The sequence below is a fragment of the Pelobates fuscus genome, chromosome 6, assembly GCF_036172605.1.
Source record: "Pelobates fuscus isolate aPelFus1 chromosome 6, aPelFus1.pri, whole genome shotgun sequence".
Taxonomy (NCBI): Eukaryota; Metazoa; Chordata; class Amphibia; order Anura; family Pelobatidae; genus Pelobates; species Pelobates fuscus.
In genome coordinates, this window is record NC_086322.1 from 307,837,342 (window position 1) to 307,981,520 (window position 144,179).

Consider the following 144,179-nt stretch of genomic DNA (forward strand, 5'->3'; position numbering starts at 1 on the left):
CAGTGTCCCTAGTATCTCAGTATCCCCATGTGTCCCTGGTGTCTCTCAGTGTCTGTAGTGTGCCAGTGTCCCTAGTGTCTCAGTGTTCCCTAGACTCCCAAAGTCCCCTAGTCTCCCAATGTCTCTGTGTCCCCATGTCTCCTAGTGTCTCAGTGTCCCCTAGTATAAAAGAAAAAATCTCAGGCACTCACTGTGATAGATTTAGGCAGGTTTATAGGACACCGAAACGTTTCGACTTGTACCCAGGTCTTTATCAAGTCTCCAATGACCCCTATGTATCAGTGTCCCCTATGTATCAGTGTCTCAGTGCCCCATGTCTCTCAGTGCCCGTAGTGTCTCTGTGCCCGTAGTGTCTCTGTACCCGTAGTGTCTCAGTGTCCCCTAGTATAAAAGAAAAAAATCTCAGGCACTCACTGTGATAGCTTTAAGCAGGTTTATTGGACACCGCAACATTTTGACCTGTACCCAGGTTTTTATCAAGTCTCCAGTGTCCTCTATATATCACAGTGTCTCAGTGCCCCATGTCTCCCCGTGTCCCCTCGTGTCTGTCACCCAGTGTCCCCAAGAGTCTCAGATTTCCTAGGTCTCCCAGTGTTCCCTAGTATCTGTTTCCCCATGTCTCCCAGTGTCCCAATGTCTCTCAATGTCCCAATGTCTCCCAATGTCCCCTAGTGACATGGGGACACTGGGAGACATGAGGACACAAACACTAAGGGACTAGGAGACATAGGGACACCCTTTTTGTGTATGTTCGCCCTTTCGGCCGTTCTGGTTATGAGATTTGTGTCAGTATCCAACCCTTTTACCGCATCCATAGACTTCCTGCTTTACTGGACACTGCTGTTAGGGGGTATGGGTTTACTTGAAAGATGAAAGCATGAGATTAGCAAAGGGTATGTGTTTTCTCATAGTTGCATCCTATGAGTTTCCCTACAGCATCATCTCCATCAGATACATGACGCTTAGGAGGTAGGACTGTTTTAGTGTTTTTGGTCAATAAGATTTTGTAATTAGGCCCATCATAATTATCAGCACCAGGCCCACTGGGCTCTTAATCCGGCCCTGGTTGGGAGGAATGAAAACGACTTTATTCTCTAATAAATCACATGCGTTTCTGTTATATCCACGTAATTAGAACTCTTTAAAGGTTTGCCTTACAAGTTTATTCCAAACGAGCCACTGTTACAGTAAAACCAGTCACCGGGGAAGGTCTAGACTCTAGACAGAGGAGGGACCCTGGATAGACTAGTTCATCGCTTACTAAGACAGCTGCATAACGTAGCAGTTTACAAAGAGAGCCTGTTCTAGTCTAAGAGACACTGGGGACTGAGAGTGAGTCATTCAAACAGGCCCCAGGACGTTTTCATTCTTCAAAAAGTCATAAAACGTTCATAGTTTTCAGTCCAAAGTGTGAGCTTTCAAGATGGAGACCTCACAGCGGTCACTACACAAGACAATGGTCCTAAGCTTGGCATTACTACTATCCACAGCCCAAAGGTAGGCTAAGGATTATGGGATATGTAGTTCACAAACTTTCAGGGTTTGTAAGTAAGTACAGTGATTGTCTGTAAGATAAATATCAATATCAACATATATATATTTGTGTACGGGATTATGGAAGGGGCGCACATTAAACTGTGTGTAGTTTTAATATAAAAGAGTCGGTTGAGGTGTGCCGAAACCGACGTGAGGTTAGGCCTGCAAAAGAGGGCCCACCCAGATATAATGATATATAAAGAGGGTGTGGTGGGAGGGAATTTCCGAAATCGTCGAAGACAGGTGAGTAAGGGGGTTTGCCGGGTTTAAATAGGCATAAAATCCCTCCCACAACTTCAGGCATACGCCTTCTATTTGTGTACGGGATTATGGAAGGGGCGCACATTAAACTGTGTGTAGTTTTAATATAAAAGAGTCGGTTGAGGTGTGCCGAAACCGACGTGAGGTTAGGCCTGCAAAAGAGGGCCAAAAAGTATGTGACATTTATTAAACATAACAAATCATTTAGACATATTATAGAAAGCGAGCCTGATTTCTTCTCTGGATTTGGAATGTACCGGTTGTATGCCGAGGACTTCCAGCGACCCATCTTCTCTATAAGATGAGTTGGAACTTGACAACTTGAGGCTGCTGTGGCGGCCCTAATACGGAATGAATGTCCCGAGAAGGAATTTGGATTGAGGCCAAGACTAATAAACAGGGAGCGAATGCAAGGCATGAATTGTTTGAGGGATGTGGCAAAAATTGTACGAGCAACCATTATAATCGGAACGCACTTATTATCTTGAACCACATACAATACTTACACATATCGTAAGCCTTAGAGTACGGTTGCTTAGCATTAGTAGACAAATCTTACCTGCGTAGACTCTAACTCCAGGCATGATCGATACCTTTATTGACCTGCAGAGGAAAACCGGAGTGCGTGTTCTTTTATCTCAACCGTAACGTTTAAGCAGGGTCCGACTTCGGAAGTGGCTAGGGCGGAGGATACTGCAGGGGACTTGAGACGACAGGGTTAGCGTGTATCAAAGAAAATACGTTACCTGGAGCTAGTTCTTGTAGCATGCTGTGAGGAGGAAAGAAACGTAATATGTTTAAATTATGCAAAACTCAGATGCCCATTGAAATTCTCGTGTAGTAGAGCTGCTTAGCGAATGGGTACCAATAGGCGAAGATAAGGACTATCCCGTAAGAGTTGAGGCCGTGCCATAAGCCCTGTGTTTGAGAGAGCCCTACCCATGAATTGGGCCATGTGGACTTGAACTAACTACGTGCAGCAGGGTGTTAACCCCTTGTGAACAAGCGTTAACCTGACCGTACACGTGTGATTACCTGCATTACAACACAGCGAAAAAGGACTGTAACAGGCACCTGATGAAACCAACTGTGGAGATGTGAACCGAAGAATAGAATGCAAAGCCGTAACTCCCCGTAGGGAAATGTTTGCACGAGAAAGGAACCTGAAAAAAAAAACTTTGACTAAATTTGAAGGCGATATGCGTTAGTATAGCAAGTACCCTATAGCAGTCACTTGGCAGGCATGAGATCGTAAAGAACGTACTATAGGATGCAAACGGTGTTACAACTTAAATCGAAACAACCTGCATGACCGAAAGTAACTCCTGACGGACTCCTGAAACTTACAAGAAGTGAAACGTGAACAACGTCAAAATGCGTGACGAATGAATTGAAAGCGCATGGAGGACCTTGTGAATGTCAAGCGTGCAGACAAGTCCCAAATTCAGTAGATGAAGGATTTAAAAGGCATTCGTTTGGCCGAAATGGAGGCAGGGTGATGCCTTTATGTTCGATATGAAAACGAGTGGGAGTTCTGTTCACCCGGTCTAATCAGACTGCTAAAGCTTAACCTGCATTGCTTGTATAAGTGACGCTGACGTGAAAATGAAGTGATAGTATGAGTCGATAAACGGTAAATTTAGAACTCAAAGTACGAAAATGCCCCCAAAATGCTGCGAAGTAATATAGTATATCCGTAATACATGAGTCCGGAAGCAGTCACTGTATGTACGTCAGTGTCTGGAGGACCTGTCGACGGTCCAATACAATGCCTAACCTGTACAACGTGCAACGCGAAAGGCAATGTGAGACCCCACGTACATACTTAGCTGAATATATGTAAGAAATGCCTGAAACAAGTTGATTGGAGGGACCGCCGGTCATGGTTTCTACTAGCTTGGCCTGGGCCCGTAGCGTACGCGGCATGTGAGGATCACCAGCGAGTGACAGGTCGGGGTAATATATAAATTGGTATCCCTGAACTGTCATGTCTCAGTAACCAGCAAACCCATAGCCCGGAAGAGATAACGTATTGAAAGCACAGGATTAGCCTAGTATGATAGTCCTGACATACTGTTCGCATTACTCTAAGAGTATGTAACTCACAACCAAAACCAAAGCGGGAAATAAAGTGCCAGGAATACCTGCGTCGGTTATATGATCCAAAACATAATGATTATGCGTGACGGGTCTGTAGTGTGCCGACCCCCCAGCGCACTAGGGGTGCGAGCGTGAGTGTGAGTGAGTGTGGGCTGGCTGACTAGCTAGTGCCGCGATGCGGCAAAACGATTACTCTAGGTTGGTGACAGGTGAGGCCCTGCTATTTGGCAAGCGGCTTGAGAGGCTCTATCTATGCGTTGGCGCGAGGGGGCAGTGTGGCCACTGAACGGTGTGACGGGGTGTCGGCCTCTCGGTGAAAGTTAAACATAAGATAGAATGGGAGTGACAGATGAGGCCCTCTCTATGCCACAATGCGAGGCGACTAACTATGATTTGGCCCGAGGGGCAAAGTACCTCCAAGTATGAGGATGGGTGTTGGCCTTGTGGGACAACTAACCTATGGCAAAGAAGCCAGGGGGAATGACAACTAGTGGACACCTAGGAACCTGACAGCCAGCCGTTGCTAACTAAGAGGGAAGGTCAGTACGTGAAAGAGGACATGCCACGGAACGAAACGCGGGTGGTAATGAGTTAGGATCATACAGCTGGACCGAAACTGGAGTGCCCTGTGAGCATGTCGGGGTCCAGATGGTTGGGACGTATGAACAAGAATGTGTGTATGAATCGTATGTATGGCCCTCGGGGCCCATGGTGCCATATCGTGGCCCTGGTTTGTAATGTAAAACGAGTTTCATTTTTTTTTTTTTTTACGCGAACAGCAATGACCTGATGTTTCTGTGATACAGCTTAGGGAGAGGAAACGCCCAACTAATATAAAAACGCCGAACTTTCGGATGAAGTGAAACATCGTTATAACGAGAGAGAGAGAGAAACGGATACACGTATCGAGTGAAATCGCTGGCCATGTAGCCATTGGGATTTATTATGCAGAATACCTACATACTAGCCGTTCTATTTATTCGGACGGAAATGTCGTAAAGAAGTATACCATGAAATAGACTGAACATTAACTGGTTAAGGAAGCTTTAAGAAATAATGAAAAGTGTACTAGATGAACAACCATGTACGAGTGCTAGTTGTACCTATCATGTAATGCACAAAACCAGGTACTTGAACAGCGGTAATGAATGAGACCTAGCCCCATACTCACGTCATTTTTAGAAAGGAATTTTACTAACCAGACTGAAACGGGAACACTACGTAAGTGTAGCAACGTATGTCGATGCCCAATTATTCCCTTATGTCCGGCAATTAAAACGAAAAAGACCGACTAACACTAAATAGGTATGTAGCTTTAAGAGACACAGCAACCGTATACTTGACGAATTCCCCTGCCATCATGAAAAGGGAAAAAGAAAATTGTAAAGTTTCCAGATATACGATGGAAGTGTGAAGTCCACATTCCCCAGGTCTAACTGTTCAATTGGAATCTATACATCCTGGGTTATTTGAAATGTGAGATGTAGATTTCTAGCAAAATATTTTATGTTTTCAAGAACACATTTCATTTTTTTTTTTTTTTTATGCGAAGAATGTGGTAACATACAATGCCAGTGTAAGACTGACCATTTGAGGAATATAAAATTCGGTATGGCATAAAGGTTGACAGGACATTTTATGTTATAAGATGCTAACAATTATTTAAATATAGCATGGTTTAATTAAATGGTTTAAATAAATGAAGGTGAGGACTAGTGGTTCAGTTGATTGCCATGGGGAAGGGGTTCAGTACCATGGTGAGTGCGTGGATAGCGCTGAGGCTGGATGATGTGATTTAGTGTCGGTCATGTGTGCGTGGTCGTAGTGCATAGAAGTCGGTCGTGGAAGACCTGTGTTAGTTAAGGTTCCGCTCTAGGACAGTCGGGGTTGTGGTCTCGTCATTTCTAGTGAGTACGAAAGGTGGGGCGCCGCTCCTGTGTTGCGTGAATCCCTGTACCCTATGGTTATAGGTGTTGCATGGTTTGTTAAGCGTCAGTAAGGTGCTATGCGATCGTTGTGCCTTGCACTCTGTGCCCAAGCCATAACTTGTAAAACGCATAATAATCAGTCCCTGGTAGGTAACAAAACATAACTTCAACGGAGCTGCAGTTCACAACATCGTTTTTAAATGCTACGAACACGTAATTTCACTCGACATAGAGATTCCCCGAAGCGAGAAAGTAAACGTGTCTATGCGAAATCCGAACTGTGTTTGCCGAAAAAATACTCACGATTGGAAACTAGCTGAAACGCCGAGGAACGTGTACTCGTGTCGAGGCGGAAATGACGTCAGAAGGTCTGCGCTACCCGGAAGAGGAATTTCCGAAATCGTCGAAGACAGGTGAGTAAGGGGGTTTGCTGGGTTTAAATAGGCGTAAAATCCCTCCCACAACTTCAGGCATACGCCTTCTATATATATAAGTTGTATATGAACAATTTTAGAGAGCGAAATCTTCACCAAGGTAGAAGGGATTTGTTTTAACACATTCCCTTTTTTGGAAGTTGGGGGGGAAACAAGCAACAAATTATCTTTAGATATGGGAATATAACAAATACTGATGTTGCTTTGCTAAGTAGTAATGACCATTTTGGTGTTTTTTGGGTTTTTTTTTTGGGGGGGGGGGGGGAGGTGTTGACTGTCACATTTTATTACCCTGACAAAGGTGCCGTTTTTATCTACCAAAACGCATGTTTTGTCTCATTCCATTACTTTTTTTTTGTATTTCACTATGTATAATTCTTATTATTAATTAAATTGGACCTTCATTTATATATGGTGGACCCTGGCAGGAGATAGTGTGAGGGATACTGTGTGCTTATATACAGGGATTTCACTCCTCAAGGTATTGGATGCTGTAGAGCTTGGCCTTATCGTGATTAATTGAGCCGAAGCCGCTATAGACATGCAATGCTATATTTGCAGTTACATTGTCTCGTCCATATCTGAGAAGCATCCAATCCATGCCATTTAGTTCAGTTAGTTCCGGTAATAATACGGCTTGATGTTTTCTGTATGAGATGCACTGCCTACACTTTTGTTCTTGTACTCTCCTGGTGTAGGTACAAATACTCTATAAAGTGCTGTAATCGGATCATAAGTGAACGTTCAACGCTCTGTATTTATATTTCAGGATTCCTAGTGAATAAAAGAGAATTCAGGTTAAAAGGTTTAAAAATTACGGTGCTCCACTTATTCACATATAAAATAGTACAATGTAACAGCAAATGTGAAAGGTGAGAGCACTCAATACAACTTTACCCTTTTTAGCACATAGAAAAACCAGCACTCTTGAAAATCTGAAAACAAGAATACACCATATATAGGGTAATAACGTAGCAAATAAACAAATGTGAGGTCTGCAACTGGTTAAGCTCACATGGTCACGAGCCACTTATGTAAGCTGGCTCAGACTAACAGCATATCACATCAGTGTCTGGATGTTGATACTCCAAATTGTCTCCCCTCTGTGGTCCTTAGGTATAGTGACACAGGAGGTAAGGGTATTTCATGTATGGGTAAAGAAGGTTCCTGAAATAGTTTACATTGAAGGGTTAGTGTGGCAGCCTGATCGCAAGGGACCCAAGTATCGCCGGCAAGGACTCCTTTTCCCTCAATGATTAAAGGAGAGGATTGTAACTATTAGGCATATTCAACCCATGCACTAGCCGAGACTTAGTGTAGGGTGAAGTAGAACTGGTTTTGTTGAGAAAGTTACATCCTTTTATAACTGGGTCCTCAAAAGGAGTGCTCTAGAAAAAAACGAGATTGCAACATACCTGGCACCCAGGTGTCTCTACCTGAGCAGGTAATTGAATTAGCAGTCAGACATTTCGGCGTCCGTTAACAATTTCACATTAAACATGGTGTTCCCAAGCCCACATCCCCAAGCAAATGGTGTCCCTGGAAATCTCTCTTCTGAGCGTACACTCTGCCCAAAAAAAGCTTGGATCAGATGAGGCTGACCCGAGTTAGCTGGAAGTAAAGATCTGACCAGGCCATAGCAGTCCTCCGATCAGGTGCAGAGCTCCATAGCCCTGGTCACCTAAAACAATGCCGCTTTTGGCAGGTACATGGAGCGCCCCCAATTCCTGGGTACCGTTGGATGCCTCACCACCTCCTCTATCTCCCCTCCAAAAAGCGCTTTGCTATTTGACTCTGGGTCAGAGAGTGATCATGAGAAGTTTTTACCAGACTGCATCTAGTCCGCGATCTGAGCAAAAATTCAAGAGTGATTGGTAGTAGCTCCCGTTCAGGCTCACCGTGCCTCTGTAACCTGCTCCTGGGGCTGCTGGGAAGGGCACTAAGCTGAAAGGCACATACTGGAGGGGTAAAATAAGGTGAATATAGCTATTTTAGATAGAGGTGGTGGTTGGGGAGACATGTACCGTCCCTTGGTGACAGTGTTGTCAGACACAGTTAGCTTATTGGATGACACAGTTGCAGGAGAGGAAGCAGGGTGGGTAACCAAGGTGCGGCGAGGGAAATCTATTAACAATTTAATTGATATGCTTTCCTAAAAAAAAAAAAAAATGTGTTTAATGATATTTTGAAGAAACTGAGACTGTGTGTGTTTTAAAGGGAAACTCCAGTGCCAGGAAAACGATCCGTTTTCCTGGCACTGGAGGGTCCCTCTCACTCCCACCCCCCAATCCCCAGTTGCTGAAGGGGTGAAAACCCCTTCAGTGACTTACCAGAGGCAGCGATATGTCCCACGTCGCTGCTTCCTCCTCCCCCACCGCTCCTCCTTCTGCTTACGTCGGCCGGTGGGCGGGACTGATCTCGCCCGCCGGCCGAGGAGACCTAATGCGCATGCGCGGCAATGCCGCGCATGCGCATTAGCACACCCCATAGGAAAGCATTGAAAATGAATTTCAATGCTTCCCTATGGGGAATAGAGCGACGCTGGAGGTCCTCACACAGCGTGAGGATGTCCAGCGACGCTCTAGCACAGAAAACCTGTGCTAGAACCCAGGAAGTTCCCTCTAGTGGCTGTCTAATAGACAGCCACTAGGGGAGGACTTAACCCTGCAAGGTAATTATTGCAGTTTAAAAAAAACTGCAATAATTACACTTGCAGGGTTAAGGGTAGTGGGAGTTGGCACCCAGACCACTCCAATGGGCAGAAGTGGTCTGGGTGCCTGGAGTGTCCCTTTAAGACTTTTACATGCATTAACAATTAAAGAAACATTTGTGATTTGCTTACAGCGATAGCTTCCTTACAGCGGTGGTCCCCTTAAGACGGTAGTTCCTTTCCAGCAGTGGTCCGGAGTCCAGCCCCTGTATTTGCAAGATATCCCTGCACTGCGTTTCATAACCATTTGATTCTACCCATCGGAGTTCAGTTGGATACGTCAACCGGATACATAGTATCATCCTGTACATTCAGAAACTGTCCCAAAAATGGAGAAAATAGGATTCAGCTGAACTTAAACTTGTCACCGTGCAGAAGTCAAGTCCCCATTTATCTCATGTGTATCTTGTGAATAGATTGGAATTTCAAAGAAACTACAACCTGTTTAGGGAAAAACTCTAAAATAATGGATTCTTCCTGCCAAGACCGTATGTTAATATATTTTATACACTTAACATATATCTTTATGTATTTATATATAGATAAAATAACAAAATCCCAGTGTATTGCAATTAGCAGTGATATCTTTTTATTGGACTAACATATTAATTAAAAGTCAAACTTTCAAGAATTGTCCTCTCTTCCTCAGGTCTGATCCAATCTACATAGTTATAGAATTATACTTTATTTTGTTTTAGTTTTGTGCTTTGGGACATTAACCCGAGGCTGCCTGACATGGAACTCTGAGCCCAATATTCAGTAGACAGCTGACATGACAATAGAATGTTTAAAATGAATGAAATGACACATTTAAAGAGACACAAACTGGGCAGGAGATCTGCTTATTTTACAATGTCCACAGCTGCTACAGAGAGACCACACCAAGCAAAATAACCTTTTGGTCCTAGAGCGTGTATTCTGGGATAAAGGAAGATGGATATTGATTGTTGTTTCAGTTGTGTCTCTGTAGAACTTAGGTCACAAAAACGGAGAACCTCCCCAGATAATGTAGAACTACAACACCCATAACCCTTTGCCAGCCCTGTTTTCTTGTAATGGCAAGATATATTATTTGAGTACGGAACCCAGATGACAAACGCTGATGAAGATCTTAGAATGTTGATGAATTAAGTGATCGTTCCGTTCTCCGGAATTGTCATTAAACATGATCCACTCATTTCTTTGAGAGTAATAACATCTGGCTCAGCTCGGAGTCCAGGCAGACGTTATTTATGATCCTTCTGCAGATTCTACAATCTTTCACATGATTAGGAGCTTGATGGATTAGCAAAGTCTTCCTATCCTGTCTCATATTTAGGGATACAGTGCATTGTGCCTATCAGCCGCTTACAAACACTCTGCATTATTCTCGGCTTTCAATCAAATCTTCAATTATCTTTCCAACCTTACCAAACCTAGTGTATCGCTCGCTTACATTTTATAGACCATATATACACGTATAAATCTACACCGAATGAGGGAATAACAGCTAAAGGAGGGGTTGTGCAGAACTAAAAGAAACTGAAAAAAACCTGGATCAGAAAAAGTCCTGCTTTACTAATTAGACACCAAAAAACTACATTAAATTTGCGCAATATGCACCGTAAGTGCTACAACTTGTTGTTGTGGTTATGGTGCCAGTCGTTATCACCCAATTCTTTCACCAGCTAGAAACCAAAAATATGGCGGAGGGTTTCCCCACATACCGGAGAATTTGAAATAGCAGCCAAGTCTACCAACAGAGTTATTCACTAAACTGAGAATTCAAAGCGAATTTCAGATTTTAGGGCAAAGTATCGGAAATTTGAGCATAGCTGACTTAAAGAATAGTTACATTTCTGCAATTTTGGACTTTAACTTTAAATTCCCTTTGAATTCTCATTTTTAGTAAATAATGTGATAGTGGTTTCTGAAGTGAGAAATCAAATGCATTTCAAAAGTAACGCCACAGTTACAGACAGTTAGTCTCTATGGTCTTTCTTGTTTCTGGGAGCGAAGCCGGGAAACCCATAGAGACTAATGGTCGCGACCCGAGGTCCATGTAATGGCTAACGCATCCTGTCATGGACTAAAGGTAGGCATGAGTTTTTCCCATATTTACATAGACGTCATTTGTACTTGCTGAAAGGATCATTATATTAAAACATTGCTTTGAGGTGACTGTTGTCCTTCAAGGTAGAAACTAAGATCACTTGCAGCTTTGTCACTCCTGTTACTGGCCATCCGCTACTCGCTAAAATGGCCGTCAATACTAATGGCGAGTAGCGGCATCAGCTCTTACTGAAAAACAGTCACTAAGTAAGTATATAGCGGCCAATGACTCCCGTTATTTTCCATGGGAGATGCTAACCACTACTTAGTGACTGCTTTCTGACTGGTTTCTAACCCTGTCGCTCCTCATTACTGACTGCCACTAACCCAAAAAAAATTACCAGCAGCCCCTGGCCTGGGGTAAAGAGTTTGACAGCCAAATTCCTATCCATCCATTGGAAATGTAACGTCTCGTTCCAACCCGGCTGCTAATTTTACCGTCTAGCCGCTACTTGTCTACCACTACTCTCCACTCACGGCGATGTTCACGCGCTTGGGTGTGCGTTTCTGTGCTTTACCAGCAAGCTGCTAACATGCCGTGACTAGAATCTATAGTGACACACGTGACTGGCGATAGGCTACAACAATTTAGGGAAAAGGTTGTAAATCTGGTGATTTGTAGCCGTTACACAGGTTATCGACTCTCGGTAGCTGTCACTATTAACAAGATTTGTAGATAAGCCCTAAGGATTTTGTGTATTATTGGACACTGGCTTTCTACACGTACCTGGTTGTTTTAGTCAATTATGAGGTAGCACATCCAGTATTTGGATGAGCCCAACATTGGCTTAGATTTCGGCAGCCATTTGGAGGGGAAAAAAGAAAACTTCAGGCATATCCTAAAAGCTATACATGTCATGGCGTCTCAGTAGTTCAATGAATAGATGGCAGTTTTATGTCCTCTAGATGTTTTGTGGATTACCGTTCACTTTAATGGACTACTTGTATTTACTAAACATTTTTTAAAATCTATTTTAGTGTATTTTATCCCAAACCAGACATGCAGCGATTGTTCGTTGGTGGAGTAAGTCACATCGCATAAACCTGCAGTCAACGTTCGTTTAAAATATAAAAGGAAAAAAATGACATACAGCAATAGAATTAATTTATTTATGTAATCTCTGTACACCAAGAACACTTTAATTCTATAGATACAATAAATTGTAGGACAGAACATGTTTATTAAAGTAAATCGATAAACCAGACGTATTATTTCTCAAATGTATGTTTTGTTAGAATTGGAGAGGATGGCCAAGTGACGATTATTAGAAAGACCTGTTAGTTTCCATTAGATGATACAATTACGAATACAGCGTTCATTAGATACATTATTAATTTAATTTCATAGTCAAAGGAGAATATTGTCAGTTATACAGCAATGAATTAGCATGTGATAATGTCGCCCCCTAGTGTTGGTTTCTAAGAATGTCCCTTACAAACTTCAAACTGTGAGACTAGTAACACCTTATGCATTTCTCCTAAACTGAGCATTTTGAAGCGTTTCTGTACTTGGGACATGTGAACCCCATCATTAAAGTAGCCGGGGGATACTGCTTTTATTTAAATTGCATTTCCTACAATGTCTTACCACAACTTCCTGCAGAGAGACGGGAAATGCATGGCCCCCCCTCTACTCACGCCCTCTGCAGGAAAACAGAACTAAATCGCTTGTATTTTCTGCATGGGAAAAAGTCGGCCTATGGAAATGTTTACATATATGTGAATATACTCGCAAATCAATTATAGGCTGCTATAAGATCATTTATTAATTTCACCAAAGTAGAACAGTTTAATGCAGTAACTGCTAATTTAACCTTCATTTCATTCATATCTGACCTTACAATAACATGCAGGTTCCAACAAACAAGTTTCCCATCATTGTGGCATCTGAGCAAAGCGAAACAAAGGGTTATTGTACCTTCTGGACCTATAACCACCTACTGTGCGACAAGGAATTTGGGTTACTGTCCCCCTCCCCCATAAGAACATGAAATGTTGGCTGTCCTTGTATTGTAGCTCTAAACAGTTAAATAGAATTGTAGTTAAGGCACTTTTCTATGTTCTTGCAATCTTAAGTGTATTTGTGAAGTCTGGAGAGACACTGGAGATTATTTACTTAACTGAAGAATTGCATACGCCCCAAGTGTCCCTATTTAGGAGGGAAAGTCCCTATTTTGGGTCCAAATCCTCCTGTCCCTTCTTTTCTATCCTTATGTCCCTCTTTTCTAGGAGCTCCATATTGTTGTGTCTGAGTGTATAACAGAGCTCCACAGCAATAACACTCCCAGTAATGCGTCTTTAAACCACAATACATGTGTTTAGAAATCAGTCTGTGTAAATAAAATACATTGTTTAGTTGCATAATTTGTCATTCAAAATTTCTCAGAACAACCACACACCCACCCTAAAATTAAAGTGTTTCTCTTTGTCTATTTCAAATGTTGGGCGGTCTGAAAGTGAGCCGGGGATTTGGATTTAGACAAAAATAGTGTTTGACAAATTTGTTTCGTTTTCAGCTTCTCAATTTGAATTCCTTTGTAAATCCCACACCACTAACTCCTTAGTTATTCCTCAAGGTCATTAAACGCTGCTCCTCCTAATCTGTGTCATTACCCAACTCAAACTGGAACACTTGCCATTTTGCACATTCTACATTTACAGACAAACATGGCTGGAACATTTTAGAGATTGTGGAAATCACCTTTTTGTAACAATAATACACAGTTATGATGACCTGGATTTTATTTCCCCTCCACTTCACTGTTTTGGACCAAACATTGCAAATGATTACGGTGGTCACAAGGTGCCAATAAGTGAGCAGTGCCCGATGTGTTACAATAAAACGAGTGATGAAGGTCATGTTTGGAATGAGAGGGATTTTATAAGCGGGAGGCAAATTCTCTGCTGCCGTCAGACTATAGATATAAATAGGGCAGAGGTTGGCAACCTTCGGCAAAACTCCAGATATTGAGGACTCCATCTAAGATAATGCTCATAGCCATAATGATGGAGTCCAGCCCCTATGGAGTACCTACCTCTGAACTAGACTCAGCCTGATTAAAGTTTATTTCACCCAAAAACCTGCAAATTCTGTGATTAAATACGTTAAAGCCAAACCTTCAAAATGCATTTTTCACATATCTAGCTTGTTGGAAAGATATTACCTGCATAAAGCCATCTTTTAAACATGAATCACAATATGTCGGAAGCATGGAACTACTGGGAGATTGATTTTGTCCTGTTAATTGGAACAGCTTACGTTTAGGGGTCAGTTTCTGATATCCAACATTAGAGCTTAGAATATTACATCGCTGTGACATGTGTCGAATGATCTCTGTACAAATTACAACTGAAATATACATGAGCTGTGTCTACACACACACACACGCATCTTCCTCGTGTCGCCTTGATATTTACTTGACTTTCTCTGCAGGAAGGATGGACACAGGGTCCGTCTGCACTTCAGCATCACACATTCTCTTTGGGCCCTGAAATGAATTGATAAAAACAAATTAAATGCAGCTAAACAGAAAAAATGTTCAGGATTTTAATTCAGCTGATAAATATTTGTGCAGCTGGGTTTTCACTAACACAATTATTTTTTCTAAATTTTGCGATTTGTGATCATAAATAAAAATAGAAGTAAAGGTAAAAATAAACACTGTATACACCTAAACAAAAACAAGTATTGGTATCCAACTATCTTTTACAATTTAAAGCAAAATATGAAGAATTCCTTTTTCCAAGGTTGCAGGTTTCTTGAAAAACATTTAAACTTGTTTTTTTTCCATCGAATGGCTAGACGTTCATCGATAGCGTCGAGATATCTTAAATTTCAAATTAAATATCTCTCTGGCTCTGCACTAGTGCGAACAGCAGGCAATTAGTACGATGTAAAGGGTGCGATGTAAATGGTGCGATATCAATGGGTTGATGTAAATGGTATGATGTAAATGGTCCGATATGAATAGTAGTGTGCGCATGTGTGTTAGGGGGTGAAGGGGGGGGGGGGGGTGTTACAAGCTTAGTAGAAAGAGTGGAGAGAAAATGATAGAAAAATAAAAAAAAGAGGTAAAAGGCACAGAGCAGAAAAGGTCAAAGAATGGAGAGGTTTATTCACCAAACTCTGAATTGTAGCCAATTTAAATGTGAGAAACGAAGGCCAAGCAAAGCTTTACTCCAATTCAGAGCTCAGTGAATCTACCCTGAAAGTGTAAAATTAATACTATAGAGTTACTGTGAACCGTCATTTAGTATAGAGACAGACATTCCTGCCCCACAGAGCTTACAATCTAACAAGTTATGATCCCGATTCATACATATCTTTACAGTAAGGAGATTTATTGATTTTATAAAACTCAAAGATTCACTCCACCACAATCATTACAGTCTTCTCCCAAGGTTCAAAGTCAAACTGTCTGATGATGGATTGACAATTTACCTGGGGTCTGCTAGGGACCTCTTGCCACCTCCCCGGCAGCTAGAGGGCGCTGCACTGAGCTCAGCTTGTCTATGCATAGAGGCGGTCATTGACCCAGATGGCAATGAGATGACCCACCATGGTATGGCTTAGATCAGTGGAGCTAAGGGAAGCTCTTTGCAGAAGCTTCTGCCCTGCAAGTTGTCAATCTATTCTCCAGATAGGATTCAGCCACCAATATCTACCAACGTTTGACATTTGTGTTGTGTTTTTCACAGTCACAAGGCCTTGGAGATTTGTATTTATTTTGTAAACCTGATGTATGCTACTAAAAATGCTGTGCCATTGTACACCGATACCCCTACACATTGCAGCTTTTAAACATGACATTTGTAATTTGGTTTGTTAGGCCTATGTCACATTTTGGGGAACTTTACCAGATTGTTAATTACATTTAACCCATAAACGCCTGCCATTCGAAAGGAATCTTACTTGGTGTATCTGCAAGCTTTCAATGGAACATTTTCTCACCAATCGGATCTTTGCTAAAGAGACACTGTAGGCACACAGACCACTTCAGCTCATTAAAGGTGTCTGGGTGCAATGTCCTATGTCCAGTGGTAATTATTGCAGTTTCTGAGAAACTGCAATAATTACCTCTGAGGGATAATACCCCCTCTAGTGGCAGTCTACCAGACAGCCACTAGTGGGACTTTTGGTCCGTTATCTGACGCTGGACATGCTCACGCTCTGAATGAGGATCTCCAGCATCAGATTTTTTCCCCACAGTAAAGCATTGAATATTAATCCTAATGCGAGTGTGGCCATTGCCGCACATGCGCATTAGCTCTCCACCGCCAGCTGACGTCAGCGGGGGATGTTTGTGGGCAGAGCCTGACTCAACTCCGAGGGACAACTGCACTGGATAACAGATAAGTGACTGAAGGGTTTTTAACCCCTTCAGCACCCCACGAAGGGGACGCAAGGGGGGATGCACTGCAAGGGCTTATTGTGCCAGGAAAATGGGTTTGTTTTCCTGGCACTATAGAATCCCTAAAGTTTTGCTGTTCAAAAACTTGAATCACTCCATAAACATTTAACATTTGCAACAGTGTGCACTGCAAGCTCTCTCACATCATTTGAGCCTTACTAAGGGTGCCAATTTTAGAAGAAGTGGACCCCCATACAATTCTGCTGTGTCATTACATAAACAATAGGGTCTTGTAAGTTGGACTAAGGATTTTGGAGAATTACAGCTACTGAGGAGGACAGTTGACTTTGCCTGACTCCAAGTCATAGGAGTTAACAGTTCACAAAATTTTAAAGGCCTGTATCCTCTAACCCTAAACCCAATCCAACCCTAACCTGGCCCAAAGCCTTTGGAAAAGGAATTGCTTGCCGCTGATGTAACTGCTGCCAATAGCAAATTAATCTCCCAGACAGTATAGAGCTCTCAGCACTGTGGTGCAGGTTGTCACAAGAGACTTGATAAGATGGAAAGTTCTACTCACTCGATCCTATTGGCTTGTAGAGCTCAGGTAGTGCTAAATTGTCCATGTCAGGGAATGATCTGCAATTATTGACCAACTTATTAAGATATAGACACAGAGTGCCCAAGAGGAAGATGTCCAAATGATGTAGAGGTACAGCTATTAGAATAGCCCATCATGAAAACACCAATAGGACCTCATGGTTATAGAACAGTTCCAGGAGAATTACTACGCATATCACAAGAGATACTGGGAACATTATGCGGGGTCCATGTAAATACAATACGATCTTTTAGTGCCAGGCATCTAAAACTCTACCTCTCCCCAGAGGTTGCTGAACTACAATTCCCAATATTCTCTGGCAATCTATAGCTCTCAACAAATTTTACGAGTTGGAGGCCATCAACATCTGGGGGACTAGAGTTTGAGATCCCTGTTCTAGGCACATTCTGCCCATAAATGGATGACATGGGATAACTAAGGTAGTTTTTATCTCCATTACTTGTCCCTCCTCAGTAATTGGGAATTAAGGAGAATGAAACTCAACTTACAATAGCTTTGAAGAAGCTCCCCAGAGACTGTCTCTTCTCTGTCCTCTTCAGCTGGCCATCTTTGGCTGTGTCCGCGCCATTTACCACCAGACCTGGCTCTGACAACTGTAGTTGCACAGAGCCCGCAGCCTCTGGACTCTCTCTGCTGTCCTGCTTGCTTATTTTTTCCGTTGATCCTTTCTTTTCCTTAGCGGTTTCTTTGTTTTTCTGGGGCGGAGTTTCAATAACAGCGGTGACCACAGTTTTTTCATTTTTAGTGACCTCCACACCATCCGTGATGTCAAGTGTCTAATACACAAAGACAAATGACATTGTTCGACCTTGGATTTATCGGTCTGGCTCAATCTACTAGGGACATATGTTAGACTTCATTCAAGGTAAATTTACTACCATAACATTATTTTACATATGGATCGATGATGTCTCACACTGCCAACCAGATATTTCTGAACAATACTTCCCACGATTCCTAGCCAGAGTTGTGATTGTCTGAGTATCATGGGAAATGTATTAGAGAAATATTTGGGGTTATAAATCTGGAACCTAGATGGACCAGTTGTTGTACTATATCTTTTTGTTGTTCTGATTTATAGGACTTGCCGGGCTTTCATTAACACTTGCTTTTGGGAAAAAGCATTTCAAAAAATTAATTAGAACGTGTGGGGGCAATGGATTTTTAATAAATACATTTACATATATATATATATCTCCAAATAAAGTAATTGCACAGAAAAAAAACCTGAAAATAAAAGAATGTATAAATTTCACTTCACCACGTGTCACAACATTTTTAATGACAAATAAAAAGCAAACTTTTCCTTTTCATAAAATGAGCTAAAAGTATATTGAAAAGCAAACATCAAACATACGCGGTGATTGTAATGTTTCACAAACTATAAACGATTAGATTTCTGTAAAATTGCCCCACAATGTGGAATCTACGCTGCAGTTTACGTCCGCCCAGGAAGTGAGGAAAATCATTTTCCTATAGTTTAAATGGGAAATATTTCCATTGACAGAACCCAAAAGTTAGTTTTTTTGCAAAATAATTGAACCATAAATAATCAATGTTCAGTTTTATAACAGAACACAGAAGTGACTCGTCAGAACTCAGCAGGGTGAGAAAAACAACGTACATTATACTGTGACCAGAGCTATTTATTTAACCTCGCACTCGGCACAGCTTCCATATCACTTTATACGTTCCCAGGTTATATCCTTTACTTATAAAGCACATTGTAACAGTGCTCCAACCTACTCCTCTCGGACAAATACATCTCAGCCTGACCTGTTTGCTCTGTAGATGACTTGTGTCTTTCCCACGTTAATAACTGAACTGTCAACTACCTTTTCGAAGACTTCTATAGCCCAGTGCGTTTCTCAGTCACTTAGGCTTTCCCTACTTCTCAATCATTCAAGAAAGTCTTAAAAGCCACATCTTTAGCAAGGCACATCACCTAACCTTACCAAATAACGTCTCTACCTTGCCACAAATAGAACATTTGTCTTTATTCCATCCTACCTATACGGTTTATTGCCCATGAAGTCAATCCTTTTGAATGTAGAACACAAGGTGCTCTACCATACCCTATTGTGTATTTTACCACAACTCCTTTAGATTGTCAGCTTTTTTTTTTAGCAAGACTACCTCTTGTTCCTGTAAGTTAAAATTGTGAGTAGGAAGACAGGTTAAACAGAGCCGCACTCACGCAGATGGTGAATGAAGCAAAGGTCTCCACCTTAAAATCACATGAATAATAAAGTCTTGGATAATAATCCAATTACTCTGCATCCATTACGGACACTTTTATTACTTATTTATTAAGTCATTACATAAGGGGAACTGCAGCAAGGTTTTTGTCAGGCTTTGTCGAGCCCCCTTGGGTGGTGCCTTAAAAAGACACTCTAAGCACCAAAACCACCTTAGCTTGTTTTATAGATCCTTCCCTTGAAGTCTCGATGCTCAATTATCTGACCACAATGGACATGTCAACTGAAAGTGACAGTCTCTCTGGTCAGATCTCAACTGCCACCGAGTAAAACATTGTTGCTGTCTGTGGACAGTTCCCTGATGTCCTCATGCAGGACACCAAGAATCAAAAACAGGACAGTAGGACAAAATCCTAAAAAAAGGAACTGTCTGGCCAAAAATCAGGACACTTGGGAGACCGGCGTGCAGTGCATCATGGGATAGAGCAGTGGTTCCCAAACTTCTAGGTTCAAGGCACCCTTAATATTTCAATATTTTTCCAAAGTGCCCCAAGTCACAACAATTTTCTAGGTTGTACATATGTACAGCGCAGCGTAATGCACTGGGCCCCTGTTTGGCAGAAATGCTTGCCGTTCAGGCGCAGATCCAGAACCTTATCTTGGGAGGGGCACTGGTAGATTATTTAAAGAAACAATCCAGGCACAATATCCACTAAAGGAGTGCCTTGGTGCCCTCCCAAGGTAAGTAGTCAAAGTGTTTAAGAACAGTTTGACAACTTACCTTGGACTGCTGGGATAGGGGCTGTAGTAGGGGATATGGGCAGTAGTGTGTGTGTGTGTGTGTGTGTGAGGGTTGCAGTGTGAGTGTGTGTGTGATGGGTGCAGTGTGTCTACAAGGGTGCATTGTGTTTGTGTTTGTGTGTGTGTGTGTGTGAAGGATGCAGTTTGTGAGTGAGGGGTGCAGCTAGTGTGTGGGGGCACAGTGTGTGTTTGTGAAGGATGTAGTGTGTGTGTGTGTGTGTGTGTGTGTGTGTGAAGGATGTAGTGTGTGTGTGAGGGGTGCAGTTAATCTGTGGGCACAGTGTGTGGGGGCACAGTGTGCGGGGAAGTACAGTGTGTGGGGGTAAAGAGTGTGTGTGTGTGGGGCAGTGTTTGTGTATGGGGGCAGTGTGTGTGTGTGTGTGTGTATGGGGGTAGGTATTGTGGGTCTGTGGGGGTAGGAGGGGAGATTAATAAATATTTAAGTGTTTTTTTTTTAATTAAAGAAAGAAACAATTTTCATATCCTCCCTCCCTTCTTACCTTTGCCTGGGAGGGGAGACAGTACTAACTGCGGCAACGCTCCGAGCTCACGAGAGGAATCCCGGGGTACAGCTGCAGGTTAGAGCTGTCCCTCCCCTGCCGGCTGCCAGCATTACATCTCTGATCTCCCCTCTGGTCCTGCAGGGGGAAGTGAGGCATGGTTCCCAGTGCTATATTCATATGATCATAGCACATGGGAAATATTTGGCGGCACACAGTTTGGGAACCGCTGGGATAGAGGATTTGCAATGTGCTATCACAGTCTTAGAAATTTATATATTTAAAAATACAAAAACAATCCAACTTTTTAGCTCTGTAGAATGGAAATACAATTGATTAATGAAGAATAAAATATTTCATTTCATATTTTGTGATTTTGCTTTATTTCTCCCCCAAAAATACAATTAGTAGATGTTTTATGTTTGCTTTGGCAGACATTGTATAGACAAAAATGAACCACCGCCACCAGTAAACACCATAACAGATCTCCACACTTACTGGTGGGCTAGTGCTTTCCTGTTTACCCTCCTCTGAATTGGGATTACCGGCATCACCAATGACTGACTAAAATTACAAACAAGAGTCCTTTCAAATAAAAACAGGTTAAAACAACAAGAATGCAGTCAAATTATTCCCGTTCCTTACAGAAGATTAGAAATAAAATAAAGGATACATTTTGGTAGAACATTGTTTGCAAACCTGTTAAGGAACAATATGCACCATAACCACTTCAGTTTGCTGTAGCGGTGGTTATAGTATGAGTGGCCTTTGTGAGTGGTTTCCCAGTTTTCGATTAAACCATTTGAGTAGGTTGACAAATAAACAGAAATATTTCTTTATTGGAAGCCAAATCCATCCACATTTAGACAGCAATGATGGCAAGGGCACTGTGGGCGCAGATCTCCGTCTATTACATGTAAAGGCGGATGGATTTCTGTGGATAGTGAGGAAGTGACATTTTCATATTATATATTAGCAGCAGAGGGAGGGGTGGGAAAATCCAATGTTTCGATAAGCTGCTAAAATAATTCCTGGCACCAAACCGCCATCATGGTAGTAGTTATGGTGCATTGTGTTCCTTTATCCTGTAAATACTGCGATGCTGCCGGATTCTCTGTAAATTCTCTATAATGTTAATAATAATAACAGTTACAAAATAAATAAATATATATACACACATATAAATACACACACACACACACACACATATATATACAGATAATCAACCCCCTTCCGACAAAAAAAGCATTTAATAAAAAATTAAAAAAACCTGAGACAAACTAGACTAAGACAAATATGGACTACTTGATCTTTGATAAAAGTCAATCTACCAAAGCAGGTTTTGCCATTTCCCCCAGGTCTTTGCTATTCAAAGAACCCAGAAAGTGCATTTTAAGGTTGCATTCTTATTTTTGTACTTAATCTAATGACATACCAGACCTTTAGGCTTTATTAACATAACAGGAGACTGCAGAGAATTGCCAAACAATGAAAATACTATGAGAAATAATCAAATAGGAGCTGGGGGGAGAGGAGGAGATGATGCTGGGGGGAGAGGAGGAGATGATGCTGGGGGGAGAGGAGGAGATGATGCTGGGGGGAGAGGAGGAGGAGATGCTGGGGGGAGAGGAGGAGATGATGCTGGGGGGAGAGGAGGAGATGATGCTGGGGGGAGAGGAGGAGGAGATGCTGGGGGGAGAGGAGGAGATGTTGGGGGAGAGAAGAGGAGATGTTGGGGGAGAGAAGAGGAGATGTTGGGGGAGAGAGGAGGAGATGCTGGGGGAGAGGAGGAGGAGATGCTGGGGGAGAGGAGGAGGAGATGCTGGGGGAGAGGAGGAGGAGATGTTGGGGGAGAGGAGGAGGAGATGTTGGGGAGAGGAGGAGGAGATGTTGGGGAGAGGAGGAGAAGATGCTGGGGGGAAAGGAGGAGGAGAATCTGGAGGGAGAGAAGAGGAGTTGCTGGGGGAGATGAGGAGATGATGCTGGGGGGAGAGGAGGAGGAGATGCTGGGGGAGAGGAGGAGGAGATGCTGGGGGGAGCGGAGGAGGAGATGCTGGGGGGAGCGGAGGAGGAGATGCTGGGGGGAGCGGAGGAGGAGATGCTGGGGGAGAGGAGGAGTTGATGCTGGGGGGAGAGGAGGAGTTGATGCTGGGGGGAGAGGAGGAGTTGATGCTGGGGGAGAGGAGGAGTTGATGCTGGGGGGAGAGGAGGAGTTGATGCTGGGGGGAGAGGAGGAGTTGATGCTGGGGGAGAGGAGGAGTTGATGCTGGGGGAGAGGAGGAGTTGATGCTGGGGGAGAGGAGGAGATGATGCTGGGGGAGAGGAGGAGATGATGCTGGGGGAGAGGAGGAGATGATGCTGGGGGAGAGGAGGAGATGATGCTGGGGGAGAGAGGAGGAGATGATGCTGGGAAGAGAGGAACAAAGCCAGTGAACCACTCATGGACAGCTGTTTCATTGTTAATCAGCATGAGCATGAGGTTGGTTACTGGCTTGCAATGGGGGCTTGGCGTTACTTGTAAAGTACATACTAACAGAGTTGTGGTGGGGAAAAAAGTGTGGATGAAAACCCCTTCCACCTGAAGTAAGTGGATAGATAATACCTTGCTAAACAAAAATACACACACCAGGCAAGCCATAAGACTTGCTTTTTCCTACTGAAATCCATAGCAAGCCAGTAACCAACCTCATGCTGATGAGTTGCATTAACAACGAAACAGCTGTCCATGAGTGGTTCACTGGTTTGCTCCTCTTCCTGAGTTGTGTTTCAAAGCTGTTGTATACAGCAGACATACTCCAAGGAATGGAATCCGTGAATAAAGGGGAATTATGGGGAAAAAATGTGGTTCTTTGTTGAGCTCATTTGCATACGCCTACCCAGAATCCCTCGCAGTAGGGAGATTTCTGTGGGAAAAGCAGGTCTTCTTGCTTGACTCGTGTGTTTATTTGTGTTTAGCAATGTATTAACTATATATATACACACACACACACACACATTTTATAACTGCCACCCCTACTTGTGTCCCTGGCCCCTTATGTGCCCCCCTAAGTATGAATCCTGGAGACGCCACTGCTGGACACACTATATTTTGGCAGAGTAGACCATCCAAGTAAGCAGGTGACTACTCTGCCTTTGTTGTTAAGTGGCTGCTTTGGCCACCCCCTGGGCCCCCTATCCTGACCATTAGCCTGCTCCTTGCGTGGCCCACCACCCTCTGGCACCTGGGAGCGGTGCACCCCTTGCACCCACCCAGGATCAGCTCAGGAAATGTCCACAATGAGTTTATGGATTAAAGGAACACTTCAAGCACCATAACCACTACAACATGCAGTAGTTTATAGGGTGCCAGGAATGCCCAGGTGCCTCTCCCAATGTTAATAGTAAAACAGTTTTTAAATGCTGTCGCTCCCCACCTTCTCTGCAGCCTTCGGAGAGCTGGAAGTTCTCTTTCTGAGCTATTCTTGGCAGTGCAGGGCTTCGTTCATTGACTGAGAGCAATCTCTGTGCTCAATAGACCTAATGGAAAGATCTAAGCAGGAGCTTCTCGCTCTCTGAAGGCGACACGAGGAGCAATGCCCGTCAGATATCAGTGCCCTCCTGACACTATAACCATAGTGTCATGCTGTAGTGATTATACTGTTTAGAATGTTCATTTAATAGTTTGCACCTGCATATCACATAACACATCATAACAAGACATATTGGGTCAACAGATCTACAATTATTTCACTTAATAAAAATATTCTGATGAAAGCTCTGTACAAGAGCTGAAACATTGACTGGAACTGGAAGAATAAAGAAGAACGAAACTCTTTTTTTACCAAATCCTGGAGTCCCGGTATTTTTTTCATTATATATACACATATTTGTATATTTGAAGTCTACGTGTATATTTATGACATTATTTATGTAATTTTGTATATGGACATATGTATATGTTGTATTATTTTTTTACATTTATATATACATAGATAAATATATATAATTTCATTCTAAGTGTATTTTGATATAAATATATATATATTAATATCAAAATACCGTGAGAATAAAATTACATATATATATATATATATATATATATATATATCAGACCAGATCAGATCTTGATAAAGACCCTGAAGGGTCGAAACGTTGATGCTGAAGTTGTGATTAAACACTTTATTCCCTTTTGAAAAATCCAAGCGAGTGCTCCTGATTCTCACCTTTTTTTTTTTTAATTCTTTATTTTGTTTGTGCAAATATTCAACAGACGAGTTTGCTCTGCCACAACAGCTGAAGCAAACCAGATGGTTCACAGAGAGAAATAACATTATGGCATGGGAAGCAGTGCACATTTTTTGGTTTACCTGAACAATAGATGTATATAGTATAGTGCAAGAGGGAGACGTCTGTGTTCATTTTGTCTGCTAGAGTGTCAGTGAGTTGAAATTTTGTGTTGTAAACAGGATTAATTGGCATTAGAGAGGTGGGTTGCCACTGGGTTGCATATAGTGTGGCTAGTATAAGAGGAAGGTAATCCCGTGGCTTGGGTGCATGTCCCTTCCCTGTGTAGGTGTTCTGCACGTCCGTCCGAGTTAGGGAAGGGGGGTGGGGGGGAGGGTTTGTCGTGTGTGTAGTCTACAAGTAGGTGATTGGACGGTCAAAAAAAAAAAAGAAAGGATAGGAGGACTGTCATGCGCGTGTCTGCATGGTGGTGTTATAACCCCGCGTGGGTGTCTCAGTTTGAGTGGCATTGTAGTGCCGCTGTCCCGCTCCGTGCCCCCTCAGGCCAGCGGTGTGTACCGTGGGTGGCGACCAGAGAGGCGGTCAGTGGTAGTAGGCAAGAAGGTGAAACAAAATATAACACATAACAAAAAGAGTAAAAAAAAAAAAAAAATAATCAAACAATAACAGTGCAACAATCTTTTGGAGTGGCAGTCCAGCTTAATGCTTGAGGGTCTACCGGGGTGGTACAAGTTGCCCCTTTTGGCAGGGTACTGGAATAGTGGAGGATCACTGATCTTGGCACTCCTAGGTCCCCAGTCCAGTGGAAGAGGAGGGTTTCGTCGCTCTTGGTACAAAGTCCCTTATCGCGGCCGGGTTCACCTGTGCCAGGGAGCTGGTCCCCATTCTGTTGTTCAGCGGTATGTTCAGCGCTTGTAGGTGGCTCTCCAATTCTTGGTATGTTTCTGCCCGGAGGGTGGTATCTTGGGCCGTGATTATGATAGTACGGGAAGGGCCCCACCTATAGGGCACATCGCTTGCCCGGAGGTGTTGGAGTAGTGGTCTTAAAGATTGGCGCCATAGGAGTGTATTCCGCGAGAGGTCTGGAAATAGGAGCAGCGAGGCCCCCTCAAAAGTAATCGGGGTTTTCCTTCTCACCGCTGCCAGCAGTACTGCTTTGTCCTGCAGAGAACCGAACCGGAGGATGAGGTCTGGGGTGGCGGTCGCCGGTGCACTGGTGGGCTTGGGGAGGTGGAACATGCCATCCAGCCTCAGGTTTTTTGCCTGCTTCGGAGGGAGGTGGGCCGCAATGAGGCGCCTAACAAAATGTGGTAAGTCAGTTTGGTCTATGTTTTCCGGCACCCCCCTGAGCTTCAGGTTGTACCTGCGCCTCTGGTCCTCGAGTGTGTCCAGCTTGCGGTCGATCAGCGTTCGGTGCTTGTCCATATCTGCAAAGCTTTTTTCCAGAGCTGCAATCCGGCCCTCGTGTGTGGTCTGTACCGCCTCAACTTGGGCCAGCTGTGCGGTCGTGCGTTCCACGGCCTTTCTGAGGGGGGCCAGGTCTCCCGCTAGATTTGCGCGGAGTTCCGCCAGCATCTCCTTAAGTAGTGCTGCCGTGACCGGTTCCCTGTCGGCAGCAGCGTCCTGTGTAGTGCTGCACCGTTTCGCCGCCTGAGCTGGCCTGTCCGCTGGGGCTATAGCCATGTCGTCGGAGGAGAAAGAGGTTCCGTCGTCCTCCAGCGCCATCTTGCTCCATGCGGCTCTCTGTGAGCTCCGGAACAGGTCCCCAATATCCCGACTCTGTGGGCTCCTGTCTGGCCGGGATTTCTTGTTCTTGCGGCCCATATTCAGTTGTGCGGTCTATGAGGTACAATCTGGGAATTTTTGGGGTCTCTTTGCTGGTATTTTTGCTCGTTTTCGTGTGGATTTGAGCGGAGCACAGCAAGCATGCGACCGTCCAGGTTCACCGCTAGGCTCCGCCCCCCCTGATTCTCACCTTTTATATATATATAAATTTTTTGTACATTTTGTAAAAATTATTTTTAAGTTTTTTTAATTTATTTTAATTTACTTATTATTTGTATTTTATAATAATATATATATGTATACAATATATATATATAGTTATTATATATATATATATACACACACATAAACACACACACACGTGTGTAATTTCATTATAAGTGTATTTTTATATTAAAATATGTATATATAAATATAAAAATACACTTAGTTTGACATTATGCCCCCCTGCAAGCAGATACACAGGCAGCTACTGTGGCCATGTGACCGCTCTGTTAGAGTGATCATGTGGCCGCGGGGGCCTAATTCGCCGAGGGGGACTGTCTGGGCTGACAGGCAATCCCCCCGGAACGGGAACAGCGCTGATTGCCACCGGGGGAACGCTGGCGATCAGGTAAGTACATAGCACCGTTATGACGGTTTAGGACCACCCCGGGCAAAGCGTTAACATTTCTTCTTTATCAGAGTTAGTCACTAAAGTTCATATGATCCCTAAAATCATTCGGTGCAGAATAAGGGCAGTCTGACTGCAAAATCCCAAAATTTTTCACACTAATTGACAGCGTCCTGATTTTTCATAAGAGGTTCTGAATAGGTTTGAATGCAGTTCGGATTTAAGCTGTTCGGCCTCACTGAAATCCAAACCTGGACTTCAAAAATCTGAACTATTTGCCTGCTGGATCTCCAGCCACGGGGTGGGTGACAAAGCTATATTTACGCTCTTTGTTCTACTCTTACACCACCTGAAGCCCAAAAGAGCGGGTGGTGAACAATGTAACGCTTACCCCCTATGATTAATAAATAGAAACATAGAATGTGATGGCAGATAAGAACCATTCTGCCCATCTAGGATAGCCTTATGCCCATCCCACACATTCTTAAACTCCTTTACGGTGTTAACCTCTACCACTTCAGCTGGAAGGCTATTCCATGCATCCACTACCCTCTCAGTAAAGAAATACTTCCTGATATTATTTTTAAACCTTTGCCTCCACACACAGCCTATGAGTCATGAGTATGGGGGAACAATTTAGTGATGCCCTGGTTAAAATTTTAATCTATGGGTGGGGCCTGGGGGGGCACACAGTCAGGTCCCCCAGGAATTTAATGGGGCCTTATTAGTGATTGTTCAATATACATGTCCGCACTGACAGAATGGCTTACGGAGGATTTCAAACTATTTATAGTAATATTGGGGCTCCACTAACATATGGCTAGCAAGCTTAACCCTCGCATCGCCACGTTGTTTTTCTTTCTTTATCTATTTGAGATTCAGTGTAAACCCTTAGAAGTATGAAACTTTGTGCACCATAACAGAAATACAGAAGGTTTGATACTGAATAGGTAGATCATAAAGTAATGTAGTCTTAATCCATTACATCCCATAGATCCTTTTAGAGTAGGAATTGCAAACTCTGGTCCCCTAAATGTTGACGGCCAGCAACTCCCAGAATTCTTTGAATGAAATTGGTAACTAGAGAATCAAGAGAATTCAGCAACATTTGGGGTGGAATTTGAGATGCCTATTCTATAGAAAAGTCTAACCTGGAGTTAAAGGACCACTCTAGGCACCCAGACCACTTCAGCTTAATGAAGTGCCAGGTCCAGCTAGGGTTAACCCATTTTTTTATAAACATAGCAGTTTAAGAGAAACTGCTATGTTTATAAATGGGTTAAGCCTTCCCCCAAATCCTCTAGTGGCTGTCTCACTGACAGCCGCTAGAGGCGCTTGCATGATTCTCACTGTGAAAATCACAGAGAGAGCACGCAAGCGTCCACAGGAAAGCATTGTAAATGCTCGTGCCGCGCATGCGCATTCAGCCGAAAGGGAGGATCGGAGGCGGAGAGGAGGAGAAGAGCTCCCCGCCCAGCGCTGGAAAAAGGTAAGTTTTACCCCTTTTCCCCTTTCCAGAGCCGGGCGGGAGGGGGACCCTGAGGGTGGGGGCACCCTCAGGGCACTATAGTGCCAGGAAAACGAGTATGTTTTCCTGGCACTATAGTGGTCCTTTAACAGATTTTTGTCCCTTAGTAATATAAACCCACCCAGTATAACTAACTGTAACCTAACCTACACAGTGCATCTAACGTGTGTGGGAGCCTGGAGTGTCCCTTTAATAATATAAACCCACCCAGTATAACTGTAACCTAACCTACACAGTGCACCTAACGTGTGTAGGAGCCTGGAGTGTCCCTTTAATAATATAAACCCACCCGGTATTACTAACTGTAACCTAACCTACACAGTGCACCTAACGTGTGTGGGAGCCTGGAGTGTCCTTTTAATAATATAAACCCACTCAGTATAACTAACTGTAACCTAACCTACACAGTGCATTTAACATGTGTGGGAGTCTGGAGTGTCCCTTTAATAATATAAACCCACCCAGTATAACTAACTGTAACCTAACCTACACAGTGCACCTAACGTGTGTGGGAGTCTGGAGTGTCCCTTTAATAATATAAACCCACCCAGTATAACTAACTGTAACCTAACCTACACAGTGCATCTAACGTGTGTGGGAGCCTGGAGTGTCCCTTTAATAATATAAACCCATTCAGTATAACTAACTGTAACCTAACCTACACAGTGCACCTAACGTGTGTGGGAGCCTGGAGTGTCCCTTTAATAATATAAACCCACCCAGTATAACTGTAACCTAACCTACACAGTGCACCTAACGTGTGTGGGAGCCTGGAGTGTCCCTTTAATAATATAAACCCACCCAGTATAACTGTAACCTAACATACACAGTGCACCTAACGTGTGTGGGAGCCTGGAGTGTCCCTTTAATAATATAAACCCACCCAGTATAACTAACTGTAACCTAACCTACACAGTGCATCTAACGTGTGCGGGAGCCTGGAGTGTCCCTTTAATAATATAAACCCACCCAGTATAACTAACTGTAACCTAACCTACACAGTGCATCTAACGTGTGGTGGAGCCTGGAGTGTCCCTTTAATAATATAAACCCACCCGGTATAACTAACTGTAACCTAACCTACACAGTGCACCTAACGTGTGTGGGAGCCTGGAGTGTCCCTTTAATAATATAAACCCACCCAGTATAGCTAACTGTAACCTAACCTACACAGTGCATCTAACGTGTGTGGGAGCCTGGAGTGTCCCTTTAACCTCCCTGGCGGTATTCCCGAGCGTGACTCGGGGTTAATTTTCGCTGCCAGAAGCGGTAACCCTGAGTCACGCTCGGGGTAGATAAGATTTACTTACCTCCGCCGCGATCCGCTTCGGGAGGACTGCCTCACAGCCCAGGCAGCCCTCCCACGGCAAATCAGGCCCCCGGGGGCCATGTGATCGCTCTCAAAGAGCGATCACATGGCCCTCTATAGCTGGCTGTGGATCTGCCAGCAGGGGGACTGTTTGAAATATCAGACAGTCCCCCTGCTGGTGGGAAGTATAAAAAAAATAAAAAAAGACAAGTGTAAAAATAAATTAAATATATTTTTATATATATATATATATATATATATATATATATATAATATGTATATATATTATATATATAATAGATGTACATATATATATATTATATAAATACGTATAATTAAAATAATAAATAAATAAAATAATAAAATAAATAAATAAAATATTGAAACAAAATGTAATATAAATTATATATGCATATGTAATTTCATTCTAACTGTATTTTGTTATTAATATATATATATCGGTAACAAAATACACTTAGAATGACATTCTATATATATCTATATATATATAAAATACAAATAAGCGCAAATATATATATAGATAAATACATATAATTACATAAAAGATTACATTAGTATGCACGTAGAATTTAAATACCTATAAATGCATATATATTAAAATTCTACATGTATATTTAAATAATCTTTTAACATAATTATGTGATTTGATTAATTAAAATTTGATTGACATGCCTGACATGGGGGCGGAACTGGGCGGGTAATTCAAATGCAAAAAAATTGTACCGCTTTTGGTACAAAATTCCTGACATAATCATACCGCCAGGGAGGTTAATAATCTATACCCACCCAGTATAACTAAGTGTAACCTAAACATGTGATTGCCTAGAGTGACCCTTACAGTAGGGAGTTCATCATTTTGCGTAATGGTAAATACAGTTTTATTCAGAGCAAGACAGAGTGTAAAGCATGAAAAATGTAAAAGGAACTCCCCAAATATCATAACCAATATAGCTCGCTGTGGTGGTTATGGTGGTGGAGTGCCGTGGCTCCATCCACTATTGAACAGATTGACTTCTCATCTGGGGTCGACCACATACCGCTCCCTGATTCCACTATATCCAACAGAGAGCCAGAGGCTGTTTGTCTGAGCTAAACCTTGGGAAGCAGGTGTTTGCTCATTGGCTCAGCCAATGAGCTATGCCTGCACTGTAGGACTTGGCTAAGGTGAGCTAATGGGAGCTCCTAAGCAGGAACATCCAGCTTTCAGTTGGATTTAGTGGAGGCAGTAAGCAGATCTCAGGTAAGAAGTCGAACTGGGCATCAGACCACTCCTGGCACATTAACTTCTGCAGCACTTTTGTAGTGGTTATGGTGCTTGGAGTGTTCATTTTAAGGCTTGTCTTTCTTGTGGTCTTACCAGCTGCTTGAAAAACGTCATTATTTTAGGCTTGGCATTCTTCCCATTTTCAGGTTTCTTGGATTTATCTTGGGTTTCTGGTGCCTTAGTTCCTGAACTGGATGCTGCAACATCAATGTTGGCTTTTCCGACCTGGACTTCTGGTTCTGCTGAAGCCTGTAGTATATGTGGCATTGAGAGAAAGAAAGGGTAAGAATATATTTAGGATTTAATGTTCTGCAGGTTTCTTTGCCATTGGAAGCTATCCAAACATGATTTAGTTAACATACTCTGTACATGTGCAACTCTTTGGAGAGAGTAGGTCTGAAGATGTACAGACACAGACCGAGTTATTCATTAAACTGCGAGTTGTGGTGACCAGAAGAGCAAATTAAACTGTGTCAAACTGAAAAACTTCCCATCTTTACTATTTGCCCTGCTCAACTAATTTATATCCAATATATTAAAGACCATCTATCCTCTGCAGGTAAGTAGTTCAGGGTTCTACCAGAAACCCATTTCTATATATTGAACACTCAAATACCGTACAAGGTATGATATTGCCAATAACAAAACTGATTGCAAGTTAAATCACCCTAGATACAATCCAATCACCCCAGATATAATTCAATCACCCTAGATATAATCCAATCACCCCAGATATAATCCAATCACCCTAGATATAATCCAATCACCCTAGATATCATCCAATCACCCCAGATATAACCCAATCACACTAGATATAATCCAATCACCCCAGATATAATCCAATCACCCCAGATATAATCCAATCACCCTAGATATAATCACCCTAGATATAATTACCCTAGATATAATCCAATCACCCCAGATATAATCCAATCACCCCAGATATCATCCAATCACCCTAGATATCATCCAATCACCCTAGATATCATCCAATCACCCTAGATATCATCCAATCACCCTAGATATCATCCAATCACCCTAGATATAATCCAATCACCCTAGATATAATCCAATCACCCCAGATATAATCCAATCACCCTAGATATAATCCAATCACCCTAGATATAATCACCCTAGATATAATCCAATCACCCTAGATATCATCCAATCACCCTAGATATAATCCAGTCACCCTAGATATAATCAATCACCCTAGATATCATCCAATCACCCTAGATATAATCCAATCACCCCAGATATAATCCAATCACACTAGATATAATCCAATCACCCCAGATATAATCCAATCACCCCAGATATAATCCAATCACCCTAGATATAATCACCCTAGATATAATTACCATAGATATAATCCAATCACCCCAGATATAATCCAATCACCCTAGATTTAATCCAGTCACCCTAGCTATAATCCAATCACCCTAGATATCATCCAATCACCCTAGATATAATCCAATCACCCTAGATATCATCCAATCACCCTAGATATAATCCAATCACCCTAGATATAATCCAATCACCCTAGATATCATCCAATCACCCTAGATATAATCCAATCACCCTAGATATAATCCAGTCACCCTAGATATAATCAATCACCCTAGATATAATCCAATCACCCCAGATATAACCCAATCACACTAGATATAACCCAATCACCCCAGATATAATCCAATCACTCCAGATATAATCCAATCACCCTAGATATAATCACCCTAGATATAATTACCCTAGATATAATCCAATCACCCCAGATATAATCCAATCACCCTAGATATAATCCAATCACCCTAGATATAATCCAATCACCCTAGATATAATCCAATCACCCCAGATATAATCAATCACCCTAGATATAACCCAATCACACTAGATATAATCCAATCACCCCAGATATAATCCAATCACCCTAGATTTAATCCAATCACCCTAATACAGATTAGGGATACCTCCACTGGCCACTCCTCAGATGGCTACTAGATGTGCTTCCTGGGGCAGTGCTGCACAGTGTGGCCCTCTGCATGCAGACACTGAACTTTCCTCATAGAGATGCATTGATTTAATGGATCTCTATGAGGAGATGCTGATTGGCCAGGGTTGTGTTTGACTTGTGCTGGCTCTGCCCTTGATCTGCCTCCTTGACAGTCTCAGCCAATTCTATGGAAAGCATTATGATCGGCTCAGGCTACCACTTCTGATGATGTCAGCAGACAGAGGCAGTTCAGGGACAGAGGCAGCAGCTGCGGGTTTGAATACAAGTAAGATTTTACTATATTTAGGGAGGCATGAGAATACATGTTTGTCTTCCTGACACTATAGTGCTCCTTTAAACTTCATTTTTAAATGCAAAGGGGGAGGACTGTGGCCATAATATTAGAAAGGAAGTTATAGTCCTGAAAAAACTGTTGTCATTTGCGTGACTATAGGTTCCCGTTTAATTAAGATTTATTTTGGCACAGAAAGTGTTTGGGCTACCAGCTTTTTCCTTTCAATCTCCACATACATAGACTGCCAGAAAACATTACATCTGCCACCAGTTTCCAGCCCTGAAGACCTTTCCATCCATCTACTTTCAATCAAGAATCGACAGCTCTCCGTTTATATTTGCCCTGTATATTGCTCCTATAATATACGCTGTCCAGGACATTTTTATATATCCTTTCTGGCATTGTAATAAATAAAAACATTGCCAAGAATTCTCTGCCAGACATATATTATTATTATTTTATTATTTATATAGCGCCATCAGATTCCGTAGCACTGTACAATGTATATCAAAGTTAATAATCGATTTCCTGGTTTAGGATTATGCAATTCTCTTAAACGCAAAGAGGCCCATTATATAAACGTGTGTGATTTATTATTATATATTATATTTTAACAAACACTTTAAACATAAAGTCTTGAATTTGGTGACAGTCAGCTTTGCCCAACTTCTCCTGTTCCCGTCCCGAGAAGTTTCAATTTAAAGGGAACAGCACAATGAAAACTGGAGCATCTACAACTATTTGCAGGTTTCCTTTAAGTTCCTAAATCGCGGTAGGATAGCACCATTCCTATCTCTTCCCACCATCTGGAACTACAATTAAAGGGTAGCAATGTGGGCAGCCGTGGCCAGAGATCATGAAAGAAGCATGAGGGTTTATGGACTAATTGTCTCTGTAATCCCATTGTATGGTCAGTTGAATAAACATTCCTGGTGAGAAGCTATCAAGATGCCACTGGGGTGTCCATTAAAGAGTCATCATGTCTATAGCGATGTTCTGTTTTATTAGCAAATGAAACCTTACAGTCAGCTGAGATGTGTGACTGTATCGGAGATAAATTAGCTCAGTTAATATTGTTACTTTTTAAGGCATGGTAGGTCCTACATATAAACGTCCGTTACATCAATAAGGCGCAGAGAGAAGCTTAAGCAAGTTATCTTGTGATACTTGAGTTTATCGAATCCATGTTTATAGAATGAGACTGGCAGAGACACATATTGGCTTGTGGGAGTTTCAGCCAATATAGATTTGAAAATTACAGACTTTATACACGTTACCATTTCCAGAAATAAAGATTTTGGGTACAGGAAAATGACAGATAAATACGATTTCAATGTTTTTAGTTAATAAAGAGCTATAATTATCACTTACATTTAGTGTTAGTTGAATGACCTGTGGGTCTTCTTTTACAGACTGGTGAAAAAAACAGTAAATGAGTAAAAATGTATAGGACCATCTGTGGCGCCCACTATACACCGAGTTTATATACGGTATGTTTTACAAGAAAAAAGGAGAATTAGTAAAGATAAAACCCTGAAAGAGAAGAAGCCATCTCCGCAAGAAAAAATAAATTCAGTAGAATGCCGAGGAATCGTAAAGATAGAATTCAAAGAAAATCTCGAGGCAAACACCATTCGGATATTCACGCATTCAATTATTGGTATGATAAATGAGTTTCCATAGAAACATCTACACATTTTATAAAGAAAATAACTAAATATATAGATTTCTAATTCTAAAATCAACAACGTAGAGAAATATTGGAGACATTACATTTTGATTTTGTTTTGTTTTAGCATGATGTGTTTATTTATTTATTCTATTTAAAATACTTACGTTTTCCTGGATCTTTGTGGGCTGAACCTGAGAGTCCACCTTAAATGACTTAAGAGGAAAATATACAATGGGGGAAAAAAAATAATTCTGAATGAGTTGTGTATTTGCGATTTTCACCCTAAAGTTGGGTGTGTATACACAATATACAGATATGGGAAGAGAAAATTCAAGGTTCATTGTGATTGGCTACAAGATCTGGAATGAAGTAATTGCAGACAGATAAAGCGCTCGGAATATAGAAAATTGGTGGAATTAAAGTTACCAAAGATAAAATGTAACACTTAACAAAAGTAACAGAATAGAAAATGTACATTGTATGCAAAACTGGACCAGAAAAATACCTGGTAAAGGGATGTCATGATTACCATTTTGCTCTTTGGAGTAAAAGGAAACAACTACAAACATTTGTAAAAATGAAAGGGATTTCCTAAAAATAAAAATAAAATTTTTTTTGGGAAAAATCAAACTACCCTTTTGGAGTCAAAGAGATTAAACGTTCTGTTAACAGAGGAAACAGAACTGTGTAAAAGGTTCAACCTTCGCTTCTATTTACCGGTATGTAAAATTAAATTTCTATCATTAAATCTGTTTATTAAAAACCAAAGTATTGGTCTGCCAAAAATAAAACATCCAAATGTGAAGAGCTAATATTTGGGATATAGAGAGTCGAGAGACAATATAACGATCATTTAGATCATCCAGATAGTAGCCTCTTCCAAAGACCAACTATCTCCCTCCTTCCAATCACAATACAACAGCCCCGTTGGATAAAGGGTAATATCACCAATTTATTGAAGCAGGTTTTACTAAAAAAACGTGTGGAATAGACTGGATTCAGGGAAAGAGATAGCCCAACATTGTAGGAAATCAGTTATTGCCAACCTTTTTCCAAAAAGGCACAGGACGCGTAGATTCCTGGACAGATATCCCTTGATCGGTAGGGGTTTGCTCTACGTTCAAAGATTGTGCGTTAGGGTTAGATTCCTGGATTAGTATTGACTCAGGAGTCGATTTCTCTGAGTTTACAGACACAGACAGGACTGCTGGTTCCTGTACGCCCTAAAATATACATTAGTCATTAGTGAAGGTAAATCATTTATCACAGTCAGGTAAGCATGCACAGTTCGAGGTGTATGTGGAATTAGATATGATTCTAAGTCTTAAAATGGACTCTATAGAACCTCGACAGCTTAGTGTAGTTCTTCTGGTGTCTATGTCCTGTCGATGCAAGCTTACCAATGTAAGTGCTGGCTTTTTAGAGAAAAGTAACACCTCTAGGTGCAATCACTGAGACGGCCACTAGAGGTGCTTCTTACTCCAGTGCTGCACAGTGTGCAGTAGTCTTCCAATATTGTTCGATGGGAAAGCATTGGATTGGCTGAGATCATCAAGACTGATGATCTCAGCCATGGAGGCGGGGTCAGCCGCAGCAAGACTGGCACAGTGAGGGAGAAAGGTAATAAAATACCATTTCACTGCGATCTGATTGTTACTGGGTTCCTAAAGAGCCACTCTAGCACATGTTTGTATTCCTAGCACTACAGTGTCCTGTTAACATGAATTATGAGGGATTATTGAAGACATCTGCACTAGCTCACTCAAACCATGGTTTCTTTATATATGAATATAAATAACAGACTTATTTATGGCCATTCTGGAAGGGTAACGTTTTCACTAGAAAGCTCAGCTCTGTTTCTTTTGAGCTGGCCTGTTTGTATTTTTTTATTCTGAAGGTTTGATGTTTAGGCTCTGGCCAGTTCTAGTGCTGTCCCACCGACACCAGCCATGTGACAGTTTTAGCCTGTAGAGCTCTGTATATACTCTAATCTGGAATTGTTAAAATTTAATTAATCTCATTGTACTGAATTTACAAAAAGAAGTAGGAAACCTGCAGGACAAATGGACTTACATTCTGGATCTTAAGGGCTGGAGGATCTGCTTTAAAAGACTAGAAGGGAACAATGTATTAATATGATGTGATAACATTAATAATTAATTCATAATAATAAAAAACTAAATATGAAAAACCAAGAGAAAGCTGTGCAAGATTTAGGCAATACGCCCAACACTGATAAGGGAGCTAGAATTATCTTGGAAAAGGAGAAAATGCAATATAAGAAAAATGTCAAAAAATGAAACATCGATTTAATGTCCTCGAGGAAGTTTAAAAAGATCCTCCCAATCTACTGGATTATGAATCAGGTATAAAAGACAGAATTAGAAGAGAACCCAAGGAGAATGATCCTGAGATAACTCATTGTTTATAGATTATGCAGTGACGTAGCAATCACACAGCGAAAACCTTTGGAAATCCCCTTTTAGCAATTCAGTCATGGAAGCAGGATGTAGTTCAGTGGAGAGATTTTTTGTACTGAAACTGGTAACATTTGTAGATCGAGTAGGAAAAGAATAAAGAAAACAAGAAAAACAAACTGCTAATCACATATGAAATATATAAACCTTTCTCCAAAAAGGCACAGGTCGTTGAGTGGACTCCTTGACCGCCAGCCCCTCATCTTGTGTGCCTTGTCCTGGGCTCGGTGATGGTGTATTGGGATTTATATCCTGGATTAATACTGGCTCAGGAGCGGATTTCTCAGAATTTACAGAAATTGATAGAACCGCGGGTTCCTGCACATCCTAAAATGTATATTAGTCTTTAGTGACGCTTTGAATCGGAAGATAAGCTTAACCGTGTTAAATCTGGGCCCAGAAACATGTATTGTATCAGTCTAGCTTTGACATATTCTGAATTATTTGAATAATACACATTGATAAGGTCAGAGGATAAACTTACATGAGTTTACTACTGACACCTACTGACCCCTTTTATTTTTTTAGATTTTTATTAATCGTCAAAAAAACGAAAGTGGTTACGATGCCAGGAGAAGCCTGGCACAGATCCCCAATATTGGGGCAAACTCGCAATGGTTTGCCCTCCTACCTGGATCAACATCGGGTTCCAACGACCCCTGGTGGTTCAGAGAGGTTTGCAGAGCCATAGAAGCCGTGCCCATCAACATGCATTGGCTGAGAGCATCAGCTGACTGCTCTCTCACTGAACGGACACTAGCCAGCACACATAAACGTTGACTAGGGTTGACTAGTAGAAGTAGTAAGATTCGTTTTAAGTTTTTTATGAAAGTTTTTCCGAAATGTTAGTTGCTTGATGAAAGTAAAAAAAATAAAAAATTATTATCTCTGGATCGAGAATATGAAAAACACTGAAAATAATTTCAAAATCATATACAGGTGCTACGTGGTTCCAGGTAAATTGAAAACGTTTTCAGATTTATGTTGGAGGAATTGTGGGAATGCGGGCATTATGGCCCATAGTTGGTGGAACTGACCAAAATGAAAAGTTTATTGGAACCAAAGGTTTTCCTAATGCAGAGAAAATAGTATTAACTCCTATATTAATTGTGGCAACTTGTGTGTTACCACATTATTGGAAATCTTTCGAGATTCCTTAAAGAAAGGAATTTGTATGATAAATACGATCAATTATTATATACGTTAATGCTAGATTAGAGATAAATATTAAAAACAATTAAAATAAATAAACACACTTGGTAACAATTATGTGCACACTAACTATTTATAGTTATCTTGCGTTTCCCTTCACCCCATAGAATTATTCCCCGTTTCCTTATTTTTCCTTAGTTTGTGTACTTTGTTTAATGCAATGCATAATACAGGTTATAACAATATGACATGCTTTGTGTAAAACAACCTAAATACATTAATAACATTTTTTTGAAGAGACTATGAGATAGCTTTCTGGGAACTGAGAACTCTTAAGATAATTGCAGATAAATCTGCTTTTTAAAATCATTTTAAAGTCTTTTTTATATTGTATTGATGATTACGGTAATTATGGAGATCTTAAAACAAATAGAATACTAGATAAACTTACATTTTCCTGGATTTTAACAGGTGGGACATCTGCTTTAAAAGACTAAAAAGAAAGCTTTTATTAATATGATGTATAATAATTACAATGAGAGAGAAAGAATTGCAAGGGGAAACAAATGCCCAGCAGTATGTTACTATATGGTGCTAAAAACAGGAAAAAAAAGCTGCACGTTTTCAAAAATAAATTTTTACAGATCCCAAAATGTGTGTTTTTAAAACCCCTCACACGAACGAGACCATAACACAAGCAGGATTGTGTCCACTGGGGGTGAACTGCAAGCAGTGAGGGATTTAAATTGTTTGATCAATGAAGAAATAGAAAAATTACTTATTAAGCATGGATAAATTAAATAAATTGTGATTTTCTAAGAGCTCCTCGAAAAAGAACAATGGGGATATTAGACAAGATATTTCAGCAATTAAGACAATACACAGGTGACAAACAGCCCACCCCACACACTTTAACACCAAGAAAGTCTACTATCAAAATGTCAGAAAATAAATTCATGGAAAAGGAAAGTGAAAATAAAAGTAAAGAAAACTAAAGTTAACACAGACACACAAAAAAAAAAAAGGTTTGGAAATCCCCAAAAGACGAGGTAATGCTACAAACAGAATTCTGATCTCTGGAGAAGAATTGCACGGGGAATTTTTGGCAGATCAAAAAAGGTGAAGTCAGAAAAATTAAAGATAATGTGTAACAAAAAAGTTTCCATATATTTATTCTGTAGTTTGATATAAGGACATTTTATTTAATGCCAATCTCCATAAATAATATACATTTTATGAGGATATTCCTTTAATATCCAGTACGGAAAATATTTTCGTATTTTGAATCTTTTTCTTATCATCATTATTATTATTATTATTATTATTATTATTATTTTGTTTTAATAAAGAAAAGCATGCATTCAAGGCTGGACTGATGCCAAAGACATTATGCCACCAGGATTGGGTGTAATCATGTATTAGCAAACAGCTTGAATACTTTGGGGAGATTTATCCAAGTGTCACAGACAATTCACAGCTCATTTTCATTGACTTATTAAATATTTTTTCCATCTAATTTTTTCTGTGCTCTGTCATTTTTGAAAATACTTTTTTGTTCTGCAATGGAACATATTTATCAAATTAAAATGTAAAATTCTGTCACTTTATCCAACAAAAAAGTATTCGGTTTCATTTCTTTACTGAAAAATTTGATGGCCTTTTTAAACTGAAATTTCAGTGTTAACATAATTATTTATTTTACTGTCTACTGGCAGTGAATTTAATTATTTGGTAAACAATGCCTTAATTTGTGCCAGGCTGGATAAACAGCTCAAGGAAACTCTACAATGAAGAAGGTCAGATATTGCCAACCTTTCTCCAAAAAGGTACGGGCCGAGGGGATTCCTTGACAGCTTTCCCACCGTCCGGTGGACTTTGTCCTGTATTCTGTGATTGCGTGTTAGGGTTAGTATCCAAGATTAGTACTGGCTCAGGAGCGGATTTCTCAGAATTTACAGACACAGACAGAACTCCTGGTTCATCTACATCCTAGAAAAATACACATTTGTCATTAGTGATATAGAAAAGAAGTAGCAAGAAGCATGCAGACCTTTTTTTGTAATAAAGTCTTCTGTATATAAACACCCACTTATACACACACAAATGTCTCAAAAGGTCAGTACTACACAACTATCTAGTCCTAATATGTACTCGACACAGCAAGCTTCCTATCCTACTGCAACGTGACTGTGGGGAATGGACAATGAATCACTATGCATCGCCACTCTATCTCCGATACCGAGACAAGGCCTGGCATATGGGTGCCCACTGGGAGTTAAAGAACCCCTTGTGTCACCAGCCTGTAGTTTTGTAGTTTTTACTATTATGGTGATGGGTTTAGGTAGGTGGGGGCACAAGATCTTTGGTCAGCAAATATGCTAGCAATTATTTATAGCGCAAACAGGTAAGTAGACAGAGGGCAATACTGTTGCAAAATACTATAATTGTGGTTTAAATGATTGCACTCACAAAAACAGTTTGATTGAAGGCACATCAAATATACTGCTGTGAAGAATTCAGGACTTGTGGACCATCAGAATCATGCATAGGAAGAAAGAAATAAATAATAGAAAGCCCCCGGGCTTTCCGTTAGTTCTAGAGTTTCTTGTTTTAATACGTTTTATTTTATTGTTGATTTTATTTAATTTATGCATCTGGTTTTTTTTGCTCCTCTGGATTTTTCCACTGGGATATACCATTCCATCTGAACCTTGATGTGCCTACTTGACACTGCAATTCTGTAAGTGCATTTGTGAATAAAGTGTGTCTTTTTTACTTGGATACTCTGCACTATTATTTATTTCTTTCTTCCTATGCATGATTCTGATGGTCCACAAGTCCTGAATTCTTCACAGCAGTATATTTGATGTGCCTTCAATCAAACTGTTTTTGTGAGTGCAATCATTTAAACCACAATTATAGTATTTTGCAACAGTATTGCGCTATGTCCTTCTCTATTATTTCTGTATTGTAGATTGCCATTTTTTATTGTTTTGTTGTTATTGCCTTGAGGATATAAGAGGAATCCTTTATCTACAATACAGTTAATTAAGGGTAATTTGTGTGTTTGTTTCACCCAATACCCACTAAGTGTGTTTGCTATCTACACACAGGTGAATGTACACTGTTTGATTTTAATCAAGTAGACAGAGGGAAAACAAACTCCAATAGTATGTTCCTCGTACTGAATACGGCCATGATTGTATGTTAATATCTACATAATAGAATCTAAAACTTTATTAAATGTTTAAACATGCTCCACAGATACTTCCATTGCTCTCTAATCCATTGTGGCAATGGAGGATACAATGACTCTAGAAGCAAAGACCCTCTCGGGAATTTGCAGGAGTTTCGAAATTCTCTGTAAGTCATAGCAGAATAACGAAGAATAAACCACCTTTTAAATATATGGTTCATATTTTCAGTAAAATTTACATTTTCTTTCAGAATTTATCAGCACGTGCTAATGAGATAGGCAGATAAAATAATTTCCAGTTTACATTGAACAATTTCATCAAACAAAAAAGTAAACTTTTGTGTTTTTTTTTGTGTTTTGTTTTAAGAAACAGAAAATGTAGTTAGTAAAGCCACTATGTTTTTAGTCCATAAAATAAAAATAGAGGATTAAACACAGTAACTGGGAAATATTAAGCGATGACACGCTAGTCTCCAAACAAAACTGGAAACATAAAGGACACAACGCATTTGACCTTCAAAAAGATGAGCTTGCAGTGATTTTTTGATGAAGATGTATCTTTTTATATTTCAGTATATTGGATATTATTTTTCACGAGTTACACGAGAAATTGTATTTCTTCGAAAGGTTCGTAGTAAAATTTATTTTGTAGATGTGAAGGTTATTGATCGAGATCCCAACATCAAAATTGAACTTACATTCTGCTGGACCTTCATGGGTGGAGGATCACCTTTAAAAGACTGAAACAATACAATATTATGTGTTATTATAAGATATAACGTCATAAGAAAAGTATGAAACGCCCAGATAAGAACAAGCTGTTGGTATCCCAGAAAAGGAGAAGTTCTTCCACTAGCAAAGAATCAAGAAGCAAGGAACGCCATACATCTTCCAAATCCAATGTAGCTTTGGATATGCTTAGCTCATGCAGTTCCCAAAATGCATATTTAAAGTACGCTTCAAGAGAATTCTGAATAAAATATTAAGTCATAATAAGCCATTGGATGACCACCATTTTCCAGAGTGATAGGCTTGAAGACGATTATTGAGCATTGAGACGAAAAGACCAAATGACCCATGAAAGGAGAGACATTCATCCAAAACTATGTTTGTCAGTGCAGCTCCACATCTTCACTGACTGTTGACGTACAAGTCACAAATTCAAACAAAACTCTTTGGAATCCCATTGGAAGAGGAAGGAAATCAAGAAGAAGAATTGGATTTCCCTTCAGATGAATTGAGCATCTGGAGATGATTTATGGCTCGAAAAGAAAAAAAACTAAACAAAAAAATCCACCTAAATACATATGGGGAAATGTTCACTAAACTTCGATATTGGTAACAAAACTTCATGATATCTACAGATCTTGGTGATCACATTGTGATTTATACATTTATAGAAATACTACACATGGTGTATTTTTATTATTAGATTTATCTCAAGAAAATTACTGTTGGAAGAGAAACACACCTTTACGGACTGAAGAATAATATTAAGAAATTATTTTATCCACATACAATAGAAGATCAAGACAATGAGAGATTGTGATTTCCATTAAGGGGTGAATTGTAAAGGTTAAACTATCTACTGATCTATTATGGGCCTGTTATGGTCAATTACACTGTATTACTGCTGGTATTTGAACCACTGAATGGAATGTAAGAGGCAAAATAAACCTCTCAGCAATACTACAAGAAATTAGAAGATAAAAGATACTGGCCAGCTAGCATGGGGTGACTATCTAATTTTAATACATCACTGGGGCAGGTGTTTACTGCACTGTTGAGAGGGTAAAACAAAACCAGAGAAACCCTAAATGCCAGCAGATTGATCATTGCCAACCTTTCTCCAGAAAGGCACAGGTCGAGAAGTAGATTCCTTCATAGAATTTTTTTCTTCCAGTGAACTTTGCATTATAATTTGAGGTTGTGCGTTAGGTTTAGTTTGCTGGATTACGATCAGCTCTGGAGCGTTTTTTTCCACGTTGACAGGAAATGATACAACTGCTGGTTCCTGAACGCCCTAAAATACATATTACTTACATCAAATAATAAATAAGCAAGGTTTAATCGAGTTTGCGCAAAATGATCATGGGACATTAGCAACAATGAAGAATGTCACAATACTTCATATACACTTATGGCATTTTAGGATATTTATTTACAGATTATAAGAATATTAAAGAATTTAGTTCATTAATATGTTTTAACCCCTTAAGGACCAAACTTCTGGAATAAAAGGGAATCATGACATGTCACACATGTTATGTGTCCTTAAGGGGTTAAAGGACCCGAAAGTCGCCCAGACCACTTCAGCTCAATGAAGTGATCTGGGTTCAGTGGCCATGTATTCCTAATGCCATCATGTTCCTTAAATTATTAACACAACAAGTATCTACATTAAACTGCTTTTTGGGTTGACTGACTGGTAGAATGACCTGCCTCGAATCTACAGTACTTTATACGATTAAAAGAAAAACTTTATAATTAAATATTGACATTTACCATCGCACAATATCACACGTTTACAGAACAGTTCTAAATTGGGAATGTTTGACAAGTATAACATGACAACAATTGAGTTGTGTCTCAGAAAATAACATTTCCCACAAAAAGCAGAAGAAAATATTGGGTAACTAATAAGTAAAAAAAAAAAATGAGAAATGGTTCTACAATAGGGAATTGGTTATTTCAAAGAATGCTTTGTGATTATAAGAAACACCCGACCCATCCATGAGACAAAAGAGACGAAAGATCAGAGCTTAACGAGGAACTGTCACTTCTGCAATTTTAGCACAACGTATTACAACCACCATCACCACTTCTGCTGGAAACACTGCACACACAGCGTTATCTGCACTGGGGTTCCGGGGGCTAGTTACACCCCTGGCACACGTGACTGAGATCCGGGCTGCCTAATGTCAATTCTGTGCATGGAATAGGCCAGGACTTCATTTTTTATTCATACATATTCAAATATTTATGTGATGCAATGGATGTATAGCACTCCTGGCAGACAGCGCTTGCAAGGGGAACCGTTTTTTTTTTTTTACCCGTATCACCTCCAAATAAAATTGCAGTTTTTTTTTTTTTTTTTTTATAAAAACATTTCCCACCCCTCACCCTCCTCTATAAGATGCCTGCGATTGGACCTTGCAATGTTAAGAAGCCACGTGGTAAGTAAAACTATTTTTTGCAGATTTCATGCAAAACAGGAGAGGAGGGGGTGATGCTAATTAAGAGTGCCTAGTAGGGCATTTTATACAAAAAGGGTTGGAGTAACTCATTAATAGCCAACTAAGAGTTAGCTCTTGAGTGTGCTAAGTGTTTTTTAAAATGGTTTATATTTTCTGTTCTTTACGTTTATATATCTTTTGCAGTACTGTACACTTGACACGTGCACATCGGCACTGCTGGAGAAAATACCGAACTCGCAAGTGTGCGTACATCAATTCTCCATTACATACCGGAGGCATCATGGGGAGGCAAAGGCACTGCAACACGGATGCACAGCAGCAGAGGTAAGTATTGGATTTTTGTTTTTTGTTTTTTTGTTGATGGATTTAATCACCCCATTAAATACTGGAATTGGAATATTTCCAGCTATTTTGGGCAAAACTAAAAAAATTGACTTTGAGTTTCTGACAATTCACACAATGGAGACTAACGCTGTAAATGCAATACTCCAACCTAAACTGGTAAAAACAAGATTTTTTTCCTGGTATGAAAAAGAAACAATAAAAGAAAGAAACAATCTTACAATCTTCAAGAAACAATTCAGACCTCAAAACACATCCATTATATTACTTAGAGTCTTTCTGACGTGTATATATTTAATAATCAATATATAAAGAAAAATCTAAATATTACAAAACTAAAATATTTGTCATAATATTTAATCATATGAAAATCGCATTGAACAATTTTAAATGGAGACCTTAGATAAAGTTTATTGTCAATAGTAAGAAGCCAATAATTAAAATGTACGATGACAATTGATGAGAATATTAGAATCGCTAGGACTATATGAACTTACATTGGCTTGGATCTTTACAGATGGTGGTTCTGCTTTAAAAGACTGTGGAAATAAAACATTGTTACTAAGCTGTATAAAAATCAAAACCTTTAATAAATAGGAGAAAGCGAAATACTGATTTAAGGGCAATGATTAGAGGAAGAATCCCAGAGAAGGTGAAAAGGATCATGAAAAATATTGCAAAGGAAGAAAACAAAAAGGAAAAGCAAATATTTCTAACATACGATAGGCCGCGCTGGGCTCCAGTTTGTAACAGAAGATAACCCGTTTACAGGTATTACTGAAGAATAAAATCAGATAAATTATCCAGACAGAAAATAACTGAATATGATCATCAAAACTTTAACTTCCAAAGAAAAGCTCAATTATTGTGATTAAAATAAAAAGCCCAAACCAAAAAGCTTTAGACGAGGCAGAAGCAGGAATCAGATCAGCACAGAAAAAGGTCTGATGGAACTCCGTTCTATTTTAGGAAGAAAAGGAAAGATGTGAAAATTCTAAACAAGGAAAGAATAATCTTTGGATAATAATCTACATGGTATTCAAAAAGCTGCGATATTGGAATAAATGGTTTTGTTCTTGAGGATATGAACCAATGAGAAACCTATTTAGAGGCCTTAACAGCAAAAAAGAAAAAAGGCCAAATGGAAGTCATACATGACTCGAAATATATTAAACTAGAGTCATGTCAAGAGACCGTGTGTCACTGAATATGAAACGGGTAACAAAGTTGCCTATCCGTGGGCAGCACCATATTGAGTTTGTTTAGAGGTTCCCTCTTACACCTGGATTTGTGGGAGGGATAAAGAAACAAGACAGAGGGGGCCGGCAGCAAGTAAGCCATTGCCAACCTTTCTCCAAAATGGTACAGGCTGTAACGTAGCTTCCTTGACGGAATTGCCTTCATCCGGCGAGATTTGTACGGTGAGCTGTGACTGAGTGTTAGGATTCGCTACTGGAATCGAAATTTGCGGAGGAGCGGATTTCTCTGAATTTAGTGATACGGATACAACTGCCGGTTCCTGCACATCCTAAAATACATTATTAATCAAAAACTAGATAAAATACACATAGAATGTCAGATTCGACACAAACAAATACACAAAGTTATTACATACACAGATAACAACGAATTGGAAAAGTTTAACCTGATCACATATTATTATTATTAGCCTTTATATAGTGTCGGGCTACTAAACTGGTTCATGGATTGCAGGATAAAACTTACCAGGAAAGGTTAAAGGACCTTAACATGTATAGCTTGGAGGAAAGACGAGACAGGGGGGATATGATAGAAACATTTACATACATAAAGGGAATCAACACAGTAAAGGAGGAGACTATATTTAAAAGAAGAAAAACTATCACAACAAGAGGACATAGTCTTAAATTAGAGGGACAAAGGTTTAAAAATAATATCAGGAAGTATTACTTTACTGAGAGGGTAGTGGATGCATGGAATAGCCTTCCAGCTGAAGTGGTAGAGGTTAACACAGTGAAGGAGTTTAAGCATGCGTGGGATAGGCATAAGGCTATCCTAACTATAAGATAAGGCCAGGGACTAATGAAAGTATTTAGAAAACTGGGCAGACTAGATGGGCCGAATGGTTCTTATCTGCCGTCACATTCTATGTTTCTATGTTTCTAATTATACATCCATTCATTATTTACACACCTGGTACTATTTTAAACCAAATACAGGATGTGTATGCCCCCGCCTCCCCACCCAAAAAAAGGTAACATTTTTAAAAATATATTTATATATATTGGAAAGAGTATACTTCATGTTATTAATCCAAGAGCACAAGAGAAACCTTGGAGTGACTTTTTAGAATGTTGTAAAGTAGAATTGTGTTAAAAATGCTTCTTGGATAAAGTGAGAATCAATCAATAGAAAGAGATACAATTGTAATTGGTTGAGAACTAGACATTAAACCAAAACAAATGAACTCACATTTCCCTGGATGTTAATGGGTGGAGGATCTGCCTTAAAAGACTGAAAATAAAGGATTTATTAGTATGGCAAGTCAAACAAGTAGACAAGGAAATCGTGTCGAAAGTGGAGACATAACGAACTAGCAACAAGAATATATTAGACAAAGATAAGTCAACAAGTGATCAATTGGGAGAAAAAAGATTAAACAAATGAAAAAATACTATTTGCATGGAAACTAATCTGACCTAGTGGAGTTTTCAAAAGGTTTTAATTTTAGGAAATAGCTTTAAAGATGTAGGTTTAATTAGGGTTTAGAATCGGCAAACTCCTGATAAGAATATTGTAAAAGAATGTTAAAATAAAGTTTTATCCCCATTAATAGCTCTTCCTAATGGCACATCAATCACGAGACCCTCTCCAGACACTCTCAAACTGGTTCCCAGGATTGGCATGGTAGCCAATGTGTAACCAAATCCGGGACAGGCGCAACTCCACCCAGACTGCACCTTATATTAACCATCAAATAGATCTACAATATGGCTAGATAGTCACAATACCACCGTGAGCTGTCATACAATCTGGGATTTATAGCACATTTTATCCAGCCGACTTTAATGTCCTCAGCTTTAAGTTTCAGGATAGAAGCAAGTAATAGTTTAACTTGTTTATGCAACATGAAACAGTCATTACGGCTGCCCAACGGTAGTGGGAGTCTGAACACGGGGCTCATAGCTCTAAATGAACATTTCATAGAATGAGATTCAGGATCTGCTCAATGCACAGTTTACTGGCTAAACCCATCAGGAATAAAGTGATAGAGACAGTGCAATCCCCAGAGTAAAAAATACTGCCAACCTTCCGCCAGAAGGGCACGGGACGAGAAGAGGATTCTTTAACAGTTTTTCCTTCATCCACCGAAGCTTGCACTGTGATCTGAGATTGGGCATTGAGGTTAGCATCTTCTGTTAGTATCTGAGGAGTATTTACAGATACGGATACAGGGACCTGGTCCTGCACTGCCTAAAAACATATAGTAATCGACACGTGAGTTATTAGTGTTAAGAGACAGTCTGACACATAAAATGTTAGTCGTAGTATAGTTCAAGTGCGATCTATATATCTAATGTCACATCAAGGTATTTAACCAGGAAGTGTACATTTACACACTATCTGTGTTTGTGTATATTTATATAAAAACAAAAAAAAACTAAAACTTGTTTAACTATTCATTAAGAATTCAGACTATGAGTTAAGAGAAAATGGGTGTAATATTAACGTTGTGTTCAAAATTCTGTAAATGCAATACTTCAGTTTGAAGCCAACATAGAACATTTCAAGAATTTACAACACTGTTAACCTTTTATATTACATTTATTTGATTTGTATTATAGATAGATTCACAAGGGTCGAGCACACGGTCTTTTACAAAATAATGATCTTCACCCGTGTGAAAACGCCATCCACCTAGCACAGAAGTCAAGAAGACGTGCGCTCAAGGGATTTGTTGAACACAATCTGTATCACACAAAAATATCAGCGTTTTCAGTCTCAAAAGGAGACAGTCATCAGGACGCCAGTGACATGTGAAATCTATCATTAAATACCCTCCCCAGGAGTCCAGAAAGAGGATGGCCACCCATAATGTCACATCACTGGCGTTATCACTGTTAAAAGTCTCCTTTCGAGACTGAAACGTTGATGTATTTGTTTAAAACTCTGCGTATGGGCTAATAAAACTGTGAAGATTTTGTTTAACAATTCCCTTGAGTGCACCTCTTCTGGACTTGTATATAATCCACCATCAATGCTATGAAAGTCACTTACATTCCCTGTGTTCGGGCTGGTCTGTAAATCTTCCTTTAAAGACTGAAGAAAGAATATTATCATTAATTCAGATGGTGCAAAGTCAAGGCACGTGACAATACTTATACTCTTAGCTGGAAAAGATCATTGAGCAGTCGATATGTTGATAGAAAAGGATTTTCGCAACACATTCGAGGAGTGCTGGGCCATCTCTGTCATTATGTCTCCTTAAACCCCGAATGTTAACACGCGATACTTGCATTCTAAAGACCGACGCGTTAAATAGAATCCCACCTATAGGTGATCTGTATTAGTCGTGGTGGCTTTATTGATATATATATATATAAAAAAAAATACAAGGGAAGAATAAGAGTCCAGGAAGCCACAACCAAGAAAAATATGGAAAGGCTTGAGAGTTGGCTCGGGAATTAGTTATTAGAAAAAACGGCAAGAACCATCTCTGCAGAGAACCCATATCCATGTTTCCCATTCCACACGCGTTTTACTTATGGGACACTTTACTAAAGAAGGGAAAGGAAAAAAAATATCATACACTGATCTCGAATAAAAGAGAGAACAAAAATATAGAATTTATAGCCGCATTTATAAGAAAAGAAAATGGTAAGATATTCTTTAAACTCCATTATAAACCTGAAAACGACTCACTCTGAATAAACACATAACCACTATCAGTGAACATACACAAACACAATGCAGTTACATTCACAGACTGTAGATGGCAGCAGAGGCAAGTTTTAGAAGTTCCAAAGCTTTGAACGCCATTATTTAAGTAACTGCTAATCACATTATACATTATGAGTCGTTGTCTAAAGGTACACGTTATTACCCACAATCCCTCACTCTAAAGGTACACGTTATTACCCACAATCCCTCACTCTGAAGGTACACGTTATTACCCACAATCCCTCACTCTGAAGGTACACGTTATTACCCACAATCCCCCACTGCAATGTAAACCATGTCGATTACATTTTTAATTTTCTTTCTAAAAAGGAGCCATTTGAATCATTAATATCGGATTTAAATATTTATTGCGAAATTCCCCCTATTGAAGTCTAATACATGTTTGATACATAGAACTAAGTATTAAAAAAAAATCAAATATTAAATAAATATTAAATCAAAAAGATTTACTAATTAATTGTCGTATTCAATCAATGCAGGTATAAGCACAAGGTCCGAATGTTCCTTATATTTCTTAAACTGGTCAGAAGTTAGGAAATATATTTAGCCAGACAGACTGATTTATTATTTATGCTTTTCTGATTATTTTTTTATGGGATAGATCAACTTTAAATCACATCAAAACCCATGATTAAAATCCAAGTAAGAACAAGTAAACAAAAGACATTGAGAAGGTTTTTCCCCACCAGTAATTAGCCAAGTTTTCCGATACAATATGAGCATGGAGAGTAAAGACGAGAGTTATAAACTTACATTCTCCTGGACCTCCGTGGGTTGGAGATCTAATTTAAAAGACTAAAGACAAGAATGTTAGTAGTAAGACACACGGAAAATGATATGAAAGCAGACTATGACATTTACAAGATCTGAGACGGCATTGAATCTGATTGATGACGCTTATCACAGCTGGGGAGCAGGTAGTGGGTAATTCTACGTAGATGAAACCACATTTAATTTCCTTCACTCTAATACATGCGTGATCAGTGAGATAACACTGCCATGAGCTAAATGAAGCTAAATATGACTGAGCTAGTCAGGAGTCAGACATAGGTGGAGGTGCATTGGCCAACTTTTCATAAAACTCAGAAAAAGAGGAGTCCACATGCTTTGGGAGGGGTAAGACAAAGAATGAATCATCTAGAGAAGGCAATTCCAGCTTTCTCGAAGGGCAAAGGGATGAATAATAATGGTTATTTTATTTAATGAATGGACCACACAAAAAATGTTATTGAAGAGAATTAAATATCATTATGTTGCAAAGCATGTCTAAACCACCTGACATTATGCATGAGAGGGAGCCAAATTCATTCATCAGTGGAGAACAGTTCCTCAGTAATAATTACTGGCAGGCAGCTTACACAATGCAAGTAACCAAAAGGAAAATAAAGCATTAAGTAAAATTCAACTTTAAAAGTTCAGTCGACAATGGAAGGGTAGCAGGAAGAAAAATAATCTCAACCAGGAGACTATTTCATTGCTCGTTATGCTATGAAGCTCTCAGTTTGGAAAGTAGACAATGGTTCGGGCACTCAAGGTTTAACCACAAAAGTTGGTTTATTAGGAGACTGCAAAGGCAACTTTTTGACCCCAAATGGTATTTGTTAAGCCTGAATGCCTGCATCATTGTCTACTTTCCAAACTACAGAGTGAGTTTTGGCCTACCTTAGGTCCAGTTGCACCCTGGGGACCAAAGGAGTGTCGTGTTCCATTGTTTTAATAAAGTTATCAGTGACTGCAAGAGGTCCAGAATGGTGCACCTCAAATTCCGCATCCTACCAGTTCATACAGCTAATTATCAGACTTGAGATTTGTATTTCCTTGTTCTACATTATACCATATTCAAATATGAAATATAATTCTTGATGGCATCATAAAATAGTTGCTCCTAAAAACTCTATGTTTGAGTCAATTTCCATGAAATATTTTGTGACATGAATCAGTGTAGTTTTGGTAATTTCTGCACATTCTACATTTCTCATCATCATCCCGTGCAACGTCCTTTATTATGAATGTTGAAGAATTCCTTATAACAGCACACAGCCCTTGGAACCAATAACACATCTCTAAATGCCCTGTTCCACCAGCTTCCCAATAGTAAAGCCGTCATTACCAAACTTGCTTTTAAGAAGCATAAAACAGTCCATCTTAGGCCCCTTTATTTATAAGTAGGCCCAACTTTCTGGTGGCCTCATTTAAAGAGTGGAACTTAACCCAGAAATTTGTATTAAGCCTTATAACCCATTGGGACTTCACTCAAATTGTAAACTCACATGAGTAGAGCCATCAAGTCCATTTATATCAGTTTATAATTATCATACTTCAGCCATAAAGTACACCGCGATATATTGAATATTTCAACGTGCAACAGTGTTTAAGTGGGGCTGTTTGGTAAACATGTATTACCGTAGATAACCACCAACACTGGGAATTGCTGTACTGGTAGCTCTTAAATAAATGTGCTATAATGGAGCTCCCTGTACCCCGACTGGGTACCTCTGCCAAAAGACCGCTTCCTAGCTGGAACAGGGATAAACCGCAGCACTTCTGACCACAGTCGCTGTGACTTGACTGGGGTCCTGGAACCAAATGGGGAATTCGCTCTAGACACCCCAGGCACTGGACAACACTCAGACCTGTGTGCTTTTTTTTTCCTACATAGACTTTCCCCGTTGAATCCTACACACTGGAACAGTGATTAAAAATTATCCCTTTCCCCTCCCAGTAACCAGACGACACATAGTTCTGGGAGTACAAGCTGAAATGCCTTTATCGGCAGCCACAACTGGCCTTATGTGAAGGTCCCCATGCAAGGATCTCCCCCCTGGACCTGAGAGCAGACTACAATAAAAACATACACACAATGACATTGGCTCTCAGGTCCAGGACACTCCCAAATAAAACAAGATAATCCCTCCCCTATGCCTGGGAGATAATTGAGTCAAGCACTGTATTAAACTCAATTATCTCCAAGCACAAAAAACACACATTTCCCAAACAACCTAAAAGTACCTTAAAAATACATAAAAACCCCCCTTATAGCACCGATCCAGGTGACCAACATAGCCAAAAATATCCCAGATCGGTTCAGGGGTTCAGGAATTTCCTGGAAGTCATAATTTGACCAACCGCACGCATGGTCCCATGCCCAAAACAGTTCCAGAGAATCAGGGCTTGCAGTCGGTCTAGTCAGTGAAAAAACTACTGAACATAGTCAATAGTCTTAACCTGGAGCTTGATCCCCTTGTTCGTGGGAACGTTTCCATCGAACAGTGTTTTTCTAAGTGTTGTAGAACCGAACACAGGTGGTCATGGAGGTCCAGTGGGTGTTTGGGAGTTTCTGTGTCCGAAAATAGTTCCATGAACTCGACGACCAAACACCTCTGCCTCTGTTCATGCGAACAAGATGGCCGCCACCTCGTGGTCATCCATAGAAAATGCGGCCACCCAGATGAACACTTGGAACACTGCGGTGGAAATTGCTACAAAGTATCAATTAGGCTTAACAAGCTCCAGGGTGGTCTCCGGTTCGGCTGTTCGGTTCCTGAACCATATAGTCAAAATTCACGAACAGAGACTTTTACATCACTTTTTACAGGTTCAATAGTCTGTGGGCAGGAGGCTGGTAATCAGGCTCCTCCAGGGGCTTGTGGCAAACTCACTTGTTGTTTGTTGGGGGGGGAGGAGGGGGGGGGGGAATTGTGCCAAATAGTTGATGAGATTGTGGAGATAACATCACCCACACAGAATTAAAAAAATGTAATTTCAAGCAAGCAGCTCATCTCTTTACAGGATCTAGAATCTTAAGAATATTGACATTCTATTCACAACTCTTACAGGGTTTGGATAGAAGCCCACCAGTTCTATGACATTATTTGAAACATATTGGACTATATTTTCTCCTTTTTTTTTTTTATACCAGTTGACAAAACATTAAATAATTCGCAAATACTACTTTTAACTTTCTTCCATGGTTGTAGCTATTGCCATAAGTTGTTTCTACGATGATCCCGATACTAACTTTGAGATGTTTTACCAGCTTGGATTATGATATTTTTTAATACACCGTCAACATAAAGTAAAGTAACATATTTAATGCAATAATTATTCAAATCTGCAAAAAAGCGAATATATCGATTTGTTAAAGAAATTACACATTGCCAACCTTTCTCCAAAAAGGCCGAAGTCGTGGTGCAGATTCCTTTGCAGCTTTCCCATCATCCTTTTGGGTTTGTGCAGTGATCTGTGATTGGACATTGGATTCAGAGGGTATAGGGTCCAGGATTAATATTGGCTCAGGGACTGCTTTCTCTGCGTTTACAGACACAGACACAACAGCTTGTTCTTCAGACACCTAAAACATATATTAGTCATCGGGGGATGTGTTAGTGGTTACATGGGAGTCAGAGTCAGCACCAAGTCTCAAACATTCAGACCTAAAAATATACATAACTAAATAATCTCAAAAATATGCAAGAGATATAAAATGATATATTAGAGGATGTTACGAGGATTAAAACAATCGACAAACATAAGAATGCGTATTGCAACTTATTTCATACTCACTTTCTTTCCACTGGCTGGTTCTTCCTTTTGGGACTGGGGGGAGGGGGGTGACAAACAAAACAATAGATTATTGAATATATTTGTTTCAGGACATTATGATCTGTTTATCATCTTCAACATATAGTGAAATACGTAATTTATTATAATTAAGATAGATTAAATGCTGGGATGTATTACAAAATTAGTGAGAATGCGTTTTGTTAGTTTATTTTTGTTTTATATAACTTGACTGTTGGCTGACCTCAACCATCAATCAAATTAGAAAGCATGGCAGCCATAATATACTTACATAGTTACATAGTTACATGGTTACATAGTTATATAGTTACATAGTTACATAGTTACATAGTTACATAGTTAAATAGCTGAAAAGAGACTTGCGTCCATCAAGTTCAGCCTTCCTCACATATGTTTTTGCTGTTGATCCAAAAGAAGGCAAAAAACCCAGTCTGAAGCGCTTCCAATTTTGCCACAAACTAGGAAAAAATTCCTTCTTGACCCCAAAATAACAGTCAGATGTCTCCTTGGATCAATCAGCTATTACCCCACTAATTAGAAATTATATCCCTGTATGTTGTGTTTTTGCAAGTATTTATCCAATAGCAGTTTAAACATCTGTATAGACTCTGACAAAACCACCTCTTCCGGCAATGAATTCCATATCCTTATTGCTCTTACTGTAAAAAAAACCCTTTTCTTTGCCTTAGATGAAATCTCCTTTCTTCAAACCTAAATGTGTGACCTCGTGTCCTATGTATTGCCCTGTTTATGAATAGATTTCCAGATAATGGTTTGTACTGGCCCCGAATATATTTGTATAATGTTATCATATCCCCTCTAAGGCGCCGTTTTTCCAAACTGAAGAGATTTAAATGTTTTAACCTTTCTTCATAACTAAAATGCTCCATTCCTTTTATCAATTTTGTAGCTCATCTTTCTTTAGAACTGGTGCCCAAAATTGCATAGCATATTCAAGGTGTGGTCTTACCAGCGATTTATAAAGAGGCAAAATTATATTTTCATCTCAAGAATTTATGCCCCTATTTATACATGACAAAACCTTACTGGCCTTAGCAACAGCAGATTGACATTGCATATTGCTACCTAATTTGTTGTCTATAACAATTCCCAAATCCTTCTCGTGTGTGGTTATCCCTAGTTCACTACCATTTAGGGTGTAAATTGCTTGTGCATTCTTAACCCAGAAGTGCATAACTTTGCATTTTTCTACGTTAAATTTCATCTGCCATTTTAGTGCCCAGTCCCCCAATCTATCCAAATCCCTCTGCAGCAAGGCTCACATTTTATTACTTTACAAAGTTTTGTGTCATCTGCAAACACTGATACATGGCTTTCAATGCCCATTTCAAGATCATTTATAAATATGTTAAATAGAAGCGGTCCCAAAACCGAACCCTGAGGGACACCACTTACCACTTTTGTCCAGCTTGAAAATTTACCATTTATGACAACTCATTGTACTCTATCCTTAAGTCAATGTTCTACCCAAGAACAAGAATATTCATCTAGACCAATTTCTTTTAGTTTGAAGACTAACCTATTGTGAGGAACCGTATCAAATGCCTTGGCAAAATCCAAGTAGATCACATCCACTGCAACATTAGGTTGCCGAATTTCCGAAGTGTCGAAGTGCCGAAGTTCCGAAGTGCTGAAGTGCCAAAGTTGCCGAAGTCTTGAGGTGCCGAATTGCCGCAGTCCCGAATTGTGAAAATCCCGAATTTCGGACTGCCGAACCGAACCAAATTTTTTTCCCATGCACATGCCTACAACGCGCCTATCTTCTCACCAAGTAAAAGCAAGGCACGAGTCCTACAGGAACTTTTTTTTTTACAGCAGGCACTAACCAGGGGACGGCAAAAAATGCCGCCCCCAAATGCTGCGGCTTTCTACCTGTCAGAGGCGTCAAGAGAGCTGTGTTCTCCCAGCGCTGCTCCCTCGCGCGCCGATACTGATGTCGGGGGCATCAGTAGACAGCCCGCGTGGCGTGAGGGAGCAGAGCAGAGAGGAAACAGCTCCCTCGCCGCGTCTGACAGGGAGACTGGCGCCCACCTCACTGAAGCCCCACTGGTTCTCAGGGACAGGTCCACACAAGCTCTCCAGGTAGGGAGGCTGGGTGGACATTTGTAAATGTTACAAATATAAATAATTTGTGAGTGTATGTGTGTGTGTGTGTGTATCAGTGTCTGAGTATGTGTGTGTGTGTCTGTGTTTGAGTGTCTAAATATTTGTGTCAGTAAGTGTATGTGTGTGTGAGTGTCTGAGTATGTGTATCTGTGAGTGAGTATGTGTGTGTATGTGTGTCTGTGAGTGAGTGTATGTGTGTGTGTGAGTGTCCGAGTATATGTGTGTGTATGTGAGCATATGTGTGTGTTTCTTAGTATGTGTGTGTGTGTGGGTATGGGTGTGTGTGTGTCTGTGAGTGTGAGTCTGTGAGTGTGTGTGTGTGTGTGCACGCATTTATATATGCATACAAGTGTATACTTTTTGGGGGGTTGGGATCTTGGGTGAGTTCCCACACTTTTTCCCCCAGGACTTGACCCCTGAGTAAAAGTGTGTGTCCCCACAGAGCCCACTTTAGCCCTGCATGGACTTCCACGGACTCCCTTACTGGAAGCCTGAAGGACTTTGAGCGGCTCATGCAGATATAAACCTGAGAAGATCTGATCGGTCATTTCCCCAGCCTGGAGATTCAGAAATGTTTGCATTTATTACTGTATTATGTCACTGCGTGTAGATCTACTAAATTGGAGTGTTCCTTTAATACAAAGCTCCCTGAAACTATTCGATTTTTGGAAGACTTTCAGAAATACCAGAATGTTCTCACTGACAGCGATCACATTACACAATGCAGCCAAACATCGCTGGACATCGTTTTCAAGGGTGCTTTTTGTTCAATGTGGCTATTTTTTAGGTTATTGCTGAAGGCCATCACAGCTATACTGGTTTCTCAAACTCTACATATTTCAATTTATCTTCATGACATGAATTGTCACATCGCTGATATTCGGAGACTAATGTTTTAAATACTTATTGATATATTATTAAATATTTATACAACACTTTTTAACCTTGTTAATTGTATCGGTCAGTAATATTGATTAGTCCATAAAGCAAACATCATGTTAACGATCGTTAAGTCAGGGGTGGACAATGTTGGATAATGAAAGAGTGTATTTTCCTGTTAATTTAGGGTCATAGAGCACAGGTTCTGGGGGAAGCCTGCTTAGAATGTTTCATTTTTTGTAAACTGAATTTAACGAGCATCCTTCATCCTGAAGACAGTCCGTGGGACTTTCAATGTCATAATTAGAATATCAGAAATATATCTAAATAGACTAGAATGGAAAGAAAAAAATGACATTTCCACCCGCTGACATCTACATGGGAGGAATATTAGTATCCATTAATGTGAAAGCGATGCAGTATTAACGTTGGTTATAAAAGCCAGTAGGCACTTCGTTTTCTTAAATGATAGTACTGGAAAGGTCGAAAAACCCTAAGTCCCAGATGGTACATAGTAATCGTTTCATTAAGTGGTTCCCAATAAATGAAAAAAGAAAAAAAAGACCACCACTCAATTCATTCCAAGTAGGTTACCATCTGTCTTAGAGTTTTTAAACCTCCATCTATGAAAATACAGACCTTCTGCCTAAAAAGTCTGCTAAGTGTTCGAGATTTTGGGCTGTCTGATTTCTTCGACCCCTTAGCTTCTGCGTCTAGAATTTGCTCTGAAAAGCTCTTTGATTTCTCTTTTTTCGTTGGTGATTTTCTCAATCCTCCGTTGTCTTTTTTCTTTCGATCAAAGGATAAGACAAATATTGGTTAGATGTCACTTTGTGTCCGGTAGCTGGACTTCCAGGACAATTCATGGTGAATTCCAGGTCATGTAGAACCATTTTGAGTCAATAATGTGCGAACTGGACTCTTTCATTTACATATAGAGCATAAATATTGTCCCTGTAACTGGAATGAATTAATAATATCGAATCTCTGGCACAATTTGAACATTCAGCGGGATACATTCATTGTAACTACATGGCAATCTCCAATTTACAAACACTGCAATATGTTCAGAAACAGAAACAATCATTTTAAGACATACGCAGGCTTCCCCAAACTCCGGCCCTCCAGATGTTGCAGAACTACAACTCCCATGATCCTCAGCCGATTTCATTCATAGAATCATGTGAGTTGTAGTTCAGCAACATCTGGGGGGCCGGAGTTTGGGGAAGCCTGACATATAGCATTACGATACTGGAAATATGTGGTTCACAAGTTAGTATAACAAGTCTGGGGCTATGTTTGGGAATACAAACTTCAAAAAGGCTCGTAAACATAGAATATATAATTTACTGGTCGTCAGTATTATACAACATCTACAGCAGTGTGCTAAAAAACAAACGCACAAAACAGCCTGTCCCCTAAATGGCTGCTTTAATGGAAGCTGCTGCTGATTCGCGATTTACAGAGAAAAAACTACAAACTAGACAGAAAATGATCTCTCCAATTACGTTTTATCACTTGATTATTTTAGAACTTTTTATGTTGGCTCGGTGTGCACTGGCCAGGTGGCAGGGAATGAGTTACATTCGAAGAATAGTCTGTCTTTATTCCAAATTATTAAACAATAAAATATATTAACCAAACCGTGAATTAAAACCAGGGTGCACAATGTAGGCCGAAATCCCTGCATTTCAAATATTCTGCTATAATTGGGCAATTCAGTATTGAGTTCACGGTAATTCACAGTCTATTTACTAAGCTGGGAATAGTGAGGAATTGAAAACTGAATTGCAAAACATTTATTCTAAAATTGCCAAGTTATTATTATAGCTTAAATGGAAAAGTTTTCTCCCGTTACCTAAACTGAACCAATTTGGGTTTAAACTCACTGTTTAGTCAACAAACGATTTTATAAAATAGCCATTTAGAAGAAGCTCATAAAACCCTGATTGTTCTCGGGTGCTTCTTACAGACCAGGCTGCTGCTGGGATACAAACACTGGGCTCAGCCTGCTTCGGCTCATGGGAAAACAAACATTGGGTCCAGGATATGCAAATCAAGCTGTCACAATGTGTCACACAAAAGGTTACCTGAACACTGTCACAATGTATCACACAAAAGGTTACCTGAACACTGTCACAATGTATCACACAAAAGGTTACCTGAACACTGTCACAATGTGTCACACAAAAGGTTACCTGAACACTGTCACAATGTGTCACACAAAAGGTTACCTGAACACTGTCACAATGTGTCACACAAAAGGTTACCTGAACACTGTCACAATGTATCTATACAGGAACGAAAGCACAACTCTGTAAGTAAAGCTGCCCTGCAATGAGGAGGATTTAATCCCTGATCTCAAGCAGTATATGAATGCAACATTGTGCAGGGCACCACTTTTCCTGCCCTGCCCATTAACAGGAGAAAGTGATGTGCAGCTTAGGAAACATATTGGATCTGATATGGGATACGGAATTTGCAAAGCATTTTATTTCCAGAATCCCCATAGAGATTATTTTAATAATATAAAGCTCTTTGGTGGGGTCCGAATGTAAGTGTGTAACTCCCCAGTAGGTAAATAGTTAATATCAAGAATTCATTTAGCTTAATCGCCATCTTCCAACTAAAGGTCTCGTCGTGAGATCACAGACTTTTGGAACATAGAGAGAGTTACCTCCCTTCCCCCCAAATCGGAATAATTAGGAGATGATTCACTAAACATTGTGCTGCTAACAAGAGTCCCAGGCCTGGAGAATTTACTAAATTTGCAGAAATAGAAATCAGTCATTTCTAGCAGTTTGTTAGATCACCAAGTAAGTCATTATTGCACAAAATTAGGATAACAGTCAAAACATGGAAATCTGGATCTTAAATGGACAGGTTAAGCAATATAACCACCGCATCACATTGCTGCTACAAAGCTTAAAGAGACACTATAGGTGTCAAAACAACGTTAGCTTAATGAAACCGTTTTGGTGTATAGATAATAATAATTTGACATTTTTATAGCGCTTTTCTTTTCTTTTTTCTTTTTTTTTACGTCTGTAAGATCATGCCCCTGCAGTCTCATTGCTCAATTATCTGCCATTTAAGAGTTTAATCACTTTGGTTTATGTTTATACAGCTCTAGCCACACCTCCCCTGGCTGTGACTGACACAGAATGCAAGAATAAATGGTTTCATGTTCTAATCAGATGTTATCTTGTTTTCAAAGTTTATAAATCCTACTTTGCTAATTGGCCTGTAACAACACACAGGAGGCTGCTGCATAGTCTGGAATACTAGTAAGTGAGCAGGAGATAAGAAATTCCAAATTAAGCTGAATTCAAAATAAAGGAAGTGTAAACATTAGATGACTCTTTACAGGAAGTGTTCATGAAGGCTGTGTAGGTCACATGCAGGGAGGTGTGACTAGGGTTCATAAACAAAGTGATTTAACTCCTAAATGGCAGAGGATTGAGCAGTGAGGCTGCAGGGGCATGTTCTATACACCAAAACTAATTAATTAAGCTAACTTTGTTTTGGTCACTATAGTGGCCCTTTATAAATCCACGGAATGGTGCCTACACAGAGCTGGTCTAATATACCAAGCTTTCGTGGTTATGTAACTGTTGCTTAAAGGGACACTATAGTCACCTGAACAACTTTAGCTTAATGAAGCAGTTTTGGTGTATAGAACATGCCCCTGCAGCCTCACTGCTCAATCCTCTGCCATTTAGGAGTTAAATCCCTTTGTTTAGGAACCCTAGTCACACCTCCCGGCATGTGACTTGCACAGCCTTCCATAAACACTTCCTGTAAAGAGAGGCCTATTTAGGCTTTCTTTATTGCAAGTTCAGTTTAATTAAGATTTTCTTATCCCCTGCTATGTTAATAGCTTGCTAGACCCTGCAAGAGCCTCCAGTATGTGATTAAAGTTCAATTTAGAGATTGAGATACAATTATTTAAGGTAAATTACATCTGTTTGAAAGTGAAACCAGTTTTTTTTTTCATGCAGGCTCTGTCAATCATAGCCAGGGGAGGTGTGGCTAGGGCTGCATAAACAGAAACAAAGTGATTTAACTCCTAAATGACAGTGAATTGAGCAGTGAAATTGCAGGGGAATGATCTATACACTAAAACTGCTTTATTTAGCTAAAGTAATTTAGGTGACTAGAGTGTTCCTTTAACATAAAAATAGCACCAACATTATATCTTTTCTATCACAGTATATAAACACAAACCATCAATGTTATTAGCAGATGGCTACTGGCACTAGGTGACAAGCAGTGACTACAATTCCCAGGATCCTTTGCCAGTCTCTAGGTCAGCAAAGTATCATTATGACAGTTGTAGTGTTAGAACAGCCGAGAGGCAATCTGTTGGATACTGTGGCACGAATTAACATCTTATAGATACAATTATTTGGTGTATTTTACATAGTGCTATGATAGAGCAACATTTAGCATAATACATTGATTTGTCATCAGTTATCATAAAAAATAAAAATAAAATAATAATAATAGATTGTATCACCAGCTTCGAATCTCAAAGTGCAATTTCTTTATTAATATTATCTAAAAGTAATTATTGTGTTTTGAATTAAACACATTTTCAGTAATATGTATTCTTAGATGTAGGTTCTGAATCAGTTTCCTACCTTCTCTTCTGGCTCATTTTTTACCTCTTCTTCAGATTTCGGGACAGGTTTGTTAGAAGACACCTTTAAAAAACCAAAGAGGTAATGTAAAAAATAAAAAAAAAATGCAATTTATACCACTACTGCTGAATATGAATCCTGCATACAGATATTGAGATATCCATCAAATTCTGTTGGATTCTGGCTCCTATTAACATGCATTGCATTACAAACATCTTTATCTGAAACAAACCTAGAACGTGATGGTTCATCATCGTGTGTTTGTCATCTATCGGCTAAGCTTCGACTTTTAGAAATCTCAACATTTTGACAGCAATTAAACTAAACCTCACAGTGAGAACACTCAGCAAATGAACGTAATTGGCCTCTCTTCCTGAAAGCGCTCTCAAAATGATTATTGCCTCCCCGGCCAGTGGACAAGTTATAAACGAGGGGATGTGATCAAAGGAAGAAGGGCTTAAACGCTAGAATCATGTGATTAGTTCGGAAGGCTTGATACGGCCTACCTGGAGTAAAGGCTATACTTTAAAACTTCCCCATAATTATAAACCATGGGCCTGCAAACTCAGGATCAAAGCACCTGCAGAAATCTACTAAACCCTAATAATGCACTCAGCAACATGTCAAACAGAGAAAGCCTGCACTCAAACTCCCAATACTCTTGGGCAGCAGAAATGGCTGAAGTTTTCATCAACCCAAATATGTAAACAACTAAAAAAATGACTTGTGTACTATCAAAAATCCCCATGCACTTTTAAATACCAGGGGTTTTAGGATTAATTCAATGGCTATTTGTGTAAGCTCACCTGCCATGTCAAATCCCCACGGGGAGTCCTACTCTAACAATTCACCTCGCTTCCTTCAGCTAAAAGTTACAATCTCTAATGAGACAGAGAGGGGTATCTTTCTAAACCCCTACATACTTATTAACCCTTAACAGGACATACATTGGATAGGCAGCAATACTGTAACAGTACATATAAACAAACAGAAATAAGCCTTGGGCTTTAACTCCCACTACTCTGGGGCAGCAGTTATAGCTCTAGGCTGGAACGTGGTTTATATAACAGAATTGTGGAAGGTGCATAGTCAAAAGGCAAAACCTAGCAAGAAACAAACCTAGTGAGATTTGATCCAAATTGGTTGTTTTGTAAAAGATCTTGCATCTCACTGTTTAGTAGATAAAGCCCTGATTGCACAGGGAGAGCACGTTTGATTTCAACAATTTCAACAACAGGGCATTGTTCATTGTGACACACACACACACACACATTCTTTTGTGCACACAAACGTCTAATCAACAGCGGTTTATCTATGAGAAATATGTGATCAGACTTCTACATTGTGTTAACGCTACCTTTGATAAGGGCTTGAGACCTATATGGCAGCAAGGGTCAATCAACGCTTTGCAGGGTACTACTACATCAAAGAACTGCAATGTTACTAGTCAGATCAAAAAGTGTGTGTAATATATTATATATACACACACAGACACACACACACAGACACAAACACAGACACACACACACAGACACACAAACACAGACACACATTTCTGCATTGCAGTGTCATGTTACCATCTGTATAAAACAATGACTGATTTTATCAGATTATGAGAGAAGGCTTGTCAGAAAACGTTGAAAGTTTAGCTTGGCACCTACTGAAAAAGCCAGAAAGTCTATATAAACGTCTGTTTTAGATAAATCAAGGACATATAACTGAAAAGCATCCTAACTGTGCTCAAAACTCCAATCAGACTATCCAGAATCTGATAAAATATATGTATATAGTCACAGATCACAAGAATAAATGGTGTCCAAATTCTCTAACTCCAACTAGGTTTTGTAGATGTCATTAAAATCTGTACGTCTGAAAGAATATTAAACTGTGGAACCTACCAGGGTTTTAAAGAAACTCATGATTGGATGGACCTCTTCTTGAGGGGTCGATGGAGGAGACTGTGAAGCTGTCTGTGTATCGGTAATGTCTTCTCCTGTTGACAATCCTGGGCTATCTGAGCTTAGAACCAGCACAGAGTCTTGTTTGGAATCATCTGTGATCTGGAAGGGAAGAGACACACACTAACTCCTAGATCCTGTTTATTTAGTGAGTTACAGTCCAAGCGTACTATTCCTTATTTGAATTATTGCTGTCTCTCAACCTTAATTCCAGTCATTCTTCGTCCTACACCCCAAGGACAATTGGTCATTCATGCTAGATTGTTACTGCCCTTTTTCTTTCTATTCTGTAATATATTCAGAGTTTGAAACTGGTTAGAGTAACATTTTGTCCTCTGCAACAGAGCACTGCACAGATATTAACATGCGCGCTGCCTCCAAAACAAACCCCCTTTCATATTAGCCCTGTTCGACAGTTGTGAGCTTAGCCACGTGTCTGTGTTATTGGGTCAATGCTATCAATGGTTGATTATCCAGATACAATGCAAGCCTCTTCTATTCAATGTTACAGACTCTTCAGTAGCAAGTGCTTCACTGAAATATTCCGATGCGCAAGACATACACATTCCTTATATCCTAAAGACTGGGCCTGTATAGAACGATACGTTCAATGCTCAAAGCCAACAGGGAATGGGACAACTTACCTTGGAGAACGTGGGATATTACTTTGTGAAGAGAGTTAGTAAAGTATTTTTATAACGCTTCTTAGAAACCGCGCCATCACTTTCATTTTGGTTTATATTGGCCTAACGGTGTAAAATATAAGTTTAATATCATGATTTTAATCAGGTGTGAACATTTCTCATTGTAATTCTGATACAAAGCTGTAAGTCAGCCATTGGACCAGTCAAATCGGAAACATTACTGGAAAACGAATAAATGAGGAGAAACAAGTCAATGTACAGTATACAGCTTATTGTATAGTATAGTATACAGCTTAATGTACAGTATACAGCTTATTGTACAGTATACAGCTTATTGTACAGTATACAGCTCATTGTATAGTATATAGCTTAATGTACAGTATACAGCTTAATGTACAGTATACAGCTTATTGTATAGTATAGTATACAGCTTAATGTACAGTATACAGCTTAATGTACAATATACAGCTTATTGTATAGTATATAGCTTAATGTACAGTATAGTATACAGCTTAATGTACAGTATACAGCTTATTGTACAGTATAAAGCTTAATTTACAGTATACAGCTTATTGTACAGTATAAAGCTTAATTTACAGTATACAGCTTATTGTATAGTATACAGCTTAATTTACAGTATACAGCTTATTGTATAGTATATAGCTTAATGTACAGTATAGTATACAGCTTAATGTACAGTATACGGCTTATTGTATAGTATACAGCTTAATGTATAGTATACAGCTTAATGTATAGTATATAGCTCAATTTACAATATACAGCTCATTGTATAGTATATGGATTAATGTACAGTATACAGCTTATTGTATAGTATATAACTTAATGTACAGTATACAGCTTAATGTATAGTATATAGCTTAATTTACAGCATACAGCTCATTGTATAGTATATAGCTTAATGTACAGTATACAGCTTATTGTATAGTATATAACTTAATGTACAGTATACAGCGTAATGTATAGTATATTGCTTAATTTACAGTATACAGCTCATTGTATAGTATATAGCTTAATGCAGGGGTGGACTGAGAACCCTCAGGGCCCCCGGGCAAAATAAATCAAGGGCCCCCTTACAGGCCCCACCCATACTCCGCAGCAAGTGCCACCCATGTCCCGCCTCCATGCACCGCCTCCAGCCACACCCTACACAATCTTTAGACACAAGGAACAAAAGTGCAATAATCCCTTCAAGGCCCCAGTAGAGACTACAATTGAGGGCTAATGGGCCATGGAGGGGGGGTCTTTCTAGCATAGGCTATCTCAGTGTCCTTTAGAGAGTGTGTTAGAAAGAATCCCCTCCAGGCCCTATTAGAGACTACAATGAAGTCTAACAGGCTTGGAAGGGGGTCTTTCTAACAGAGGCCATCTCAGTGTCCCTGCTGGAAACAGTCGCCTCCAGGCCCCAGTAGAGACTACAATTGAGGGCTAATGGGCCATGGAGGGGGGGAGCATTCTAGCAGAGGCTATCTCAGTGTCCTTTAGAGAGTGTGTTAGAAAGAATTTCCTCCAGATCCCATTAGAGACTACAATGGAGTCTAATGGGGCCTGGAGGGGGGTCTCTCCAACACTCTGGTTCCTATTCACAATATAGCAACACAACATAGCTGATACCTAGGCCAAGTTGGCTCCTCTTACCTTAATTACTGTTGCTGGCTGGCAGTCTGTGGGCTTGCTGGAAGGCTGTGGGCTTACTGGCTGCGGCTGGCAGGCTGTGGGCTTGCTGGCAGGCTGTGGACTTGCTGGCTACAGCCGGCAGGCTGTGGGCTTGCTGGCTGCGGCTGGCAGGCTGTGGGCTTGCTGGAAGGCTGTGGGCTTACTGGCTGCGGCTGGCAGGCTGTGGGCTTGCTGGCAGGCTGTGGGCTTACTGGCTACTGCCGGCAGGCTGTGGGATTGCTGGCTGCGGCTGGCAGGCTGTGGGCTTGCTGGCTGCGGCTGGCAGGCTGTGGCTTGCTGGCTGGCAGGCTGTGGCCTGCTGGCTGCGGTTGGCAGGCTGTGGGGTTGCTGGCTTTAAGCCTAACTGGTGGCCTGTAGGCTGGCTGGCTGTCTACTGGCCAGCCTGTGGGCTGGCTGGCCTGTGGGTTGGCTGGCTTGCTGGCTACTGGGGCACTCGTAGATTATTTAAAGAAATAATCCATGCACAATAACCACTACTACTCTGTGTAGTCGTTATGGTGCCAGGAGGGCCGGGCCCCCCTCCCAGAGTAAGTAGTCAAACCGTTTAAGAACAGTTTGACAACTTACCTGGGGTCTGCTGGGATATGAGGCTGTAGTAGGGTATAGGAGCAGTGGTGCAATGTGTAAGGGGTGCAGTCTGTGTGAAAGGTTCAGTGTGTGTGAGGGGGTGTAGTGTGTGTTAATGTGTAGGGTGTGTGGGGCAATGTGTGTACGAGGGGGCTGTGTATGTGTGTGGCAATGTTAGTATGGGGGGCTGTGTGTGTATGGGTGGGCAGTGTATGTGTGTGTGTGTGAGGCAATGTGTGTAAATGTGTATGGTGTGTGTGGGGGCAGTGTGTGTGTATGGTGTGTGGGGGGGCAGTGTGTGAATGTGTATGGTGTGGGGGCAGTGTGTTTATGGGGCTAAAGTTCACTCTCACCACTGTGACCACCAGGAATACCTGGTGGTCACAGTGTTGAGAGTGAACTCTAGCCCGTAGCTCCAGGGCTAGAGTTTACTCTTGCAAGAGCCGTAACGTTGCCGTGGTAACCGCGGCAACGATCTGTGCTCGCGCAAGAAGGACCCAGAGGAGCTGCAGGCTGAGCTCCCGGGTCCTCTCTTCCTCCCTCCCCTGCCGGATGCCCGCACGGTGCCTGCGGACAGGGGAGGGGGCAATTGCCCTCCTCTTACTCCCCCCTCCCCCTCTTCTTACCCCCTTCTTACTCCCACTCTCTTCTTACCCCCATTCTTACTCTCCCCTCTTCTTACTCCCCCCTCCCCCTCTCCTTACTCCCCCTTCTTACTCTCCCCATCTTCTTACTCCCCCTCCCCCTCTTCTTACTCCCACCTCTTCTTACTCCTCCCTCTTCTTACTCCCCCCTCTTCTTACCCCCTCCCCCCTCTTCTTACCCCCTCCCCGCTCTTCTTACCCCCCTCCCCCCTCTTCTTACTCCCCCTTCCTCTTTTTACTCCCCCCTCCCCTCTTCTTACCCCCTTTACTCCCCCCCTCTCTTCTTAATCTCCCCTCTTCTTACTCTCCCCTCCCCCTCTTCTTACTCTTCCCTCCCCCTCTTCTTACTCCCCCTTCCTCTTTTACTCCCCCTCCCCCTCTTCTTACTCCCCCCTCCCTTCTTACCCCCTCTCTCTCTTCTTACCCCCTCCCTCTTCTTACCCCCCCTCCCTCTTCTTACCCCCTCCCTCTCTCTTCTTACCCCCTCCCTCTCTCTTTTTACCCCCCCTACTCCCCTCTCTCTTTTTACCCCCCTCCCTCTCTCTTTTTACCCCCCTCCCTCTCTCTTTTTACCCCCCCTCCCTCTCTCTTTTTACCCCCCCTCCCTCTCTCTTTTTACCCCCCCCTCCCTCTCTCTTTTAACCCCCCCTCTCTCTTTTAACCCCTCCTCCCTCTCTCTTTTAACCCCTCCTCTCTCTTTTAACCCCCCTCCCTCTTTTAACCCCCCCTCCCTCTCTCTTTTAACTCCCCTCCCTCTTTTAAACCCCCCTCCCTCTCTCTTTTAACCCATCTCTTTTAACAACCCCCCCCTCTCTTTTAACCCCCCCTCCCTCTCTCTTTTTACCCCCCCTCCCTCTCTCTTTCAACCCCCCCCCCCTCTCTCTTTCAACCCCCCCTCCCTCTCTCTTTTAACCCCCCTCCCTCTCTCTTTTAACCCCCCCTCCCTCTCTCTTTTTACCCCTCTCTCTTTTTATCCCCCTCCCTCTCTCTTTTTACCCCCCCTCCCTCTCTCTTTTAACCCCCCCTCCCTCTCTCTTTTAACCCCCCCCTCTCTCTTTTAACCCCCCCTCCCTCTCTCTTTTAACTCCCCCCCTCTCTCTTTTAACTCCCCCCTCTCTCTTTTAACTCCCCCCCCTCCCCTCCCTCCCTCTCTCTTTTTACCCCCTCCCCGTAGCGTGGCCGAGAGGCTCTGCGTCCGCGGTGCCGACCGGATTGATAGGAAGGTGCACACACACTGAGTGTGCACCTTCCTGTCAGTCCGGCCGGGTACAGGAAACAGAAACTCCTCTTCCGCGCGGAACAGGAGTTTCTGTTTCCTGTACCCGGCCGGACTGACAGGAAGGTGCACACTCAGTGTGTGTGCACCTTCCTATAACTCCGGCCGGCACCGCGGACGCAGAGCAGCTTGGCCACGCTACGGGGAGGGGAGGTGAGAAGCTGCAGCCGCCTGAGCGCTCTTAAGAGCTCAGGCGGCTGCAGCATTTAAAGGGGCGGCCGGGCCCCCTGATGGCGGGCCCCCCTCCCGGCCGGGCCCTCGGACCATGTCCGAAGTGCCCGACCGGTCAGTCCGCCCCTGGCTTAATGTACAGTATACAGCTTATTGTATAGTATATAACTTAATGTATAGTATATAGCTTAATGTACATTATACAGCTTATTGTACAGTATACAGCTTAATGTATAGTATATAGCTTATTGTAGTTGTTCTGGTGTCTCCATCCTGTCTCTGAAGTGTTAGCACTGTAAACACTGTTTGTTTCAGAGCAAATACAGTGTTTACATTACAGCCTAGGGACACCTCCACTCCCCACTCCTCAGATGGCTGCTAGATGTGCTTCCTGGGGCAGTGCTGCACAGTGTGACTGACATCCAGTGTCTCCACCCTCTGCATGGAGACAGTGAACTTTCCTCATAGAGATCCATTGATTCAATGTATCTCTATGAGAAGATGCTGATTGGCCAGGGCTGTTGTGCTGCGCCTACACAATAGCCTCCCAATGCTTTCCTATGGGAACGTGTTGGATTGGCTGAGATCCTCAGGATTGAAGATCTCAGCCATGGAGGAGGAGCCAGACACGACCAGCCGCAGCGAGACCAGCAAACGACAAAAGGTGAGTAGAATCATCATCTTTTTACGTCACAGAGAGGGGGGGCGGTCACCAAAACAGCCACAGTTTCAGTAGTGTCCCCAAAATGCACGTATGTATCAAACGATGGCTGCAGCAGATCTGGACACGTTTTAGCAAATCTATACTGTTTGCATATATTTAGCAGTTCAATTTTAAAATCACTTGATTTGTACATTTCATGAATAAATTCCTTTAGTGAATAACTGCACTCTTGTATTAGGGTCCAAGTGAATTAGAAATTTAAGGCCAGAGCAGACGATCTGTAAGCACAGCTGATGTGGAGGATTTTTCCAGTTTGGCTACTCTGACCTGACATCTGAAATTGAATTATCTATGTGCATTCAGAAGTCCGTGTTTAGGACAATTCTGATGGACCTTGCGGTGATCAGAGAACATGCTTAATGTTTATAGAGCTTCGTCTTTTAACTTTTGTTCATGAAACAATTGCTCAACATGTTTTGAAAACACTGTAGCATGATGTTCAGCTGTGGAAAAGAGGATTAAAAAAAATATCCATTAGGGTTTGTTTTTAGAATTTTTATTGCACTTAAGGAGAACCTACCACCTGCTCCGTTTATAACTAGAGGCCATAAATTCTGTAAACAATTCTAACTTCCTTCCTAGGAAAGACTTGTTCTAAAACACCGTCTTCATCACCTTTTCTGGAAAAAATGAATTAATTTTTATGAAGGTCTCCAGTTTCAATCATCTGATATAAATAAAATCCCAAAGATGGAAGTCGGCCGTCGTTCCGCTTTTCTAGATGATAAACCATGTCCAGGTTTATACATCATTTAGCCAGTTACATTGTTATAACAACAGATAAGAACACACAGGATTAGATAGGATTTAAAAGCCCTTCTCTATAATCACTTTCCCCATATGAACACAAGAAAATGGTCTACATAATTCACCATTAGACATAAAAACAGAAACAAACATTGTGCTGGCAGACAAGAAACAGTAAGCCAATCGTGAACTCCCAATCAAATGTTCATTACATGTTCTCTGTTACACATCTCGAGCATTCTTCAATTCCTTTACTGTGTTAGCCTTATACACATTCTGAGCATTCTTCAATTCCTTTACTGCGTTAGCCTTATACACATCCTGAGCATTCTTCAATTCCATTACTGTGTTAGCCTTATACACATCCTGAGCATTCTTCAATTCCTTTACTGTGTTAGCATTATACACATCCTGAGCATTCTTCAAATCCTTTACTATGTTAGCCTTATACACATCCCGAGCATTCTTCAATTCCTTTACTGTGTTATCCTTATACACATCCTGAGCATTCCTTAATTCCTTTACTGTGTTAGCCTTATACACATCCTGAGCATACCTTAATTCCTTTACTGTGTTAGCCTTATATACATCCTGAGCATTCTTCAATTCCTTTACTGTTAGCTTTATACACATCCTGAGCATTCTTCAATTCCTTTACTGTGTTACCCTTATACACATCCTGAGCATTGTTCAATTCCTTTACTGTGTTAGCCTTATACACATCCTGAGCATTCCTTAATTCCTTTACTGTGTTAGCCTTATACACATCCTGAGCATTCTTCAATTCCTTTACTGTGTTAGCCTTATATACATCCTGAGCATTCTTCAATTCCTTTACTGTGTTAGCCCTACACACATCCTGGGCATTCTTCAATTCCTTTACTGTGTTAGCCTTATACACATTCTGAGCATTCTTCAATTCCTTTACTGCGTTAGCCTTATACACATCCTGAGCATTCTTCAATTCCATTACTGTGTTAGCCTTATACACATCCTGAGCATTCTTCAATTCCTTTACTGTGTTAGCATTATACACATCCTGAGCATTCTTCAAATCCTTTACTATGTTAGCCTTATACACATCCCGAGCATTCTTCAATTCCTTTACTGTGTTATCCTTATACACATCCTGAGCATTCCTTAATTCCTTTACTGTGTTAGCCTTATACACATCCTGAGCATACCTTAATTCCTTTACTGTGTTAGCCTTATATACATCCTGAGCATTCTTCAATTCCTTTACTGTTAGCTTTATACACATCCTGAGCATTCTTCAATTCCTTTACTGTGTTACCCTTATACACATCCTGAGCATTGTTCAATTCCTTTACTGTGTTAGCCTTATACACATCCTGAGCATTCCTTAATTCCTTTACTGTGTTAGCCTTATACACATCCTGAGCATTCTTCAATTCCTTTACTGTGTTAGCCTTATATACATCCTGAGCATTCTTCAATTCCTTTACTGTGTTAGCCCTACACACATCCTGGGCATTCTTCAATTCCTTTACTGTGTTAGCCTTATACACATCCCGAGCATTCTTCAATTAATTTACTGCGTTAGCCTTATACACATCCTGAGCATTCTTCAATTCCTTTACTGTGTTAGCCTTATACACATCCTGAGCATTCTTCAATTCCTTTACTGCATTAGCCTTATACACATCCCGAGCATTCTTCAATTCCTTTACTGTGTTAGTCTTATACACATCCGGAGCATTCTTCAATTCCTATACTGTGTTAGCCTTATACACATCCTGAGCATTCTTCAATTCCTTTACTGTGTTAGCCTTATACACATCCTGAGCATTCTTCAATTCCTTTACTGCATTAGCCTTATACACATCCCGAGCATTCTTCAATTCCTATACTGTTTTAGCCTTATACACATCCTGAGCATTCTTCAATTCCTTTACTGTGTTGGTCTTATACACATCCCAAGCATTCTTCAATTCCATTACTGTGTTAGTCTTATACACATCCCGAGCATTCTTCAATTCCTTTACTGTGTTAGCCTTATACACAATCTGAGCATTCTTCAATTCCTTTACTGCGTTAGCCTTATACACATCCTGAGCATTCCTCAATTCCTTTACTGTGTTAGCCTTATGGGTCCTGAGGTAAAGTACAGGGGATGCCATCTTGGTGATGGGATAAGAGCAAGGGATGCCAGGCATCCACGTGCAGAGTAAGTGCAGGGGATGCAATCAGGGTGCCTGAGCAAGTTGCTGGTGTCAGAGCGACTGAGGGCAGAGAGATCGTACGGAGGCCAGGGGCAGACAGATGGCACAGAGAGGCTGTGTAGCCAAAGCTTGACTGGGTTCTCTCCAGAACTCTTCCACCCGAACAAGCTCTTCTCCCAGACACGCATCATCCCCTCTGCCTGTTCCTCAGCAGCTCTGCTTACAGTGATTGAGATTGCCTTTACAAAGGCACTTGCGGCTCTCAGGCCCAGCTCTTTTGATAAATCTCAGAGCTAGAGGGATCAGGCAGCCAGCCAACATAGCATTCTTCATTTTTAGTCAGGACTGGCCCATATGCTCACAACCAGAGGCGGCTCTCTAAATCGCCTGAGGGCAGACTGAACTGTTGGGACCCAACACAGGAGGGGACATGGCGGCTTGCACTTTATGCCGCCGGGTGCGAGGCCCCTCTGCTCGGTCAGCCCTGGGGGAGAGCGAGACTTCAGTCTGCAGCTCCGCCGGGTGTGAGCTGCAGACAGAAGTGTCTCATGATCTCCAGCCAATCAGAGCGTTGCTACGGGTTACCACGGCAACACTGACTGTAGATAGCGTTTTACCATGTGGTCTGCAACTCTGCACCTGGCAGAGCTGCAGACCGGAGAGCTCACCGGACCACCAGGGACAGGGACAGGGAGCCCACTGGACCACCAGGTAAATTTCAACCCCCTCCCCCTGTCACCTCCTCTCAATCTGTCACCCCCCTCTCACCGTCACTCCTTCTCACACTATGTTACCCCCTCTTACACTATGTCACCCCCTCACACTATGTTACCCCCTCTCACACTAAGTCACCCCCTCTTACACTATGTCACCCCCTCACACTATGTTACCCCCTCTCACACTAAGTCACCCCCTCTTACACTATGTCACCCCCTCTCACACTATGTTACCCCCTCTCACACTAAGTCACCCCCTCTTACACTATGTCACCCCCTCACACTATGTCCTCACCCCGTCACCGTTTTTTTATATCTTATTTGGGCACAAAGGGGGAGCGAGGGGGTTAGCAAAATATACACACTATTCCAAGCAATTTTATTAAAAATGGAGAATAAAGTTGGAGGAGTTCTTCGCCCATTGTGTGTTGATGCAGAAAGGGTTTTTTGGGGTGGAGTGAGGTGGGTATCAGTCATACTATGCTTTGCTTTCGAGCACATTATATTTCCTTTCAGCATGTATTACGAGGGATACAATGAACAACATAACAAGATGTACATAGATGACATTTTTTGTATGTTAATGTCCTATAAAGATTTAACAAGGCCATGGAGCCCATCACTGGCTTTTTGTTAACATGTAAATAAAGTCCTAAGACCTCAATGGCTGCTTTTAGTGAGAGGTGGATTTGCTTATCAAGCCCACAGAGAACATTCTAGATGAATTTGTGGTTACATTGTCACATAGAGCCATAGGAATTCAAATAACCGACCCATGAAGTGTACTTAAAGGGACAGTGAAGCGGTATACATTCCATGGAAATTAAGGCAGATCTCAAGTGAATCATCTACAAAAAGGAGAATGTTTGAAACAATTACGGACGTTTTTCTGTGAGATGTAAGCAGTTAGTTGATTTAACAAATGGAGGCATACTGCCACAGATTGTATTGAAGATGGTTGACCTTTAATCGAAATTCACATCATGTTTTCCGCAAAGGCACAGCAGGGCATTTGATTTAAATTTCTTCATATGATTCGTAGTACTCTGTTTGTTAGCATACATGCAAGAGATCAGAGGGGTCTCTGATTGAGCTAACCAATGACGTAGTGGGGGTGGGGTCGGGAATGACATTACCCAGGTAATTATTCAAATCATTATAAAAATGGATTGACTACTTACAATAGAGGGAAGGCGGGCGGGGGAAGGTGAAGACAGTGCTGGCACCATAACCACTACAGCTAGTTCAGGCACAGCCATGGCAAACATTACATTGGATGAAAAGAAATGGAAACATTGTATTCCCTGTATGCGCTCTCTGTGCTGACTGGCATGTGCAAAGGATGGCGCTTAGAATAACTATTTACAGAAACCCAGATGGAGGCACCCAGTTACAGGATAAAGAGCTGGGAATTTCTACATTTAATATTTATTTATTTTTAAGTTATCTTTACATTTATTAGATATATTTTACAGAGTCAATATTATTTTACAGTCACTAATAGAGCGACAAGGTATTTATGGGCCCAGATTTATCTTGGATGTTATTACAAATTTGGTCAGAAAAAGGCAAGATCTGGGGTCCTCTGGACACACGAAGAGCAGGGCCGGACTGGGGATACAAAGCAGCCCTGGATAAAAAAAATGTATGCCAGCCCCATAAGTCACTGCACCATATATTGTCGTGTGTAACATGTAAGGCTATGTCTTGCCATGACACAGACAGACAGACACACACCATACAGACACACACCATGACACAGACAGACAGACACACCATGACACACAGACAAACTCACACTGACACACATTACTCCTACCTGCCAGGGGGTCGTGCAGTGCAGGAGGCTGCTGGGGCAGGGGCACCTGTACTGGTGGCCGCTGGGGGAAGTCTGCTGGTGGCCGCTGGGGGAGCTGCGCTGGCTCTCCCGCCCTCGCGCGCTGCTGAATGAGACCGGTGCCGGAATATGATGTCATATTCCGTCCGCGGTCTCATTCAGCTGCACACTGGGGGAGCAGAGCCTGCGCAGCTCCCCCAGCGGCCGCCAGCAGACTTCCCCCAGCGGCCGCCAGCAGACTTCCCCCAGCGGCCGCCAGCAGACCCAGGTGTCTGCCCGGCCCCAGGTGCCGACGGCCCACCGGGAAATTTCCCGGTATCCCGGTGGGCCAGCCCGGCCCTGACGAAGAGTCATCCTTCAGCACTCAGGAGAGGAAAAACCTCCTATGGAGGAAACCTCTGGGGACCCATGGCTTGAAGGACTGCCCTTCCCTCTGGGCATTAAGAGGTAAATATAGAGAATGTATTAGATATAGGGCTTGCTCTTTTCATGAGCTATTTCAATTGATAAACAAACAGAGACAGCTAGAGGACATTGAGGAAAAAAAGACAGAAATGAAAACAGACAGACAGGAAGACAAACAGGAAGGGAAGAAAACAGACAGAGAGGTAGGAAGACAAACAGGAAGAGGGGAAAACAGGCAGACAGAGAGGTAGGAAGACAAACAGGAAGGGAAGAAAACAGACAGACAGAGAGGTAGGAAGACAAACAGGAAGAGAGGAAAACAGACAGACAGAGAGGTAGGAAGACAAACCAAAAGAGAGGAAAACAGACAGACAGAGAGGTAGGAAGACAAACAGGAAGAGGGGAAAACAGACAGACAGAGAGGTAGGAAGACAAACAAAAAGAGAGGAAAACAGACAGACAGAGAGGTAGGAAGACAAACAGGAAGAGGGGAAAACAGACAGACAGAGAGGTTGGAAGACAAACAAAAAGAGAGGAAAACAGACAGACAGAGAGGTAGGAAGACAAACAGGAAGAGGGGAAAACAGACAGACAGAGAGGTAGGAAGACAAACAAAAAGAGAGGAAAACAGACAGACAGAGAGGTAGGAAGACAAACAAAAAGAGGGGAAAACAGACAGACAAACAGATATACAAACCCTAGGCATATTTCCTCACCCTTTTCAATTCTCTCATTTCATTCTTCCTGCAGCCTCACGCGCAAAGCTTAAAATATTGTTACTCCTCTTTGAAGAAACTCTAATATTGGTTAACTTTTACACTTTAATATAGGAATGGGCAAACCCAATATTAAAATTCTGGTTAGCGGCAATCCCCAGTTATAATCTGATCCATGTTTTATTTTATTTTTAGGCGGGGTGTCTGGTCTAGGTTCTCACTACTATTTAAGAGATATCATCTAGTGTTTGCTAATCCAGTAAATGTCAGTGCTTTTAGGATGTTGTTATTGAATAAACGTGTACTTTCTAAACATTCCTGCCGCGCTCTGTACTCCTGGCTGCGTTCCATGTTTGCTAAGAGATTGGCAGTCATTGTTTAGACGGTGCGCTCTCTCCCAACTCGCAATACAGGTACAGCCAGATGGAAATCTCTAAAATACATGTCATATAATATGTTTATTAAAGCACACTGTCAATCCCCCACAACATGTTAAAACCATTTGCATGTGAGGGTTTTTATTTAAAATGTAATTGAAAGATTTAGCAAATAACATCCCGTGTACAACCAGGACATACATTGCTAACTTTGTCTAAATAACTTTGGGAGAATGTTTGGTGCAATTTTTTTAAATCTGTTTCCCCCCACACCCATCTATTGCTTCTTTTTGTGATGATTGTTATTATTAATCAATCTCCTCTTTCTACTCCAGGGGTCCATTTGTCGGGTGCACCGAAGGCTTTACCCCACAGCTCCCGCAGGATACTCAGACGCAATGCTCCAGAGATAGCACGGTTAATAAATGGACCGACCATAGAACTTTTTTTTATTAAATAAATGGCTATAGGCTCTACCCTGTGATGCCTTCATTGACAGAAAACTGTCTATTTAAGGATTGATTGAAAGATGGAGAACAGTTTTTAGAATTCTAAAAATAAAACAAAGTCTACACATGAGCAAACAAAACTTATAGCTAAAATGATCTTATTATCTTTAAAATGTAACAACATGGTGTGTGATTTGCGAGGTAAGTGTTCAAGGACTGTGCTTCCCATATGTACAGGATGGTATAACTCAATGCGGATACATAGTGGGCTTCCTGAATATACACCTCAAATCTCTCTCTCTCCTTCTCTCCATATGTTAAAAGGTTCAGCTAGATCCCAAATATTTAGGATTTCAGTTTACCTTTAATTTAGCAGTGATGAGCTAGACGTGGAATGATGCTTGTTAAACAAAGTTACGTTTAAAGGTTTTCCCCCAAGGTAATGATGTGTACAATAGGTAAACATGTACTGGTAATAGGTTTATTTAATACAAGGTCACTGTGTGCTGGGAAAACATGAAGCTACAATGTACAGATCAAAGCACATTTAATGTCGTTATAATGTGATGTAATCGTTGGCGTGATTAGACATGCAAGCTGTAATTGGAAGATTTACTGACTAATTGCAGCCAATTCAGATCATACACATCAATAACGGCGGTGTAACATTGGGATGACATAATATTATAAACATGAGAATATCCACAACACTAGCCCTAAACAGAACAATATTCTAACCCAAAGCTTAGAGTCCTTAATAATTTCTATATAATTACATCCTTAAAGGGACACTATAGTCACCAGAACAACTACAGCTTAATGAATTTGTTCTGGTGAGTTGAATCATTCCCTTCAGCCTTCAGACACTGAACTTTCCTCATAGAGAAGCATTGATTCAATTCATCTCTATGAGGAGATGCTGATTGGCCAGGGCTGTGTTTGAATCGTGCTGGCTCAGCCCTGATCTGCCTATTTGACTGTCTCAGCCAATCCTATGGAGAATCATTGTGATTGGCTCAGTACACCACTTCTGATGATGTCAGCTAAGCAGGCAGATCAGGGGCAGAGCCAGCAGCTGCTGCAAACTTCAATACAAGTAAGATTTTGGGAGGGAAGATGGGGCTAGATGGTGGTGTTAACACTATAGGATCAGGAATACAGGTTTGTGTTTCTGACCCTATAGTGATCCTTTAAGGACAATTGATCTATACATTAAGCTTACCCTCTTTTATTATTATTTTGTATATTGACATCTCAATTACAATCTGTTTGATAATTATCCACAACTTTCGTCAATAATCCACTAACAGAAAACAAATAATCTTTTTCATGATTTCCCAACCACAGTTTTAGCAATTTTGATTTGGCAAAAAAAAAGCGCAATTTTAACCCCTTAAGGACACATGACATGTGTGACATGTCATGATTTCCTTTTATTCCAGAAGTTTGGTCCTTGAGGGGTTAAAAGCTTCCAGGTTTACGTGATGAGAGACACAATGAATACAGATTTATCGACATGCTATTGGAGCATTTTCATACTCAAAAGAACTTGATAAATTATTGGCAACAAATTAACAAAATGGCCCAAAATGTATTTAACCCCTTAAGGACACATGACATGTGTGACCTGTCATGATTCCCTTTTATTCCAGAAGTTTGGTCCTTTAGGGGTTAAACTTTCCGCTCAGAGAAACGCTTTCCAAGGTCACATTTAAAGTGAAGATGCATTTCAATATTGATTATCAGACTGACTGTCGATAGACTTCAATCCGTGATCTAAATTGCAAACTCACAATTGTTTTGCCATCAGCCTCACAATCTCAGCGTATTTATCTCTAAATTGTGTGTCTGACGGCAATCAGAAAAGCTAAATCTGGTTTTCCATCATTCATTTAGTTTCAGAGTTCCTGCAGGTAGCTGCTAAAGGCTTCTGCCCCTTCTTGCAGTATCCAGCTGTTCATTGGCAGGCTATAAGTATACACCTGTCAGTGTTTTTGTTTCACACACCTTGTTTGGGTTTTTTAATATTATCACTGTTTTGCATATTGCAAGTCACTTTTATATATTAGAGGTGTCTGTATATGTTTTAAGCGCACTAGCACTTTCTTTCTTCCTATTTTACTGTATACCATTTTACCAGGGTATTTTGTTGGTGCTGCTGTCTATACCCAGTTTTCATTATAGAGGTGTTTTGCGCCGATTTATCTATCTTGTATACTAAATCTGGTTATTGATGACAATTTTTAGCGTTGGCTGCATTGCCTGTAAAACATAACGCATTTATAGAAAACCAACAAGCAATATGACCCGAGCTCAGAAACCGTTATTAAAGGAACACTATAGTCACCTAAATGACTTTAGCTAAATAAAGCAGTTTTAGTGTATAGATCATTCCCCTGCAATTTCACTGCTCAATTCACTGTCATTTAGGAGTTAAATCACTTTGTTTCTGTTTATGCAGCCCTAGCCACACCTCCCCTGGCTATGATTGACAGAGCCTGCATGAAAAAAAAATTGGTTTCACTTTCAAACAGATGTAATTTACCTTAAATAATTGTATCTCAATCTCTAAATTGAACTTTAATCACATACAGGAGGCTCTTGCAGGGTCTAGCAAGCTATTAACATAGCAGGAGATAAGAAAATCTTAATTAAACAGAACTTGCAATAAAGAAAGCCTAAATAGGGCTCTCTTTACAGGAAGTGTTCATGGAAGGCTGTGCAAGTCACATGCAGGGAGGTGTGACAAGGGTTCATAAACAAAGGGATTTAACTCCTAAATGGCAGAGGATTGAGCAGTGAGGCTGCAGGGGCATGTTCTATACACCAAAACTGCTTCATTAAGCTAAAGTTGTTCAGGTGACTATAGTGTCTCTTTAAATGGAAACAAGCACTATTGAGATCAGGGCCCAATGTTTGTTACTGTAGGGAAAATTTCTACATTGTACATTGAATCAGAATATTTAAAAAAGCAAAAATGGGGCAACTTTGGGTAAAACTGTTTGAAAATGTGTAGTATAAGGCACATGTGTGGACAGAGTTTTCAGTAAATTAAATGTTTTACTTGTTCTGCACCGATTTTATTCAATATACAATGAATGGTGACTTCTTGACTCCGTCATATAGAAAAGAAAAGCTGGTCTGGAAAACGTCCCACATTTTGTAAATCCGTTTAAAAGGAGTGAGGTAAAGGGTTAAGAATTTATTAAGCCTGTACTGAATTCCTGATTGCTGATAAATACAAAGTGTAAGATGATCTGTTACAATTTGGGCTCTGTTCAAATTATCACAAGAATTCTGCTTTAGTAAAATGAACCAAGTCTTTTGTTGGCTATTGTGCCCTCTTACAAAGCTCAGTGTTTACCCCAATTGTTTTCCGAGTGAAATGACATTGTTTGATTAGAAAATACAAAGCGTGAATTCATGGTGTGATAAAGTAATATTGCCAAACAACAGACAAGATACATTTCTTTTTATTCCTCAACATTTTCATTGAAACATTTCGTATGAGCAAAATATCCTGCATAAAAATAATTTAACCGCTTAAAATCAAAAGTACAGAACCTGCCAATACTACAAAATACAGAATGTTTCTTCTTGTTTCAGTTTAGACAATCAATAAACCTTGTTTAAAATATGGTGCCAACATTCTTTTTAAATTGTACTGTTTACTGTAACAACTCAAGGGTTTAATCATTTATTAGTGACCCAAGACACTCACCCCCACACTACTTTATCTTACCCTTAATGGTATTCACGGCATGAAATGTATGTGGTGTGTGTGTGTATGAATTATGGAAATGTGTGCCATGTTTGAATGAATATGTATAAGATTGTGAATGTATGTTTGTAAATATTTATAAGTGTTTAAATACAAAGATGGTAATTTTTGGGATGGACAATATCTTAAATTCTTGTTTGTTGAATTTTTCCGCACACACAAAAATAGCTTTGCTACTATAAGCTACAGTGGTCTATATTATAGTCACTTTTTAAAGGAAACCCCTAGCATGTTGCTGGAGTGTTTGTCCTCTTTTTTACCGGCCATTTTACAACATGTGCAGATTTCTATAGAAATTTCCACCTTTATAAATGAACCTGGTTACACGCCGTGGCTGTCAGACACCCGGTCCGGTTACTTCCTGATTTGTTTAGCTCAGTGAAGATGAACCCAAGAGACAGCAATTGCCCAGAGCACCTGCCTTGTAAAGACTTCTCATTGGGCTGCATTGGGAAGTCTGTGATTGGAAAGCCACAGAAAGTCTGGGCGGGGTTAGAAGAGGAGGGCTTGCAGTAGCTGCATTAGGAAGTCTGTGATTGGACAGCCACAAAAAGTCTGGACGGGGGAGAATGAGCTTGCAAAAGCTGCTGACAAGTGATCTGCAGCTTCTACAATCAGTTTATGATACACCCAAATGAAAAAAAACAAAATTAAATGCATGTTTTCAAAGGGGGTATATCTAGTAAATATTTTTGTTTGTATTTGGGCTTTGGAGTGTCCCTTTTAACTCCAGAACATGCCGGTGTCTTGGCATTTTGTCTTTTCCATTGTAAATTGTGATATTATTAATATTATTGGTATTTATATAGCTGTGAGACAATAAAATAGTCTTTGAACTTTTTGGACACCACTGAGGAGCACAGAGAAAGGCCGGATTCATCGAGGATGGCAAGAAGTTTATTTTGATCCGGTTTGAGGAGTAGATGTGTTTCTGCACATTTATAGATGTAAAACATATGCAGATTAAATATAAAACACATGTCCTTGAAGGGAACCTATCGTCCCAAAAACAATTTGTTTATTTTCTGGACTAATGTTCCCGGCCATTACACCGAGGTCTGTCCACCCCCTTGCACCAAGGCAGCTTCCTATTTCATCAGCAACCACCAACGGACATCTTCCATTTTCTCATCCAATGTTTCTCAGAGAATCATTGTGGAGGAGAACCGCACTCGCAGCAAGCACCGCGCTCCATCAAACGTTATAAACATTGACTGATGAGCACCAGTGGTGTATGTAGCCCTAAAATGTAAACATAGCCGTATCTACGAATTGGCAATGTATTGCAGGACTAAATCTACATGGCCACGCACCCAGACCACGTCATTGAGATTGAGTGATCTGGGTGGCTATAGTGTCCTCTAAAAACGTTGCAGAATTATTAACTACACAATCCAACCCCGATAACCTTAGGAAGCTGTATATCTATTAGTTAAGCAAATATTTTAGGTTTTCTGCTTTTTTTCCATCTGGTGTCTGGATGGAAGCCTGTATTTGTAATGGTTAACAACTGATTAGGCAATTATTACAGCACAATCTGCAATCTGGGGAAATAGCTAGTTTGGAGAATGTTGGCTAAAAAAATTAGATATTCTACAGACAGTTCCGGACAATGCACGGTTTAGTGAATTATCCTGATATTCACACTGTATTTACTAAACCAGGAATTGTTAGGAATTTAATATAGAAATGCTGAAAGAAAAAAAATATTACTAAGACAAAATTGAAAAAAACAATTGTAATTCTTGCTCTCTATGCAACACTTGGATTTATCAGCAATACATCATGCAATCAATATGCTCGGTGATAATATAATATTCAGCACTGTCACCTACCTGAATAGGTTGGTCATAGTTCGGGGGTGCACTTTGTAATCCCATGTTGTTATTCACTGTAATACCCGTTTCCTCATTCTGGACAGGTACCTCAATCTGTACTTTCTTTTCCGGTTTAAATAATCTTTCGAATATACTGATTTCTTTGGGTTTGGGCTCAGATATTGACACAGAAGCTCCTCCTGTAGAAGAAGGTGCTTGGCTTTGGATGCCAATGGAGTTGGTTTGCACAACAACCGGGTTAACATTTGAAGCTTGTATTATGAGTGGGTCTCCCAATGTCACTTGGGGCTTCTCTACCCCAACACCTGGTCCATTGGGCTGGAATGTGGTGCGTCCCGTGGAAGGCCGTGAAATGGTCATGCTTAGCTTCGATTGAGCAGGTGGTTGGCTGGAAGTGTTTCCATTAGAAATAGGGCTGAAAACAATGGTCTTCTGGGAAGAAGTAATAATGTTATCCTGTTGCACAGGTTGTTTCAGATCAACTGTAATAAATAAATACAACATTAATAAGATGTGCCTACCCCAACCCCAGTAGGTGAATGATAAAGAGCTGCTTTTATAGTAAAGGGAGTATTGCTCGCAACATGAATCATTTCGTTACCAATGTCACCACATGTATTTCAATCACAATATAATGGAGTTTGCCTAAATTCTAGATGAATGGGTTTAACAATTACACATTATTTTCTACAATAACTAGATGGGAATGTAGGCATTCAAAGCTGGGTGTTCTGGTCTATAGCAGTGCGAGAAACACTGTCCAATTACGATTTCAGGGTTATTTACCAACGTTAGAATTGCCTGAAACTTAAAGAGAATCTTCAAACTTACAGCCAAAATAATCAAACTGCAGCATGCGTGACTTGGAGAATTTCTGGAGTTCAGCTATTTTGACATGCATTTTGAAAATCACTTTGAGTTCACTTTGAATTAGCGACAAATTTCCCTTCAGTATTTTATAAATACGCAGCAGCAGAGAGAACTCACAGTTATCTAATACCTTATCATAAAAATTAGAATGATCATTACATACTCGTATATACATACATATTTATATACACACACACGCACAAATTGTACACAAAAACATGGACACAGACACACACAGACTTGTATACCGACTCATACACACAGATACATTTCTACACACCTGCAACCACACGCTGATACTTGTAATGAGGAGAAACAATTTCATTTTGATAAAAACTAAAAGATAATGTAATGGGAATTGTTGGAATAAAGTTTGACATTAAGGTTTGAACAATCCGTGGCTGAGAGCTCTTTACTCCAAATAGTTGACACACACACGGCTTTACATGATATTAAGACTTGGTTTTGCATCCTGTTTAATCATATAGGACTATGGGATTTATTGAATTTTGTTAATTTTGTGAGTCTTGTATTTAGTTAGCTAGGTGGTGCCTCGTATTCCTATAAATATAGAATCTAATCAATTTCAAAACCACAAGGCCGAATTTCAGCAGGCATTGGCTGGGAGTCAGAAACACACCTGTTTACCTTTACCTCTACAAAGAAATAAATCAACAGTGTGAGCAGACATTCATTGACATGTATTGAACACAACGAGGAATTCAATCCAATACGAGCAGTGTGTCATAGTATGAGAGCAGACACAATAGACAGATACATTGCATTGAATAAAATGAATCGGGACACTGGTATTCAGTACAGGTAGGTACACACACGTATGTGCACAGTCATTACAGGTAATTTGTGAAATGTACAGATTGTATGGGCATTATAAAGAATGCCCTAAGCTCACCATGAAAACAACATTCTATAAAATGTCCAGAAATGGTGCGAGACAAAGTGTGAAGCAGATTTATGGTCATTTAAATACACTTTAATGTTTCATCATCTCGCAAGACACCAACCACCTTGATAGATTGATATATATATCTCAAACACCTCACCCTATGGAGTGCAGCAAATAGACTTATCTAATAGGATCTTATAATATACAGCTTCCCCAGGGATATCTCACACACTCACCCTAAGGAGTGCAACAAATTGACTTATCTAATAGAATCTTATAATATACAGCTTCCCCAGGGATATCTCACACACTCACCCTCACCCTATGGAGTGCAGCAAATTGACTTATCTAATAGGATCTTATAATATACAGCTTCCCCAGGGATATCTCACACACTCACCCTAAGGAGTGCAACAAATTGACTTATCTAATAGAATCTTATAATATACAGCTTCCCCAGGGATATCTCACACACTCACCCTCACCCTATGGAGTGCAGCAAATTGACTTATCTAATAGGGTCTTATAATATACAGCTTCCCCAGGGATATCTCACACACTCACCCTCACCCTATGGAGTGCAGCAAATTGAATTATCTAATAGGGTCTTATAATATACAGCTTCCACAGGGATCTCTCACATACTCACCCTATGGAGTGCAACAAATTGACTTATCTAATAGGATCTTATAATATACAGCTTCCCCAGGGATATCCCACACCCTCACCCTAAGGAGTGCAGCAAATTTACTTATCTAATAGGGTCTTATAATATACATCTTCCCCAGGGATATCTGACACACTCACCCTAAGGAGTGCAGCAAATGTACTTATCTAATAGGGGCTTATAATATACAGCTTCCACGGGATATCCCACAATGTCGCCTTGTAAAACAACCACAATACGTCCTGTATTCAATAAAACAATGACACCTTGACTAAATGCATTCGGCTGTGGAGACGGTGGTACACATCTCTTTTCTGTGGACTATTCACTAAACGACCGAATCATCAGGAATCCAACGGAATTTAACATTTTAGGTGAAAATAGCCAAACTGTCCCCCAGTTAACACATATCTATTTTTTATGCTGTGATAACATATTTCTTAAGACCTTTATATCTAAATAACAAACCTGTAATTTAAACAAAAATAACGGGCAGATTATATTCTATGAATATGTGAAATATTGTGGCATGATTTCATTCAAATAATGTGCCTGCTCTGACAGGCGTTAATATTGGATCTGTTTAAACACAGGATGGAATTGCTCCTATTCTACAAAATGCTGTTGATGAGAGCCAATTATTATTTATTATTGTAATATACTTTTCATGATGGTGTAGAAGTTATCTTATTTAGATCACAAGAATTGAGATTCGAGACTTCACCTTCTGCAATGAAAGGCATTGTTCCCAGTAAGAGCAGTTAAGATAAAGGATTCACACCGTGTGCTATTTTGTGGGTAGATACTCTGTACATTATATGGTAGATCTAAGCATGGCTATGAAAGTTAAATACCATATACATGATGTAACAAAACATTTTGCCAAGTATTTTTAATAATAATAATTAATGATCTGAAATTGCAAAAGACATCTATCATGGACCAATTTATTGTGGCAAGTGCTTTGTTTGGGGGTATAAGTGTGTGAATTAATTCGGTGGTCCAATATAAAATCTACTGAGCTCAGCACAGAACCAGGGTGAGGCATGCTCATTATTTCTGAGGTAACTCCTTCAGAACCGACAACAGGAGCAGGACTCGACACATTGTATGGAATCACAATCATGATCCTCAGTAAATCCAGCTGTGTACTTTGTGAGTGTGTGACTGGCGGTTTTCCAGACTGTAACCATGTGCGATGCTAACTGTTTGTCTGGATTACCTTAGTTACACATTGTAGATAATAAAGGTGGCAACCTCAGACACAACTCCCAGTTAACAAATATCAATAGGTATGTCATATGTACCAAGAAAAGAATGTCATGAGATTAAACAGAGATTTGGAATGGAGGATATGGAGGTGCGATAGGGATGTCGATTCTTAGAATGAATATATTGTTCACACAGATTTAAGGAAGGATGCTCAATGTGGCCGGGATGGGAAATTAGATATCTCAAATGAAATGAATCAGAGACTGGATGAACATTATATTTAAAGTGGAGAAAAGGGACCAACATATTCCAAGACAATGTCACAATGTCTGGGGACAGTATGGAACTAAATAGCCCACCTAGGTAGAACGCGGTTTATATCGCTCGCTATGATGGTAGTGGTTGCTTTAAACTACTAGATAAATAGGAGTTTTGCATTTATTTTTAGAAAGCATGATTGGGGTTTTTTAAGTTAAATTTAATAAAAATGAATTAAAAAAAATGTATATATATATATATATATATATATATATATATATATATATATCACACTTTGCTGGTGCACCACTCCATCCAATTAAAGGTTATCTCTTGATTCTCTTGATGTGACTTGTACTTTAAAGAGACACTCAACTTCCAGAATAACAAATAAAATCACTGATTAGTAGATATACCAATAACAAATAAAATCACTGATTAGTAGATATACCCCCAGTGAAAACGTGCATGCACATTTAATTATGCTTTTTTTTTATTGGATTAATAACTAAAAACAGCTTGTAAAACCTGCAGATGTCATGTCTGCAGCCTTTGGAAGCCCTCCCCTTCTAACCCCGCCCAGACTTTCTGTGGCTGTCCAATCACAGACTCCCCAATGCAGCTCAATGAGAAGTCTTTGCACGGCAGATGCTCTGGGCAATTGCCGTCTCTTGGGTTCATCTTCACTGAGCTAAACAAACCAGGAAGTAACAGGACAGGTTTGTATGATGGACAGATGAGAAAGTTTATTTATAAAATTGGCAATTTCTCCTGAAAACGAAGAGGACAGACTTTACGCACTAAAAGTTTTGGTGTTCGGAGAGTCCCTTTAAGTTAGCTCATCGTGGTAAGAAGGCGCCTGGGGGGTATGAGCTGTGGAAGATCTTGGATTGATAGGGGATCTAACTGCTCAGAAATGCAGAAAATGAAAGGAATTCTCCACCAATAAAAAAAAAATAAAAACATTTATTGTAAATAAAAAAGAGTTTGTACCCTTCATTTATTGCGGGGGAGATTAGAGCAGCTTCTTATGTTTCATCCTACATCCAGTATATTTCTAAATAATGTTTAATTGTACAAATTTAAAAAAAAAAAACAGTTATTTCTTTGATGTATAGATTCTCATTCCTAGATTGTGTCCAGTTAAATGTAGGTCTTATTTATAATCAGTCACATCCAATAATGATTACTGAATCACATGATGGGACCCCCGTGTTCAGTTTGTATTATTTTAATACGTTTTAGTTTTAAATGGACCCTGTACATCTGGACGTTCCACCTTTTTGGGGGGGAATTACCCATTTAATGCATTGGGGGGTGGGGTTGTGGGGAGAACCATCTATCCATATATTATTAAAGTGAATATCGGAATAACACGATGCAGGGCTGGGTTAGTTGCTCAGTATGACAGTAGGCCATGCTTTCTGTGTGTAAAGAACATAATAACATACACAGGGCTAGAAAGGCCGGGATGGTTTGATATGTACACAGCTTGTTGAATTGAGGATAAATCTGATTGACATTTCGGAGTAAAGAAGGATTGATTTTCCCCATTTTTGGAGCATTATTGGAAATGGCTACATTTGGTTTTTTTTGGTTGATCTTAATGGACTTTTGTCTTTTTGTCAACCTAGATAACTAACTATATTATCTCTGTCTGTCTGTCTCTCTCTCTGTGTCTCTGTCTGTCTGTCTCTCTCTCTGTGTCTCTGTCTGTCTGTCTCTCTCTCTGTGTCTCTGTCTGTCTGTCTCTCTCTCTCTGTGTCTCTGTCTGTCTGTCTCTCTCTCTGTGTCTCTGTCTGTCTGTCTCTCTGTGTCTCTGTCTGTCTGTCTGTCTCTCTCTCTCTGTGTCTCTGTCTGTCTGTCTGTCTCTCTCTCTCTGTGTCTCTGTCTGTCTGTCTGTCTCTCTCTCTCTGTGTCTCTGTCTGTCTCCGTCCGTCTGTCTGTCTCCGTCCGTCCGTCTGTCTCCGTCCGTCCGTCTGTCTCCGTCCGTCCGTCTGTCTCCGTCCGTCCGTCTGTCTCCGTCCGTCCGTCTGTCTCCGTCCGTCCGTCTGTCTCCGTCCGTCCGTCTGTCTCCGTCCGTCCGTCTGTCTCCGTCCGTCCGTCTGTCTCCGTCCGTCCGTCTGTCTCCGTCCGTCCGTCTCCGTCCGTCCGTCTCCGTCCGTCCGTCTCCGTCCGTCCGTCTCCGTCCGTCTGTCTCCGTCCGTCTGTCTCTCTCCGTCTGTCTCTCTCCGTCCGTCTCTCTCCGTCCGTCTCTCTCCGTCCGTCTCTCTCCGTCCGTCTCTCTCCGTCCGTCTCTCTCCGTCCGTCTCTCTCCGTCTGCCTGTCTCCGTCTGCCTGTCTCCGTCTGCCTGTCTGTCTCTCTGTCTGTCTCTCCATCACAGAAAGGAAAGGAGAGACGTGGATAGCGGTACCAACATGCAAACGTTGGATGGATCTTGGATTTCACAGGATGGAGGGAAGATTCTTTGACCTTAGGAAGCAATAGACTCTCTTCCAGCTGCAGCCATTTCTTTAAACAAATCGCTGCATTTGTAAGCCCTTGTGTGATAGGAGAGTGACGTGGGGAACTTCATGCACCGTATACATTTCATATAATACATTTTAGATATCGAGAGGTGGTTCGTTTTTTTTTTTGTTTTTATTTAAAGCTAGGAAACTGCCAAATAAATTAGTGAGTTTTATTGCTATGGAGCTCTGTGATACACTCATGCAGACTGCCCGTTACTGTGCGTTTTATTGCTGTGGAGCTCTGTGATACGCTCATACACACACTGCACAATACTGTGCGTTTTATTACTGTGATGCTCTGTGATACACTCACACTGCACATTACTGGGAGTTTTATTGATGTGGAGCTCTGTGATCACACACATACTGCACATTACTGTGAGTTTTATTGCTGTGGAGCTCTGTGATACACTCAGACAGACTGCATATTACTGTGAGTTGTGTTACTGTGGAGCTCTGGGATTACAGAATGTTTTCAGAAAAGATAGATTTGAGTCCTGTAGAGGTAAGCTCAAAATGTCTTTATTTACGTTGTTCTAAATTGGCAATGTTCTTAAATAGGTGAGTGAACTCCTCCCCCCCCCCTCCCCCCCAATATGTATTAAAATCTATTCACCTGGAAAATGGTAATTACTCAAGCTTAGTAAAGTCACGGCCCATTGGGAGAGCCTGTGGTTTGAAAGATGTGTGAAGACGTGTAAATTCAGTCCTCACGAGAAGCTACAACTGGCATATTTAGGAGATCCCAGACGAGAGGCTTTGATTAGCCCTTCCCTGGTTTGTATAATGACCTGTTCTCTTGGAATGAACGCTGACTATCTGTATAGAATCTAGGTCTAGTCAGCTGTGCACACCCTCGATATATACAGGTATGTTGACATATAAAGAAAAAATTAATGAGAACGAGAACCTGTCCCGCCCTTTCCAGAAGCACGAAAACAGCTTTGGGCAGAGGAAAACATTAATATCAAAGATCTGGCAAATGTCAGTGAACGCACACTGAACGCACCCAACCGGCACCATGAATAGCTTAACGACAATAGCTGGAGGGCACACAATCTAAAATAACCTAGCTCGAAAACCCATGTCACGGCTCAGAAAGAGGAAATATTAAGATGGGTAACATGTTTAATCCATTATGTTAGTTACCCATGATTTGGTTTACAAAACCAGAACATTTTAGAATTTGGAATTTAGAATTTAAAAAATTTGTAGAAGTCTGTGGCGTGTCATGCCCACTGAGTATTCAGATGTTTGGTTTTGCAGTTTGTGTCCCCAATGTGTATGTGTTATGATTTTCCCTTGTTGAATGTGTTTCCCCTTGTATTTTTACACTACATGCATGCATTTTACTTTTCAGACACTTTTAACGAGGTGTGAAAACTGCAGACTGCAAGTGGCGCGTGCTTCCCCTGGGTGGCCTCCGGTTGGTATAGCCGAAAGCCACCAGGGGGCAGCATTCGTATCCCGAACCAGCCTGCAAAGCCGGTCTTCAGTCCCCGTGTTGGGGACCGTCCTACCCAATCTCAAGGGAGCTGTAGTCACTAGTTCCATTCCCCTACCTGGGAGCTACGAGGCTAGGCTCGTGGCTGCCCAGGAGAGCACTCTCTCCAGTGGATACCTGCGTGGGGATATCCACTGGAGAGAGGGACAAGCGCCAGCATGGAATCTCTGGGACTGTGAGGTGGTCTCATGGACGCAGAGTCCCGCTGGCCGCATGGAAGTCCGTTCCAACCAATGGAAGAAGGAGTGCCCATTCAAACTGGGTTGGTCGGCATGAGTAAGTGATGATTGGTCGCTGCAGGGAGAGGTCGACCAATCAGAGAAGGAGTGCCTTTTCAAATGGGTTTTTTCGCCCTTTCCACTGATTAGGCGGCAAAACTCCTCTCCTCCCTGAGCACCGTTTGGTGCAGCCAAGGTTCATGCCCTTTCTTTGCATTGGGCAGTGAAACTCCTTCCTTCCTTTCAGCTGATTGTCGCGATTTGGTTCGCGCCCTTTTAGCTGATTGGTTTGAATTCGCCAGGCTAAACCAAGCAATGGCATGGAACTAATTTCGGGGATGTACAGAGTCTCTAGCCCCAGACTTTCGATGCTGATATCTCGGGCTCTGTCATCTGATCGCCCTGCTTTTTGCAGGGATCCCAGATGGGACCCAGCGATATCTAGTGATGTAGGATTCAACCCTGTAACCTTTTACCTTCCAGGGGCGCTGAGCCCCAAAGTGTAACCCCCCGAATGTAATATGGTTTAATGCGTATCCCTGTGTACTGGTTGGTATCTCCCAGGGTGTGAGATGACTATCTGTAACCCAGACCCCTCCTGCCTGGGACCAAGGGAAGTACATTGTGTGGAATGGAGACCCCCTGTGAGGGTCTATGTATAAAAGAAGCCTGTGTTGAATAAAGATTGGCAGAGGTCAGTGCTTAACCTCCAAAACGGTGTGTCGTCCTGTTATTGGGGGGGAAGGAAGATGTAACCCCTGTGTCTGCTGTTCCAGCTTGCAGGGGATGCAACTGGGAAAAATCCTTGTAAGGACTAAGAGCTTCCAGGGCTGAGTGTCGCCCCTGCCTGGGAGCACATAGAGCCTAGTTGTAACGGACCGTTTCGCTCACCAGAGGATAGAAACCGTTTAGGCGATAATCCCCTTTCAGCCAGACAAGCAGCTACTGCAAGCACCAATCTCCCGAACTGCAAACTACATGAATCTTCCAACTCCCGAACAAGAGGCACACGAACACTGGAAGCAGCCGAACAGGAAAAGCATACAATCCGCTTACACTCCTGGCAATCGGCATACAATCAAATTCCCCCCCCAAGAATGAGATGACACTTCAGCTTGAGGGTTAAAACAACTGGCTTATAAAGGATTCTCCCATGCAAGGGAGGGATTTACAGTACACCAATCACACATGCGTTACCTCCCACACATCTCCTCCCCTCAGCATGATACATAACCCCCTTAGCCACGTCCATTACTTCCCCACTTTCTGGATGTACCCCAAATACCTGGGATACACTCCTAAATAGGGGATCCCCTGCTAGCCCTGATCTGGGTGAGTAACATACTCAAAGATCACCCAGATCGGACCAGGGGTTCAGGAGTTATGGAGGTTGCAAGATAGGACCGACCGCACAGGCAACGGTAGCCGCAAATAGTTATGGGTGAAAGTACCGAATGAAATGGTTCTTGCCTGCCTTTATTGGAGTCCCCTTGTCCGTACGAGTCTTTCTACCGAACGGTGGCCTGTTCGTTAGTTTCCGCACGAATCCATGGAAGTCTGGAGGTCTCAGCGGTGTTTGCCTAGTCGAGTGTCCGATTTTAGTTCCAGACACTCGACGGCAAAACACCGCTGTTCGGGATTTAAAGATGGCCGCCACCACGTGTTTGTTTGACGAACAAAGGCCACCCAGTGATCGTCAATTAAGCTGCGGTTAACCGCAGCTTCAGGGAGGTCAATTGGCGGCACACTCCCGCTCCTAGGTGGTCGTGCAATCTACCGAACATCCCGGCAGAAAGGCACGAATAAGCCTTTCTACAGGGGAAATAGAAGCTTTAACATGCAGGGCCATAGTCCAAAGGGAGCAGGCAAGCAACCAGGCTTCTCCAGTGCCCGGTGGCGAGGTTGGTTCCGCCACACAAGTCCCAATAGTTCCTGATCGGCTTAGGAAGGGAACCAGCAGGAGCAAACGGTTGGGTTACTGGAGTCGTCCCGTTACAAAGTCATCATCCAACATGTTCAAGGAAACACTCAAATGGTAAAAATAAGTATTCTAGTGTTTCTGTTTTGATTTAACCCCTTAAGGACACATGACGTGTGTGACACGTCATGATTCCCTTTTATTCCAGAAGTTTGGTCCTTAAGGGGTTAAGATGCCCTCCCAACCATCTTTTTTAAAAGCAAATGTGGGTTGAACCAGATTCTATACTTTCCTCAAATATAAGCTTGTTATAGGCATCTTTAATGGTCACTAGAGCTGACCCGGAATTTCATGTGAAAAAAATTTAATACGTGTTGCTGATTTGAAATTGAAATTTTTTTTCATCCTGTGTTGAATGATTTATCCACAATATTGGCACACAAAAAAAAAATGAATGCAAGTGTACACTAAGTAAAATGTCTTTGGTGTAGTCCGTCTTACCTTGTTCAGTCCCTTTGATGGCGTTTACCCCCGGACGGGTCTGCTGTGTAATTGGTCCGTTCTGAATTTCAACCCCCACCTAAATAGGAAAGATCCATGTTTAACCATTATCAACGTATACACTGAACAAAATTATAAACGCAACACTTTTGTTTTTGCCCCCATTTTTCATGTGCTGAACTCAAAGATATAAGACTTTTTCTGTGTACACAAAAAGCCTATTTCTCTCAAATATTGTTCACAAATCTGTCTAAATCTGTGTTAGTGAGCACTTCTTTGCCGAGATAATCCATCCACCTGAAAGGTGGGGCATATCAAGATGCTGATTAGACAGCAGGATTATTGCACAGGTGTGCCTTAGGCTGGCCATAATAGGCCACTCTAAAATGTGCAGTTTAACTGTATTGGGTGGATCCGGGGGTTGGGGGGGGGGGGGGGGGGAGTCCAAAAACCAGTCAGCATGTGGTGTGAAAACCAGTCAGCAACCAGTCATCTCCTTCACATAGAGTTGATCAGGTAGTTGATTGTGGCCTGTGAAATGTTCGTCCACTCCTCTTCAATGGCTGTGCGAAGTTGCTGGATATAGGCAGGACCTGGAACACTGTCGTATACGCCAATCCAGAGCATCCCAAACATGCTCAATGGGTGACATGTCCGGTGAGTGTGTTGGCCATTCCAGGAATTGTGTACAGATCATTGTAACATAGGGCCGTGCATTATCATACTGCAACACGAGGTGATGGTTAAGGATGAATGGCCAAAAAATAGGCCTCAGGATCTCATCACGGTATCTCTGTGCATTCAAAATGCCATGGGCCAATCGGTCCACAACATTGACATCAGCAAACCGCTCACCCACACAACGCCATACACGCTCTCTGCCTTCTGCCCTGTACAGTGAAAAACGGGATTCATCCGTGAAGAGAACCCCTCTCCAAAGTGCCAGACGCCATTTGCCCACACAAGTCGGTTACGACAACGAACTGGAGTCAGGTCGAGTCCCCAATGAGGGCGGTGAGCATGCAGATGAGCTTCTCTAAAAATGGTTTCTGACAGTTTGTGCAGAAATACTTTGGTTATGCAAACTGATTGTTGCAGCAGCTGTCCAGGTGGCTGGTCTCAGACGATCTTGGAGGTGAAGATGCTGGAGCAAAACAAGTATGACTGAGGTTTGACGGTTTACCTGTAAGTCTTATATTTGTGGATTCATATCACCTGGATGAGCGAGTTGGTAGATTGTTGAACTTGTTATGTTTTGTGCAGCATTAATCCGTACAAACTTGATTTCAAATATATTTCATTTAGTTTTTATCCCTTATGGTTTTATTGAGCTTTTAATAAACAAAATAAACTGGAAGTATATTTTGTTACACATTTAATTTGAATACAAGCTTACTTCATATAGTTGTAATTGCATTTGATCTTCAGTCTAATCCGACTGCCATTACATCTACGTGTAGTTATCCAATCAGATTCTCTCCGTTTCTCGAATCAACTCCAGTATTTTTCCCGATTTGTTCTCCCACCCTCCTCTTATGCCATTGCTGATTCTGCTATTTTCTTTGTACCCTCCCAAATACACTACCCCCTCCCCCCCCCCCATCTCTCTCCCAAGAGAAAGAGTAGAGTGGGGTATGCATGAATTTATATTCATTTCTGTTCACTGTACCTCAGAATCATTTTCCGATAAGTCTCCGTCTTGATGCTCTTCAACCTGTGTCTTGCTCCATTCATTCCCCATAGTGAACGGACCTGCAGCAGAAAATGGAAATATTTATATAGAAAAAGTACAGACTTATCCACAACCAGCGGACTTTGCTTCCTGCAACAAACACATGACATTCTCCATTTAAATTAATAAACAGTGTGTTTCTAGAAATTACAGGGAATTGGAGAGTAATGACCGGTTTCCATATGCCCTATAGACTGTAAGCTCGTTTGAGCAGGGCCATCTTCAACCTATCGTTCCTGTAAGTTTTCTTGTAATTGTCCTATTTATAGCTAAATCCCCCCTCTCATAATATTGTAAAGCGCTATGGAATCTGTCGGCGCTATATAAATGGCAATAATAATAATAATAATAATAATCATATGTTGGACCCAATGTCTCAGGAAAATGCCACCTTGGACAAGTCTTGGGATAGTTTCTGTGTGTCAGAAATTATCTTGTCCACACTCAAAATGAGCAGACATGGGCAGAGTATCTAGTCATTGAAATGAAGGTTACATGGATCATATGCCTCGTGTGGTCACATGTGGTAAGGCAGGTACAAATTCAAAGCTTTTGGCTAAAATTCTTCAAATTAGAGCACGTGCATGGAATGTGTGCCCTGTAACCCCCATGCCATTCTCCAGATAACTGCTTCAAATTACAGACAGTATTACACGGCTGGTTAAATGTAAACTATCGCCAGCATCCTACTCTCTGTCAGAAGGCAATTCTAAAATGGTTTGAGTACTCACAGTGTGTGTGTGGGGTGAGGGGCAGGGGGTGCCAGGGACTCTAGGAACAATAACCACTGCAGTGCGGTGTAGCAGCTAGGGTGCGTGGAGAGCTCCTAAACACCTGGTTCCTTTTCAGACACCACTCTACTGGGCATGGCCCTCTCAACCCACATCCACCATCAGGGTGATAACGTCCATCCTTTAGCAGAACACCCTACTTCTACGTGTTACTGAGGTAGATAGCAATATCTAGCTTAGGCCCCTTAACAGACCAGAACAGCTTGCCACTGATTGCTCCCTTCTGCAGCCATTTTTGGACCAGGTGAATAGGATAACATAGCTTTCTCCCGGCACACAAACATCCACCTGGGGGAAAATGGAGACCGCAACCGCGGCAGCTAGCCACACTAGACCTCCCACAACGGCGGCAGCTAGCCACACTAGACCTCCCACAACGGCGGCAGCTAGCCACACTAGACCTCCCACAACGGCGGCAGCTAGCCACACTAGACCTCCCACAACGGCGGCAGCTAGCCACACTAGACCTCCCACAACCGCGGCAGCTAGCCACACTAGACCTCCCACAACGGTGGCAGCTAGCCACACTAGACCTCCCACAACGGCGGCAGCTAGCCACACTAGACCTCCCACAACGGCGGCAGCTAGCCACACTAGACCTCCCGCAACGGCGGCAGCTAGCCACACTAGACCTCCCACAACCGCGGCAGCTAGCCACACTAGACCTCCCACAACGGCGGCAGCTAGCCACACTAGACCTCCCACAACGGCGGCAGCTAGCCACACTAGACCTCCCAAAACCGCGGCAGCTAGCCACACTAGACCTCCCACAACGGCGACAGCTAGCCACACTAGAGCTCACAGAAGCCATTACACTGCAGATAAATATTATGGGAACAAGACAGTGACTAAAGTATAAATAATTCCAATGAATCCGAGCATCACAGCCAATACAACCCACCAGAGAACCCTAGCCCATTCCCTGGTAATGGGGCAAACCATTTTGAATATGGAGTCAGGTTTGGTGATGTGAATTCCCCTACTGATGCCGTTGCTGTTCTTTGGCTGAGAGTGTCAGCTGACCGCCTTCCGTCAGCGAATGCTATTGTGTGCAATCATACCTGCAGAGAACTGAGATCAGCCAGCCCGGACGGACCTCTTGCTTTGGACTGGCTGATGGTGCGGAGGTGGAGTTATACCTACGGCAGGAAATGTGCAAATCCCTGCAGCAAACTCCAGGCACCATGGCCATTTCAAATTACTGATGTGTTACTTATAGGTTTTATTTTAACTGTGATTGTTAGGTTGTTCACCCACTGTAATAATCCTTCAGGTTCAAACAAAAACCAAATGAAGAAAATGTTGGGTAAAAAACAAATGTTTCTATTGATTTATTGCTATGTATTTGTGTGGCAGCAAGTGCAGTGCGTATCTGTAGATGTTTGTGTGTGTGTGTGTGTGTGTGCGCACGTATCTGTGAATGTGTAAGTGTATATCTAGCAGTGTGTCATATCTGTGTGTGAATCTATCTGTGTGTGTCTGTGGATATCTGTCTGTGTGTCTGGCAATGTGTGTCTGTGGATATCTGTGTGTGAATCTATGTGTGTCTGTGGATATCTGTCTGTGGATATCTGTCTGTGTGTCTGTGGATATCTGTGTGTATACCTGAATGGGTGTCTGAGTTTGTTTCTGTGTTCATATCTGGAAGTGGGAGCCACACGACCCTATAAAATGGTTTTGTAAGGAATCCCATAATTTGTGATTGGCAGGCCTGCTTGTTGCTGCCCACCCCCATTCCTGCTGCCACACTGCAAGGGGTCCATCAGAGTAATAAGAGCCTGTACCCACAATAATTATGAAATACACCATAAGGAATAATGTACAACATTTACAGAGAGTGTGAACGATTCGGTTTTGTTTAACAAAGTGAGCTTTTGGTTTGTAAAATCAGATATTTGAATGCCTCTCCCCAAAATGGCATGTTTGTCACAAACACCACACCCTGGCAGATCTAATGTGACAGTCACACAATATCTACTGTGAACAGATTTTCCTTCTCTAGAGAAATACCTAAGAACAATGTCAAGGTTTATTCACTTTTTTAAAGAAAGATATAGTAGGTTGAAGTTTTCCTGGCACCTTCTAGACGTGGAACATTCCCCCATGGTGCAACATCAAAATAATTGATTGATGCTGCCCACAGTACCCCAAAACTATCACATCACAGGTCACATAGGTGAGGAATAAAGCACGCATTTTACTTGCTACAAATATCAGATTGTTGGAGTGATGATTGAAAACATCCTCTATCTGCACAAAATATTTTCACTGTGTGAAGGAAAGTTACTCCTAAGGAGTCAACACACGCCTTGTGTCAATTACATCTGGCAGAAACAATAGTCAACATTGTAAATGTGCTGTTCCCTGCATAGGGGAAGGAGTATTCACTAAACGGTGCCCTGTGCTGCACCGACACGACCATTCGTGTTATAGCAATTCATTTTTACACAAGTCTGACGTCTTCGACGATAATTAGATACCGATGTATTCACAGTTATAGAATCTCCCGGCACGCTTTAGCAGTGTGTAACTGGGTTATATAATCTCCCGGCACGCTTTAGCAGTGTGTAACGGGGTTATAGAATCTCCCGGCACGCTTTAGCAGTGTGTAACGGGGTTATAGAATCTCCCGGCACGCTTTAGCAGTGTGTAACGGGGTTATAGAATCTCCCGGCACGCTTTAGCAGTGTGTAACGGGGTTATAGAATCTCCCGGCACGCTTTAGCAGTGTGTAACGGGGTTATAGAATCTCCCGGCACGCTTTAGCAGTGTGTAACGGGGTTATAGAATCTCCCGGCACGCTTTAGCAGTGTGTAACGGGGTTAGAGAATCTCCCGGCACGCTTTAGCAGTGTGTAACGGGGTTAGAGAATCTCCCGGCACGCTTTAGCAGTGTGTAACGGGGTTATAGAATCTCCCGGCACGCTTTAGCAGTGTGTAACGGGGTTATAGAATCTCCCGGCACGCTTTAGCAGTGTGTAACGGGGTTATAGAATCTCCCGGCACGCTTTAGCAGTGTGTAACTGGGTTATAGAATCTCCCGGCACGCTTTAGCAGTGTGTAACGGGGTTATAGAATCTCCCGGCACGCTTTAGCAGTGTGTAACTGGGTTATAGAATCTCCCGGCACGCTTTAGCAGTGTGTAACGGGGTTATAGAATCTCCCGGCACGCTTTAGCAGTGTGTAACGGGGTTATAGAATCTCCCGGCACGCTTTAGCAGTGTGTAACGGGGTTATAGAATCTCCCGGCACGCTTTAGCAGTGTGTAATGGGGTTATAGAATCTCCCGGCACGCTTTAGCAGTGTGTAACTGGGTTATAGAATCTCCCGGCACGCTTTAACAGTGTGTAACGGGGTTATAGAATCTCCCGGCACGCTTTAGCAGTGTGTAACTGGGTTATAGAATCTCCCGGCACGCTTTAGCAGTGTGTAACGGGGTTATAGAATCTCCCGGCACGCTTTAGCAGTGTGTAACGGGGTTTTAGAATCTCCCGGCACAATTTAGCAGTGTGTAACTGGGTTATAGAATCTCCCGGCACGCCTTGGCAGTGTGTAACTGGGTTATAGAATCTCCCGGCACAATTTAGCAGTGTGTAACGGGGAGGACACGGAACGTGCTCAGTTATCTTTTTCCCGTAGAATTACGAGAGATTAACAAAAACCTAAAATTATTATGAGGATTGACTTTCTATTAACATTTCAAACCAGGTGACAATGATGCTACCAACACTTGGGTTGAGTACCAACTCTTACAGAAGAGACGTGATTCTTATTTAGGGCTGTCAGATGATCCACAATGGATTTCTAGATTCATAAAAAACGTCCTCACGCTGTATGGCAATACAATGCTACTTCGGTATGCAGTATGAAGCATTCGTACGCTTCTACTCAATCAATAAAGGAGAGATGATCCCAAATGTGACACATTGATCAGTTTATTGATTCCTTTCTGCAGCATACGATTCCTGCATTCTACAGGATAATAGTTCATGTGCTGCAGTGTCCCGGGGAGCAGAGATATCTTAATGTTAACCAGTTTAGGGTATAATTAGTTTAACTACTAACATCAGTTAACCGATAATCAGAGGAAATAATTGGGATACCTTCATGTTTTTCCAACCTTGATTAATCTCAGCCTAAACTAGAGACTAAAAAGCTCTGTCCGTGGAGTGAAAACGCTACCCGCACCAGTTAGGGTCACCAGATCCACCATGGCAAATGCTGCCTGGCAGTATGTAGAATTCATGTGCTGCATGATTGCTCAACAATTTATCACTTGATTTATATTCTGCAGCAATTGAATGCCACATACTGATGGGCAGCACTTTTCCTGTTCTGCCCATCAATGTGTATTAGTGATTCTAATTAATTCTCAAATTACCAGGCTGAACATGGAGGCATGATTGGAGGAGAGCTGCGATAATCGGAAACTCTGCTGATGGTTCATTAACCCCTTAAGGATTACATAGTGCACTCCTGTTTTCAAATTACCAGGCTGAACCTGGAGGCATGATTGGAGGAGAGCTGCGATAATCGGAAACTCTGCTGATGGTTCATTAACCCCTTAAGGATTACATAGTGCACTCCTGTTTTCAAATTACTAGGCTGAACCTGGAGGCATGATTGGAGGAGAGCTGCGATAATCGGAAACTCTGCTGATGGTTCATTAACCCCTTAAGGATTACATAGTGCACTCCTGTTTTCAAATTACTAGGCTGAACCTGGAGGCATGATTGGAGGAGAGCTGCGATAATCGGAAACTCTGCTGATGGTTCATTAACCCCTTAAGGATTACATAGTGCACTCCTGTTTTCAAATTACTAGGCTGAACCTGGAGGCATGATTGGAGGAGAGCTGCGATAATCGGAAACTCTGCTGATGGTTCATTAACCCCGTAAGGACTACATAGTGCACTCTTGTTTCTGACAGACATCGGTCCTTAATTGGACGTCATTTTTCAGTCTGTCTGCTTTGGGCTAAAATATGATTTTCCCTGTCAATTGTTGCAGCTTCCAGTTTGGTGAATACATCCCATTTGGTTTCATTTAAATCTGTACATTTTTTATGAATTCATTTTTTTTTAAAACTATTTTCTTAACCATTAATTGTACAGCAACAAACCTTACAGAGTCTATCACTAAATAGTGAATTATTCTTAATACAAATCTGAATTTAAAAAAGTAAAAAAAAAAGTCAAAGTAGTAAAAAAATAAAAATGGATAACATTTTTTGGCTTTAAACCCCCAATTTGAATAAATATTATTTAATTCATAGTTTAGCGAATAAAACCCCACGTGTCCAAGCCTTCAGCATGTCTTGCACACTGAGCATCCAGCAGCATACAGATATTAATGGCTATTATAGGTATTAATGAGGATTACGGTTGCCACTTACCTTATAATATACCAATAGATGGACAGGTTAAACACTGAGGCTTCGCAGCTTGCGTTCCATCAGCTCTCTACCTGTTCTAGTTACCTTACAGGTGTATTCCTTGCTCAGTAAGTGGGTGGGGCGCTCACTAGCTGTGTATACTTTGTAACAATAGAAATAGCTGCTGCTCATAGCTTGTTACAATGTACCTTTACAGACCTTTAAACCTGACACATGCTGGGAAGATTGGTGTCAGCCTCTTAAAGGGAAACAACACGTACACAGTTATTCACTAAACTGAGAATGTCAAATTCAAATTCTCATTCAGCTGTAGCTCCGGATCGGCTACTTTGACCTTAATTTGGAAATTAACTTGGGATTCTCACGTTGGTGCATAGCCCTGTTAACGCTATGTCATAAAGCGCTGATGATGCAAAAAATGAAGTAAAAAAATTAAACTCAAAAGTTCCTGTAGCTGTCCAGCTGAGAAAGAGTCTCCACCAATCAGGAGCCATGGTCTGATCTAAACCCATAATGATTGGCCAACAGAAGTTCGTGGGAGAAGCATATTAACCCCTGTTGGCAGGTCTGTTGGGTACCGTGCAATAATCTGTGCTGCGTCTCTATTGCAGCCCCATGGAGACACATAGGTGGAGGAGGGCCTTGACAGTTAGTACTGAGCAAGGCAGTAGGGATTGGTAGAGAGGGTGAGGGGCTGGGGCGGTAGTAGAATGAAGGATATATAGGGGCTGGGGACCGTTACACGGCAGCCATTTTATGGGTTAATCGGTCTCATTTGATCTGTTCTTTTCTGTTTTGTTTTCTCTGTGTATCTGTCTTCTGTGCTTGTATATACGTAGTGGGCATTGGATAGCATTCCCTTCATCCCCCATAAAACCATAACTTACCCCTTCAAATAACGACAGACAACTTCTTGGAGAAAACAGGCCACAGCATTTATTAACACAACCAAATACTGTATAACTCCTTTAACATATAACGAAATCATAAATATCATAAATTAACATAAACAATTTGCATATAGTCATACTGTTATGGTACTTTTTAGCAGTAAACCAAAATGTTTAAATGTCTATCTGTTCCTGTCCGAATTAATAAAATAAATTGCGTATATACGCTGAAGTAATTAAGTCTGACACACAAGGTTCAGGTTAAAATAACTTCGAGAAAATTTATTGGCAAGTGATTAAAAAGCGGACGCGCAGGTCCTTTTAAGAGACATTTTACGTCATCATTGATTATTAGAATATCAGCAAATAGACATCATTAATTGGATTAATTGTTAAGTGTCGGGATTAGTGTCCTCCTATCAATATTATTAATTGGTTCGAAAACTTAAGTGGTTAGTCCCGTGTCCACCCACCAAGAGGTGGGATTGTTCTGGACACGGGTGGGGGACAAGGGGTCTTGAGCGTCATTTTACACGGTCGGTGATCTCAGGCCTCGTGGCCAGGTGCAAGGTCTCTTATGAATGGAACATTTCATTACTACTGTGTTCTCATGGCCTTCGAATTATACTATGTTGCAAATCTAAGGAAAAGTCAGCAATTCCTGTGTTAATCATGTCTTTATAGAAAATACAGTCTTTGTTCTATTGTATTAGATGTGCTGGGAAATTCTGTCATGTAAGGTAGTTTTAAAATGAACAAGTTAGGTTATGAGGACAAAATGGAGGATTGAAGAAGTCAGGTTAGGAGGACAAAATGGAGGATTGTCACAGTATAAAGTTAAAATGGAGTTAGTGCAATAATTGAATACAAGTGCGATAAGGTTTTTTAAATAATCCCACATCAGTCCCCCCTATGAAATGTTAGATTCTAAGAGATAAAACTTTATTAAGTTAGTACCAGGAAGACGTGTTAACCCAAAGGCACAGAAACCCCGTGGCCGCTAGCTAGGTGTTAATGCAAAGTGCAAGTCTGTCCCTAGATCTGACCCTGATAGGCTAACTCATCCGTCAGTATGGCTCTCGAACACTTCACACCCATGGGTATCCCATGGCAGCTAACCCACCACTTCTCCAACACGGGGCCTTTACCATTCACTGACAGATGCTGTCCCTAAGTTAGTCCCTTCCTAGAATTCCTGCACTTTATCAACAAAAGGGATTGTTTGCAGCGGCAGACAGGGTGAGTTGATGTCTTGGAGCTCTTGGTCATCAACTTCGAGATGGGTGAAAGTGGGTGCCGCTTGGTCAACAGTCTTCAGGAGGGATTTTCTCAGACATGGGAGGATACAACAAAAGAGAAGAGCAAAGATAAAAAGAAAAATTAGTATAGCCATACCAATATGCATTAAAGCCTTTTGCCATCCTGTCATCCAACCAAACCATCTTTCCCAGGGATCTTGTATCCCAGAATTCCTTTTTAACTCTATAGACAGGTCATTTAATTTTTCTATGGCTAATGTAACTTTACCATTAGGGCCTGTGTTTTCTGGGATGTAGGTACAACAGGTCAAGGTGTCAGGTAAAATTTTACAAACCCCTCCTTTTTCGGCTAAGATCATATCTAGGGCCATTCTATTCTGGAAAGCCATTTGGGATGTGGCCTGCAACTGTTCGGCCAACCCCTGGAGGGCGTCTCTGGTATAATTAACAAAACGCTGTTGATTATAATAAATGTAATTGATCCAATTTAAATTCTTGTTTGTGGTAACTATGGCAAAAAGTGATTCAAATCCTGCAGCAACTTCATCTCTTGCTTTAAATTCATTGGGCACCCCCCTAGGCACCCCAATAGCATCAATATAAACATGAGGATCAAAACTTCCTTTCACTGGGGCGTCACGCTTAACCTTAGTGTGCCTGGACTCATGGGTGACGAGGTGTGTGTCAGAGATAATATGTATAGGCATAATAGCTTTAGCCAAAGTACACTCCCCCCACCACTCCTTGTCCATTCTGGATCTCAGCTGTAAATCCCCACACAACCAGTAGATATCCCCTAATGACCTGGTGTGAAACTGCAACAAGTCCATAGAGACACTCCTGTAGGTAGCACAATACCCCTTAGAGAAGTTACCCAAGAATCTACCAATTCCATCATAATTAGCATAACAAGTGTAATTACCTTTATACACGGTAATACCGTCTGGGGGTTTGACATCCTTGGTTAGGAGAGGATACTCCTTTGTCCATGCACTACATATGGACCTGTTAAAATCATAGTGATAGGCAAAAAGGCTTAAAACACATTCCTCTATATCTACTGGCAGGATTAGAGGTACGGTACCCAGGTGAGGCCGGGCACCACCACACACATAGCATGCAGTCTTATTATGCTTATTAGCATTATATTTCATCCATTCTAACCATAAATTTACATCATTAAAACCTGTTTCAGCGGCCATGGTATCTTCAAAGGTGGGGTTAGCAATGGCCATCATGTCTTGAAAGGTCTGGATATGAGGTTTTAATGGGTTAGGGACCATATGGGTGGCCCCTTGCCACTCGGAAGAGTTGCACATATCTTTTAGGAAGAAATGCCCTAATTTACGGTAGGAACCCTTTTTCCAATACATTCCCATCACATACTGGTCGGCATCCGTTGGGCTTGGATGCTCAATGTTAAGGATTAATTTCATTGGTGTACCTCCCCCAGGCTTTCTCAAAGTCATTCTCTGGAGAAGGGATCTACCTTGTTCATCTACTTTGGATAAGGCACTCTTTGGTTTGTAACCCCAGGCAGGCCCGGCATTCCATCCCGCCGCCCCCCAATGATTACAATTGTGCCCCCATTGTTTGTCAACTACACAAACATATGGGTCTTTTGAATGAGGGATATCTCTGTAAATATTCTGGATTTGTGATGTGGGGAACGGACATTCTACAATGTCACAATAGTCAAAGGTGTAAGTAGCCACATGGGTGCATGATGAATTGTACCAGAAGGTATACCCACTAATATCTTTGGTGATGGCTACTTGTTGGGCCTTTATAAGGCTGATTAAGGAGAAGGTGTACCAGAGGTACATGCTTGTGCGGTATCTGCTTCCTCAGGGGCTGGAGATTTCTTGCAGTGGGAAGCGTGGATCCAATTTGGCCTGCCGGCCAGTTTGACGGAGGTTGCGGTAATCAGGAGAACTTGGAATGGACCGTCAAATCTTGGTTCCAGGGTATTTTTCCGCACAAACTTCTTGACCAGAACCCAATCTCCGGGAAGCAGGTTATGGGTACCTGTGTCCGACTCAGGATCTGGAATTGAAGAGAAAACTTGGGCATGTATTTTGTTCAAGGCACTTGCAAGTTCAGTTACATAATCTACTAAAACATCTGATTGGAGCTGTAACTGCTGCGGATAATAACAACCTAGTCTGGGTGCTGTCCCAAATAGAATTTCATATGGGGACAGTGAATGCTTCCCTCTAGGTGTGTGCCTAACACTAAATAAAGCTATTGACAGGCTTTCTGGCCAGGGCATCTTTGTTTCTTGCGACATTTTTAACATTCTGGCTTTTAGAGTGCCATTCATGCGCTCTACTTTACCACTACTTTGTGGGTGGTAAGGGGTGTGGAAGGCTAGGGTCACCCCTAGAGCAGTCCAAATTTCTTTAGTCACTGTTGCTGTGAAGGCTGGGCCTTGATCACTTTCAATGACTTCTGGGAGTCCAAACCTACATACTATCTCTGTAAGTAGGCGTCTTGCGGTTGTTTTCGCAGTGATATTGGCCACTGGGTAGGCCTCTGGCCATCCTGAGAACATGTCCACTATGACTAGTGCATATTCATGGGGCCCACTCTTGGGCATTTGGATGTGGTCAATTTGAATTCGCTGGAAGGGGTACATGGGCTTTGCCAGGTGTTTTGCAGGCACCTTGATTGGTCTTCCTGGATTGCATTTTGCACAAATAACACAGGCCTTACAGAAGCTGCTGATCAATGTTGTGATTCCGGGTGCTTCATAATACTTCTGTATGAGGGCGGCCATCAATTCTTTTGACAGGTGTGCAGGCCCATGTGCCCATTGGACAACTGCTGGATATAAATTTTTTGGAAGACAAAATTTGAAGTTGTTGTAATATACTCCGTCCTTTTGGACAGCTCCTTTATTTTTCCATTTTTGGGTTTCTTCAGGAGTGACTGCAGCTTGCTGTTCCCGCAAAATTCGCAAATCAGTAGGAAGAGTTTGCAGAGCAAAAATAGGGACTTCTTCTTCTTCTTCTTCTTGTCCGGACACTTCTTCATCCACTTCCTGCAGATCCCTGGCTGCTAGCTTAGCAGCCTGATCAGCCAAATGGTTGCCCTTTGCTTCATCTGTATCCAATTTCCCATGGGCCTTTACCTTCAAAACGGCCACTTCTTCAGGGAGTAGGAGGGCATCCATTAGCTCCTTAATTGCAGTACTATGTTTGACTGGTGTACCGGCGGTGGTAAGAAATCCTCTTGTCTTCCAAATTAGGCCGAAGTCATGTGCCACACCCAGAGCATATCTTGAATCTGTATAGATGTTGGCACGTTTTCCTTTGGAAATTTTGCATGCTGAAGTCAGAGCCTGTAATTCAGCTTCTTGCGCAGACATTGCTGGCGGTAAGGATGATGATTTGATAACTTCGTCTGTTGTGGTTACGGCATATCCTGTATGATATCTTCCTTCTTCATCAGCATATCTTGAGCCGTCCACAAACAGGGTAAAATCTGGATCTTGTAATGGATTCTCATGCACAGTTGGTAGGTGTACTGTCTCCATTTTCATCTGTTCAAAACAGTCATGAGGTGTTTCGGGGTCATAATCATTCACTATGACCAGATCTTGAAATTCCTTTTCTAGGAAGTGGCGTGGCCATGCTTCCAGAAGGTCAGTTGTTGGGTATTTGACAATACCATTTTCCTGTAGCTGTTCTTCATCCATGGTGGCCCATAGCTTTGCCATGGGCCCAAGGTCATTCCATGACCTTGTCTTCAGTTTGGTAACAGGAATATGTGGGATAGCAGTATCCCAATGGCGGTAGAGGTAGTTAAGTTGTTGAGGTAGTTGGATCAAGACCATGCTATTGCCTTCAGAGTCACAATAGAAATCTTGAGCAGTGAGCTTCACATCAGTCCAGTGGTAAAGCTCATCTTCATAGCAAGGTTCGGGAGTAATGTCTGGTTTGTACCACATGGTACAGAAGGCGTAATCTGGGCCTTCACAGAGAGGCTTCTCATCTTCATAAAATGTCAAATGTGGATGCATGACTTTCTTGATACATCCACAAAGCAGGTAAATGTAGGTTTCATCTGTGATAAATCCATAATAGATACCCCCCTCAGGGAGTGGAAGAAGAGTGGATGGGTTAAGAACTTGGCATCTTTGGATGGAAATATTGTCAGGTAGAAGAAGATGGCACTGAAGGCGTAGGTGTCTGGCTGGAGACACGTGCTTGAGCTGGACTTGGTTGATGATGGCAGAAATGTCATGAGGGGCCAAAACAACCAGAGGGTGGCCAAGGACCAGGTCTGAGGTTCTTTCTATGAGCTCTCTTGCAGCAAAAACAGCCCTGAGACAGGAAGGAGTCCCTCTGGCCACAATGTCCAGTTGACATGAGAAATATCCAATAGGCCTCTGGCGGCCTCTTAAGTCATTAGTTTGGGTGAGAACTCCTGTTGCGTGGCCTTGTCTTTCAGAGACAAATAATTTGAAAGGTTTTGAGTAGTCAGGTAGGCCCAAGGCAGGAGCAGAAGCAATGGCACGTTTGAGAGCATTGAAATTGTCCAGAGCATCATTAGGCAAACAGAAAGGGTCAGACTTAAGTGCGTCATAGAGAGGCTGCATGAGCAGGGAGGCTTCAGGGATCCATGCTCTGCAGTAGGAAATGAGGCCTAGGAAGGCATGGAGGGATTTTGAAGTCCTTGGAGTTGGAATATCCAGTACAGCTCTCACCCGGTCCCGGGTAAGATGTCTGGTACCTTGAGATAGGCAATGTCCAAGGAAAATTACTGAGGGTTGGCAGAACTGTAGCTTGATGAGCGAAGCTTTGCATCCTTGTTCTGCCAAATAACAAAGCAGACTAATTGAGCACTTTTCAGTAGTGGGTATATCATCTCCACAGAGCAGTAAATCATCCACATACTGGAGCAGGACAACTTCTGGGTGCTCAGCTTGCCATGGGTCAAGGATGGTGGCCATGGCCTTTGCAAATTGACTTGGTGAATTTTGTGCCCCTTGGGGCATGACAGTCCAGGTATACTGTTGCATCTCATGGGTGAAAGCAAACAGGTATTGGCAGGATGGGTCCAGTGGGACACTGAAGAAAGCATTTGCTAGGTCAATGACTGTGAAAAATTTTGCAGATGGTGGGACTCCAGAGAGCAGAGTATGGGGGTTTGGTACAAGAGGGGTGTCCAGGACGGTAGCTTCATTGACAGCACGGAGATCCTGAACCATCCTGTACTTCTCTGGCTCACCTTTGGGAGTTTTCTTTTTCACAGGGAATAATGGGGTGTTGCATTCAGATTTACATTTCACCAGGGCACCCTTCTCCAAGAGTGCCTTGATGTGGGTAGAAATGGCAGCAGACTGTGCTGGTTTTAATGGATATTGTGGTTTTCTTGGTAATTTAGCTCCTGGAATAAGCTTTACCACCACAGGGGGAACATTTAGGTGACCTATGTCCTCTGGGCCTGAGGACCATAACTTGGCGGGCACCTGTATCTTTAATGCCTCTGGGAAATTGGACCTTAAGTCTGCTGCTTTCTCACGGGGCTTTTCTAAATGCAGCATTAGAGGCAAGGAGCACAAGGCTGAGGTGTCTGATTCAGATAGAGGTGTGGACATTTCTACCTGCCCATCCGGGGTAAAGGTGATGGATGCTTGCAGGCGTGAGAGAACATCAGCACCTAATAGGTTAATTGGGCATGTGGAGGATACCACAAAGCGAGCAAGCAGGCTAGAGCCAACTCGTAATGGAGTTGTTAAAGGGCTATGTCTTGGCTGGCCATCCACTCCAACACAAGAGACGTCAATATTTGACAGAAAGGATGGGTCTGGCAGGTCTTGTTCTCGCAGAACACTACGGGCTGCACCTGTGTCAACTAGAAATGTGGTAGGGTGGCCTTCAATGGGCAAAGTCACTGTGGCAAGTGGCCCCCCCTTATCCCCTGTAGACACTGCCATGACAGGGGTTGCAGACACAGGCTTGCCAATTTCCTAATCATCTGGTTCCTCAATTATCGGAACCTGTTTGGTGGCTTTGGGAGCTGGGGCAGGTTTAGAGGGCTTTCTGGGCTCCCTTGGCTCCTTTTTAGGTTCTGGGCAGTCACTTCTAAAGTGCCCCTTGGCTCCACAATTAAAACAATGTCCCCCCTCCTCCGGTCTAGTACCTTTTGGGACTGGGGTGGAGCGGGATACCATGAGAGGCGCTGAAGTGGATCTTCTTGGGGTCTGAGCGGATTCCAAACCTCTAGCAACTAAAAGTAGGGTGTCCAGGGGAACAACCTTATATTCAGGGCGTGCAGCAATGATTCCCTTGCGTATAGAGTCCTTAACACCTTGGACAAACACACCTGACAGCATTTGTGAATGAATTTTGTCAGTAAGATCAAACCCCAAATCTGTAAACATTTGATACAGTCTTGCATGAAACCTTTCCACTGATTCTCCTTTATCTTGAATAACATCAGTAAGGCCAGCAGCCTGATCTGCAAGTTTGTCCTTAGCCCATTCTCTTAATTGGGTGCAAAAGGTTACTCCAGAGGGATAATCAACATCACTGTTGAGCTGATCTGTACTGAGGTGTCGGGCCATACTTGGCCAATATGCATCCCCTGCTTTAATAGCACAAATGCTCAATAGATCGCGCCATGCGGCTGAATAAGTCTTTTGAATTTGAACTATCCCTCGGTAGAAGGGCATGGGCTGCTTTTCTGGGTCCGGGAGTGATTTCATCAGAGCACTAGCTTGAGTGGGGTTAAAAGCTACATATTTAGGAGGGGCCTGTTCTCCCCGACCCTTGTGGCCGAAGGGATCATCGATAGAACGATGAGTTGGGGCCCCCGCAGCAAGTTCCGATGAGACATGGGACACCCTGTCCATCTCGTCATCATCGAATTCTATGATATTGACTCTTCTACGCGGTGCAGGTCCCGCGTGAGGTGAAAGGATCGGTGGTTGGGAATGAGCCCCAGATGCAGGGGTGGCTAGCGAGTCGTAACCTGGGGACAGGTAGTCGCCGGGAATTACTGGCATCAGGGCTGAACTGGGAGCCGCCATATTGGAGGCGGGGAAAGGAGCTGCTTCAGGATTAAGGGAAGAAGCGGCGGCCATATTTGATATGGGCACTTCCGGGGCAGATTGGGCCGGACTGGGCATGATCGGAACCTGGGGAGTGGCTTGGGGAAAGGGAGGGTAACCGGGGTAGGGCAGGGCCATGGGATATGGGAAGGGGTAGGGCCAGGCAGGGGAGGGCAAAAGAGTAGGGTGGGCAGGTACGGTTAAGGAGGTATGATATTGGACTGGGGCGGAGCTGGTTATCGGAGGAGACAGGACGGGATTAGTAGGGATGGATGCAGAAAGAGGAGTCGTAGCATGGGAGGGAGGGGTAGTTAGTTGGGCGGGTGCTGATGGAAGGGGATTAACCATAGAGAGGGATTGCAGGGAGGAGGTGGCAGATGAGATGTTAGGATTAGGCATGGAAGGGAGCGTGGGGATGGCTGAGGATGATGGGATCGTTAGAGAAGGGGAAGGGGTAAAGAAAGATCCATCAGAATTCAGGACCGGGCAGACAGGGGAGGTGATGGGATGGGATTCGGGAGGATCGGGAGTGGGAAACATAGTCAGCTGGCTATCACCTATGGCTGACTGAACCTTGTGGCTTGGGAAAACCCCAGCAACACAATTTTTATGATACACAAACAATTTCACACCTTTGTGATTTACTTCTTCCTCAACCCAACCTTCTAACTGAATAGCCTTCGCTACTCTGTACCATGCTTCAGCAGTCTTTAATAAACCATTATCTGTAAGCTTGCCTTTCATTTCTGCTAGTAACTTGCGCCAACTTTCTGGTTGCAATCTCCCACATGTCGGCACAGCAATTTTACATACTTTTGCAATCTTTTCAACACCTTTAACCATCTCTTCACCCTCTCTGTTCTCTACCAAATCACATGCTAACCAGCCCTTACTGGGCTTATCTAAATCCTGTCCCATAGTCCCTTTACCCCTATACCAGCGTCCCAGATATAGAGAGAGAGAAGGAAAATTGAACAGGAACGTCTACAATGCTCGACTGCCACCCGAGAATCGTGGGACTTTCTCAGGTGCGTCTTCCCAAAACGTAGACTAGTCACTGAATCCGCCTACCCGGGGTGGTAGACACGGATTGGAGCGAGGTGAGAAGCGTGTGACCAATCACTTCTCTTTTAAGAGGAATGGGAGTGGATAGTATAATGATATAGAGAGTGTAGAAAAGATGAAAGGCAAGGAAAAAAATCCTTAGAGACAGACACAGGAGTACATGAGACTCCTCATTAAACAAACAAGACAACAATACAGTTGAAATACAGTCACCTCCCTCAACCCCGTAGTGCCCCTATAAAACCCACTTATAAGTCTCACTACCACAAATAAACAGAAAAACTGGAATTCCACCAGCCCCAGCGCTCAGGGCTGTGGTTACCAAAAGAAAACTGGAATCCCCCCCGCCGAAGCTGAGGTTTACCAAAACTGGAATCCCCCCAGCCTCGGTACTCGGGACAGTGGTTACCAAACTTGGAATTCCACTAACCCCAGTACTCGAAACTGTGGGTTACCACGTGCACAATGAGGCTAGCTAAGCTCTCAGAGTGTCACCAGAAGGATCACAGGAAATTATGAGTCTACACAAAATCCACAGTTCCAACAATCCCCTTTTTCCCTACAGCCACAGCCACGAGGCTCCTAAAAGAGGTAAACAGGCAAAGAAGACCCCCAGGAACGCATCCACAGGTCAACCCCCCTTTTTCCCTACAACCACAGCACCGTGGTTCCTAAAAGGAGTAAAACAGGCAACAGAAGACCCAGGCAAATCCCCTCAGGTCCACCCCCCTTTATCCCAAAAAGGGGCAAAATGCAAACAGATAGACAGATATACTGAAGACCCAGGCAAATCCCCTTAGGTCCACCCCCCCTTTATCCCAAAAAGGGGAAAACAAGCAAGACAGAACCCCAGGCAAATCCCCTGCAGGTCCACCCCCCCTTTATCTCAAAATGGGGAAACAGGCAAACAATTCAAACACAATTCAAACACACCCAGGCAACAGATAGACTAAAATGCAGGTAAACAAATGAGTAACGAGACACCGGGCAAGATATTACCTGTCTTTGATGTCCTCCCGGGAAGCAGTCACAGACACGTGGACGGGTCAATCAAAGGGGCCGGAACATACCGGTGGCTCTGCAGAAGTCTCTACCGTGTACCTGGAGGTGATCAATCTCCTTTCCTTCCCCCTGGATTCCTCCGTCCAACAGCGTCTTCCTTAGGACGGCTCACCGGCCAGACATAGCCCGGTGCCCCACGTTGGGCGCCAAGTTGTTATGGTACTTTTTAGCAGTAAACCAAAATGTTTAAATGTCTATCTGTTCCTGTCCGAATTAATAAAATAAATTGCGTATATACGCTGAAGTAATTAAGTCTGACACACAAGGTTCAGGTTAAAATAACTTCGAGAAAATTTATTGGCAAGTGATTAAAAAGCGGACGCGCAGGTCCTTTTAAGAGACATTTTACGTCATCATTGATTATTAGAATATCAGCAAATAGACATCATTAATTGGATTAATTGTTAAGTGTCGGGATTAGTGTCCTCCTATCAATATTATTAATTGGTTCGAAAACTTAAGTGGTTAGTCCCGTGTCCACCCACCAAGAGGTGGGATTGTTCTGGACACGGGTGGGGGACAAGGGGTCTTGAGCGTCATTTTACACGGTCGGTGATCTCAGGCCTCGTGGCCAGGTGCAAGGTCTCTTATGAATGGAACATTTCATTACTACTGTGTTCTCATGGCCTTCGAATTATACTATGTTGCAAATCTAAGGAAAAGTCAGCAATTCCTGTGTTAATCATGTCTTTATAGAAAATACAGTCTTTGTTCTATTGTATTAGATGTGCTGGGAAATTCTGTCATGTAAGGTAGTTTTAAAATGAACAAGTTAGGTTATGAGGACAAAATGGAGGATTGAAGAAGTCAGGTTAGGAGGACAAAATGGAGGATTGTCACAGTATAAAGTTAAAATGGAGTTAGTGCAATAATTGAATACAAGTGCGATAAGGTTTTTTAAATAATCCCACATCAATACAGTAACCAAAGAAACCATCCTTGCCAATCTAACTTCCCCAACGCTCTCACCTCCCCCCCTCGGCATTAGAAAAACATCTTCCTTTTCAGGCCTCCCCACCCACTCGGTGGGGCCCAACCATAATGCTCCCCACTGGTCGACTTACAACCCAGTGGGGACACGTCCAACCTGGTACCTCCTCCAGGTTCACCATAAGAGACAGGGGGAGGATGAGACCCGGCCATTATCCCCCCTTTTCATCTAATCTACCAAACCATCCCTTATTTGGCAAGGACACCCCCCCGCCTTGCTGTGACAACCCCCCGGGCCCAATACAGCAAAGGGAGGGTGGGCGGGAAACTTGTTGCTGGCCCGGCTCCTAAGTGGCACTGAGGTCAGTCTAATCTGTCACCACCCACTTCCTCACATCTCACACTCCCACATGTAGCATATAGCCAATCATGCTTTATCCATCCCACACTCATACATGTGCCCCTGTCCGCTAAGCTGCGCACTCTCCCTGGGGCCTGTCCCCCTTGGTTCCTTTCTGTCTCTCTTTCTCCTGGTATTTTTGTCCTTTCTGTGTGCGTTCTCTGTGTGCAGGCCCGGACTGGCCATCGGGCACACCGGGCAAATGCCCGGTGGGCCGCGATGGCCGTGGGGGCCGAGGCCGGCAGGGGAGATCACAGGATCTCCCCGGCCGGCCGCTGCAGGGCCAGCGCTATCCGAGTGCCGGCCCCGCTGTGTGCCTCCATGGGCCGGTAGGGAGATCAAAGATCTCCCTCACCGGCCCACAGGCACTGTAACATGCGGCCGCTTGCTGGGGTGTGAGGGAGGGATGAGAGGACCGGCGGAGCTCTAGCCAGCAGCTCTGCCGGATCCTCTCGCGAGGTCTGAGCGTTGCCGCGGTTACCACGGCAACGGTCAGATCTCGCGAGAGTGAACTCTAGCCTGCAGGGGCTAGAGTTCACTCTCACCACTGGACCACCAGGGAAGGCAGCTGCAGAAAGGATCTCCCCCAGGCAGAACGGCTCCCCACACCCAGGCAGACCGCCCCAGGCTAAAGGTAAGGAGGGAGGGAGGGGGATATAACTTTTTACTTATTAATAAAAAACATATTTAAATGTAAAAAAAAAAATCACACTAACAGCCCCCTCACACACACACAGCACCCCCAGACACACACAGCACCCCCCGACACACACAGCACCCCCCGACACACACAGCACCCCCAGACACACACAGCACCCCCAGACACACACAGCACCCCCAGACACACACATCACCCCCAGACACACACAGCACCCCCAGACACACACAGCACCCCCAGACACACACATCACCCCCAGACACACACACACATCACCCCCAGACACACACAGCACCCCCAGACACACACAGCACCCCCAGACCCACACACAGCACCCCCAGACACACACATCACCCTCACTCACAGACAGCACCCTCGCTCACACACACACACACACACACACACATATATATTTTCTTTGTCTGTTAACTCATTGAGGGTTATTTTATATATATATATAAATAACCCTCAGTGAGTTAACAGACAAAGAAAATTAGAAAAATAGAATGTGACGGCAGATAAAAACACCCTCACACACAGCACCCGTTACATACACACACACTGCGCCCCTCATACATACAATACGTCCAAATATATATATATATATATATACACACACACACACACACTACAGCACCCCACACACTGCACCACTAAACACATTACGCTCCAGATACACGCTAGATCCCTTACCCTATATGCACTCTTAATCCTCTATATACACACACACACACACAATCTCCTATACACACTCTGGGTCCTTTACACACTATGTCTCCTACACACACACACACTGCACCACCTACACACACACTGCATTCCTTGTCAGCAAACACATACAACATTCTCTAAACACACCCTCTCTACAACCCCTACACACACTACGTCACCTATACACACACACTACAGCCCGTATGCACACACTCGCTACATCCCCTATAACACTATGCCCCCTATACACACACTATCTACAGCCCCTAGCCACACATATTACACCACAAACACAAATTAAATTGACCTATTTACACAATACCACACCACACTCTACACACACGCAATCCCACAAGCAGGCTCCAAACGCATGCACCATACACTTTCCTGGCCCTTTTGTCCTCTGGTATCCCACTTGTGGAGACACCAGAGACAATTTAAAAGCAAACACAGCGCAAGCATGTTATTAAATTAGCTTGCGCTGCGCAGAACAAATACTGTAATACTGTAATGTAACCTGTAAAGTGCTGAGTACACCTGTTAGCGCTATATACATATAATATACATACACTGTATACCTTCTGCATTTACTGTAACTCCCTCTACTGTAATGTAACCTGTAACGTGCTGAGTACACCTGTTAGTGCTATATAAATAAAATATACATACACTGTATACCTTCTGCACTTACTGTACCTCCCTCTACTGTAATGTAACCTGTAAAGTGCTGAGTACACCTGTTAGCGCTATATACATATAATATACATACACTGTATACCATCTGCACTTACTGTACCACCCTCTACTGTAATGTAACCTGTAACGTGCTGAGTACACCTGTTAGCGCTATGTAAATAAAATATACATACGCTGTATACCTACTGCACTTACTGTACCTCCCTCTACTGTTATGTAACCTGTAAAGTGCTGAGTACACCTGTTAGCGCTATATAAATATAATATACATACACTGTATACCTACTGCACTTACTGTACCTCCCTCTACTGTAATGTAACCTGTAAAGTACTGAGTACACCTGTTAGCGCTATATAAATATAATATACATACACTGTATACCTACTGCACTTACTGTACCTCCCTCTACTGTAATGTAACCTGTAAAGTGCTGAGTACACCTGTTAGTGCTATATAAATAAAATATACATACACTGTATACCTACTGCACTTACTGTACCTCCCTCTACTGTAATGTAAACTCATTTTACGGGCACTATAGGGCTCTGAGGGTGCCCCCACCTTCAGGGTCACCCTCCCGCCGGGCTGAAGTTGGAGGAAGGGGGTTAAACACTCACCTTTCTCCAGCGCCGGGCTCCTTCGACGCTGGGGACTCTCCTCCTCCTTCCAAAGAGCCGCGCGCGCGCATTCAGTCAGTCCATAGGAAAGCATTCACAATGCTTTCCTATGGACGCTGGCGTCTTCTCACTGTGAAAATCACAGTGAGAAGCGTGGAAGCGCCTCTAGCGGCTGTCAATGAGACAGCCACTAGAGGCTGGATTAACCCATAGGTAAACATAGCAGTTTCTCTGAAACTGCTATGTTTACAGCAGGCAGGGTTAATCCTAGATGGACCTGGCACCCAGACCACTTCATTGAGCTGAAGTGGTCTGGGTGTCTATAGTGGTCCTTTAAAGAGACACTATAGTCACCAGAACCACTACAGCTTAACGTACAATATACAGCTTAATGTATTGTATACAGCTTAACGTACAATATACAGCTTAACGTACAATTTACAGCTTAATGTACGGTATACAGTTTAATGTAGTTGTTGTGGTGAGTATAGTCAATACCTGCAGGCTTTTTAATATTTTTCAGAGAAAAGGCAGTGTATATTGCTCCCTAGGAACACCTCTAGGTGCAGTAACTCAGACAGCCACTAGATGTGCTACCTGGGTTGTGCAGCACGGACGCTCTGCATGGAGGGGCTGAGTTTTCCCCATAGAGAATCATTGGTTCATTATATCTCTATGAGGAGATGCTGATTGGCCAGGGCTGTGTGTTGCTGCACCTGCAGATTAGCCTCCCACTGCTTTCCTAGGAAGAAGCATTGCATTGGCTGAGATCATGAGAATTGATGATCTCAGATAAGTAGGCGGAGCGTGGGCAGAGTCAGCCATGACCGGACCCCTGCGGTGCTGGAAAAATATGACTTTTTACATTTTTTGAAGAGGGGAAGGGGGTTTTCAAACTGCTTCCACCCACGTCACGCTGTCTATTCTTTTTTGCCCAATCCATTGTTCCTCACTGAGCATCATTGGGGACAAATAACATGTGCGCCCAGCGCTGCGCTCCTCCGATGAAATGGAGTTAGCAGTGAGAACAAACTCCTCTAGTGGAAATCAGGAAGACTAGAGGCATATTTAACCCTGCAATGTAAATATTCCCGTATTTACTAAACCTCAATGCTGGTGTATTCCCAAATGAAAGATAAGAGGTTTCTAGCACGTTACAGTGTCCAAAATGTGAAAGGCAGCTGTTACCCCCAAACAAGAGTCTCTTTTCTCCTCGTTGATCTGGAGTAGAGGTGATGAAAAATTGGGAGAAGAGCCCTGGATGGGATTGTGAAATTCCAGGTGACATGTAGTGGGAAAAGAGAGGAGAAACAACAACATGCAGTATGTTAAAGGGACTCTCCAGTGCCAGGAATACAAATCCATTTTGACTGGGTTAAAAACCCTTCAGTGACTTAGCTGAATCCAGCGCCGATGTCACTCAGCGCTGGGTCAGGCATCCTCCACGCTCCTCCCCGGCTGACATCAGCCAGCATGAGACCTCCACATAGGAAAGGGGAGGTCAATGCTTTCCTATAGGGGTTCCAGCAACTCAGGAGGTCCTCATGCATAGCGTGAGGACATCCAGCGTAGTTTAAAACACTTTTTCGTGTTTTAAGAACCCGGAAGTCCCTCTAGTGGCTGTCTGATAGAGTTTTGGTTTCCTGACATATCACATTATTTCGCCCTTGTCTATTCCTAACACTATATAGTGCCTGCGTGTCATGATCTTGTGCAGGTCAGGGAGGAGACTGAAACTGGGGTTAACTTCAGGGTCTTTGTTTGTTATCTTAGACATAATAGTAAGAACAGGATATCCTAGAATAGAAATTATAGGAATTGAGAGAGAGAGAAAATAGAATCGAACAGATTGCACGTGATAATAAGACTTAAAGGGTTTAGACAATAAGCCCAAGTGTAAGTTAAGTAAATGTATAAATGAAGTTATAGGTAGGAGATTGCAGATAAACCTATAAGGGAAATTATAGGTACGAATCTTGAGGGAAAACAGGATTTAGGCAATATGCCCCAGAACAGGATATAAAGAAACCTATTAATGAGATAATAAGTTACAGGAAAACAAATAACTAAACAGAAATATAAGATTATATTATAAAGGGTTTGTAGTTGTTCAGTCTCTTCGGATTAGAGGTTGTACTGTAGTAACACGTCTTATGATAAAACCAAATAATCTGGAAGGTTTGTAAATCCAATGTAGGAGTAACGCCGGTAGCCACAAAGTAATAATAAATTAAAGGGACACTATAGATTTACGCAGGTTGGAAGTCAATCAGGAATGTAGGGTTGTTCAGGCTGGTATGGAGCAGGTTGTGGAGTAAAGCAGGTTTTGAAGCCAATAAGGTAAGTCCACGGGTTATAACACAGGAGCCAGGATATGAAGTCTTTCAGGCAATCATCAACTTCAATGTCACGGCCGTGAGGTGGGTGGGATGTAACCTTTTATAGGGTCTGAATTAGTCCAGGCCGGTGAGGATGAGATGGAAATCTCGGTGTTAGTGGTTAGCGAGGTCACTAGTGGCAAATAAAATCAGTGCAGGAACTTGGTTTTTAAATGAACAGAATAAACACAACAAAAGCCTTGTTTGTGAGGATAGGATCCTGACACTGTGTGGCTGTTATCAGTCCCCCTTAACTCGCTCTGAAAAGGTGATTTTACTCCCCCTTTCTCCCACGTCAAGCTCGCCATGGCTGACCACGCCTGGCTCCTCCTCCTTACGATCTCAGCCAATCAAATACTTTCCCATTGGAAGGCTATTGTGCAAGCGTGGCAAAATGCCACACTGCGCCAATCAGCATCTCCTCATAGAGATGTCTTGACTCAATGCATCTCTTTGAGGAACATTCAGTGATGCTGAACGTAGGTGCTGCACATTCTGCATGACTAACCCAGGAAGCACCTCTAGTTTCCATCTGAGTGACTGCACCTAGAGGTGCTACTAGGCAGAAATGAAAAGGCAATGTTTACATAGAAAAACCTGCTTGGATCGGATATAGACACCAAAAGAATTACATTAAGCTGTAGTTGCTTGGCGACTATAGTGCCCTTTTAAGATGATAAAAAAACAAATGTAAATGCTTTAATATATTTATTTTTTCTTCTATAAATTAAATATTTTTGACATTTTAATATGTTGATAAACTAATTTGAAAAGTTTAAAAAAAAATATGAAATCATTTGGAAAATGTATCCAGCAATCGAGGGCCTAGTAAGTAAATAAGGAATTAGAAATGGTTCCTTTAGGTAATAGTAATAATGTAATTGTAATTTGAGTGTGATCCTAAATATTCATGCATTTTGATGAAGTATTTATACAAATACACTGTGCGTGCGTCAGTTAAGATAATTGAAAGCATGTATGTACGTAGTGGGGAATTACGATGCAACATAAACATAACTAACCCCATTCAACCCCCCAATAACGACAGACAACGTAGTATGGATGAACAGGCCACGGCATTTATTATAACATAAATAAATTACTGTATAACACATCCATAACTTTATTTATTAAATCTCTTCTTTTCTGTAACCAAATTGTTAGAAATAAATAATCATAAATTAACATATACACATATATATCTCAACATACAGTGTTATACAGAGACCCAACCGTCCTTGCCAATAAACATACAGTGGTCCTAAACACCACTGCCTCTCACCTCCCCCCTTGTCATAAAAACATATCATTCCAATGCCTGCCATCAGCCGACCTTATCCACGCTCGATGGGCACGAGACCTCAGGCAACCTAATGTTAAACCTTTGAAGCAGGGGAGGTTGAGACCTGCAAACATAATGAACTTACTCCATCCTTAAACATAACCAAACTTAATTGGCAAGGACATACCCCCGGCTCGCTGTGACTAACTAATCCTACACGGGGTGGGCGTGCGGGAAGCTGTTTGCTGGCCCGAATCCCAAGTGGCCTGAGGTAAGACCTCCCCCCTACCAGCTCACATAGCCCTAACCCCCCCCCCCCCCACACACACACACTTCCAAGACACTCCCACACATCTATCCCCACACTCCTACATGTGTCCTTGTCCGCTTAGCTGCACTATCTCCCCAGGCCTGGTTGATGAATAAATGAGTCACTTACATGCCTAATTATTTCATTTTTACATACGCAAACTCCCTAACTCAGATTAGTCACACAATAGATATTATCTGACCTTCCATATAAAAAAAAATATTATAAGATTAAAATGTTTTGTCTCTGCATTGGAAGAATTTTTTAATATTCCAGCAGTTTGAAGATATTTTATTGGTAATACGTACAATGCTCACAGTGATGAAGATCACAGGTTTGCTGCAAATCCTCAGGCTTTGCATCTTCTGCAGTAATGTAATCCCCTCCACCTTTACTGCTTTCATTCTGAATTTTACACAGTCTGCATAAACCCCACTCTAAGTATACTGTACTTCGCTCAAGGAGAGAGTAGCTTCATTCATGAAAAATAAGTCTAAAGGTATTTTTCAATATGCCACCTTCCAAAATGAAAATCACTCGGCATGTAGAAAACTGATTATCAGCATTTGCACAAGCATTTAGCTTTCCCTTCATAGACCTAATTAAAGCATTGTTCTAGTAGTAAAGGGAACTGGATTGAAAGATTAAACATTGAAATACTAACATCGCTCCCTCAGCTGGATATTCCATGATGGAAACCGGAGGACAGGGCCGGACTGGGGATACGAAGCAGCCCTGGAAAAAAATCTATGCCAGCCCCATACGTCATTGTGCTATGTAGGGTGTTATATATATATAGGCAATTTAAATAGTTGGCTGCACTCTCAGATTTCCTTAAAATGTAACTTTTATTGAAATATTTCAGAGAAGATCAACGTTTCAGTCCATCTTGTGGACTTGCATCAGGATCATGCCGAAAGTCCACAAGAGGGACTAAAACATTGATCTTCTCTTAAATATTTCAATAAAAGTTACGTTTTAAGGAAATCTGAGAGTGCAGCCAACTATTTTAATTGCCTGGATACTGGAGCCCTGGTGATGCAACAGTATATATATATATTATTGATACATTTCTTCTTCTAATTCAAATTATTAGTTATTTTAGGGTAATTAAATTATACAGTAAAGCATACTCACACACAGACACAGACAATCTTACTGATGCACACAACTAGGCTCATTGACAGACAATCTCAATGACACACACAGACAAGGTTTCTGGCACACACACAAATTTAGTACAGACAAACTCTGATACACACACAAGCTTACTACAGACAAGCTCACTGTCACACACAGATGCCCACTACAGACAAGCTCACTGATGCGCACACACTCTCCCTACAGACAAGCCCATTGACACACACATGCTCCCTACAGAAGAGCTCACTAACACACAGATTCACTACAGACAAGTTCACTGACACACACATGCTCACTACAGACAAGCTCACTGACACACACATGCTCACTTCAGACAAGCTCACTGACACACATATGGTCACTACAGACAAGCTCACGATCACACTGATGCTTACTACAGACAAGCTCATTGTACACACATGCTGACCACAGACAGGCTCCGACACACCAATGCTCCTTACAGACAAGCTCACTAACACACACACACACACATATGATCCCTACAGACAAGCTCACTGACACACATACAAGCTCACTCACTAGCAGGCACACACACCCACACAAACTCACTAGCAGGCACACACACACAGAGGCTCCCTCACTAGCAGATGCGCGCACACACACACAGAGGCAGGCAGTCACTGACACCGAGGCAAACATCCACACATACAGAGACAGGCAGACAGCCACACACACACACACACACACACACACACACAGGCAGACAGTCACAAACTCACAGGCAGACAGTCACACACACACAGTCCCGTACAGGCAGACACACACGCAGGCAGTCACACACACAGGCAGACAGTCACACACAGCCACTGGCAGACAGTCACACACACAAACACACACACAGTCACACACACACAGGTAGACAGTGTCACACACACAGACAGTCACACACACAGACAGTCACACACACAGTCAGTCACACACTCACAGGCAGTCACACACTCACAGACAGTCACACACACAGTCACACACACAGACAGACAGTCACACACAGTCACACACACAGTCACACACGCAGACAGACACAGATAGTCACACACAGACAGTCAGACACACAGACAGTCACACACTCAAATACAGTCACACAGACAGTCACACACTCACAGACAGTCACACACTCACAGACAGTCACACACTCACAGGCAGTCACACACTGACCTGCTACTTACCTCCTGCTTGGAGCTCCTGGATTCCGGTTGTTGGGGAAGCAGGGACTCCTTCCTGCTTCCCATGCTGCAGTTAGCCAGGCCCCCGCCGCACAGTAAGCCCCGCCTCCACCGCACGCTAAGCCCCGCCCGCCGCACATAAGGCTTGCCACATTTTTTTTATGATCCCGGCCGGCCATGTGTGAGCTGTGCCGGCTGCCTGGCTCCCCCTGCTCCCATGGGGTCCTGTGGCCGCACAGCTCACACATGGCCGGCCGGGATCACAGGAGCCTGAGTAATGATTAGTGCTGTCAGCCCAGCCCCGGGTGCCGCGGCCCACCGGGACATTTTTACCGGTATCCCGGTAGGCCAGTACGGCCCTGCCAGAGGAGAACAGGGATGCGGCATATGCAAAGTTAAACCGTTAAGATTTAATTTAAAATTTGTAACGGTGACTGGTCCCCTTTAACAATGTATCATGTGTTAACTGGTTTATTACAAGGTTTGGTTTGTTAATTCAATCATAGACATTAAGAAATTATTTTTAAAAGATGTACACAATGATTCATCCTGGAAACAAAATCTTAAAAAAAGGATAAGCATAAAAAGGAAAACTCTGCTTCGTTATTCATTATCAAACAGAAATGATAAACAAGCTATTTCTTCATGAAGGAGTTTCGAGGTCAAGATGAAGGTCAGTGTGTCCGTCAAGACAGAGGAAGCCATTGTTCTGATCGTGGCACCGTGGGAGGAAAAGAACATTTGTAGCATCTGTAATTCTTTGTAACATTTCATATTCCCACCAAACAGGATTTAATGATAATCATACCATGAGAAGTATGGAGATGGACATTGGGCCAATCTACACGGGAAGATTCCGTCACCATAAGGACTTATCTCTTCTCTGCCTTAATAATGAGCTCATTGTCTAGCTGAACCCTGGCCAGCAATGAACAAAAATGAGAGAGCTCCCGGTGGTCAGATTTCCTATAATAGACCATAGTCGGCCAGGCCATCATGATGGGGGGTGGAGGGAGGTATTATGAGTGGACTTAATACCAGGATCCTCTCCTACCTTTTTTGAGTTTGGCTTCCAGATAGTGTAAAGTAATTTTTTCTTTTTTAGGCTTTCGAATTATTCACTAATGTGAGATTTGAATGTAAGATTTAAGGCTAAAATAATCAAATTAGGAAAAAAATCCTCCAAATCAGCTATTTTTGCCTTTAACTTGATATTCATTTAGAATGACTTTAACCCCTTAAGGACACACGACGTGTGTGACACGTCATGATTCCCTTTTATTCCAGAAGTTTGGTCCTTAAGGGGTTAATAAATAATCCTGTGTGTGTTTACACCCATAGCCAGGCAGCTCAGCCCCCAAGAGTTACTTGCAGACAATACATTCTGAGTCTGGGACTCATTGGGTTAAATATGACCATGTCCGCTAGTTTGTTGCAGATGAGGACAATGCAGTAAACAACGTTTCCAGGAAAACGAAGATCGGCACATCGAAAATAGATCCAGACAAGAAACGAGGAAGTTAAAAAAAAGAAAGTCACATGGGAGATCTAGAGGCATTTGGGGCGGATTTGGGGAACGATAGAGTGTAGGAATTGGGAGAGGGTTTAAAATAACAAAACAAACAAACAGAAAAGGATGCATTCATGACAGTTTAACAAATATTCTGCTGTGGAACAATCTATTGGAAAACAAGTGATGCCCTCTAGCTGCAAATAATAGGAAGCAGCCAATTGGATGTAATAGTCAATAATCTCTGTCTCTGATCCCAGTTAACCCCTACAATGCTGTCTGTCTCACCCCTGCACCCCATTTATTTAGGTAATCTCTGTCTCTGATCCCAGTTAACCCCTACAATGCTGTCTGTCTCACCCCTGCACCCCATGTATTTAGGTAATCTCTGGCTATGATCCCAGTTAACCCCTACTGTGGTGGAATCTCTGTAAAAATAAATTTAGTAGGCCGAGATTACCACGTGGCATGTGTACGTGCATATGCTGATGTATCGATCAGTTGGTTGCACGAGGCAAGATACGATCAGTAGTGTACTGAGCATGTGCAAGAATACAGGATATAGTATTCCCCTCCTCCATTGTGCTGGACAAGCCATGCGGTCAAACAGGAAGTTAATTCTTATTTGTGTTGATTGGTTAAGTGAATGTGCGGGTGGAGCTTAATATGGGAGGAGTTATGTGCCTATATAAGGAGCCTGCACTATTGTCCGGGGCTCAGAACTTGCTGTATTTTGGTGACATTAGTCCCTCTGAGTCCCGATCGGTGATCCAATAAAGAATCTCTTCCTTCCTGAAGAAACCTGTGTCCATCTCTCTGTGCTTCGCTTCCGTCAGTTTCTCCGGTATCATTTGGTGCATTGGCCGGGAAACTCATCGTTCAACGGTAGCTGAGAGGCAGAGGCGTGAGACGGTCTATCTTTGCCCACGTTCTCTACGGCTGCACCCCTGAACTTCTGCGTGGACCTCCCTTGGTCTCGGCGCCACTGGTCTGTTGTCCAGGAGATCATCGGCCTCTACGTAAGAAGTGCTGGGGTGTCCCCGTCGATGAGTGTGAACTCAGGTTCAGGAACGAGGAGGTAAGACAACTGCTGTTTTAGACGGCAGACCCACTAGGGGTATACCGATTGTGCGGTAGGCCCATAAGGGGTTATTTGTGTATGGAATCTGCCCCCTCTGTCGGAGGGAAGGAGCGAAGGCGCACCGCTCAATCGAACGCTCTTTAGTCAGACCGTTTGATTTGGTTAGTCAGGCGGGGTCCTGGTGTAAATAGCCCTAGCCGGACACCGGTGTCTTGTCTAGACTAGCGTTCTAGGGTGTATATTACGTTCGCTAGGTCGGAGGGACCGGGAGACTAAGCGGCGCCTGTGTAAATTCGGTTCGCTAGCTCTCAACCTATCTTGGCTAAGTGGGAAGGCGTGTAAATTTGGAACCCACTAGATTTTTGATAGTTATCGACTAAGAGGCGCCTGTGTAAATTCGGTCCTCTAGCTCGCTATATGTGGTGCTTGGGCAGTGTGGCTAACCAAAACGGGTGTACATAGTTTTAGGTAGTCCATTCAAGGTACTGGCCAATAGTTTAGTTGGGAATTGTAAATGTGTTAAAGATTGTTTAGTAAAGTGTATATCTTGTTAGATAGCGCGAGTTCAGCCGTCTAGCGAGAGTGTTAATAGTGTGTTGCTGTATTATAGTGCACGGTACCATAACCCTGTATATTTACTGACACTGTATATAAGTACTAATCACTGTCGTCCATTGCATGTTTAACACCATAACCACTAATAATTGTATTGTGACCTTAAATTGTGCTTTGACCTATGCTAACCGTACTGTAACCGCTATTTGTAAAAGACGATGTTACTGGGGTGTGTTATAGACGGGTAATTCATATATAGAGAATTATAGCGTGGGTGACTGTATAGTTTCGCCAAAGGGCATAATATTGATTATATAGTGACTGGTGTAACAGCTGTGTGTGTACGGGAATTCCCTGAGTGTTTATTGTGTTATTGTGTACGTTTCACTTGGTAACCGTACCACGTGGTGCTGTTGCCAGAGGAAACGGGTGTGACTGTTGAATAGTACGCGTGTATAGTATTCGTTGTCAACGACGTTCCATTGATAAGTATGGGCGCGTCGCAGTCAACGATTCCGGATCCCTTAGGTTGTATGGTGAAGAATTTTAAAAAGGGATTCAAAACTTGTGATTTGGGGGTTAAAATGTCTCCTGTACGTTTGGTCACTTTGTGTACTAGGGAGTGGCCTACTTTGGTTGCGGCATGGCCGCCACGTGGCAGTTTGGATCCAACTCTGGTACAGCGCTTACACGTGGCTGTATCGGGTAGGCCTGAACTTTACGGGCAGTTTCCTTATATTGATTGTTGGAGACAGGCCGTAAATGACTCGCCAAAATGGATCCAGACGTGCCACGAGGAGCAGTGTCGCCTCATGGTGGCTAGGACTTGTTTGTCCACTAGGACTGGTGTTAGGCCCATTTTGGACACGCCCCCTGAGTCTGAGATTCCTTTGCCGCCCCCTTACTTTCCTTTAAGAGGAAGTGACGCAAATGCAGGAAGTCCTGCACCCCTCCCCTCATTGCCCTCATCCACTTCCGCTTCCTCCTCCAGTACAGAATCCACCCCCCCTCGTACTAAATCTCCCCTTCCGGAATCAGAGCCAACCCCCACTAGATCTGAATATCCTGATTTGGCGCCACTTCAGACTTCCGGTCAAGCTTCTTCTAGCTCGGCTCGAAGTGTTTTATTCACTACCTTTTCCCAAAACCAAGTTCCCACATCCTCATGCCCTATTTCTCCCCGACTGGAACCCATGACTGACGCCCCTCCACGTAGCCCCATACAAACCCGACAACTGACCGGTACCCAACAATTAAAACATTATCAGATGCCTCTTCGTCTGAATCCCGGGTCAGCCTATATCGATGCCGCAGGTCAAATGGCACATGCTGACCCAGTCTTCGTATATGTCCCATTCACGACAACCGATCTCTTAAATTGGAAGACCCACAATTCCTCGTATACTGAGAAACCACAAGCTATGACCGATCTGTTCACCTCAATAGTTCAGACACATAACCCGACATGGGCTGATTGCCAGCAGTTATTAATGACTTTGTTTAACAATGAGGAAAGGACAAGAATTAATCAAGCGGCCATTAAAGCGCTAGAGGATAAAGCCCGTGCTTTGAATCAAGCCAATCCATCAGCATGGGCCGCAACACATTATCCTAACACCGATCCCGACTGGAATGTAAACGGTGCTGATATGGTTCAACTCAGAGCCTATAGAGACGCTATAATTGCTGGCATAAAAGCCGGAGGAAAGAAAGCCATTAATATGTCGAAGACAGTTGAGGTGATTCAGAAAAGTGATGAAGCGCCCAGTGTCTTTTATGACCGATTATTGGAGGCATACCGTTTGTATACCCCCTTTAATCCGGAAGACGCAGATAATTCCCGAATGGTGAACTCCGCCTTTGTCAGCCAAGCTTACGGAGATATTAAGCGCAAGCTACAAAAGTTAGAAGGGTTTGCAGGTATGTCCATCACCCAACTAATGGAGGTAGCGAATAAAGTATATATGAACAGGGAAACAGAAAGTAAGAAAGAGGAAGAGCGCAAGATGCGTAAAAAGGCAGATATGTTAGCGGTAGCGATTGCAGGCGTAGATAGACTGGGCCCAGATAGAGGCGATAGTAGATGGAATAGGGAGCCTTTGAGTAGGAATCAGTGCGCGTATTGCAAGGAAGAAGGGCATTGGAGGAATGAGTGTCCGCAAAGAGAGCAGTACGAGAGAGACCAACCCAGGGCAGGTTACGGAAACTTTAGAGGCAGAGCGAGAGGTAGAGGAGGCCCCGGAGGGAGTAATGGTAATAGAGGGAGCAATGGGAATAGAGGAAGTGTTAGGGAAGACAGGTATTTCCCAGCAGCGCAAAGGTCCCGCGATAGAGAAGGTAGGGACTTTGTAGGATTGGCTGACACGGTCATGGAGGACTATTGATACCGACCGGGCTCCATCCCCCTTGGTCGAGCGGAGCCTATGGTCGATGTATCAATAGGGGGAAAAAGGAGTGCGTTCATGATCGACACTGGTGCTGAACATTCAGTGGTGACTAATCTAGTTGCTCCTCCATCTGGAAGGACTATTACTGTGATAGGAGCAACTGGAAGAAGTGCTGAAAAACCGGTTCTTAAAAGTCGACTCTGTACATTGGGAGGCCACGTAGTAAAACATCAATTCCTTTATATGCCTGAATGTCCAGTCCAATTGCTGGGACGTGATATGCTATCTAAGTTACAAGCGCAGATTACGTTCCTACCAAATGGAACAACATCCTTAAAGTTTAATGGACCTTCAGGTATTATGACATTATCCGTACCAAAGGAAGAAGAGTGGCGACTTTATACAGCGTTGACTAGCCAAAACCCTAGGAGTGATGAGTCCTTATTCAACATACCAGGAGTTTGGGCAGAGAACAACCCACCAGGACTGGCCCGCAATATTCCACCTATTAAAATCGAACTAAAACTTGGGGTTTATCCAGTGAGCCTAAGACAATACCACATCCCGCAGAAGGCTAAGAAGAACATCCAATCTTATCTGGATAAGTTCATACGGTATGGTATCCTAAAATTCTGTACTTCCCCCTGGAACACCCCATTGCTGCCTGTTCAAAAGCCCGGTACAGATGAGTATCGACCTGTACAGGACTTGAGAGCAGTCAATGATGCGGTTGTTAGTATACATCCAGTTGTACCTGTAACGGACCGTTTCAGCATAAAAGGGGAAAAATGCGTTTAGGCGATAATCCCCTTTTCCATAGACCAGCAGCTACCATAAGCACCAACTTCCCGAACTCCCAAACTGCACGCATTCACCAACTCTCGAACAGCAGACACACGAACCCTGGAAGCAGCCGAACAGGAAAAGCAATATGGACAGCTTACACTCCTGGCAGTCGGCATACAGTCCCCTTCCCCCCAAGAAAGAGACACACTCCAGCTTCAGGGTTAAACAGCAACTCATTTACTCAGGGCTACCTGCCCAGTATTTATGCAGGTCTCCCACCTGGTGGACACTCCCCTAGGGGACCAGATGGAAGACTGTAACAAAGGACAGACATAAACCAATTACAGACACACAGCAGTAAACATTCCCACAATGCATCCTGGTTTCCTCCCTTCTGCCCTGGAGATAATTGTAGAGGTAATCCACTTATCTCACAGGACAAAGACAAGACTCCATTACACATGTGGGGATCTAAATACAGTATTATGCTTTAAAATATATAAAGTCACTTTTATTCCTCCCAACACAGACATGTTACATATCCCCAGATAGCTCAGGTCTCGGTGCACATTATTAGGTGAATGGCACCCAGACTACACGAATACAGTTTAATCGCCATGGAGCCAAAGTCTTTAATCACACAAATAGGCTCCATGGTATAGCTATCTGGGTTACTACAATTCCCATAGAAATACCGAATTCCAGTGTTCGGTTAACCTTGTACGATTAGGACCCAGGCGACAGACGGCTCAGCGGTGTTCGTGCAATTAAGTGTCCGTTTATAGTTCCATAGAATCCTCGCCGAACACCGCTGGTCTTTCGCACGATTAAAATGGCCGCTACCTCGTGGTCGGCAAACGAACAAAGGCCACCCAGCGTTCATCAATTAAGCTGCGGTTAACCGTAGCTTCTGGGCGGTTAATTGACGGCACACTCCATCTCCTAGGTGGTCCCTCATACGGTAGTTTGTTCGGTAGCTGGAATCTACCGAACACCCCGGCTGAAAGGCACGAATATGCCTTTCTGCAGGTAAAATAAAGCTTTTTAAAGTCTGATCCATAGTCCAAAGGAAGCAGGCGAGCAACCAGGCTTCTCCAGCTCATAGTGGCGAGGTTGGTTTCGGTTTCGCCACAGTACCCAATCCATATAACCTGCTTGCTTTAATTCCGGGCGGGGCTACTTACTTTACAGTCTTAGATCTCAAAGATGCCTTCTTTTGCCTCCGAATTGCCGCAGAAAGTCAATGTATCTTCGCTTTTCAATGGGAAAACGCTGTAACGGGCTCGAAACGCCAAATGACCTGGACAAGACTGCCCCAAGGGTTTAAAAATTCACCTACCCTATTTGGTTCAGCTCTAAGTCAAGATCTACTGGATTTCGAGTCCATCCCAGAAGAGTGTGTATTGTTACAATATGTAGATGACTTGTTGATAGCAGCAGTTACAAAGGAAATATGTCAGCAAGCAACGCACGATCTACTACACATTCTCTGGAAGGCAGGATACAAGGTGTCTAGAAAGAAGGCTCAGTTGTGTTTGCCAACTGTCAAATATCTGGGATTCCATATCTCTGAAGGTCAAAGAATTATGGGGCCAGAGAGAAAAGAAGCTGTGTGCCAAATACCGATACCCAAGAATAGAAGACAAGTGCGAGAATTCTTGGGGGCAGCAGGCTTCTGTAGGATATGGATTCCCAGCTACGCGATACTGGCAAAACCTCTGTATGCAGCTATCAAAGGTACAGAGCACGACCCCTTCTTATGGACTCAAGAACAGCAAACGGCATTTGAAGATGTGAAGAAGGCTTTGATGAGTGCCCCAGCATTAGGTCTACCTGATCACACACGACCATTCTACCTGTATGTACATGAGCAAAGAAGAATGGCTGTGGGAGTATTGACACAGTACTTGGGATCATGGCAAAGACCTGTTGCCTACATGTCTAAGCAACTGGATGCAGTGGCCAGCGGACTTCCACCTTGTCTAAGAGCCGTAGCTGCAGCCGCCCTGCTAGTAGCTGAAGCCGATAAACTCACTCTGGGTCAAGAACTTTATGTACGAGTCCCACATGCAGTACAGACGTTGTTGGATTACAAAGGAAATCATTGGTTTAGTAATAGCCGTATGACCAAGTATCAAGCAATGTTGTGTGAAAACCCAAGAGTGCATTTAGAGACTGTAAACACCTTAAATCCAGCTACCCTTTTGCCACAACCTACTGAAAGTCAACATGATTGTTTGGAAGTAATGGATGAAGTGTTTTCAAGTAGACCAGATCTTCGTGATTTTCCCATCCAGAACCCCGATGTTCAATATTACACCGACGGCAGTAGTTATGTGAAAGAAGGGATCCGCTATGCAGGATATGCAGTAACAACAATAGACAAGGTGATAGAAGCTCGGCCACTGGCGAAAGGAACATCAGCACAAAAGGCAGAATTGATAGCACTAACACGAGCGTTACAATTGGCTGAAGGTTTAAGAGTGAACATCTACACGGACTCCAAGTATGCGTTTTTAACCACTCATGCCCACGGAGCTTTGTATAAAGAAAGAGGACTATTGAATTCAGAAGGCAAAGAAATCAAGTGTGCAGCTGAAATCCTACAACTATTGGAAGCAGTGTGGGAGCCGAAAGAAGTCGGTATCATACATTGTCGAGCGCATCTGAGAGGAGATGGTGATGTAACCAAGGGAAATCGGATGGCAGACAGTACAGCTAAGCGTGCCGCTGAATCGGGAAGACAGGAATATGTGGGGCATATAGCTGCTCTAATACCAACTCCACTGTCTCAATGGACTCCAGTTTATACAGCTCAAGAAGAGGAGTGGTTAAAGACTGAACCTGGAAAGTATTTGGAGAACAAATGGTATCAGTTAGAAGATGGAAGAATAGTCATTCCAGCATCACTAGCGGTAGAAATTGTTCAAAACTATCACAACGGGACACATTCTGGGAGAGACAGCACAGAAGAATCTCTCAGAAAACATTTCTACATACCAAGATTGTCCAACTTGACTCAGGCCATTGTACGAAGATGTGTAACGTGTGCTAAAAATAATGCAAGACAAGGACCAGTAAAGCCACCAGGAGTCCAGTTTATGGGGGGACTCCCCATGTCCGATCTACAAATAGACTATACAGTGATGCCTAAATCGGGTGGACATCGTTACCTGCTGGTAATTGTGTGCACCTATTCAGGCTGGGTAGAAGCATGTCCTACTCGTACAGAGAAAGCAGGAGAAGTTGTGAGATTCCTGCTACGAGAAATAATACCCCGATATGGACTACCCTGTTCTATAGGATCGGACAATGGTCCAGCTTTTGTTCATCAGTGCCTACAACAACTGACTCATATGCTTGGTATAAAGTGGAGGCTTCATACTGCATATAGACCCCAGAGTTCTGGTAAGGTAGAGAGAATGAATAGAACTATTAAGAATCAGTTGGCTAAAATGTGTCAGGAAACCCAACTTAAGTGGAACGTTCTCTTACCCATAGCTCTATTGCGAATCCGCAGTACCCCTACCAGAAGGATGGGCCTCTCTCCTTTTGAAATCATGTATGGGCGACCACCTCCCGTACTTGGTAACTTAAGGGGGGATTTGAGTCAGTTGGGAGAAGGAATTACCCGGCAGCAGGTTGTAGAGTTGGGTAAGACTATGGAGGAGGTACAGAAATGGGTACAAGATAGATTACCTGTGAATATTTATCCCCCAGTTCATAGTTACCATCCAGGAGATCAAGTGTGGATTAAAGAGTGGAATAATGTACCGTTAGGGCCCAAGTGGAGAGGTCCTTATGTTGTTCTTTTGTCTACCCCTACAGCGATAAAAGTAGCCGAAGTGACTCCGTGGATACATCACTCCAGGGTTAAGCCAGCAGCAGTCGATTCTTGGCAAGTTACAGCAGATCCAGAGAATCCCTGCAAGATCCGGTTAAAACGCACGACTCAGTCGGAGTAACGAGGAACTTTGTGGATTACAAATTTTATTGTTACAGAGATTTGGTGAAGTGAGTGTTTAGACGGCCATAATAAAGCCTGTCCGCTCACCGACATATAGTGTATAAGCCAGGAAAGTCTCGAAGGGACTCCTGTGAAGACGAGCAGAACTCCATTCCCTGCAGCCCTTACATCCTGGAAGCTGAGGTGCCTTCGCACGGACGAAGACTGAGGATGACGGCGAAAGATGTGTTCTTGATAATGTTTATTTATGTGTGTTTTTATATTCAGGAAGGTAGAGGTACCGACACTCCTAGCTGTGAGGTATGCATTAAGACTACAAGAACAGGTAACCATATTTCCCAAACCCTAATTTGGCATTCACAATACGAGTGTAAAGGAGATGTATCAAGATGTAGATACCTAAATATAGAATATAGTGTGTGCCATTTAGGAGTAGGAGAACCTAAGTGCTTCAGTCCGGAGTATCAACCTCGTACAATTTGGTTGACTCTCAGGAATGGAGATCCTCAGGAACCCTAATTAACAAGACGGTGTTAGAATCCGTACATTCTTCGGGTGTTCTGCTATTTGATGCATGTAAGGCGATATCAAGTGGTAGAAAGCCGTGGAATGTATGTGGGGATCTTAGATGGGAGAGGACGTATAGGTCTAATGATAAATATATTTGTCCCAGTAGTAAAAATAAATATGTGAGTCCTAGATGCCCAAATAGAGATTATAACTTTTGCCCATATTGGTCTTGTGTGGGGTGGGCAACTTGGGGACAGACAGTAGACAAGGACATGATAGTGACTAAGTTGCCTACCAGCCCATATTGTAAGTCTATGGAATGCAACCCAGTCCATATACTTATAAATAACCCCGACAAGTTCTTAGACAAGTATGGTAATTTATTTGGGTTTCAAATATATGGGACGGGTTTAGATCCTGGGACAGTATTGTTTATAGGGATAGAGACTGATACGGTATCCTCCCAAACTCATCAAGTATACCATTCCTTTTATGAAGAGATGAGTATAGATAATAAGATCCCCCATAATGCTAAAAACCTGTTCATTGATTTAGCTGAAAGTATTGCCGGTAGTCTTAATGTTACCAACTGCTATGTGTGTGGAGGTACTAACATGGGAGACCAATGGCCTTGGGAAGCAAAGGAGGTAATGTCCGGTTCTGAGGCAGTTGACCAATTAATATCTACACAAGCCGATTATCATATGAGTGTTAGAGGTAAATCTGAGTGGAGATTAAAGACCTCCATCATAGGTTATGTTTGCATAGCAAGGAAAGGAATGATGTATAATACTTCTGTAGGAGAATTAACTTGTCTAGGGCAAAAAGCTTATGATGATGATACAAAGAATACAACTTGGTGGTCGGCTTCAAATGTCTCAGAACCATCTAACCCGTTTGCTAGATACGCCAATTTAAAGGATGTGTGGTTTGATCTATCCATCACATCTACCTGGAGAGCCCCAGCAAATTTGTACTGGATCTGTGGTAAGAAAGCCTATTCGGAGTTGCCACAGGACTGGGAAGGGGCATGTGTGTTGGGTATGCTCAAACCATCCTTCTTCTTGTTACCTATTGAAACAGGTGAGACTTTAGGTGTTAAAGTGTATGATGTGAATCATAGGAAGAAAAGGGGACCCATAGAGATAGGCGCCTGGGAAGATAATGAATGGCCTCCCCAGCGTATTATAGATTATTATGGGCCAGCCACGTGGGCAGAAGATGGTACCTTTGGTTATAGAACCCCTATTTATATGCTCAACCGTATTATAAGATTACAGGCGGTGGTTGAGATCATTACTAACGAGACATCACAAGCGCTCAATCTTCTAGCGAAGCATAATACCAGGATGAGGACAGCAGTCTACCAGAATAGATTAGCCTTGGATTACCTTTTGGCAGTAGAGGGAGGTGTATGTGGGAAGTTTAACCTGAGCAATTGCTGTCTTCAAATAGATGACGAAGGGCAAGCAATAGCTGAGCTTACTAGCCATATGGTTAAACTAGCGCATGTGCCTACTCAGGTATGGAAAGGGTACAATCCAAGTAGTTGGTTTGGTAGCTGGTATGAGTGGTTTGGAGGGCTTAAGGCAGTGGTAGGTGGAGTCCTACTGATTTTAATGTTGTGTCTACTCCTGCCGTGTCTTATACCCTTAGTAGTTAGGTCTGTGCAAAGTCTGATAGAAAATATAGCAGAGAGGAAGGCTGCTGCACAGATAATGGCAATTTATAAATATGAGGCTCTAGATCAGGGAGAACCAATGCAGGAAGATGAGTGTTGAAGATTCACATCATAAGATAAGTCTGGTCTGGTTCAAGGTAACTTGCGGTGTATGCAAACTAAGGTTAAGTGATGCCTCAAGTAATTGTGAAATATCAAGAGGCATCAAAGGGGGGAATGTGGTGGAATCTCGGTAAAAATAAATTTAGTAGGCCGAGATTACCACGTGGCATGTGTACGTGCATATGCTGACGTATCGATCAGTTGGTTGCACGAGGCAAGATACGATCAGTAGTGTACGGAGCATGTGCAAGAATACAGGATATAGTATTCCCCTCCTCCATTGTGCTGGACAAGCCATGCGGTCAAACAGGAAGTTAATTCTTATTTGTGTTGATTGGTTAAGTGAATGTGCGGGTGGAGCTTAATATGGGAGGAGTTATGTGCCTATATAAGGAGCCTGCACTATTGTCCGGGGCTCAGAACTTGCTGTATTTTGGTGACATTAGTCCCTCTGAGTCCCGATCGGTGATCCGAATAAAGAATCTCTTCCTTCCTGAAGAAACCTGTGTCCATCTCTCTGTGCTTCGCTTCCGTCAGTTTCTCCGGTATCACTACAACGCTGTCTGTCTCACCCCTGCACCCCAAGTATTTAGGTAATCTCCGGCTCTGATCCCAGTTAACCCCTACAATGCTGTCTGTCTCACCCCTGCACCCCATTTATTTAGGTAATCTCCGGCTCTGATCCCAGTTAACCCCTTCAAAGCTGTCTGTCTCACCCGTGCACCCCACGTATATAGGTAATCTCTGGCTCTGATCCCAGTTAACCCCTGCAATGCTGTCTGTCTCACCCATGCACCCCATTTATTTAGGTAATCTCTGGCTCTGATCCCAGTTAACCCCTACAACGCTGTCTGTCTCACCCCTGCACCCCAAGTATTTAGGTAATCTCCGGCTCTGATCCCAGTTAACCCCTACAATGCTGTCTGTCTCACCCCTGCACCCCATTTATTTAGGTAATCTCTGGCTCTGATTAAAGTTAACCCCTGCAACGCTGTCTGTCTCACCCCTGCACCCCATTTATTTAGGTAATCTCTGGCTCTGATCCCAGTTAACCCCTGCAACGCTGTCTGTCTCACCCCTGCACCCCATTTATTTAGGTAATCTCTGGCTCTGATTAAAGTTAACCCCTGCAATGCTGTCTGTCTCACCCCTGCACCCCATTTATTTAGGTAATCTCTGGCTCTGATTAAAGTTAACCCCTGCAATGCTGTCTGTCTCACCCCTGCACCCCATTTATTTAGGTAATCTCTGGCTCTGATTAAAGTTAACCCCTGCAACGCTGTCTGTCTCACCCCTGCACCCCATTTATTTAGGTAATCTCCGGCTCTGATCCCAGTTAACCCCTGCAACGCTGTCTGTCTCACCCCTGCACCCCATTTATTTAGGTAATCTCTGGCTCTGATTAAAGTTAACCCCTACAATGCTGTCTGTCTCACCCCTGCACCCCATTTATTTAGGTAATCTCCGGCTCTGATCCCAGTTAACCCCTACAATGCTGTCTGTCTCACCCCTGCACCCCACATATTTAGGTAATCTCCGGCTCTGATCCCAGTTAACCCCTTCAAAGCTGTCTGTCTCACCCGTGCACCCCACGTATATAGGTAATCTCTGGCTCTGATCCCAGTTAACCCCTGCAATGCTGTCTGTCTCACCCCTGCACCCCATTTATTTAGGTAATCTCTGGCTCTGATCCCAGTTAACCCCTACAACGCTGTCTGTCTCACCCCTGCACCCCAAGTATTTAGGTAATCTCCGTCTCTGATCCCAGTTAACCCCTACAATGCTGTCTGTCTCACCCCTGCACCCCATTTATTTAGGTAATCTCTGGCTCTGATTAAAGTTAACCCCTGCAACGCTGTCTGTCTCACCCCTGCACCCCATTTATTTAGGTAATCTCCGGCTCTGATCCCAGTTAACCCCTGCAACGCTGTCTGTCTCACCCCTGCACCCCATTTATTTAGGTAATCTCTGGCTCTGATTAAAGTTAACCCCTGCAATGCTGTCTGTCTCACCCCTGCACCCCATTTATTTAGGTAATCTCTGGCTCTGATCCCAGTTAACCCCTGCAATGCTGTCTGTCTCACCCCTGCACCCCATGTATTTAGGTAATCTCTGGCTCTGATCCCAGTTAACCCCTGCAATGCTGTCTGTCTCACCCCTGCACCCCATTTATTTAGGTAATCTCTGGCTCTGATCCCAGTTAACCCCTACAACGCTGTCTGTCTCACCCCTGCACCCCAAGTATTTAGGTAATCTCCGGCTCTGATCCCAGTTAACCCCTACAATGCTGTCTGTCTCACCCCTGCACCCCATTTATTTAGGTAATCTCTGGCTCTGATCCCAGTTAACCCCTGCAACGCTGTCTGTCTCACCCCTGCACCCCATTTATTTAGGTAATCTCCGGCTCTGATCCGAGTTAACCCCTGCAACGCTGTCTGTCTCACCCCTGCACCCCATTTATTTAGGTAATCTCTGGCTCTGATCCCAGTTAACCCCTGCAATGCTGTCTGTCTCACCCCTGCACCCCATTTATTTAGGTAATCTCTGGCTCTGATCCCAGTTAACCCCTGCAATGCTGTCTGTCTCACCCCTGCACCCCATGTATTTAGGTAATCTCTGGCTCTGATCCCAGTTAACCCCTACAATGCTGTCTGTCTCACCCCTGCACCCCACGTATATAGGTAATCTCTGGCTCTGATCCCAGTTAACCCCTGCAATGCTGTCTGTCTCACCCCTGCACCCCATTTATTTAGGTAATCTCTGGCTCTGATCCCAGTTAACCCCTGCAATGCTGTCTGTCTCACCCCTGCACCCCATGTATTTAGGTAATCTCTGGCTCTGATCCCAGTTAACCCCTACAATGCTGTCTGTCTCACCCCTGCACCCCATTTATTTAGGTAATCTCCGGCTCTGATCCCAGTTAACCCCTTCAAAGCTGTCTGTCTCACCCGTGCACCCCACGTATATAGGTAATCTCTGGCTCTGATCCCAGTTAACCCCTGCAATGCTGTCTGTCTCACCCCTGCACCCCATTTATTTAGGTAATCTCCGGCTCTGATCCCAGTTAACCCCTTCAAAGCTGTCTGTCTCACCCGTGCACCCCACGTATATAGGTAATCTCTGGCTCTGATCCCAGTTAACCCCTACAATGCTGTCTGTCTCACCCCTGCACCCCATTTATTTAGGTAATCTTTGGCTCTGATTAAAGTTAACCCCTGCAACGCTGTCTGTCTCACCCCTGCACCCCATTTATTTAGGTAATCTCCGGCTCTGATCCCAGTTAACCCCTACAATGCTGTCTGTCTCACCCCTGCACCCCACATATTTAGGTAATCTCCGGCTCTGATCCCAGTTAACCCCTTCAAAGCTGTCTGTCTCACCCGTGCACCCCACGTATTTAGGTAATCTCTGGCTCTGATCCCAGTTAACCCCTGCAACGCTGTCTGTCTCACCCCTGCACCCCAAGTATTTAGGTAATCTCCGGCTCTGATCCCAGTTAACCCCCACAATGCTGTCTGTCTCACCCCTGCACCCCATTTATTTAGGTAATCTCCGGCTCTGATCCCAGTTAACCCCTGCAATGCTGTCTGTCTCACCCGTGCACCCCACGTATATAGGTAATCTCTGGCTCTGATTAAAGTTAACCCCTGCAACGCTGTCTGTCTCACCCCTGCACCCCACGTATTTAGGTAATCTCTGGCTCTGATCCCAGTTAACCCCTGCAACGCTGTCTGTCTCACCCCTGCACCCCACGTATTTAGGTAATCTCTGGCTCTGATCCCAGTTAACCCCTGCAATGCTGTCTGTCTCACCCCTGCACCCCATTTATTTAGGTAATCTCTGGCTCTGATCCCAGTTAACCCCTGCAATGCTGTCTGTCTCACCCCTGCACCCCATTTATTTAGGTAATCTCTGGCTCTGATTAAAGTTAACCCCTGCAACGCTGTCTGTCTCACCCCTGCACCCCATTTATTTAGGTAATCTCTGGCTCTGATCCCAGTTAACCCCTACAATGCTGTCTGTCTCACCCCTGCACCCCATTTATTTAGGTAATCTCTGGCTCTGATCCCAGTTAACCCCTGCAATGCTGTCTGTCTCACCCCTGCACCCCATGTATTTAGGTAATCTCTGGCTCTGATCCCAGTTAACCCCTGCAATGCTGTCTGTCTCACCCCTGCACCCCATTTATTTAGGTAATCTCTGGCTCTGATCCCAGTTAACCCCTACAACGCTGTCTGTCTCACCCCTGCACCCCAAGTATTTAGGTAATCTCCGGCTCTGATCCCAGTTAACCCCTACAATGCTGTCTGTCTCACCCCTGCACCCCATTTATTTAGGTAATCTCTGGCTCTGATCCCAGTTAACCCCTGCAACGCTGTCTGTCTCACCCCTGCACCCCATTTATTTAGGTAATCTCCGGCTCTGATCCCAGTTAACCCCTGCAACGCTGTCTGTCTCACCCCTGCACCCCATTTATTTAGGTAATCTCTGGCTCTGATCCCAGTTAACCCCTGCAATGCTGTCTGTCTCACCCCTGCACCCCATTTATTTAGGTAATCTCTGGCTCTGATCCCAGTTAACCCCTGCAATGCTGTCTGTCTCACCCCTGCACCCCATGTATTTAGGTAATCTCTGGCTCTGATCCCAGTTAACCCCTACAATGCTGTCTGTCTCACCCCTGCACCCCATTTATTTAGGTAATCTCTGGCTCTGATCCCAGTTAACCCCTGCAATGCTGTCTGTCTCACCCCTGCACCCCATGTATTTAGGTAATCTCTGGCTCTGATCCCAGTTAACCCCTACAATGCTGTCTGTCTCACCCCTGCACCCCATTTATTTAGGTAATCTCCGGCTCTGATCCCAGTTAACCCCTTCAAAGCTGTCTGTCTCACCCGTGCACCCCACGTATATAGGTAATCTCTGGCTCTGATCCCAGTTAACCCCTGCAATGCTGTCTGTCTCACCCCTGCACCCCATTTATTTAGGTAATCTCCGGCTCTGATCCCAGTTAACCCCTTCAAAGCTGTCTGTCTCACCCGTGCACCCCACGTATATAGGTAATCTCTGGCTCTGATCCCAGTTAACCCCTACAATGCTGTCTGTCTCACCCCTGCACCCCATTTATTTAGGTAATCTTTGGCTCTGATTAAAGTTAACCCCTGCAACGCTGTCTGTCTCACCCCTGCACCCCATTTATTTAGGTAATCTCCGGCTCTGATCCCAGTTAACCCCTACAATGCTGTCTGTCTCACCCCTGCACCCCACATATTTAGGTAATCTCCGGCTCTGATCCCAGTTAACCCCTTCAAAGCTGTCTGTCTCACCCGTGCACCCCACGTATTTAGGTAATCTCTGGCTCTGATCCCAGTTAACCCCTGCAACGCTGTCTGTCTCACCCCTGCACCCCAAGTATTTAGGTAATCTCCGGCTCTGATCCCAGTTAACCCCTACAATGCTGTCTGTCTCACCCCTGCACCCCATTTATTTAGGTAATCTCCGGCTCTGATCCCAGTTAACCCCTGCAATGCTGTCTGTCTCACCCGTGCACCCCACGTATATAGGTAATCTCTGGCTCTGATTAAAGTTAACCCCTGCAACGCTGTCTGTCTCACCCCTGCACCCCACGTATTTAGGTAATCTCTGGCTCTGATCCCAGTTAACCCCTGCAACGCTGTCTGTCTCACCCCTGCACCCCACGTATTTAGGTAATCTCTGGCTCTGATCCCAGTTAACCCCTGCAATGCTGTCTGTCTCACCCCTGCACCCCATTTATTTAGGTAATCTCTGGCTCTGATCCCAGTTAACCCCTGCAATGCTGTCTGTCTCACCCCTGCACCCCATTTATTTAGGTAATCTCTGGCTCTGATTAAAGTTAACCCCTGCAACGCTGTCTGTCTCACCCCTGCACCCCATTTATTTAGGTAATCTCTGGCTCTGATCCCAGTTAACCCCTACAATGCTGTCTGTCTCACCCCTGCACCCCATTTATTTAGGTAATCTCTGGCTCTGATCCCAGTTAACCCCTTCAAAGCTGTCTGTCTCACCCCTGCACCCCACGTATTTAGGTAATCTCTGGCTCTGATCCCAGTTAACCCCTGCAACGCTGTCTGTCTCACCCCTGCACCCCACGTATTTAGGTAATATCTGGCTCTGATCCCAGTTAACCCCTGCAATGCTCTCTGTCTCACCCCTGTACCCCATGTATTTAGGTAATCTCTGGCTCTGATCCCAGTTAACCCCTGCAACGCTGTCTGTCTCACCCCTGCACCCCACGTATTTAGGTAATCTCCGGCTCTGATCCCAGTTAACCCCTGCAATGCTGTCTGTCTCACCCGTGCACCCCACGTATATAGGTAATCTCTGGCTCTGATTAAAGTTAACCCCTACAATGCTGTCTGTCTCACCCCTGCACCCCATTTATTTAGGTAATCTCTGGCTCTGATCCCAGTTAACCTCTGCAACGCTGTCTGTCTCACCCCTGCACCCAACATATTTAGGTTGGTTCGGATCCCAGTTAACCCCTGCAACGCTGTCTGTCTCACCGCTGCACGCCACATATTTCTGTAATCTCTGGCTCTGGTCCCAGTTAACCCCTGCGATGCTGTCTGTCTCACACCTGCACCCCATGTATTTAGGTAATATCTGGCTCTAATCCCAGTTAACCCCTTCAAAGCTGACTGTCTCACCCCTGTACCCCATGTATTTAGGTAATCTCTGGCTCTGATCCCAGTTAACCCCTGCAACGCTGTCTGTCCCACCCCTGTACCCCATGTATTTAGGTAATCTCTGGCTCTGATCCCAGTTAAACCCTGCAACGCTGTCAGTCTCACCCCTGCACCCCACGTATTTAGGTAATCTCTGGCTCTGATCCCAGTTAAACCCTGCAACGCTGTCTGTCCCACCTTTGCACCCCACGTATTTAGGTAATCTCTGGCTCTGATCCCAGTTAAACCCTGCAACGCTGTCTGTCTCACCCCTGCACCCCACTTGATTCAACTTGATTCATTAGTGCAGTCTGCTAGTTGTCCAATCTCTCCCATCTCATGTGTCAAACTTTAAAGCCGATTGACTATCTCTAGGCTGAGTGGAATCCCTACTTTAAGTCACTGGGGAGCATAGGGAGCACAGGCCACATTCCATCCAGTGCCAACTTCCAGTAAGTGCCCTGAATCCTAGGAGATTACCAGGAGAGTTCACCAAGGAGGAAAACAGCAGACAATGTTTCAATGAACATTCTCATTACCTTCCCCATGCTGTTGTGCTTGCGACGTTTGTGTTCTGTACCTAGCTATATGTGTAGTGTAAGTACTATTTCCTCACCCTATATGCATTATTGTAACCTACTAAATGTTTGTATCCATCTCCTCCCCTCCTGTACATGGATCCAGATTTGACTGGGTTAATAGTCCTTGTAACCCTCTTCACACTCCTGTCATGTTCCTACCACTACCCTCTTAGCACCACTACAAACTGAAACCAAGTCATTATACATCACGGCCGGCTTTGTTGCTGTCATTTATCTGCTGAGTGCTGGGGGGGAGTGTTGAAATCAAGCCCTCCCACCTCACAAAAGTATAGAACCCTTCAATTGTCAATACTGCCAAACTAAGATTATGTCCAAATTCCTGTTACTCCTATTACTCCTGTTACTTGCCCTTGCAAATGATGTAGAGTCTAATCCTGGTTCCCCAACAGATTCCGTTCCTAGCCTTCCAGCTAAAAGCGGTCTCTCCTTTGTGCACTGTAATGTCCGCAGCTTACTACCAAAAATCGATGCACTGCAAGCATGGTGTTCACATTAGAAAGCCCAAAATCATTGTGCTCTCTGAATCGTGGCTAACCGCAAAAAAATCTGACTCCGCCATTGCAATAAATGGGTATTCATGCCATAGAAATGACAGAGCAAAAAGAGCAGGTGGCATTGTTATTCCATAAAGTTTACTCCGTTACAAAACTTTATCCCTCCTGCCACC

General features: G+C 42.6%; 1 protein-coding gene across 1 annotated transcript; it reads right to left on the reverse strand.

Annotated features, from left to right (window-relative positions):
• Positions 1-12,148: 12,148 nt before the first annotated feature.
• Positions 12,149-102,054, reverse strand: BCAS1 (brain enriched myelin associated protein 1). Its single transcript, XM_063459701.1, has 28 exons — positions 101,982-102,054; positions 95,735-95,817; positions 94,066-94,144; positions 83,497-83,981; positions 64,670-64,831; positions 62,772-62,834; positions 58,768-58,917; positions 55,105-55,137; positions 54,704-54,892; positions 51,295-51,336; positions 49,858-49,899; positions 48,889-49,053; positions 48,052-48,093; positions 46,949-47,128; positions 46,098-46,139; positions 43,905-44,084; positions 42,760-42,801; positions 40,678-40,854; positions 39,317-39,358; positions 37,861-38,040; positions 37,310-37,348; positions 36,283-36,459; positions 35,401-35,448; positions 34,936-34,977; positions 31,370-31,525; positions 21,031-21,096; positions 17,522-17,809; positions 12,149-14,548 (listed from the first exon to the last, which is right to left on the reverse strand). The coding sequence occupies exons 2-28, from the start codon at positions 95,804-95,806 to the stop codon at positions 14,474-14,476; spliced, it is 3,258 nt and encodes a 1,085-aa protein (XP_063315771.1). The 5' UTR covers positions 95,807-95,817; positions 101,982-102,054; the 3' UTR covers positions 12,149-14,473.
• Between the last annotated feature and the right edge of the window lie 42,125 nt (positions 102,055-144,179).

What these genes read in the sequence shown, in the direction of transcription:
- BCAS1 (XM_063459701.1), bottom strand. Translation starts at nt 95,806, where the DNA reads ATGGGGAATGAATGGAGCAAGACACAGGTTGAAGAGCATCAAGACGGA. An exon ending in CTGTACCATTTTGGAGAAAG is followed by an intron (nt 46,140 to 46,948) that starts GTTGGCAATGGC and finishes TTATTTCCACAG; the next exon opens with TCTTTTAAAGCAGAACCACC. An exon ending in CTGTGCCTTTTTGGAGAAAG is followed by an intron (nt 37,349 to 37,860) that starts GTTTATATATTT and finishes GTTCCCTTCTAG; the next exon opens with TCTTTTAAAGCAGATCCTCC.